Here is a 144,179-nt window from a genome sequence, read left to right on the forward strand (position 1 = left end):
TACGCCAACCGCCAAGCTAGGTGGTCAAGATGACATAGAAGGCCAGGCAAAGTGACTCACACCTGTAATCCCAGCACTTTGGGAGGCCTAGGCAGGCAGATCACTTGAGGCCAGGACTTCAATACCAGCCTGGCCAACATGGTGAAACCCCGTCTCTACTAAAAATACAAAAAATTAGCTGGATGTGGTGGGGCACACCTGTAGTCCTAGCTACTCGGGAGGCTGAGGCACCAGAATTGCTTGAACTCAGGAGGCAGAGATTACAGTGAGCTGAGATCCTGTCACTATGCTCCAGCCTGGGCAACAACAGAATGAAACTCTGCCTCAAAAAAAAAAAAAAAAAAAAAAAAAGACGTAAGAGGAGTGTCATGCAAGATGCCTGGCCTCAAGGAGCTTACATTTGAGTCTAAATGTCAGGACTTAGGGCACATCAAATCACTGAACCAGAAACGTCTTTTTTTTTTCACTCATCATAAAAATTTGCTGAGCACTTACTATGGGTCAAGAATTCTGTTACCCACTTTACTTACGCACTCTTGTAGAATCTTCCACGACCCTCTGCAAGAGATATTGCTACCTCCATTTTATAAGCAGACACAAGGTCAGAGAGGTGAAGAATGTGCCCAAGTTCCACAGCTGTCATATGACAAAGCAGAATAGAAACACATGTCCTGCTTCACTCCAAATCTACATTCTTGAGCACAAGGGGCTCGCTGGCTGCAGTTGCCAAAGAAGGAAGGCTTTGTGAAAGAGATACTCTGTTACTTATTCATTTACTTACACTCCACCCCACACAATTCCAAAAAGGTTTAAAGTTGTATTTCTTCTTTCTTTTTTGTTTAAGATGGGAGTCTCACTCTGTCCCCCAGGCTGGAGTGCAGTGGCACAATTTCCACTCACTGCAACCTCCGCCTCTGGGTTCAAGAGATTCTCCTGCCTCAGTCTCCCGAGTAGGTGGGACTACAGGCATGTGTCACCACACTTGACTAATTTTTTTGTATTTTTAGTAGAGATGGGGTTTTACCATGTTGGTCAGGCTGGTCTTGAACTCCTGACCCCAGGTGATCCGCCTGCCTCGGCCTCCCAAAGTGCTGGGATTACAGGCGTGAGCCACTGCGCCCAGCCTGAAGTTCTGTTTCTACTCAAAAGTGTACAATCATTGCAAAAGTTCAAGTGTAAAAGATCAAAATCCATAGAGTAGAATGGGAAGGATAATTAAACATGAAACCTGAACTAAAGTGCTTTCTTTAACCATTTGTTCATTCATTGATCTCTTTATTCAATCAGTATTGATGGAGTATATCATAAGTTTCAGATACCATGTGTTCTGTGCTGGGTGTACTGGGCAGAATGACACACTCCATGGCCTTAAGGAACTTAAAGTGTGTGATGTGCATGTGTGTGTTGAGAAAAAGAAAATAAGACAATCAGCCTGAGAGTGTTCGGATGGAAGTGGGCACAGGTCATCCAGGACCATTAAAGGTGGCCTCTTTCCCAGCCCTGGGGAGCCAGAGAAGTTTTCCTTGAGAGATTTATAAAAGGAGGTTGGGCAGTACAAGTATGTCAGACATCATAGCTCTTGAGCACAAACTTAACTGTGTTTTCTGGCAACCACAGCACAAAGGGAAAATAAGGTCTGCTCCATCATGGTCTAACATCAAGGAAGACTATTTTTCTTATACTAAGATCTAGGGTCTTATACATCCGTATCAAAGGGACATTTTCTGTAATGAACAGTGTCTTCCAGAATGAGCTTTTGAACAATGCAAGCCTTCATGAAGTGCCTGTGACTGATAGCAAACCCCACTGGAACCAAGAGTAAGAATGTTAGAATGTCCTCCGGTCATCACGTTTACACAGGGAATCAAACTATTGCAGTCTCTTAACACAGCTTTCCAACTCTCAAATTTGGTTCAGCAATGGAATGAGAAGAATGAAAGCACAGGCAGCGAGGACTTGGGGAAAAAGGAAATTAAAAGGGAACCTATTTTTTTAAGAGCCTACTCCATCCCAGGCCCTGCACTAGGCACGTCATGTGCATGAGCTCATTCATTACCCCCAACTCTTCAAAGCAAATGTCACATAACCCTCTTTACAGAGGGAAAAATCTAGGCTTATGGAGGTTAAGTGGCTTCCCAAGGTCATATAGCTAGACCTTATTGAGTGACCCAAAGACTGAGCTGGTCCACACTGAGACAGCCCAGTTTCATAAGCTGCCCATCCATACCTTACCTTGCCCAGTCATTCTAGATCTCCTGGAGCTGTTTACCAGGACACCCACCTGGTCCAAACCACTTATTTGACAGAAGAGAAAACTGAGGCAGACAGAAGGCAAGTGACCTAGACCAGGCAGAAACCACAGCCTTGTTTTCCTGACTCCCAGGCAGACACCTCCTCCCCACCCCTGCATCCTGCAGAAGGAATCATTCTTCCTGGGCAACAGTCAGCCAAGTGCTGGAGCTCCCAGGATCTCTGCTAACGACTGTTTCTCAGTGATGAGGAGCTGGTTAGGGCCCCTCTGCCCTCTGCCTGTCTTCCACCTCGAGGGCACAGCCACTTCAGCAGAGCTCTGAGGGCAGACACATCCTGGACCCTAGCGGGAGGGTTATGATGCCCAAAATCCAGTCCATGTTGTATGGGGCCATCTCCACCCACGCAGGAAAGCTCAAGAAAGGGAGAGGAAACCCTCTCACCAGCCGCCTCTGTGGATGCCTCATTCTTTCCATCTGTTCTTCCCTTGATTACTCTGAGTTCATGTGCAAGTAATCAACAGCATTTTTTAAAGCCCAAATGATAGGCTTGGCAAAATTCTTCACTAGTTACAAATTATCACAGGGAGAATGGCATCATGGGGCCACTGAAGATGGCCCAGGACAGGCATGCTGTCGGCCAGCATCTGAGACTAGAGGTCAGGCACCCAGGCGGCAGCATCCGCCCACAGAGTGGGCTCCCCAACCCTTAGTCAGGCCCAGTCGGGGCCCTGTGGTCACCTCATGCCACTACAACAGGGTCAATGCGGGGCCAGAAGGAAGGCGTCTAGTCTCTATGGCCCAGTCACTTCTAGTCCGCTTCCCTTTGATTTGTTAGTCAATCAGCTTCTCCCAAAGGAACCCAAGGTTTGGCTCAGATAATTGCAAATGAAAAAACAATTCCACCTTCCTCTATGTTTGCCAAGGAGAAACTTCTGTGTGTGTGCATTTATCACATATATATACTCACCATTGTCCCCTCACTGCAGAATGGGAGTACAGAAAATAGAAAATGCCTGTGGCACCCTCAATCCAACCGAGCTGCCCTGAACACTCTTCCAGGACCTGCTGAAACTCCATACCTACTTTCAGTCAATCAACAAACATTCACTGAAGGTCCTCTCTACCAGGCAGGACCATTTGCAGGCCCTTTTAGACTCCCCCTCCCCAGGAACGACAGCATGGTGTCCTATATACACTCAGCATCGTTTAAGTACAAGATTGTTAGTAAATTTAGAAAACTTAAGGCTTGCTATTCCTGGTTCCTCCTTTCTCCTGTCTTTAAGTCAGCCACCCCTTGGGAGGCCAAGGCGGGCAGATCACTTGAGGTCAGAAGTTTGAGACCAGCCTGCCAACGTGGGGAAACCCTGTCTCCACTAAAAACACAAAAATTAGCCGGGCTTGGTGGCGCATACCTGTAGTTCCAGCTACCCGGGAGGCTGAGGCAGGAGAATTGCTGGAACCCGGGAAGTGGAGTCTGCAGTGAGCCAAGATTGCGGCACTGCACTCCAGCCTGGGCAACAGAGAGTCCGTCTCAAAAAAAAAAAAAGAAGAAGAAAAGTCAGCAGCTGTGTGGCCCCTCCCCAGAGGCAGAGGAGCTGGAAATTTTACTCAGCTGGTCTCATCCTTGCCCTTTGCTTCTGACCCCTGACCTTTGTCTTCAACCAATGTCCTGCACTCCTGTCACTAATGACTGGAGAAAGACAATTACTATCAAGGAGGCTGCTTGCCCAAGTAGATCTTTTATGAAGTGATGTCTGCTCACCCAGGCACACTGGGATCTTTCAATGTGATCGTCCTCTTGAGGTTGCATCTATTTCCTTCCCATTTCAAGAGGCAGCTGTTGATCTTGGTTATAATGGCCTGGTGATTTCTAACAAGCTCCTCTTCCTTCTACTGATGGTCTTTCTCAATCGCATACCTGAACAAGCAAGACCTCTTTCTGTGATCATTAGCCCCCGCTTAGTCAACAAAACCCAGCTGCTCCCCTCTTTGCCCCCTCCCCTTCCCGAGGCTCCTCTTAACCCTTCCAGGCCCAGGCTCAGCACTGGGGAGATTCTCCCTGGATAACTTCCCCATTTGTTTGCCGAGACAGCGACTGGCCACAGCGCACAGCAAGCACGCACGCCTGGTGCAAATTCAGAAAGAGACATAGACTCAGGGTATTTTTTGCGCTGGAACGTCATTTTTTTTTAAGTAGGAGGGTGAGGCTGGGTAAACCAGGACACGTAGTTATTTGGAGGGACAGGATGAAGAAATCAGACGGCTTCGAGCTTGATTGCAAGACAGGCTTTCTGCGGAGGAACTCGACTGAACTTGTTTCAGCAGATGTCCAAGTCTCCCACAACAGCCAGACCCTCCACCCTGGAGCTTCTCACCAAAACACCCTCTTTCAAATCCTACTGGGCCAAAACCCACCGTGCTTCAATGGCTCGACGGAAAGTTCCCTTTGCTCTACTGACAAGAAAAGCGTTTGCTAAGCAAATTAATCAAAAGTGAGACTGTACGGCATGTGCAGAACCCACTAAGAGAAGAAACCATTTTCCAAGGTTGGAGAGGATTGGACTCAGAAATACAATCTAGGGTTCTAGTCTCAGCTCTGCTGTTAACGCACTGCAGTGTGGCCTTGATTGAGTGATACAAAAAAAAGCTGTCTAAGGCCAGCACTCTGCGATCTGCTCTGATATGCTAATTCAAAATCCTCTCTGTTCCTCTCCCCATCCCATTTTTCCTCACATTCTACCTGAACACTCTCCCAGGACCCACCGAAACTCCATGCCTACTTTCTTTCAGTCAGTTAACAAACATTTACTGAAGTCCCACTCTCTGCCAGGCACTGTTCTAGGAGCTAAGGATAGAGGTGTGAAGAAAAAAACAGGAAGATCTTGCCTGCTTGAAGCCTACATTCTAGTGGAAGGAAGTAGATCATAAACAATTATACACACAGACACATGCACATATGTGAACATGCATGCATATGTAGTCTGTTGGAAGGTGGTTCAGTGCTTTGGAAAAGTAAAGTGATAGAGAATAGGAAGTCCTAAACTAGCAGGGGGAAGGGGTTCCCTGGAGAGGGAAGTTTCTTTAATCAGCTCATGTTGGAGCAGAGACCTGAAGGAAGTGAGGGAGTTAGCTACGATATTGTATAGGAAAAGAGTGTCCTAGGTAGATGGAACCGCCACTGCAAAGACCTGGAGGTAAGAATCGGCTGGGGGCATACAAAAACAGCCAGGAAGACCCTGCAGGGTAGAGGAGTCAGAAAGGTAGTGAGCCAGACCATGGAGGGCCTTATAGGGAGGACTTGTAAGGGCTGGGTTCCACTTGAAACAGATTATAGTACATTTGTTTAAGCAAAATTGTGTAATTCAAATTTTTTAATTCATTTAAGTAAGTCTCCCTGAAAGCCTCCCGATTAATTCAAACAAGGGGAGTTTTGCCCCAGATTGATGGAAAGAAGCCAGGAAATACACAGCGGAATTCCAAGAGGCTAATAACTGGAAAAAAATTGGTAACAATACTCAGGCAAACTACGTGGGTAAAGTGAGATCACCTAACATGCTAGTCTCTAGCGGGTTCCTTCTCTCGACTCCATTCCCCAGGAGGCGAGAGGACCCTGTAAGGGCCTGGCCTGGACAGTGGAAAACACAAGATGGAATGATCACGATGGACTCAGAGAGCAGGTTCATTCAGGGGCTTTGAGTGGATGGATCCCCCAAGATGATGCTCAGTTGGGTCCAGACAGCGGAGAGGAAGAGCAATCCTGACCTGAAGCACAGGATTGGGGGGATAAAGCCGTTTCCCTCTCCAGGGCCTGCAAACGCTGCACACAACTCCGGCAGCAGAAGGCGAAAGACAGAAAGCCAGCCAGGCGGAAGAGGCTCTAACAAGGAAGGATGAAAGAGGGAATTCCTAGAAAAGAATGATTGGATTCCAAGTCTGTGCCAAGCTGAATTTCTAACAGGACACAGCAACTAGGGGTGACCTAATCAGTATGCACTTATCATACCCAGAGTCCCACACCTGTCTTCTAAATCCTACACTTGCATGCTCAAGTATGTGGTAGTCCCGGCCTGACCACAGCAGGTGGGGCGAGCAGAGGAGAAAGGGGAGGAGTCACAGGGACAGCTGGCTCCAAGGGTGGAAGTCGGGGGGCTTGCAGAGGACAAAGAGAATCCTTAGGGTTCCCTGAGAGAGACTCCTGTTCAGGGGGATCCCTGGGAGCATTCATCTTGCTGCCAGAAATCAATCACTCCATCAGTCATGTTGGTTGTGAACGAGTAGTACCCTCGAGTCCCCTCACTGTCCTGCCACTGTCCAATTTCATTCTGTGGATGCTCCCAGGGCCTGCCCTAAACAGAGCCCTCCCCAGGAGGACTTGCTCTCTGACGGGATCCTTTGCAAGGTGCAGACTCTGCGAGGCAGATCCTGGGTGGTGTGGACTTCCTAGACCTGCCAACCAATGCCCAAAAAGGAAGGATGCTCACAGGGCCGGCTCAGCCCAACTTCCCGCCCGCAGCAGGGACCCAGCAGTGTGGCTGCCTCCACAAACACTTCTCAGACTGCCCGGTGCTCTTTCTAGACCCGTCCTCTCCGAGGCTGCCCTGGGACTCTGTATCAAGATGCAGGAAGGTGAGTTTGACGGGTCGGGCTAGGTCATCACTGTCATCACCTGGGACCACAGCTCCCCTGGACCATTTCCAGTTGTGAAGAAGATCAAGTCTCCTCCATTTGGAAGAGAAGGTTATTCCAGCAGCCCCCATCACCACCACGCACTCCAGGTAGAAATACCAGAAATACATTTCGCAGAAGAAGATATTTTAGTACAGATCCCTCATGTCACTGCAGCCTCCCACTCAGCCAGCTTTCTAGCAAGATGAGAATTAAGAGTAATTTCAGGTTGCTGGGGCCCCTGAAAAAGGCCTTTTATCTTCCACTGAGGATAAAAGTGAAGGATGAACTGGGCCAGGCGGGGTCATTCCACAAGGATTTGTTTGGCCAACCAGGCTGGACCCTGACTTTTAAATGGAGTAGGGTGAGAGCAGCAACCTCATCTTACATTGTGAGCCTCCTGTGTATTGGTGGGCAGGGAAGGAGAGGGGAGGGGTGAATCCACTGTGCTGGGCTGGAAAAAATCAAAGAGTTTTTCCTGGAAGCCTCTCTTCTGGCTGCAAGAGCTTCAACACACAGAGTCAGGCACACCACAGTGGTTGTGCAAACCTCCCACAGAGATGTTTGACGAGATTAGTCACTTTCTGCCGGGGTGGTCCATGCGTAGGAGACTTCAAGACCTCTGATGCTGGGCAGTGTCCAGGTCAAGGTGGTGATTCAAGTGTGCCCTCCTCCAGGGAGGGAGGCCAGGTGGGGGCTGGGTCATTGCTTCACATGGCCCCAGACGTTGGCTTCCCAAAAAATGCTATCTTGAAGGAGTGGGAACAAGCCAGCATGAAAGGTGCCATGCACAGAGCAAGCTCTAAGGTGGCAGTCCACAGCTCTGGACTACAGACTCAGAGGAAAACTGAAGCAACCAAGCAGGTGGCTGTGTTTGCTGAAAGAGAGATGAATTCTGCCTCCTTTCAAGTCATTTTGTCCCAGGCCGGTGAGTTCAGGAAGGGCTGCCAGACACAGAATCACAGGGCTGCCGAAGGAAGCTTGGGGAGCAGCCCCTCTGACCTCTCCCTTTGAAGATGAGGGCAGGAGAGTCCAGGGAGGGTAAGCGACTTGCCTACAGCCATGCAGGGCTCTCAGGGACTTTTCTGTGCACTCGGGACCCTTGTCCCCTCCCCAGTCACTGGGGTGGCAGCTCCATTTGCTCTTGGCCACAGGTTCTCTGCAGGTACACAGAGAAACCTTGGAGCAAATTACAGAATGATACCCCCTCCTCAGAGCTGAAGCCCAGGTTAGGTGCACAGATGGGTAAGTTGACAGTGGGTGGATTTCAGCCCCATTCACCCTGCTTACCAGATGCCCCTGAGCAGAGTACAATCTCACTGAGGCATGCAAAGCCCGCACATTCCAGCCCACACCTATGTATGCCTGGTCCACAGGCTACCTGGCTTCTCTCCTTGTACCCCCTGAACCTCGTGCAGGACCGTTCCTCCCAGCTTTCTCCTCCATCAACTCCCCTGTGAGTTCACCTCCCTTTGCACAATGGGCTAGCGTGCCCTCTCTCGTCCTCCAACTTGAGGATTTCAGCCCTGTCACCCATCAGTCACTGCCCGCTGCAAACCCTCAGAGTTCTAACTGCCTGGAATAGACACCTTCGTCTCAGAGGTCATCTAGAGCAGGGGTTGGCAAACTATAGACCATGAGCCAAATCTGGCCTGTGCCTGTCACTGTAAATAAAGTTTTGTTGGAACACAGCCATGCCTAGTCATTGACATCGCCTATGACTGCTTTGGAACTACAGCAGAACAGTTGCTAGTTGCAATGGAAATGGCATAGCACACAAGGCCTGTCATTTTCACCATCTGGTCCTTTACAGAGAAAGCGTGCCCATCCCTGACCTAAAGCAAACTTTCCAAGGCTCAGAGAAGTTCAGTAACCTAGCTGATGTCACCAGCTGCTAGATGGCAAAGCCAGCATTCGAACCTGGATCCCCTGACGCTCCTTCTGGTATATTCCAGACTCTTTGAGGAAAGAAAAGACTATACTATGTCATCAGACTCTCACCCCATTGCCAACCTTTTTGTTGTTGTTGTTTTGAGACGGAGTCCCACGCTTTTGCCCAGGCTGGAGTGCAGTGGCATGGTCTCAGCTCACTGTAACCTTTGCCTCCCAGGTACAAGCGATTCTTCTGCCTCAGCCACCTGAGTAGCTGGGATTACAGGCACATACCACCACGCCCGGCTAATATTTTGTATTTTTAGTAGAGACAGGGTTTCGCCATGTTGACCAGGCTGGTCTTGAACTCCTAACCTCAGGTGATCCACCCACTGAGGCCTCCCAAAGTGCTGGGATTACAGGTGTGAGCCACCACGCCCAGCCCCTGCCAGCCTTCTTTCTATACAGAAAAGCACACAAAGGAGAAGTGGCTCTAGTTAGAAAACATCAAGGTGACTTAGAACTCATACCCTCCCGGGGCTCTCCCTGCAGGAATCTGGAGCCTGAGGTAGCAAAGCTCACTCCGCTTTTGCATCAGGCCTGACAGGCTGACCCCACACCAGCCCACCTCCCATCGGTGTTGACATTCCCCTCAGCTCAGCTCCCCATCTGATCAATATTTATTCACTATTTTGAGCTGGTGCACTTGCTCTGGCAGCACGTCCTCTGTTTGCATGCCTGGAGAGGGGGAAGCCAGTCAAAGGGACTCCAAAGAGCGTGACATTTGCATCTTCTGTAGCCACCGTCCTCAGTGGCTCACAGATCACTTCAACTCTGATTTACCAACACAAGGAAGTTTCTTTTTTTCTCTCTCTTCTCTCTTCCCTCCCTCTCAATTCCACTTGGCAATGCTTGCAAGAACACAGCCCCGGGGCCTGATCAGTCATGTTCTCTTGTCTGCCATGGGGAATCCGTGAAAGCTTCTTAGGCCGCAGAGAGGAGAAGGAAGGAAGAATATCCAAGCACGGGTCCCAGTGCAGCTTCTCTCACTGCCAAAAGGAGCCTGGTGGCCAGCAGGTGCTGAGGAGTCCTGGGGGCTGGGGCAGGGTGGCCACTGGGCCGAGGGAATGGCTGAGCACCCATGTGCCAGGGCATGTGGCAGGGTACTGCATTGAATCCTGATACCATGCCTTGGAGGCAGGGACCACTATCTCCATTTCACAGATGAGCAAACTGAAACTCACACTGGACGTGGTCACCCTCTTGGTCAGTGGCCAGTCTGGAACTCAAACTGAGGTCTGCCTGATTCCCAAACTTACACACTATCTTCTTTAACCATGGCGGCCCCAAGGTAAGAGCTGTCCAGGCAGGTCCAAGCAAGCAAGATCCTAGCTGGTCAGTCTCTTTCCTGAAAAAGCTACCTTCCATCAAAGCCATTCCCAGCAAGGTCATTATCGATCCCAGCAAAATCAGGATGGCAAGCCCTGAAGTAGAATGCCACCCCCATCTCCCTACCCCACCGCAAAGGCTCTGGGCAGGGGTCTGTGTCCTTGGACAGCATCTTCCTCCCCCCTCCCTCCTCCCTACTCCTTCATTTACACCGTGCTTGATTTAATGAAGTCACTTATAGAACTCCCTCCTCATTGCCCTGCGGGCTCCCTTGTGAAGGCCACAAAGGTATACTCAGTCCTGCATCTGTGGATGGCCTGTTACTGCTGACCTGCACAAGCGCAAGGCTGCTAGAGCAATGATGAAGCCCAATTAAGTGGAGCCTCCCATGGTCAGCACAGGCAGAGCACACAGGTGGCATGTGTGACTCATTTCAGGGTGGCAGCCTGGCATGAGAGCTACAGCACAGGGCCCCAAGCCAGCCCATGAAGTTTGCATCTGAGCACTGCCATACCCCATAACATCTCGGGGAAGATAGTAACCTCGCCACACCTCAGTGTGCTTGTCTGTAGAATGGGCTGCACCACCCGCCTCACTGCATCCTAATGGGGATGAAACGAGGTATTAGTCATACAGTTTTGGAATGATGTCTGGCACATGGCAAGGGCTATGTAAGCGTGAGTTAATTCTTCAATATATGTATTTTTAAATATCTACATTTGGTTTTAGTTTGGTTTGCAACAGAGCTACTAAAATCCTCCTAAAATGTTTGATACCATTTCTCCACTCCGGAAGGTACAGCACAAAACCTCCACTTCACACTAAAAGAGGAATGTGGCAAATACGTCTGCTTAATTGACGCTCTGCATGGCCTTGATTGTGTAAACAACATCTTTGTGAGGTTTTCAGAGCCCTTTCTATTTACTCACTTGCTTGAACGTAGGAGGTAAAGTGATGAAGCCATACGGCTGGGTTTTTAGAAAACACATCAGACCTTAAAGATTCAATGTGGTCACCTCAGCAGGCTGTGATCACCCCCGTCGCTCATGATGCTGGAGGTATGCCTTGCAGGGGAGGGGATGCGCTGGGCCGGAAAAGCCCAGCTGACTGCTTAGTCAGCCTCAGCAGCCTCTGTCCGTCTCTGTCTCGGTCTCTCTCCTCTCTTCCAGAGTTTGTTTAGAGGTGAGAAGGACCTGAACCATCTAATACAATTTTGTAGGTGAGGCAACAAAGATTGAACAAGAGTGCCTGAAAGTCACCTGTAAATGACTAGAAGGCAGTTACTCCACCGTGTAAACTCACCACAGAGAATGTCATCAACCCTATTTACCGGTATGGCTTCTAAATGACTTTGTATTTTCCTAAAAAATTTAATCAATTTTTAAAAGATGGAATGGGCCAGGTGCAGTGGCTCATGCCTGTAATCCCAGCACTTTGAGAGCTGAGGTGGATAGATCACTTGAGGTCAGGAGTCCAAGACCAGCCTGACCAATATGGCGAAACCCCATCGCTACTAAAAAAAAAAAAAAAAAAAAAATTAGCTGGGTGTGGCGGCAGGTGCCTGTAATCCCAGCTACTCAGGAGGCTGAGGCAAGAAAATCGCTTAAACCTGAGACAGGCTGCAATGAGGTGAGATTGCGCCACTGCACTCCAACCAAAAAAAAAATTACCTACCCCCACTGAGACTCTTAAAAAATGAGCAACAAACAGGTGATGAATCTGTTTACTTGTATTAACAGAGTATGGGTCAGGAGCATGGGTGGGTCACGCCTGTAATCTCAGACTTTGGGAGACCGAAGCAGGAGGATCCCTTGAGGCCAGACAATTGGGATCAGCCTGGGCAACATAGTGAGATTCCATCTCTACCAAATACTACAATGAATAGGGTGTAGTGCACACACCCGTAGTTCCAACTACTTGGGCGTCTAGGGTGGGAGGATCGCTTGGACCTAGGAGCTTGAGGTTGCAGTGAGGTATGATCATACCACCACACTCCAGCCTGGGCAACAGAGTGAGACCTGTCTCAAAAAATCATAAAAATATTTAAATAAATACATAAGTTTTTAAAAATATGCACCATGTGACCAGTCTCAGCATACTTGGGAGGGGCAGCCCAATTTAAACTGACTTCACAGATTAGAAAATGCTAGTAAAGAATTTCTCCAGCTGGCAGTGAACACCGGGGCTTTGATCTTCGTGAGTAAAGGAAAGTCTACATCTTAGGCATTTGACGGTCTGTGGCTGGGAACTAGAGACAGGTGCATATGTGTGGATGTACACACACACGCACACACACACAAGCCCCTTTCAGCATGAAGTGATGCCATCAGTGAATGCACACACACACACACACACACAAAGCCCCTTTTGGCAGAAGTGAAGCCATGGGGGCATGCACGCATACACACACACATGCACACACACACACATGCACACACACACACACAAGCCCCTTTGGCATGAAGTGAAGCCACAGCAGGTGGGCTATCAGACCCTCAGAGGCAGGAAACAGCAGGCAGCTGACACTGAGAGGCTAAACCAGAGACCCAGTAGGCTCCTCAGTGAGCAGGGTGAAAGTCTGGATTGGCCAAAGGTGTCCATCCTGGCAGACCTGGGACTACCATCAGGAAGGTCTGTGGGAGACAGGAGGGCACCTCCAGGGCCTAAGCATCCCCGTCAGGGCAGGACCAGCAAGAGCAGTGCTGAGCCCAGTTCTGGGAAACCTGTGTGCCAAGCCAATTGCAAAGGCAGGGCCTGGAGTGCCAGGAACTAAGATGACGACACTGTGTTTGGTCTTGATACCAGGTAGGCGCCCTGATATGAGGACCACTGTGGGTCAACATGGGACCTGAGACACTGCTCACCCAATCCTGAGCTTCTGAATTGGCCACCTTATATGGCTTCACACTTGACAAGGTATCAGAGCCTAGAAAAAGCAGTGAGCCAGACTTACAGATAGAGGCACACCCCGATCAGGAATCCTCAGGGGGGCTGGTGGTATCAAAAGCTAATTTTATACCCTTTGCTGACTCGGGGGCTAAGGCACAGGGCCCTGGATTGCATGTGGCTGCAGTCTTCCACAGCAATTCTAAGATAATCTAAAAATCGGTCTCTTGTGGCCAAGCGTGGTGGCTCACGCCTTTAATCCCAACACATTGGGAGGTCAAGGCAGGCAGATTACTTGAGGTCGGGAGTTCGAGACCAGCCTGGCCAACATAGCAAAACCTCATCTCTACTAAAAATATAAAAAAAAAAAAAATTAGCCAAGCACAGTGGCACACACCTGTAATCCCAGTTACTTGGGAGGCTGAGGCACGAGAATTGCTCAAACCCAGAAGCCAGAGACTGCAGTGAGCCAAGAACATGCCACTGCACTCCAACCTGGGTGAGAGCGTGACTGTCTCAAAAAAAAAAAAAAAATCTATCTCTGGTGGTCTCTACCAATCTTTCCATGATTAACTTCCTGTTTTGGTCCCTCAACACCAATTTCAATGTCTAGTCTCAAATGTCTTAATGTTACTAGAATTCACTCACACCATTAAATTAATTAACATTAAGATAGTAACATTTTACTCTTCCAGTTCTATTTGCATATTTTGAGAGAATCACAAATAAGAATCATCTCAACCAAAGGAATGAATAATCGTAATCGTACAATTTCAGCCATGTGATACTTGGATAGGGAGACATTTTAGGGCAGAGTAAAGTTAGCTAGTATCCATTCCTCCTTCATAATCGCACCTCAATTTCCTCTTGGGAAATTTTCTCTCCCCCATGATGTAGCCTAAGGGCTTACCTCCTATTAGAGATACCAGACATGACATATATATCCTCCCTCTCACACCCAACTATGGCAGAAGGCAGGCATAAGGCCCAGTTCAGTCACATGGACAATGGCTGGCAGCAGGATGACCCTGCAGATCCTGCCTTCCAGCCCCTCAGATGCCCTCTGGTCACTGCCCTCGCCTCCCGATTCCTCCACCTTCCACTAATTCTGTGAGCCACCTTCTCCCATAGCCTTCCAGTAAAGTAGTTTTTAAGTTAAATGGTCTTTGCTGTTTGCAAAGAACATGGATTCCTAAGTGGATGCCATGACGTCTACCCTCAGTAAGGCCAGCGATAGCTGGACAGAGACCTGGCTGGCTCACTGTACCCCTTCCATGCAGAGGTTGAAAGGCAATACACCACAGTGATAAATGCCGTGAATGGATGCTGCTCACATATGTACAACCAGAAGCAAAAGCCATTGAGAACCTGCAATTGGGAGACAGGAAAACTGCATCCTGTTGTCCAGTTGAAATGTGATGGGCTCACATGCAGCCCTGAAGGCCAGGCTGACAGTAGAAACATCCTCTTGCCTGCCAGTCTTCCATCCTCCCTCCTGCCATGGGTATATACTCACACATGTGTATGAACATGTGCAAGCCTGCACACGCCCGCACACACATGTACACATGCTCACATACATGCACATACACACTTGGCCAGCAGGCATCCTCCTGCTCCTCTCTGGGGAGAATCTCTCTTGGAGACTATGGCAGGCCTAGCATCCAAGTGGGGCCTGGGTAGCAAGTGGAGAAACAGGAAAGGAAGGAATAGAGGGAGACCCAAAAAATACTTACGCTTTCAGACCATGACCCCAGAACATTTCACAATCATCTCCTCCTCTGGTGGAACCCAAAAGGCCAGGTCACTGCACTCACAATTACACATCTCAAATAAGCCAGGAGTCCCAGAGGGATATACCACTTTGCTCTATGTAAGACTAACAGGGCCACCCAGACAGCCTGACAATAAAACATTTCCAACGTGCGATGCCAAAATGTCGCTCCCTACCATGCCCACGTCCACATTCTCTTCCAGTCTGGGAGCCACAGGCATCTGTGCCGACTGGAGAGATGAGCAAGGAGGGAACAGAACAGCCCACCAGGCTCAGCACAGCAGAGACCCGCAGATCCCGCCCCCAGTGTCAAACCAGCTCCTAACGGAACTCCATCTACCCACAGTGCGGACACACGGGTCAGACCTATGGGTGCACACACATGCACACAGGCACACACATGGACACACATTTCCCCAGCCCACCAGGAGTGCCACTTACGCAGGTTAACACCAGACCAAAAACAAAATGGGGGCAAAACCCCACGGGACCGAGGCAGAGGCGGCTTGCTTCCTAGCACGTTTATTGGAGCCTTGGTTAAGCGTGGATGCGGATCAGAAGCCCCTACCAGAGCCCAGTCAGGCTGACTGGAGCAGGGCACTGGGGGGCAATGTCCTTTTTCCCCATTATAGACAACAGTATTAAAAAAAATAAACTTTACAATAATACATTTTCGCTCATCTGTTGGGGTATTGTTTCCATAGTTCTGTTGCTTAAAAAAAGGAAAGAAAGGGGAAAACCACACAATATATGTATATGGACGTATATATACATATATGTCGGGAGAGGAGCCCCGGTGTGTACATACAGTTGACGTACGTCTAGGAAATTAAGAAAGAGAAAGTGGAAGAGGAGGGAGAGGAGAGCAGGAGAGCTCGAGGGAACAGGGTGCTGCAGATACACACCCGGCTGTGGTCTCTCCCCTCCCTCTCCCCAAAGGGAGACCTGCCAAAGGACCCACGAGAAACCAAAAAAAAAGCCAACAAAGGACCATTTCTCTCTGACTTCAAAATTTCTGCCACCAAGAAAGAAGCTGATGCCCGAGTTTTGCTGCCTTGCCACAAGGGGCTCTCCCAGGCAGGCTGAGCTCCTGAGGCCTCGTGGAGCTGGCCCCCAGCCCCACCACTCTGTGCTACAGTCAGGGGGAGCCCAGCGCAGTGCTAACCCCCTCCGCCGCCATCCGTGGGGAAGTCCCCACACCAGCTGCAGACCCACCAGCCCCACCCGAGGGCAGAGAGGGAGGGCAAAACCACCTCCATCCTCGAAGCCAAAGGGCTGAAGGTGGACCCCCGTGGCCAGCCCCGCTGCCCCGCTAACCGATGCCCTCTGCCAGCCCCCAGCAGGTCCCCAGAGTGGGCAGCGTGGGGAAGCAGCTGAGTTGTCCTGCCCCCAGCCAGCCTCAGGCACAGCCCAGAGTCCCTTCCACTGCAGGCTCTTGTCCGGTCTCTGCTTCAGAAGGGTCCAGAGAGAAAAACACCAGGAGAAAGTGAAGGGCATTTCTAGAGCCTCGTGCCCTCCTCGGCACCAGAGTTTCCCCTGCCAGGGGACCCCTGGGCCAGCTCTCAGGCTGCCCGCCTGCTTGTCTGTTTGGTTTACAAAAACTTCTCCAGAGAAGAAACCTGGGAGGAGACAGGTTCAGCAACAGGTGGGAAAAACAATTTTTTTTTTGCAAGGTGCGTGTGTGTCTGTGTGTGTTTCCATTTCATCAGGCGGCTGTTCTTGTCTGCGTAGCTTTTGAAAATCTTCTGACTCGGTTCCCATAGCCTACAAGGCCAGTTTCAGCATCAGGACAGACAGCACGGTCAAGGCAGCCGACGGTCTGGCTCTGCTGGGGCCTGAGTTAGGTTTGATCACCTTGTTACTCCCTGGGATGATATTTGTCGTGAGCTGAATCCAGAGCAGGAGGAGAATCAGGAACAAAGAGAATGAAAACAAAGAAAACAATCAGGAGGCCTGGGACCAGGCAGAGAAATGGACTCGGGAACTGGACACCTCAAGCCCCTTTCTTCCATCCACAGGGACAGCCCCTTTCTTCCATCCACAGGGACCCTCCTTTGCACTCTGAAGGGAGTGCTGACTCTCCTGGAGCTGGCCCAGGCAGGAGCAAAAGGGATTGCTCTGTCCCTTCTGGTCGCAAGCCCTGGGGTTTGGAGAGGAGGGCAGTGGTCACCAGGAAAACAGGCTACTCCTCCCTGCATCGGGGCTGAGGACCTGTGTCCCAGTGAGGAGGCAGATGGTATAAAGAGCTGAAGGAGAAGGAGGAGAGAAGAAGGAGAGGAGAGAGGAAGGAGAGGGGAAGGAGAGAGGAGGGGAAGGAGACAAGAGGGGAAGGAGAGCGGAGGGGTAGGAAGGGGAGGGGAGGGCTGGAGAAGGGTGGGGAGGGGCATGGAGGGGAGGGGGTGTGGGAAGGGGAGGGCTGGAGAAGGGTGGGGAGGGGCATGGAGGGGTGGGGAGGGGTGGGGATGGGACGGGCGGGAAGGGGAGAGGAGGGGAGGGGAGGGGTGGGAAGGGGAGGGGAAGGGAGGGGTGTGGAGGGGAAGAGACGGGTGGGAAGGGGAGGGGCGGGAGGGGTATGGAGGGGAGGGGAGGGCAGGGGAGGGGAGGGGAGGGAGCCCACATTCTCCCTGTTTCTCAATTTCTTCAAATCCCTCCTCCTCCATGAAGCCCTCCCTGAACATCTTTGTCTGAGTTTCTCTCTCTTCTGTGAGGTCTCACACTGCCTTTTCTTCTCATCTAAGTTACTATCTTGGGTCTGTAAGTCAGAGATAGATAGAGATAAGATGATAGAGATAGAGATAGAGATAGAGATAGAGATAGAGATAGAGATAGAGATACAGAGATAGATAGAGATGAGATAGAGATAGAGATAGAGATATATAGAGATATAGAGAGATATAGAGATATAGATATAGATATACTTCCTGTGCTGGGGGTTTCTTCAAGGAAAGAACTGTGTCTGTTTCCACTTCTGTGCCTCCTAAATATCACGGAAACAGTGCCGAGCAGGTGGTCAACACAATTGTCCTAAAGAGTAAGGAAGGTATGGGAGGGCCTCTGCTCAGAGCAGCCATTTGTCTCTCCCCAAGGAGAGAGCCAGGGGCCCTGGATGCAGCCTTTGCACTCCCCCACCCCACCCCAGCAGAGTAAGTGCCCACCCTGGTCCACAAGCTCAGCTGGCCCAGCCCATGGGATGAGATTTGAGGGTGCTCGATCTGAGGCTCGCCAGGGAAATGCCGCCCCTCCCGGCCCAGCCTTCTGCACCCATCCCCACTCTGCCCCCAACTCACCTCTGTGAAGCACATGCTTAACTCTTTGGAGTTGTTGACCTTCAGCCCCTGCTCCTGTGAGAGAGAAGGTGCCAGTCAGGATAAGTCACCAGGCTGTTCCTGGCTGAGCTTTGTCCAGAGACTTAGATGAGGCCAGGCACTGTTGGCTTCGCTAAGCACAGCCAGTGCACACAGTGAAGAGGGGTGGCTCAATTCCACACAGCACAAAATGCTTCTGTTCTTCTCTGACACCCTCAGCAATTAGGACCCGACTCCTCTGGCTCCTAGAGAACAGAGTTCTAACTCTGCTCCCAACTTGCCCACGGTCTTGGGCAGGGACCGTGTCTTCTTTTCCTTACACTGAGCAGTGTCTGGTTCATAACAACTCAACAAATGTTTCACTAGATGCCTGCATCCATGAATGAATGAATGAATGAATGCCACAGATCAGAAACGGCCTCCAAGGGCCGGCCAACTCCTGTTAATTTGCCATGGCTAATGGAGGACTCTATAGAAAAAGATCATAAGCGTTCATCTGGGCTTGAGGGGAAGAGAGGCATGATTGATTAGTGATGTCTGCCACTGGTACCCATTAGGTGGGTATCTGGCAATTTCACCAGCTCATTTCTGTCCTACACGAATGTGCCCACGTGGGAGCACTGTGGACAAGGTGAGGGATGAAGAAGGCTGGTTTGGTGATGATTCCAGGATTCTCTACCCTGGCAGTTATCATCACTGTCATGGATATCCATGGGAACCAGCTGGGGACGCAGTGCTTCCATCCAGGATTCAAATGGCTTGTTCCCAGGCCACTTCCAGGGAGGCTCTGGCCACCAGAAGCAACTGGGAAGCCCAAGAAATTATGCTGCAATCACTACTCTTGGCCAGAAGTATCAATAACCCCTTGGACATCACAGGCAATCTGCCACCCAGGGCATCTGGTCAGCTAAACAAGACCCCAGCTGTCACATGGAGACCCTGGCCAAGAGGAGAGTCACTGCCAATGGTGGAGATAGGACCACGGTGATGATTAGCACAGCGAGAACGGAACCAGGAGTGTCCCCAGGTGCCAAGGTGATGCCCAGCCAACTCCCCAGCTGTTGCCCTCTGGAGAAGGGCCTGTGCTCTATAACCCTTCCAGACCCAAGGCCTGGACTCCACTCCCCAGGACTCGGTGCTGCTCCAGCGAAGACTGTGTGAGGCCACAGGGCAGGATGTCGGGGGAAACAGAACACGCCCACCCCCTCGGAGGCTGTGCTGTCATCATGGCCTCGCATCTGCCTTCCAGAGTCCCTTGGTCAATCCTTGCTCAGTCACCTCAGTCCCCACCTGTGACATCCTATGGCTTTTTGGAGTCTGTGCCTGTGGACTGACACCTATGGACGCCCAGCATCACTTCCTACTCTCATTGTTTTAGGTGTGGCAGGCCAGTCCCTGCCCTTTCTGGGAGGCCCTGTCTTATCCTTGTGTCCCTACCCCCAACAGAGCTCACTAAACCGTTGGGAGCCCTCTCCTTTGACCCCTCCCCATCTCCTGTGTCCCCCCACCCTCTCCTCTCTCCCCTCCCCTTTCCTCTGTCCCCTCACCATCTGTGTCCCCTCCCCCTCTCTCTTCCCTCCCCTCTCCTGTCCCCTCCTCCTCTCCTGTCCCCTCCCCAGCTCCAGTGTCCCCTCCCCCTCTCTCTCCCCCTCCTGTCCCCTCCTCCTTTCCTGTCCCCTCCCCTCTCCCTCTCTCCCCTCCTCCTTTCCTGTCCCCTCCCCTCTCCCTCTCTCCCCTACCCCTCTCTCTCCCCTCCCCTCTCCCTCTGTCCTCTCCTCTCCTCTGTCCCCTCCCCTTTCCTCACTAAACCAAAGGAACCCACAGGGAATCACAGAGGCAGAAGCCCCCTGCACTCAAGGTCCTCACTGCCTGTCCACCAAAGCAACTCCATTTTTATTTGTTTTGTGTATTTGAGTCTTAGCTGTTTTGTGTATTGGAGTCTTAGCTTATTTGTATATCAGAGGTACGCATAAAATTGTTTGGACAATAGTCTACTGCCTAACAAAATAAGGCCTGAGAAAACAACCGACAAGAAGGGCCCCAGGGTGGGGCCTGCACAACGTGCTGTGGCTGTGGGTGCTGCTCTCAGGGAAGCCCCGGACCCAGACACTCTGCAGGGTTACACCCAAGGTCCGCCCATGCAGAGCAGCTGACAAAGCACCCAGCACCTGCCAAGTGCAGCATTTTCCCTGGCCTGGGGCTTGGCCAGGTGTGAAGAGAGAGGATCTGAAGGCTCACAAGGGGGGCCTGCAACTGGATTTTGCTCCTCGGAGTGAGCAGAACTTGACAAGTTCCTCTGAAACAGGATAGAGGGGAGGGGACGCTGGCAAGTATTACACAGGAAAAATGACAGGGAAGAGGAGAGTGAAGAAAGGGGTGGAAGGAAGAGAGGAAACCAGGTGAAGGGAGAAGCAGACAAAGAGAAACAGGAAAGAGGGAGAGGGGAGGGGACACAGTAGGGGGAGGGGACAGAGGAGAGGAGACAAGACAGAGGAGAAGGGAGGGGACAGAGGAAAGGGGAAGAGACGGGGGGGGGTGGGGGGGAGAAGGGGGAGGGGACAGAGGGAGAGGGGAAGGGACAGAGGAGAGGGGAGGAGACAGAGGAGAGGGAAGGGGACACAGTAGAGGGGAGGGGACAGAGGAGGGGGCAGGGGACAGAAGGGGAAGGGACAGAGAAGAGGGGAGAGGAGAGGGGAGGGGAGACAAGGGGGGGAGAGAGGAAGAGGGGAGGAGACAGGGGAGGGAACAGAGGAGAGGGGAGGGGACAGGAGAGGGGGAGGGAACAGAGGAGAGGGGAGGGGACAGAGGGTAGGGGAGGGGCACAGGAGAGAGGATGGGACAGGGAAAAGGGAAGGGACAGAGGAAAGGGAGAGGGGACAGAGGGAAAGGGGAGGGGAGGGCATGGTAAGGGGAGGAAGCTGAGGGAGAAATATAGCAGGAGGGGAGGGGACAGAGGAACAGAAGACAGAGGGAATAGAGGAAGGAGGCAATAGAGGGCTGGGGAGAGAACAAAGTAGGAGGCGAGGGGGCTGAGGACAACCACTGTACCCTCTCATCTGATGCTGATTATCAGGCGACAGTGAAACACCTCCCTGGGCCAGCCCCAAGGGACATCTGCCCCAAGGTGCAGTCTCTGCCAGAGGCGACAGAGCTCTTGGGTAGGAGTGTTGCCCAGCAGCTGACCTTTTCTGAAAGCGGCACCCAGTGGGGTGAGGGGCAGAGAGAGAGACCACCTCTGATGCCAAAACCACCAGTGTCTCAAATTCAGTGCCTCCCTACCCTCCAGGGGCTCATACTCTAATAGAGAAACTATAGACTCGCACATAACCACTGATATGGTCTGGCTGTGTCCCCACCCAAATCTCACCTTGAATTGTAGCTTCTATAATTCCTGTGTGTCATGGGAGGGAACCGCTGGGAGATAACTGAATCATGGGGGTGGGTATCTTCTGTGCTGTTCTCGTGGTAGTAAGTCTCATGAGATCTGATGGTTTTATAGATGGGAGTTCCTCTGCACATGCTCTCTCTTTGCCAGTCACCATGTAAGACGTCCCTGTGCTCTTCATCTTCCACCATAATTGTGAGGCCTCCCCGGCCATGTAGAACTGTGAGTCCACTGAACCTCTTTCCTTTATGAATTACCCGGTCTCAGGTATGTCTTTATTAGCAGTGTGAGAACAGACTAATACAACCGCCTTCACAGCAGATGAATACACAGAGGGGAGAGAAGGATGCCTGAGAGTCTAGGGAAACAGCCTGGGGCTGACTCCGTCCCTACTCAGAGCCTCTCATCCCCTGGAGGTGTCTGTGGCTCCAGTCCCAAAGTGCACAGGCCTAGGCTGCAAGGATGGCAGGACACAGGGCTGCTAACAGTAAATCCTCCACCATGGAAGCAGCACGGGGACTCTGGGAAGAGCCGACCCCCAAGGGCTGCGCTGTGGGTGCCACCAGAAGCATTAAATAACTGGCTCTTGCAGATGGCACTGGGGGAAGGACGCACACACAGAGGAAGGACAGTAGGAAAGGCATGCTTCATCCTTCCAGAGCTTTCTCCCAGGGACGCTCCGGTGCCCAGGAAGTGAGAAGAAAATTATTGTCTTCCTCCTCTTCCTTGCCCACCTCCTGCCTACCCCAAAGGCCTGGGCCGGCAGCCCCAGAGACTCGCTGGTCTAGTGCTTTCCTGCTGGCTGGAGCTGCGGCTCTCCAGCGGTCCCTGCTTCTGTCCCTGGTCCCGCCCTTAAATCTCAGTGCCCCTGGCCTTCCTCCCTGACCTGGGACATCCCCAGTAACTCACACCTCTCACATTGTCTCCATCACAACAACTCAACGCTGCCTGTGACAGAAGACAATGCAGACAGGGTGTGGTTGTGTTCCAGTAACACTTCATTTGTAAAACCAGGCACAGCAGACCCCCTCTCTGCACAGTAGACCCCCACTCAGCACTCTGTGCTGTCCTGACTGTGCCTTGGCTCTGCTGCTGATTCACCTGGGGCAGTCCGTCCACTGCAACCCCACACCCACTCTCCCGATTCTTTTCAGGCCTAGCAGGAGGCATTGCTACACCCATGGGTCCTTGGTCTCCACCTGAGTCAATGCACTCTCTCTATCCTCTGGACCCCATCATCCTCTATCAGTCCTACACGCAGCAGGTGCACAAATCACATTCTCCCTCATAGATATCTGAGCTTCATCCTGTCCATCCTCCAGCACCGGGACCACAGTCCTGGCCCAGAATGCTTGTTAGCCTTGGTGTCTGCGATGTAGTGATGTGCAATAAGAATTTCTGTTGAGTCAATGAATGAATGCACTGACAGATCTCTCAGTCCCATGCTCTGAGGTCCACAGGCCTGTGTGCTGGGTATGAGACCCATCCAGGAGCAGGCAGGAGGAGGGAGGAGAGAGAGGTGGCCACTGGCTGCAGAGTCGGCAGCAGGCATGCAGTGAGGGGGCCTTGGGGCACTCTCTCAAACTCATTTTTAATTTGCCCAAGATGTGATTGGCAGTCCAAATCACAGGCGGGCAGGTGGAGACGGGGGGCAAAGGAGATGGTGTGTTGTAGGGCTCCCCGGTGCTGGGAAAGGTAGGACTCCAGCTGATCTGATGGGGCCCTGCAAATTGGCATTCTGGGCCCAGAGCAGCCCCAGGGGAGTGTTGGGGAGAACAGTAGGCCATGGCCAGGGAAGCACCAACCATTGCCCATATCTCACCCCAGCCCCCACTGCACTGCCCTGGTCCAGGCCCCATCATAAGACCGAGAGTCTCTAACAAACCTTCCTACATCTTCAATAGAAAGCATCTTCACCTCTGCAGCTGCCTGTGCTTACAGAGGGCACCCAGGAGGAGGAGGAGAGCTGTGGGCACTGAAACACACAGGCCCCATCCTCTAGGACAGCAGCGAGTTCCAGTAAATCCAATGAACTGGGGACTCCGGGGTCTCTCTTTCCACCTGAATGGAGCACCCACTCCATGCCAAGCACTGTGCACCCAGCTACGCAGGGTGACACAGAAGGGTGAGATGCTACTCTGGCCTCTGGGGACCCTGGCCTAGCAGGGGAGAGGAGAACACATCATGATGGGGCCATGAACACGCAGAGCGGGAGCCCAAAGCAGGCGGAAGGCAACCTGGTGTGGAATCGGAGAAGGCACTCCCAAGAGGTGACATCGGGGTAGGACGCACCAGGTAGAGAGGAGTGGGAGAGGGAAAGGAGACACATCTTGCTCAGAGGAACGGCCAAGTGCAGGTCAGCAGCTGACTCACCCATCCTGCACGTGTCCAAGACTGGCCTGACACTCAGGTTCCCTGCTCTAGAGCCCAGTGGGGTGGAGAGAAGGGCAAGGGAATTCAGACGAGGTATATATTTAATAAACATGCGCCAGGCCAGAAGGCTCCAGGAGAGACCATTCTGCAGACCCTGTCAGGCCTCTCCAAGGTCCACAGAGCCCCAGGCAGGCAGGGTTGCCCAGAGAGGGGGCCACACCCTGAAGGAGACACTTCTGAGAGGAGGACCTAAGACACCAGCCACAGGGCCAACTTGGACGGGGCTCCTGACTCTAGTGTGGTGGCGTCCAAGACACCCACCGCCCTCCTCAACAGCCCCACTCCCACCGTGGAAAGTCCTTTGCGGGGAGCAGATTTGGAGGAGGAGGAAGCAGAAGGTGGCCGGGGGACAGGGTTCCTGGCCCTTCTCGACTGCCAACCAGCTGTGGGGCTGTGGACACGCTGCTGTCGTCACCAGGCCTCTGGTCGCTTGTGTTTGGGAAGATCTTGGAGGGTCCTTCAAGTCCTGACATACAGATACCCATGTAGGGACCCAACTGGCTACCATCTCTGGGGTTCCCTAAGCCTTCCCCCAAGGAAGAAGGAAAGACAGAGAGCAGCAAAACAATCTTGCCTCTGTCTCTACATTGTATCTAGGGTATACAGGTTCCCCCAACTCTTCCTCCCATCCAGGCTCAGCTCTCAGTCCCTGCGATCACTTAGGGACTCCTTCCTATAGCTATGGGTGCCCCTAACACCCCAGGCTCCACAAGGGCCACCACAGAGTTACTCAATCAGAGATGGTCCAAGCTAGGAGAGCTGAGAGACAGGGGACAGATGTGGGCTGGCGAGGAGGGAAGGCACCCACACCAGCCCCAGGCAAGGCGGGGCGAGGGCTTATTCACTTGACACTTCCAGCTCCCAGCATGGGATAGTAGGTGCTCATTAAAAACATTATAATTAAAACTGAATCAGAGGCCCTTCCTCTTCCATTTCTCTAAGAAACCTGGAGAGTGGTGGTGGTTGGATCCCTTTTGAGGGTCTATTTCCCCTCCTTTCCTCCTGGGAGGCTCTCTCAGCTGTCCTGCCCAGACTGACTTAGTCCACAGGCCTCCAGCCACCCGCCAGGCAGCCTCCCCAGACCCCGGATTTGTAACACCTGACATTTGTGCAGCATTCCTCCATTGACCAAGCACTTTCACATAAATCATCCCACATACAGATCACCCGTATCTCCACTGAGATCAAACCAAGATTTGAGCAAGTCCCCCAATGGTGAGACCACAGAAAACCAGGTAGGGGCTAAAAGAAACCAAGTAACCGATGGCTTGGCAAACTGCAGGAGAAAAAGAATTAAATGGGCCTCAGAATCATCAGGGCTGACGGTGAAGGGGGCTGGGTGGGGGTCCCAAAGCCACGGCTTTGGACTTTACAACCACAAGGAAGCACAGTGGGAGTCCTGGGAAGGTTGCCAGCATCCTCTTGAGTCAGCCTCTCCCCAGATGGGCCAGCCCCAGGGGCTCAGAACGAAGGGTGCATGCAGGAGGTTGGTGAGGTCTGGATGACCTGACAGGTGGCACAGCCCTGACTGGCCGAGCTGCCCGCCGCTCTAGCATGAAATTGAGCAATTGTCTGCAGAGCAGGACCCCGAGCCCCCTGCTCGCAGCCACTCAAGCATATCCAGTGTCATTAGGAGCTGCCCAAGGGTGACAACAGCACCTCAGCTCCAATCAGGAGGGGAGCGAAGTGGAAGGAGCAGGACATGGAAGAGCTCCCCACCCAGCCGCCAAGAGGGCACTTGGAGGTCAGCTGCTCCTGAGCAGGGGGGCACACAAGGGAAGCAGAAGGAGGCAGAAAGAGAAGGGGAGGGCTTCCCTAACCAGAACAGGCACATGCACTTCTACAATGGGTGCCCAGGAAGGATTTGAACCTCCGCCAAGCTGGGTCCCTGCTCAAGCCTGCATCCTGGCACTGTGGATGTGCACCGTTGACCCTATGAGCCTGCTGCCCCACTCAGACGGGTGCCTCGCTGCCTCACACACAGCCAGGACTTGTTCCCCCTGCACCTGCGCCCCACTGCCTGCTCTTCAGACCCCACAGCCTGCCAGGCAAGTATAACACTGTGATGTAACGGGTTTAACGCTTGCAAGATGAATGCTCAAATGAAGGAACAGGTGAAGAATGACCCCCGGCAGCTCCTCCCTGCCTCTCGGGTCTCTGAACGAAAGGGGAGACCCTCTCTCCCCGGCCTCAGCTGAGTCATTTCCCACACCACTTCCGGTGCCATGGTGCTCACCCCACGCCTCAGCCACACCCCCCTCACCTGGACAGACGTGCAGGTAGTGATGACACTGGTCCCCAGGCTGGTGCTATCACTGAGGTCATCTGGCAAAGAAGGCGTCTTCTCCACCCGAGGAGCCTGGGTGGCCTGGAATGAGGGGCCTTTAGGGGACACGTTCACATCTGTGCCGTTGCCAAAGGCCTGGATGGCGTTCCCTGGGATGGGGGTGAGGGTAGATGCAGAAAAGTCAGGACCCACGTCCATCACTCCTGTCCCTGCTCCTCACCCTGATCATCCCCTTCCCTGGAATAGTCCAGAAGTTGGGACAGGGCATGGTACAGGCAGATTCCCTCTGCTGAACCTCTTTTTCAGATACCTACAAAGGTCTCACAGCTACAGAATAGAGGTTAAAACCCAAAGAAACCAGAACAGCAAGAAGTGTACATGATGGGGAACACAGAAGAAAAAAGGAGAAAAAGAAGGGGGTGGGATGCAGGGGAGCCTAGGGGAGGAGGGGGCCACCTCCTCTGCATGGTGCCACCGGCCACACCTCCTGAAGCTCCTCATCTCCAGCTCCCTAGTCACAGGCTCTTCCAGGCCCTGTGCCTCCTCGGATGTTCCCAGGTCCCCACCCTGGCATGCAGGGGCCCCACATTCAGCCCTCTGCCTGCTCCACACCACAGACTCTCCCTGGGTGGTCTCTGCTCCTCCCACACCATCCAGAGAGGTGCCCAGAAAATCTCCGCCTCCACGTGCCACATGCATCTCAAACTCGTTAGGTCTAAGCCTGGGCTAGGTGTCTCCTCCTACCCTTGTCAACGCTCTTTTCCCTCTGACCCCTCATATCGCAGCCTTGAAGGTATCATCTCTTATCTACCCAGGTCCCCCATGTCAGAATTCTGAAGGTCACCCATGGTGCCTCCCTGCACACCTGCTGGCAGCCCACTGAGCCCACCTCCTAAAGATCCCTCCACCCCATTTCCCATCGCTGTTCCCCTCCCACTGCTCTGGTTCACAGCCACCATTTGTGCCCCTGTAAGCAGCTACTATGGCCTTCTGATGGGCCTCTCTGTGTCACGTCACCTGTCGGAATTGATTCACTCTGACCCCCACTGCCTCACAACACAGGCAGATTCACTTTCTGGAATGCCGATCTGATCTCACACCCTTGCTGGCATTCCTTCAAACACCCACACCACCACTGTCACCCCTGCAGGACAAGAAGATCTAAATGCCTCAGGCCTACAAGGCCCTGCATGACAAGGATGCTGTCTACCTGTCCAGATAACTCTTGCCACTCTGGTCATCTTCAGTGCTATGTAGCAAGGCTATATGACTGGCAGTTCCCTCCACCCGCCATGGTCTTCTGTGGAGCCCAGGACCTCTGCCCAGGGTGGACTGGCAGGCACCCCCTGCCTCTTTAACTGACCGATGCCCAGCTAGACATCCACAGATACATTTTCCAAGAAGCCTTCAGGGCCTCCCTCCTCTTTCTGGCTGACTTGGGCATCCCCACCCTGGGCTCCTCAAGAACCCTGTGCAGACCCTTCCTCTAGAGCAGCTCACTTGCACTGTGATCATGAGTGACCCCTCTCAGTCCACCTCCATCAGGCTATACCTCCTCAGTGACTTGGATCCTTGAATCTCCAGTGCCACACAGAGAGGGAGGAACAGAAGGATGGAGAGATGGACAGAATAAATAAAGGAGGGAAGGAAACAGGGAAGAAACCTTCAGGTGGGCATGGGTGGCAATGGATGTTGGGCTGGAAAGATCAAAGGCAGACTGAGCTAGACTGTGGCTAAAGTCTCTCTAGCTTTTGGGTTAGGAGTTTGACGATGTGAAAAGAAGTCGATTCCAGGGGCAAACAAACTCATTAAAGAGAGGTATGACAGACGCCAGCGAGCCTCATGAGAGGGCTCAGTCTCCAAAGGAACCTGGCTAAAGCTGTCCCAATAACAGACCAGACCAAATAACAGGCTTGACATAGGCTCAAGGCCTCTGGTGGTAAACTGAGGCTGGCCTACTGACAGTTCTGGTGTGAATCTCCAAGAGCTCAAAACCCAAGGTCCCCATGGGCAACACCCATGGCGGAGAAGCCTCATATACATCACCAGCCATCCCCACGGAAGGAGATGGGAATGGCCAGGACAGACTCCAGGAGGGGTGGGAGGGGCTGCTGGGGTTGGGGAGAACATCCAGAACTTACGGAGGCACGGGTTCTCGGTGAAGTCCCGGAGGAACTTCTCACACTCCTCCTCCATGTTCCCGCTGCCACGACAGCTGCACCAGGGGGACACCACGATGCCAGTGGGGCTGGAGTCTACATAGTTGGGCGTCATGTCAAACCCTGGGCAGGAAGAAAGGTGGGGGAGAGGAGAGAGGTGCAGTGGGGCCTTCCCCTTGGGCCCATAGACCGACCCCAGGCACAGCAGGGCAGAGGCCTAGTACCCATCCTCTCACCTGGCCCCCAAACACACATCCATCCCAATCACACTCCTGATCTGAGCATGACTATCCCAGGGTCCATGGGGTCAGCAGGGGCACAGTGACCAGCAGCATAGAGGACACTGGGCTCCTCACCACCAGGAAGGCAGACAAAATGCCCTGGAGCCCCTCCCAGAGTGTGGGCCCGTGCTTTCTCCTTCACCAACAAGCAGCCAGTGTTCTAGAATCAGGGTGAATGAGGCTCGCGTCCTGGGATCGGACCCCAGTGCCGACATTTATCAGCGAAGTGAGCCTGTGCAAGTCACTCAACTTCTCTACAGCCTCAGTTTCCTCATCTATAAAATGGAGATATCACCAACCCCCTAGCAAGAGCTGTTGGGAGAATTCAGTAAGACAGGCCATGTAAACTGCTCAGTGCAGAGCCTGGAATGCCAGAACCGTGCCACAAATGTTACCTTTGTTTTTTGTTTGTTTGTTTGTTTGTTTGTTTGTTTTTGAGACAGAGTCTTGCTCTGTCGCCCAGGCTGGAGTGCAGTGGCCTGATCTCTGCTCACTGCAAGCTCTGTCGCCTCCCGGGTCAACGCCATTCTCCTGCCTCAGCCTCCCGAGTAGCTGGGACTACAGGCGCCCGCCACCACACCCGGCTAATTTTTTTGTATTTTTAGTAGAGACGGGGTTTCACTGTGTTCATCAGGATGGTCTCAATCTCCTGACCTGGTGATCCGCCCATCTCAGCCTCCCAAAGTGCTGGGATTACAGGCGTGAGCCACCACGCCCGGCCACCTTTGCTTCTTATTTCAAAAGCTTAGAAGGCTCCTGGGGCCCTCCTCCCCACATGATAAACAGCTGGGTCCTCCTCCTTGCTACAGAACTGCCTTTCCACTGGTTTCCCCTCACAGCTCTCTCTGAATCTGCTGCAGAGAAGGCCAGGCTCAGGCTGTCTCCCCTGGCTGGCCCTGAGCTGGGCTGCAGCCCCTGCCCTGCTGAGATGGGGACAGCAAGGACCCACAGAACCCAGGTGTGCAGGAACAGCTTACCAATCATGCCAGCATAGGAGCCCAGACACGCCTGGTAATTGTCTGCAGGGCAGCTGGTGACCGTCTGGTAGGAGGCTCGACAATTGGCATGGAAGTCGGCCAGCCGGGACCTGGTGGCGGGGAGAAGATGCAATGGAGAAAAGCAGTTCAGTCTGGCTGCCTTCTGTCTCCTCTGTCCTGCCAGTGGCATCTCCTCCCTGCAGCTTCCCAGGGTGGAAGAAGCCAGGAAGAGGGAGGGGAAGAAAGTCGGGGGAACCAAGTCTTTGTGGGGGCTCAAGCTGTGAGCTCCTTGAGGACAGAGATTTCCCGGAGAGACAGGCACATAGTGCGGCTTAAGAAAAACTGAATGATTGGCTGATGCAAAGGACCCCACAAGGCACAGAAACAGCCTGCTCTAAATGGCTCTTTTAGGCAAAGGAACACAGGGAGGAGCCGGGTGGGTTTGCGGAGGATGCCTGGACCCCAGGCAGGAAAGCTGGGTCCACATTCTGTGGGGCTGCAGTCCTCGATGAGCCTGCCCAAGTGCTTCAACTCAGCACTGCAAAATCTCACCTGCAAAATGGGTGAATAGTCCCTTCCCTAGATGCTTCATAGGACCCGTCTGAGGGTCAAGGAAGCCAGTGGCCAGGGAGGCAAAAGAGTCTCCCTGGGTGAGACATGCCACGGGCATCCTCCACTGGTCTGTTCTGCGTTAAGCCAGAGCAAAGGCTCCTCTGCCATCCCTCCACCCCTACTCCAGTCCCCTACCCCACTCCCACCAGGCAGAAGTGGCCTTCCCTTCCCCTGGTGACCACAACACGCCATCACCCATTCCCCTCTGTCAGCATCGATGACACTGCATCAAAACTCCTTGTGCACAGCTCGATGCTCCCCATTGGGCCATGAGCCACTTGAAGTCAGACAGTGTCTGAGCTGGGTCTGTCCCCAGACCTCAGCTCCAGACCTAGACATGGAAGGTTCCATGGAGCACAGGGCATCCAAGTCTAGTATGCATGGCGATCTCCATTCCTTTCTCTTCCTCCTGCCCTGGGCCCTGGCCAGGAATGTTACCATCAGCCTGGGCTGGGAGAGGATGCTCCCCTCTCTGCCATGTCAAGTGACAATCATCACCTTCTACAGGTGAGTGTCCTTGACCACACACACACAGCCCTTATGTATCACATCAACTATGTCTCACAGCAGCTCCAAGTAGCTAGTAATAAGGTCTGTTCATGGATATTTCCCAATGATGGGCACACAGTAGGACTTCAACCACCGTGCACTCCATGAGAATTCTACGGTGACTCGACAAGCTGGCTGCAGGATGGACCAGAACCTGGGTCACCCAAATCCCTTGTCCACACCCTTTGCACATATGGAACCTCATGAAGCCATCTCCAAGTTCACCCCAGGTTCAGCTCCCCTGGTTCTCCACTGGAACCCTGTCCCATTTGAGAAAGGAACAGGTAGAGGCAGAGAGAGACAGGAGGCTGAGAGGGACTGAGCCAGCCTGAGCCAGGAGAGAGAATGCAGGCTTTCCACGAGAAGGTGCTGGTGCCTGCTGAGGGGGCCCCATCATGCAGGCACGGGCTGAGTATGTCCCACCACTGGACAAATTTGTTTCTCTAGAGGCCCCCGTGATCCTGAGGGATGGGTCTGAGAGAAGAAGGAAACCCTCCTGGGATGTGTCCCAGGTCCCTGCAGGCTGAGAGAAGGCCATGGCCACCAAACCAAGAGTCGGCTCAGCTCTGCCCTAATTCCCTGGGTGACTGTGCCCGAGTTCCCTGCTTCTCAGGGACTCATTTCTTATGTATCAAATGAATAAAAAGTATTCTAATTAGCACTTTAAACGGCACTTTAACAGTTTGGGATGATTCAAAAGTTCTGGAGATGGATGGCAGTGAAGGTTCCAGAACCATGTGAATATACTTAACACCACTGACTTGTACACTTACATGGTACATTTTCTGTTATGTGTATTTTATCACAATGATGGTTTAAAAGGTACTTTCATATCCATCTTTTATTATTTAACCCTCACAAATGCTGCATGAGATCTGACAAGCAGTTATTATCATCCCATTTTACAGATGAAGAAGCCAAGCCTCAGAGAAGCTAAGCAACGTTGCCCCCAAGATCTGAGTCACTGATTAGTGGAGCCAAGACTCAAGTCTAGAGCTCCAACAAGGTGGGTGCCATTTCTGGCAAGTCCCAGTGCTCCTGTGTGGGAAGAGGGTCTGGAGTCCTTGAAGGCCCTTCCAGAGCCATCATGCTGCACCTCAGGAAAGCAATGTCTTCCACAGGAAAAGAGGAGGGAATCTGCAGTTGTCTCTGCCTTCTCTTCTGCCCAGAAATGCACCCTCCACTTCCTCAAAACAAGCAGCAGCAGCACTGCCAAGCAATCCTTCACCCCTGCAGGCGGCGACTCCATCTCAAATGTCAAAACCCACACCCATCCCCCTCCACAGCCAGCAAATGAGAGTGCTGTCAGAGGGGAAGGGGGGGTCTCCATGTCCCAGACCTCCAGAGACCCAAGAGGTGGCTTGAGAATAGACAGAGACTCTAACAGGTACATGGGATTTAGAGACAAAATCTGTTGAGTTGAACTTGCCCCACCCCCCAAAAAAAGTTGCAGTTTTAATCCCAGGCTCTATAAACATGACCTTATTTGGAAATAAGATCTTTGCAGATGTAATCAAGTTAAGATGAGGTCACAGTGGATTAGGGTGGGCCCTAAATCCAACGACTGGTGTCCTCATCAGAAGGGAAGAGACAGACACACAGGAAGAACGCCGTGAGACAGCAGAGGCAGAGATAGGAGCGATGAAGCCAGAAGCCAAGGAATGCTCAGCGCTGCCGCAGTGCCTGAAGCTAAGAGAAAGAGAAAGGCATGCAACAGACTCCCTTTCAGGCTTCAGAGAGGGCATGGTCCTGCTAACACCTTGGTTTCAGACTTCTGGCCTCCAGAAAAACGAAAGAATAAACTTCTGTTGTAACCCACCCAGCTTGTGGTACTTTGCTACAGCGGCCCCAGAAAACAAATACAGCCTTTTCAAAGACTTCGCGGTTTGCTTTGGCCAAATGTCTCCCTCCAGAAGAAGCTAAGGGCACACGATCAGGTCCCAGCACCGGAGTGGGCTGCAGGGGGGGCAAGAAGATAAAGGCAGGACCTAGCTCCTTCAGGGTGTGGGACAAGGAGGCCACTCGATAATGAGCAAAGCCGCTGGTTCCCATCCTCTCCCCACCAAAGGGCATCCAAGCACCAGGTTTTAGCTCTAATGCAGGAGTCCATTCTAATGCCAGGCCATTGCACATCAGGCTCACCTCTCTCCTGCCCCACCACCAGTTCCTCCCCATGAAGCCCTTCCCACCTAGCTGTGTGGATTTCTTCCATTTCCATATTCTAGCTATACATACATAGCCTGGACCAGGCAACTAAAAGCTTCATTGCACGAGGAGTTCCTGATTTTTCCCTGTTGGGTTTATTCCAACTAGAACACACACTCCCAGAGTGGCAGACTCCATTGATCTCCTCATCCACATCCTCCACAGCGGCACCTCTGGGCAGGGACGAGGTGTAGAAAGCCATGCATCCTTTCTCCAAATACACATCGAGCCCTGCCGCGTGGCTAACAGATAAAAGATTGGAATGGCAAGCGTGGATACAACATCAGAAAGGAAACCCCAGCTAAAGCAGCCAGGGTAGCGTGCCTGACGGGCCAGGGACAGGGGCAGTGGGAGGTCACGGCTTGCTTATCTGCCTGGGGGAGCACACTGCCCACCACAGCAGACCAGAGGGCCCACACACTCTCTGCAGGTATTGGGAGCCTCCCAGGCAACGCAGTTCCCACTCAGCACACAGGGAGCCTTGTTTCCCTCCTGCAAGGCCAGTTCTCCCATCCCTGACACTGTGAACCCTCAGGACCTCAACTGGCCTCACCATCCATGCAGCTTCTCAAATGTCTCCAGCCCCACATGCTGGAGAAGGAACAGCAGCATGAATGGGGAGTACATGGCTACTGCTGCTTTGCCCTTTGGGGAATCCCAAATATTTCCCTGATGGGCCACAAGGAAAGCAAGGCCATAGGGAGAGAGGTGGGATTAGAGGAAGCCAGCCAGGAAACAAGGTGAAAGCATCCAGACCAAGCTGGGGCTGGCCAGAGGGATTCCTCTGAGAAGAGGAGAGGGGCAGACCCAGCCACTGGGAGAGGAGAGGGTATCTGTCGCATGGCCACGCTCCATCCCTCGCTCGCTGGCTGTGTGACCTTGGGCTGGCCTGTCATGTCTCTGGGACTAAGTGTCCCCAATGAACAAACAGGGAGAGTCATGCCTGCCAACCTCCCCACTTGGGCTGCAAAAGAGAGCTAAGGAGACAGTGCGTGAGGGCGCTCAGAATGGCAGGCACCCGATGGAGACAGGAGGCATCATCCTCATCTTCCTTCTCTGCCTAGCGCTGTGCCTGCCGCTGCAAGTGCACAGCAGGATCAGCCTTCCCTGGTGTCTGATACAGAAGGAAAAACAGACCCACTGATCCTGCAACGTGGATCTGGGTCCCACACAGGGCAAGTGAACGCATCAAGGAGACGGGGCTCCCTCTTGCTCTCCCATCCTACCGTTCCCCAGGCTACTGGAAACCAGGGCCTCCTGACCCCACTGTCCTTCTCCATGTCATGCTGGGGACACAGGAAGAGGAACACAGCCCTTAAAGCAGGGCAATGCACACAGGGCCCCTTGGCTAGGCCCCAGGTGACCACTGACAAGAGCACCTCCTCACTCCTCTGAGGTTATGACCTACCTCTTTGAAAGCAGGCCTGATTGCTGGTGCCAGGGCCTTAGAGAGTTATTCATAGCAAAGGGAGGGGGAGAACACAGGCCTAAGGCCGGCAGACAGCAAAGGGGACAGCAAAGTGAAGAGAAGCGGCTAAGCCTTCTGTTCCTCCATTGCTCCATCCTCAGCGTCCAGCAGCGTTGGCAAGAGAAAGTGACAAATGGAGCTATTTAGGAGGACACAGAGTCCAAGACCAAGGCTCCAGGAGGCCTTTGACTGCTCGAATTTCTCTCTGCCCCTCCATGTGTGATCAAGTCCACAGTAGTGGGCTCCCTCTGCCAGCATTAGAGACCATGTAGTGTCAATTTCCTTCAAGCCCTGGACACTGTCCCACTCCAGCCATGACCCCTCGCCTCAGCACTGCTAGGCAAACTTCTCCAAGGCAAATGTTATCCTTTTCATAATATAAGGCATGCTGCTGGTGATCTCTGTGCCCTCTCTAGGCCAAACGTCACTCTCCTCCAACACCGGGAGGTCACTCCTGGACTCCGGTCTTGCTGCTGAGAACAGATTTTCCTGGATCAGTCCCATCACTTTGCAGATTCCTGCCTTTTAAATCCCTCATATGAGAGATGACATAAAAGATGGCATGAAAGAGACAGAAAGAGAAAGAGAAACAGATAGGAAAAAAACAGAGAGCCAGCAAGAGAACCAAAATGAAGAGGAGCCAAGTTCATCTCGGCTGAGACCAAGCCAAGTCTGCCAAGTGAACTCAGGGCAGCAGGTGGATCTGTCCGGAAAACATAAACCCTCTCTGGGCGTGTTTCCTTGGCAGCTGTAGCCTGTTCAGTTGCAGGAAAGCAGCAGCAGGAGACAGGGAGAGAGACAGAGACACAGAGAGACACCCAGTCGGATGAAAAGGTTGCCATATTAAACGAAGAACGTGTAGGTTTATTTGAATTTCAGACAATGAATTTTTTTTTTAGCATAAGTATGTCCCACATAATATCTGGGAAATACTTATACTAAACAGTTTTTCTTTTTTACCCAGAGTATTTATTTAACTGGGCATCCAATATTTTTATTTGTTGGATCTGGCAACACTGTTTTTTTCTGTTTTGTTTTGTTTTGTTGTCCACGCTGGAGTGCAGCGGCTCGATCTCGGCTCACTGCATCCTCCACCTCCCAGGTTCAAGTGATTCTCAGCACCCCGCCCCACCCACAATAGCTGGGATTACAGGTGTGCGCCACCATGCCCGGCTCATTTTTATATTTTTAGTAGAGATGGGGTTTCACCTTCTTGGCCAAGCTGGTCTCAAACTCCTGACCTCAAGTGATCCACCCACCTTGGCCTCCCAAAGTGCCGGGATTACAGGTGTGAGCCACCACACCCACCTGGCAACACAACTTGATGAGTACATAAGCCCCCAGCAAAGGGAAAGTGAGCAGGGCTGAGTGTGCAAAGATCGAACCACACAAGCAGAAGTCATCCAGATTGGCGGGGGTACAGGTGGACTTTCTATAGGTCACTGGTTCTCAAAGTGTGGTCTGCAGACCAACAACATCATATCAGCTGGGAACTTCTTAGAAATATAGATTCTCTAGCTCCACCCCCGTCTCCCTGCCTGGCCCTAGACAAGCAATATCTGAAATTGTAGGAGCAGAGTCCAGCAATCTGCACCTTAACAAGCCCTCACAGTGATTCTGAGGCAGGCTGAAGTTTGAGAATGTGGCCACCAGGACAGGTTTCAGAGCTGGGCTTGTGGGTACCTTTCAGACCTCACCTCCTAGTCTCAGCTTTAAATATTCACACTTTATGGCCTAGCCATAAAAAAAAAAAAAAAAAAAGCAGTGCTTTGAACCACAACTGGAGAAGGTTCACAGTTACATGGAAAAGAGTGCACATGTGGCCGGGCGCGGTGGCTCAAGCCTGTAATCCCAGCACTTTGGGAGGCCGAGACGGGCGGATCACGAGGTCAGGAGATCGAGACCATCCTGGCGAACACGGTGAAACCCCGTCTCTACTAAAAATACAAAAACTAGCCGGGCAAGGTGGCAGGCACCTGTAGTCCCAGCTACTCGGGAGGCTGAGGCAGGAGAATGGCGTAAACCCGGGAGGCGGAGCTTGCAGTGAGCTGAGATCTGGCCACTGCACTCCAGTCCAGGCGACAGAGCGAGACTCCGCCTCAAAAAAAAAGAGTGCACATGTTTGTATACAAACACACACTCCTGTCACCACAGAGACACACAGTTACACTTGGAAACATACTTCCCAGCACTATGCTTCGGTCTTCACCAAGAGGAAGCATACAGGAAATTGTTATCAATGAAACCTCCCCTGCTCCAGGCTGTAAACACCTTCCCAAAAGCATACTTTCCCAAATTTGTCTGATGTAGAATAATACTGGGGAACCCCAAAACTTTCCAATGCTGATCAATACATACTGAAGTTCTGAAGAAGTCTGAAGTTCTTTTTTTTTCTTTTTTTTCTTTTTGAGACTGGGTCTCACTCTGTCGCCAAGGCTGGGCAGTGGCACAATCTTGGCTCACTGCAACCTCCACCCCCTAGGTTCAAACAATTCCTGTGCCTCAGCCACCACAGCAGCTGGAATTACAGGTATGTGCCACCATGCCTGGCTAATTTTTTTGTGTGTTTTTTAGTAAAGATGGGGTTTTGCCATGTTACCTAGGCTGGTCTCAAACTCCTGGCTTCAAGTGATCCACCCACCTCAGCCCCTAAAAGTTCTAGAATTCCAGGCCTGAATGAAGTTCTCGTTTATCAGGTGATACCTGCTATGTTACTGCCATGGAAACCAGGTTTGTCCTCATTGCAGAAGTGGAAGAGGAGGGGGAAGAAAGGAAGTTGATGTTTACTATGTGTCAGGTGCTATAATCTCATTTAATTTTCTGAAAAATCCCACGAAGTAGCATATTTCACAATAAGGACACAGAAGCTCAGAAAGGCTGGATCGCACAGTCACACACCCTGCAGCCAGCACACCACAGCCAGGTACGGTGGCCGACAGGAACAGGGGCAGACACCAGCACTGCCTGTCACAAAGGAATGGGGCACTTGAATATTTATTTCATAGACGGAAAAAAGGGTTTCCAAGAAGTGCAAATTACTCATGATAGGTTTCATAGACGATTTAAGGAAATGCTGAGAAAATGGCCTTAATAGACCCAAGTGCCTCTGGATTGGCTTTCTAACGTCCCCTCTGGCAGTGCAGGCCTTCGTTAGTGGGTTCAATGTGATGTGACACTGAGAAAAGGGAAAATGAATGTCACCCACATGGCTGCTTTCTGACCTCCAGGGCTCACTGTAAACAACCTGATCTTCCATCCTCTCCTGTGTCCTCTCGCCACCTCTGGTTTCATGAAGTCAAGAACCAACTTGGCTTCCTTCCTTTCTGTTTATTCTTCAACTGTACAGTGGATACTTATTATTCTTTCTGCCCAGAACAGCAGCTCCCCTGGGGTGGGCTGGGGAAGAGGACTTCCTCCTTGGGCCAGGTAGTTTTTGGTTTTGTGTGTGTGTGTGTTTTGTTTTCGAGATGAAGTCTCGCTCTGTCACCCAGGCTGAAGTGTAATGGCATGATCTGGGCTCACTGCAACCTCTGCTTCCCAGGTTCAAGCGATTCTTCTGCCTCAGCCTCCCGAGCAGTCGGGGCTACAGGCGCGCACCAGCACACCTGGCTAATTTTTGTATTTTTGGTAGAGATGGGGTTTTACCATATTGGCCAGGCTGGTCTGTAACTCATGACCTCATGATCTGCCTGCCTCGGCCTCCCAAGGGCCAGGGGGTTCTATTAAAGGCTGTATGCCACCTCCTGGGCACAGGGGGAAACATGACCCGGGCTGGGAAGCCACAGCACCCCCTTTCTCCTGGCCACACTGGCCTAGAGATAAGGAAATAACATCAGCTGGGCCCAATAGGGTCCTTGTCTGAAGTTTTCCTAATGGGACAGGCAAGGAAAAACATGCTTTTCTTTTTGGTTCTAAGATACCACAGATGTGAACCACAATTCTAGCCTCATAATCCTAGTAAGAATACACATGCAGCTAACTGGAGGGAGAAGCAGAAACAAGGTACAGGAAAAGCAAGAGAGAAAGAATGAGAGAGAGAGACCGAGACTTATCTGTACTCGAGTCCTCGGGATTCTCCCCTGCCTTTTCTACATTTTATTATGCAAGCCAATTGATTCTGTTTTTCTTTTTCTTAAGGCAGTTGGGTCTCTGTCACTTAGAACAGAAACACTCGCCAGGCACGGTGGCTCATGCCTGTAATCCTAACACTTTGGGAAGCAGAGGCAGGCGGACTACTTAAGGTCAGGAGTTCGAGACCAGCCTGGCCAACATGGCAAAACTCTGTCTACACTGAAAATATAAAAATTAGCCAGGCATGGTAGCACACACCTGTAATCCCAGCTCCCTGGGAGGCTGAAGCAGGAGAACCACTTCAATCTGGGAGGCAGAGGTTGCAGTGAACCAAGATCACGCCACTGCGCTCCAGCCTGGGCAACAGAGTGATTCCGTCTCAAAAAAAAAAGAAAGAAAGAAAGAAAGAAAAGAGAGAGAGAGAGAGAAAGAGAGAAAGAAAGAAAGAAAGATTCTTGACTGTTATTTAGCTTTGCTCTCTAATTCTGCATGACCTTCTTTGTCCAGGTCCTAAGTGATCAGAAGCAACACACACCAGAAAGGCCACACGGGCCAAAAACAAAACCCACAAAGGGTCTGTCCAGCCCATGCAAAAGAGCCAGGATTGCAGGAGTGTTGGAGTAGGCAGATGGTCAGAAGTAGGCAGGCAAGGGGGTCCCTGGGAAATGAAGTCCCAGAAATGCTGCCTGCTGACACTCAGCACAAAAGACAACGGCTACACTGGCTACTTCTCACACTTTGTGATTGGGCTCCTCCAGCCCTAAAGGGGACTTATCATGCCATAGCCAGAGATAAACGTGGTGTCCTCACTGACAGGCATGCATACGCCTCCAATAACTCACCCAAGAGGAGAATTTTGCTCATTAAAATAATAAAAAACACAGCCCTGCGTGGAGATTTTCAATGCCAATGAGACATGTAACATACAGACTAGCATGCAAAGCCCTAGAGCAGGCATGCCCAAAGGAACCTCCCGAAACAACCCCTCACTCCCCTTCATGAATAATCAGGTAAGATTCTCATTAAGAGAGTCCCCCAGCACTAGCTGCTGCTGGCTCATTCTTCTGAGCAGCCTGCTCGGTCTTGTCCTTCAGAGTGCACTATCTCTTTAAATAAACACTGCTACTGCTATTTTTCCAGCCAGGTCAGCCAGCTCCCCTCTCGGAGCTTACTTCATCTTCCTTCAAGAAACTCTGCTGCTTAACCCTCACTGTGCGTCACTTGGCTGAATTCTTTCTCCCAAGTTAGACAAGAATCAAGAATTCCCATACTTCCCAGTAACAGGAGCACTTCAAGGAGAGCAACTTTGAAGACAGATGATGATCAAATTAATGAAAGAAGACAGAGCTGGCCTTGGATTCTTTCTCCAGCTTAACTTGAAAGGAACAGCTCAGATAGATATTAACACCAGGGAAAGCTACACTGTTATCAAAATGGCAAGGACATAGATCGTGTCAATGTATGAAAATTTAAACATGAAATCATGTTATGTGGTTAAAAAGCAGGAGACAATAGAGTTTATGCCCCCCGGTTACAAATGGAGAAAATGTTATGAACCAACAAGATTTCAGAAGTATATTTCAAAAGATGCTAATAGAAGACACTGTTCATTATGTTCACTTTTAATAAACTCACCATGTGATTGTAATTATTTCTTTAATTGAACCAGGCCTCACGAATCCAGAGTTATTATAAACAGTGATTTCTCTAAGCCTTCTGTTAGAGAAAATGTTGTGGGTTCTGGAAGCCTCAGCAAATTCAACTGACTCTCTGTCCTAAGACAGTGGCTGAGACAGAAAAGCCATCATCTCAGAGAAGACCTGGCTACTCTTTCCTGCGCTGCTGCAGATACTAGGGGCTTGCAGGTTGGAGTGAGAGCCTAGGACTATCCTGGGAAATGGCCACCAAACCCTTCAGGACACAACCAAGACCTCAGGGGGCTGCTGGAAATAGAAATCTTTGATCTCCTCCCACAAGAGGTCCTGACTTCTTCAAGAACCCCTCTACCTAGACCCTGCACAGAACCACGCCCAGCCATGAGATCCAATTTCTGAAGTCACGCTGACTGTGTTTGAACCTTGGCTCAGCTCCACTTGACTGTGTGATCTTGAGTAGGTAATTAAAGGAGGCCTCAGTTTCCTCATCTGCAAAATGGAGGTAATAATGCTACTTAACTGTGTATTTTCTGATATGGTTTGGCTGTGTCCCCACCCAAATCTCATCCTGAATTCCCATGTGCTGTGGGAGGGACCCAGTGGGAGGTAACTGAATCATGGGGACAGGTCTTTCCCATGCTGTTCTCGTGATAGTGAATAAATCTCACAAGATCTGATGGTTATTATAAGGTGCAGTTTTTCTCCACAAACTGTCTCTCTTTGCCTGCTGCTATTCACGTAACACGTGACTTGCTCCTCCTTGCCTTCTGCCATAATTGTGAGGCTCCCCTAGCCACACAGAACAGTAAGTCCAGTTAAACCTCTTTCTTTTGTAAATTGCCCATGTCTTGGGTATGTTCTTATCAGCAGTGTGAAAACAGACTAATACATTTCTTACAAGGATTAAATGAAATATCCAGTGAATAAATGTGTGTATGTGTGTGCACAGTGCCTGCAACACAGGGGGCACTCCCTCAATGCTCACTGATGTGGTGATTAACATTAGGAGGCTCCACCACCCAATCCTTAGCATAAGACACCATGTAGAAGGCAGGAGCTATGTCCCTTCAAGCCAAAGGGCCATGTTCTCGTTGATCAATTTAACAAGCACCTCCTCTGTTAGCACAGGTCCACACAACGAGGGTTTGTTACCATTACTGCATGGTAATCGAACAGTTCTCTGACATTGGTATCATTGCTCCATTTTGCTAAGGAAATAGAGCCCTAGAGAGGTTAATTAACTCACAAATAACACAGCAACCAAGGCCAGAAGACTTAGGTTCAAATCCTAGCCCCAAAGCCAGTGGGTTTTCTGGGTTTTCCCTTCTGCTGTGCTGCCCCCAGTCCCCAACTCTGCCCAGCCCCCTACCCATACCCCTCTCCCATACCCCTCCTTCAGTGTTCTGAAGCCACAAAATAAAGGTTTCTTTCTCTCCTGCAGCCATCCAAGGGAGTCACTGTGGTGCCACCTGCCTTCTTGGCTCCCCTTTCCCATCCAGCCTGCAGCTCACCCAGTGTCCCCTCTCTCCTCTGGGGGAGCCATGAAGGTGACCATGGGAAATGACCTAAGAGGGCTGTGGCTTGAGTACTGAACCCTGGCTGACCAGAAGCAATCAATCAGACCCCAGCCACCACCAAGAGACCAATATGCCAACCACAGCAAGTCTGCTCTGGAAGAGAGTCAGGAGGGCCTAGATGGGACAGAGGCCAACCCAAGTCCACCTGGATCTTCTCACAGGGCCCAGAGATGGGAGCCAAGGCCACATCCTCCTCCACGAGACTGCCATTGGATATGCTCCTTCATGTACTCCAAAAACACAAGCAGATGGGCAGATCCCCTTCTCTCCCCAATCCCTTCACCTATGTTTCAAACCTCTTATTACCAGGGAAGAGGAGAAAGAATTAAACGTATGCATCATTTGATTTTAATTGAAGGACTGTTCTATTTCATTGAACTGCTAAGTAAGCTGAACAAGAGATTGTGTTTACATAAGCAAACCCCGAGTCACTATAGACTTGCTGTCACATTAAGTCAATACTTATGAAGCCTCTCTATTTAATTATTCAGTGAGGACTGACTTATTATTGTGTTAAGAGTGTGGTTAGCCTTGAGCTAGGTAGCCAGCCAGCTGAAAGATTTCTTTCAGCTTTCTCTGAATGCTGATATGGTTCTTGCTGGTGGTAAGAGGATGGGTTTCTTCCCTTTCTCCCTCCCCACCCCACCCCTCCCCTCCCCTCCTGCTCATGAGTAGAAAGAACCAGGTTTACTCCCTTGAGGAGCAGGTGGCAGGTGCCCCTACAGTGGTCACTCTCTCAAATGCTCTTCCTAGACCAGTAATTTGTCCTAAGACCCTGACATCTGAAGTCTCATTAGCCAAGTTCTTCTGCTCTTAGTTCTAGCAGCTCCAGCCTTCATTCTTCCCATTCCCAATTCTGAAGACCTCCTACTCAAAGACCCAGACCCCCTCCCCAGCTCTGCTACTCCCAACATTGCCTCTCCTTTCAACTTCCACAGAATGTGTTTCTCAGCCTCACAATCCATGCAAACCCTATTATTCCACGGCATATTATTACAAAGATTCAGATAGGTTCTTGCATCAAATCCCATTTCCTGAAATGCAACATACGGAGAAAAGGTCAGAGATGAATGTTCAGCCTCAACTGAGTGGCATTTTAGGCTTAGCATGAACTCCAGAGAGGCAGAAAGCACAGTGGCTGAGAGCAAAACCCCAGGCACCAAATCCCCTGGGTTCAAGTCTCAGCTCTGCCAGTCACAAAGGGAATAGTCTAGGGCATCTCACCTTTCTGTGACTGAGCTCCTCATCCATAAAAGGAGGCAAGGAGTTTCTGGGAAGAGCAAGGAGTTTCTGGGAAGAGTAACTGAGATTCCCAAGAAGTACAAGGGACCATGCCTGGCATGCCAGCCTTGGCTGTTATGAGGAGCCCTGTGTATTTCTAGTCTAAGTCCCTGAAGGAGAAGTCCCTGGGCTTCCACAACCCATCTTTGCCACCCTGATCCCCATCCATGATCAGGATGTACTGATTTCTGCCATCTCATCTCTCCTCTCTCCCATCTCAAACCCTATAGAAACTTCAAACACACGTTCCCCAACCATGATGTTTCATACGCCTTGGTCCTGTGTTGCTTCCCTTGCCGAGAAAGCCTTCCCCAGCCATGTGCTCCTTCAACTTTCTCCAGTTCACCCTTCCAAACCCAGTTCAGGTACCAGTTCTTCCAGAAAACCTACCCTGAATGCCTTGCCCCAACTCTAATCATGTTTCACAAACTCCAATTATTGCACTTGCATCACTGTATCATAACTTACATTTTAAATATGTTTCTCCTATTAAGCTACTGAGTTCCTTCAGAATAGAAACCATCTTATTCATGTTTAAACCTTCAGTGCCCAAAGAAGTGCCTGACACCCAAAAGGGACTCAGTTGCCACTGGATGGAGGGAGGAAGAGAATGATTAAGAAAAAAAAATGGAGGGGAAGGGAGGGGAAGGGAGGGAAAGCAAGTGAAGGGATTGGTTGATTGGGACTGTGTCTGGAGGCACGGAGGACTTTTCTCTAAGCAGCAGGAGATCTAAGAACTCGCCTAACACCTCCCCTTGAAAAGTAAAACTATAGGCAGATCTTCAGCTAGCACACAGCAAAATGTGTCAATGTTTCATTAACTTGAGCACCAAGATAGCTCAGCTCCCAAAAATGCCCTCCAGTGTGTCTGCCTTTCCCCCGCTTCCTCTTATCCTCCCTGGTGGTGGTTAGAAACTTGGAAAAGTGTCTCTGCTTTCTCTGATAACAGCCATTCACTAAAGGAGGCCCCAGGGGCCTGCGAGAATTAACACATCCTTGAGCACCACACTTAACACAAGGAAGTGCCTTGGGACCTAGAGAGGAGAATCCAATGGGTCCCTGTGGAGGAAGGCTGGGTAGAGTGTCCACTCTGAAACATGCAGAAGGGCAAAGGAAGTCAGAGACGAGGCAGAGGATTTGGGACAAAATGCCTGCTGCACCTCTCCATGCCTAAGTGGCTGTGATACCCACACAGAAGAGTGTTTGGGAGATGAAACCAAACCACCCTCTGCGAAACTAGCTCTGAAAAACAGAATTCACTGTATACCTGTTTATGATCTTTCTTCTTGGGAATAAGAAAAAGGCAGTCCAATTGCACCCAAATTCTCTTCAGCTTTCAGCACAGGAGGCAAAGCAGGGAGAAAGACACTGATGTGAGTACTGTGGGCTGGAGCCTGCCCACCACATCCCGGACCCACCAGGAAGCAGGGAGGACAAGGCATGACTGGGGTCTGCTCTAAAAAAGCACAGGGCAAATATATTCTCAGAGCCACAGGCTTCAGGGGGCATCGGCCCCTCCATTCCAAGCCTTCTAGAGAAAACTGCGTAGACAAATATTTTTCCTAGCAGGCAAATATCTGGGCAGCTATGCCACCACTAGGAGTCTTTCTCGTTATATAGACTAATGAGAACGCTGTGCTTCTCTAGAGCAGTTTATCAAGGCAACATCCATTATAAATGACATTTTTCCTGAACTAACAAAGGATGTGAGGCTGGGGGGAACCGGTTAAAAGGAAATGTTTAGCTAATCCCAGAAACCATTCAGAAATTAATTACACACCCCCTTGCTAGCCAGCGCTTTTCCCCCTTTGTGCCCTTCCTCCTACTTGGACTCCCTGCCCTGTCCGCCCACCTCCTGGCCACCTGAGCCAGGAGCTGGGGAAGGGAGCCATGCGGGCTCCCAGGAATACAGCGCCTTAGGAGGAGGATGAAGTCTTAACAGCAGCATCACTGGAGCATATAAGACCAGATTATTTGTGGTCCCAACTTGCTGATGCAAGATGAAAAATACAGCAAACTGCAGCTGCTGAACTCAGCTCTTTTTCTTTTTCTTCCTTCTTTTCTCTTAGCTGAGGTTAGTGTTTTACAAAAAGGACTTTACAAAAAATAAAATCCATGAACTGGGGGGTTTCTAACCTGTCAGCTTAAGTTCAGGTGCACAGAATACGGCATCCAGGGAGGAGAGAACATGGGCCCTTGGTCTCGCCCGCATGCAGTGAGCTGTCCCACGTGTCCCCACACGCAGACCCACACAAAGTCCCTGCCGCTCCAACCGATGCATGCATGGCCACACACCCTCAGTGAAAGAGTCCCCTTTTCCCCCGAATCAGAGGCCCTCTCCCTAAGCCCTGAATCCTGGGTCCTCTCTATTTCTACCCTCCGACTCCACAACAGGTGACGACGTTAGATTTCCTTTTGACATCGGAGGATTGGGAGCCATGCCCATGGCCTGGAAGCCAAGGCCTCCCCATGTAGGCAGTGCATGCCCCAGCACTGGTTACATACAGCTACAGTCTTGCAATGAATCACCTCCCACCAGTGCCTCCCCACGTGGAGTGGGCTCGATAAAAATCAGAGGGGACACAGCAGACCACTCAGGCCAGGGAGAGCAGGCGGTCACTGCGTCCCTCTGGATTTGTTACCAACCCTCTCAAAACCTCTGCTGTCAAGAAATTGAGCATCAGGACCCAGGTGCTTCTGAGAATCTGAACTGAAGCCTCTGGCTTCATCCAAGGAAAAGATAAAGCATCAGGTAGACTCTTCCCACAGGGCAGAAAGTGGATGGGACTCCTATGTAAAGTTCTAACACCAAGCAAGAAGGAACGAGGAGACTCTTAGCTCATCAAGAGTCTGAATGCATTTATCTTAGAACAGGCAGGTTCTGGCATCTGGCAAGGTTCTTCATGTCTTCTACTGAGGTCCCTCTTACCACCCTGCAGGGCTCTGCCAGGAGACAGGATATAGAAGTACAAGGTACCAAAGAAAGAAACATCTGAGTCTAAATCCAGACACAAGGAAGGACAGATCCAGGAAGAGAAGGAAGGCCAGCAAGTTCAATGGGACTGCAGAGAGCAGGAATAGATTCAGCCATGGGAAAGCTTTTTGGAGCTGGAATCTCTACATTCCCCAGAGGGCCTGGATGCATGAACAGAAGCCTTACCAGGCACCAGGACCCCAGCACAGGGCAGAAGGAGGCCCCTGAGGGCTCCACCACCAATCTCTGATTCTCTCCAGTGGGTGGAAAGAACAGCCCCCCACCCTCCCCTCCAGGTCCACTGGGAAGACTTGTGGTCCCCCCCGGGAAATTTTGCAGCAGGAGCAAGGTCGCCAAAATCACTCGCTCAGTCCTCTTCTCAACAGGCTAGAAAGTGGGCTGGCCATAAGACCATTGGCCATGCAGCACTTCCTGCAGAACAATCTCCAGTTCCTTCATCCTGCTTGTGGAGCAGGTATCTGGGGTGCTAGGTCAAAAGCAATCTTGGTGTGTCAGCCAAGGGGAGTTCCCACAGCAAGTGCCAGAAGACAGGGGCTGACTCAACAGACAAGCCCCAGGGAATGAAGTCAAACAGGACAGAAGGAATGGAGGCTGACAGGGTAGAGTGTATGGAAAGCCAGAGACCATGGCCCAGGCTCACCAGGAAATAAGAGAGGCCATCTGCCCACAGAGCGGACAATACCCTCAGAGCTACAGAATCTGCAGGGAGAAAAGTGAACCAGGATGACTACCTCTGACCCCAGGCCCTAGGGAACAATCCTCCACTTCCTGCACAGATAGGTAACGTGTCCCAGCAGCAGAGCCTGACAGTATCTCCCTGCAGATGGTCTTGCGTGGGGGGCCTGGTGTTTCTTGGTGTTCCATCTCGCTGCCCCTTGGCCTACGGGAGATATACCAGATGTCCTTACAGGCAGACTTTCATCCAGATATTGCTGGGGGGTCGGTGTAGGGGAGCTGAGAAAAGCAAGCAGATTGCCCGTATCGCCACTCTGGAACGAAGCACCATGAGTTCTGATATATGCAAATCTGTGGCAGTGAGGAAAGTCGACCAGTGGCACAGCTAATAGGAGGACTATTCCTTGAATGGCCCTTTGATAGACTCCTCTGCAGTAGTAGGTCTGCAAGTAATGGACTGATAAAAACACTGCTGGAAGGCCTTAGACAAAGCCCTGTAAACCAGGAAGCAAACTGGGAATGGCAATTCCAGACCAGATGGCTGGTGATCTGCAAGGAAAGGGTCTGCAGGTGGTGAAGTCTGACATTTTAATGAAGGTACTCAGGGCCCTGAGACAATGGCAAGGCCGTGTGCATGGAAACAACATAAAGGAAACCAAAAACAATCCCATCCCAGGAGCATTCAGGAGTTGGCAGGGGAAGTATTAGCCCCCTTGACACCTCCCCGCTAAAGGCCCACCCCTAGGCTCAAATACAGGCAGCACATGGAATGTCATCATACAGAGTCCCTGATAGTGGAGGTCTCTGTGGGACATATACAATGTTTTGCCTTGGCTGCAATGGCCAGCAGCAATGGGGGCCTATCCTCTAGTTCCTGGACACTGGCACAGTCCCTGGACACCAGCACAATCCTTGGACACTGGCCTTCCCAGCTAGACCTTCCTCCTACTTACCCTCACACTGCAAACCTTCCTAAACCCATCCTGCTTGACTGACTCTGATTTGAAAGGGATTTGCAGGGGACAGCAACAGACATGAGTGAAGGATATCACCCAAGCTTCCATCTTCAAAGCAGAGCCAGCCAGTCTGGAGAGGCTGAGGAGCCAAAACTAATACCAGTTCATCTCAAGAAGATTCCTGACTTCCTCCCGAAGCAGAGACCTCAGGGCTGGGTTGTTCCGATCGAGCTCCTGACGAAGAGTGAGACTTGCAGAGCAGATCCTACCACAAAGCAATCGGCAGCTGTGGTCAGCAACAGGATACTGAAGGGCCTCAGTGGCTTCGAGAGGGCAAGAGGCCAGGGCAGAAGCCCTTCACGGAAGGCCAGTGAATGCCCAGCCTGGGGCAGGGAGATAGCCACCAGTATGCTGAGCCAGCCAAGACACTCAGGCTGAAACCTGTACTTTAGAAACCTATATTTTTATGGTTTATGTTTTCTATAATTTCCTTTTAGTACTATCTTTATATTTACTAAGAGATCAACCAAACTCAAAATAAATAATAATATCCAACAATTTTGAGTGTTTGCTAGGTGTTTGCTGAGCACTCTAAAAGCATTAGTGCATTTAATCCTCATGAACACCCTGAGACACACAGGTAGTGCAAAATTCCCCACTTTACAGAGAAGGAAGCTGAGGTTTAGAGCAACTAAATGACTTGTGGCACAGCCAGGAAGTGTGGGGCCTGGACTTGAGCCCGGGTCTCTCTGTGGTGCAAGCCCAAGGCCCGCCTGGCCTCTCAGAGGCATGCACAGGTTGAGGCTGCTGTTCCAACACGCATCCAGCATCACTCTCTGGGGTTGGGTGTGGTAACGGCAGCAGAATCCAAGAGAGACCCCAGGATGGGAGTGACAGTCACAAGGGCAGAGCCAGAGCTGCCTGATCTCAAATGCTGTGGCTCTCTCTCCTGAGAGTTCCCCTGAGCTAGGCACTGGGTTTTGCTGCCAAGAGGAAAGCCAGGCCCTTTCAAAGAGGTAGCCCCCCTATTCTTCGCCTTTGCCCTCAAAACAGTGGTCTATTTCCAGCACCTCCCTCTGCCAAGAACACCGCAGTCATCCCTCACCCCAGGGGGACTCCACCCCACCCTCTCCAACCAGAGCTCTGGCACCCACCCACTTCCTCTCCCTTTGCTCAGAAATCCCCCTTCCCGTTTCCAGGTCTTCCTTAAGCTGTACCTGCGCATCCGAGCCCCTGCTGCCCAGCTCTCGGGGGATATTAACTGTCATGAAGGCAGCCGGGTACCACCCACCTCAGGGATCACAGGAACATGAACAAGACAGTCCTTCTCTGGCTGGGGACAGCCCCTGGAGAAGCATGAGAAATCCCACCTCACTAGCTTCCTAGGGTAGCTGTAACAAATCACCACAAACTCGGTGGCTTAAAATAACACAAGTTTGTTCTCTCACAGTTCTGGAGGCCAGAAGTCCAAGATCAAGGTGTTGGCAGGACCTTGCCTCCTCTGAAGGCTCCATGGAGGGGCCCTTCCTTGCCTCTTCTGGCTTCTGGTAGCGCCCAGCATCCTGTGGCTTGTGGCTGCACCACTTCAACATCTGTGTTCATCGTCTCAACGCCTTCTTCCCTGTGTCTCTGTGTGTCCTCCCATCTTATAAGGACACCGGCCACTGGATTTAGGGCACACCCTAATGTGGCATGATCTTGTCTTAATTACATCTGCAAAGACACTATTTTCTTTTTTTTTTTTTTTTTTTTTTCAGACAGAGTCTCACTCTGTCTCCCAGGCTGGAGTGCAGTGGCCCAATCTCGGCTCACTGTAACCTTCGCCTCCCTAGTTCAAGCAGTTCTCTTACCTCAGCCTCCCGAGTAGCTGGGACTACAGGTGCGTGCCACTACACCTGGCTAATTTTGTATTTTTAGTAGGGACTGGGTTTCACCATGTTGGCCAGGATGGTCTCAATTTCATGACCTCGTGATCCACCTGCCTCAGCTTCCCAAAGTGCTGGGATTACAGGCGTGAGTCACCGTGCCCGGCCCTAAAGACCCAATTTTCAAACAAAGGCCACATTCTGAAGTTCCAGGTGGACATGAATGTTGGCAGACATTATTCAACCCACTACACTCATCAATCCCCTTCTGTTTCTACGAGGTGTTTGGTCTCACTTCCCTCACCCCAATTTGATTCAGATGCAGGCTGAACCCTCTGTGTGCCCAGACTGAGTGCTCACTCGGCTTTCGCTCTCCAGGGTCACAGACTCTGTTGCCACTTGGGGCTGGGTCCTACCTCCCATGGGAGCGGGGGACAGGGCCTCCCTTGCCTCTGCTAGGGGCTCCTCTATGTAAGAACAGAGGATGGGGGTCTCTCCAGGTGCAGTCCCCAGGCCTTGGACTTTGCGTGACTCACTGGGGCGTAGGTCCCAGTGTGCTTCTCTCCTCCATGTGCTCTGCCAGGGCAGAAGTCTGTGGGGCTTGAGCCTCAGCGTACCACGCCTGGACACCACCTCCCCATCACGGCCCCCTGTAGGAGGCAGGCTGGATGACCAAAGGCATGGGTTCCTAGATTCCCAGTGCCCTTTCCCCAGGGCCAGGCGTGCTCCGGACCAGGGTTAGACAGGCCACGTCAGCCAGAACAGCGGGGTGGACGCTGCTGCTCCTCATCTACCTGCAGACAGCAGCCTCCCCTCTGGGCCTCCCTCAGTCTTTGAGGCCCAGGCCAATCGTCTGTCCTCTCCTTACCACTGCAGTCTCTGCAATGACAGCCCATGTCCAGGGACTGTCTGGATTCATGGAAAATACTTTGATTATTTTCCAGAGGATAAACAAATGGGGGTTATTTCCTTAGTAAAAATGCCAGCTGGATATTAAAACAAAAGTGTGCAGATGTACTGTGCAGATGAGTCTGGGCTGCTCTTCAGCCCAGGCACACTCCTTCTACCATAGGAAGAGTTCTAGAAAATGCACGGGCAGGGGCAACATCAGAAAACAAACTCCTCATCACACACATTAGGCACATGGTAATAGACGGTCAAAAGTAATTTAGTTTGTGGGACTCCCCGTCCACAGGCCACCACACAGCACTGATTCCAGGTACGGGCCAGGATGTGCCTGCCCACTGTGGTTCTCAACCCTCACCATGAAAAAATCCCCCAAGGAACCCAGGACACACTGGCTTCCCAGGCCCTACATCCAAGGATTCTGTTTCCACAGGTTTTAGGAGGGACCCAGGAACAAGCTGTTTTGTTTGCCCAGGCTGAAGTGCAGTGGTGTGATCTTAGCTCACTGCAACCTCCGCCTCCGGGGTTCAAGCAATTCTCCTGCCTTAGCCTCCCAAGAAGCTGGGATTACAGGTGTGCACCACCAAGCCCAGCTATTTTTTGTATTTTTAGTAGAGACGTGGTTTCACCACATTGGCCAGGCTGGTCTCCAACTCCGACCTCAGGTAATCCACCCCCCTTGGCCTCCCATAGTGCTGCGATTATATGCAAAAGCCATGGCACCTGGCCAGGAACTAGCATTTTCATAAGCACCATGATGGATGGAGATGTGGCGTCCACGGACCACATCTGGAGACAAAGTGCAGGATGCATGGAAAATACAACCCTCAGAATAGGCCCTGCTTCAGGTTTCTGCTCGACCTTATCATAAGCCATGTGACCCTGGCCAAGTCCCTTAAAATCTTTAATCCTGTGTCCTTATCTGAACACAAAGAAATTCTAAGAGTGGCGACCTCAAAGGGTTATAGAGTACGTATGCACGGTTTGACATGGAAATTCCTAAAATGGTAACACAGTGGCTAACACACAAGAGCTCACTCAGGGTCACCTTAGTACTACTGGATGGAGGGGGCAGTTCTCCTCTGCAGCCTTGCTGTCTGGAGTCTGGACAGCAGAATTGGGCATTTAGGCCTGTGCCCAAGTGGCAGATTCCACAGTGGTGCCCACCACATGGGGCAGTTCAAGACCAGAGCAGGACAGGGCCAACCCAGGCCTGGAAAACAAGGCAGCCCAGGTGACTTTGCTCATCTCTGTCTCCCTGGGCCTTTACTTAGCAGTCATAAATGTCTCGGCCTGGTTGTGGCTGAGCTGTGGGGCATTAGAAAGTTGAGAGGAGCCAGGTGTGTTGGGTCATGCTGTAATCCCAGCTACTCGGGAGGCTGAGGTGGGAGGATCACTTGAGCCCAGGAGCTTGAGGCTGCAGACACCACTGCACTCCAGCCTGGGCAACAGAGTGAGACCCTGTCTCTATCTATTTGCTTTAAAAGTGGATAGGCATTCCCCCTGGGACCTGAGTATTAAAGGGGAACAGGGCTGCCCCTCCCCTCCAGGCCAACACGGAATGGCTGAGGTCCCCTCCAAAAGATCCCCAAGGGAAAGAAGGTCTCAGAGAGTGACAGCGGGGCCTGGGAGACCCGCCTGCCCTTCCTCGAACTTACAGATTTCCCCTCTTCACATCTGCAGAGAAACTGGGCTTCACCGTCATTAAAGAAGACGGCAGTTTCCTTACAGAAGGAGCACCTACAATGTTGTCAAAATCCACAGACACATACAGACAAGCTCGCAGGGGAATCCCTTTCTCAAGCCCACACACACTTGTTCGCTCACACACCCTGGTATAAACCTACATTCACAGCCCAAAGAATCCACACACTGAGTCTCCCCTCCCTTCCACCGCCACCCCCAACGGACTTCTCAGAGTCACCAGAGAACGACTTTCCTCTCCACTCTTCCAGAGACCACATCCCACCCTGGCCTGCCTGGAGCTCCTGTTTCCGGGCCTAGGAAGCACACATACTAAACAGAACAACTGTTCTGCTCAACAGGACTGCTCCCAGACCCAGCAAGCCTGGAATTAGGGAGGCAGAGATCCCACCACACTCTGGGGAATCCAGGGAGGAGGAGGAGGAGCTACAGGGTGGACCCCCCAAGGGCCTCTCTTGGTGGGAGGGGTGGCCTTGTAAAGGTGTTTCCTGGGTTCTCAGTGTTATGGCATGAGAAGGGCTTAGAAACCAGATCACCCAGCCAGGTGCGGTGGCTCGCACTTGCAATCCCAGCACTTTGGGAGGCTGAGCTGGGTGGATCATCTGAGATCAGGATTCGAGGCCAGCCTGGGCAACATGGTAAAACCCCATCTCTACTAGAAATACAAAATAAGCCAGGCATGGTGGCACGTGCCTGTAATCCAGCTCCTCGGGAGGCTGAAGCAGGAGAATTATTTGAACCCGGGGGGTGGAGGACGCAGTGAGCCGAAATAATGCCATTGCACTCCAGCCTGGGCAACAAGAGCAAAATTCTGTCTCAAAAAAAAAAAAAAAACCCCGGTTACCCATCCTCTCGCAACAGAAATGAAGGAGCTGCAGCCAGAGGGGGACGTGGGTTACCCAAGGTCCCTCCTCGGCCCCTATCTGCATCACAGAGGGAGCAAGGGTTTGAGCCTTCCACGCCAATGCAGAAAGAGAGACCCTCTCCTAATTCTCCCAGTGGCTCCTAACTCTCCGGGTGCCTCTCTAGCACCATCACCCTCACACATACAAACGCACACAGACACTACACTCAGTGTCTCTCTCACACATACAAACGTACACAGATACTACGCTCAGAAACACACACAGTCCACCCAAGTTCACTCAAACCTGCAGAAGCACAAGGCTGGCAGAATGGTCACAGAATGCACAGCCCTCACGGTCCTACCTCCCAGGGCAGCACGTGCTTTATTAATGCCCTGAGCCCATGGTTCTCCTCAAACCGTACCTTCCTTCTTTCCTTTCCCCACATTTCAGAAATAAGGTAAATCATAGCGTAGGAAGCACAGAATTTGAGATAAGTATTAATTATCAAGATAAAGGAGCAGGTCCAGAGAGGTTCCATGCATTCCTCATGGTTTCCACAGTGAGACGGGGTAGATTTTGGGCTGGGATCCGGGAATTCTGGCCCCAGGATCCTTCCCTTCCTCGTGCTGCAGACACTAACTCAGCTTGCATGTCCCCTCGTTTGAAAGGGGCCCTGCCATGTGATGCCCTCTTTCTGCCTGATCCTCCCAGCACCCCCGTCTAGAACAAGTGTTACTGTCACCACCAACTCGCCCATCGTCACATGGTGAGGCAGTGACAGCTTTAGCATGAGAGCCTCGTCTTCTGAGTCAATGTTCTATGCTGGTGCCATAACCCCACCCACTGAGACCAAACCGCCCTCATCAAACCCTGGGACCCACAGTCTGTGACAAAAACAGGGTCAAAATATGTTAGGTCACCAAGGAGAGCTGAGAACGATGACGATGTGGCCATGTCATTTAGCAAAGAAACAGAGAGGAATCTTGGAAGGTCCATCATCCATATCCATCTCAATGGCCAACTCTAACTCCAAAAGGCCTTCATATGCCCTCTTCTCCCTTTTCCAAAGTCATTTAAAATATATTTTTTAATCTAAAAGGGCTCCACCAAAACAGCACACTCGTAGGTCACTCATCTGGCAGCCTGCCAGGAATGAAGAAGTCCCCTGAACAGACAAGTCTTCCCCAAAACAGATCGTTTACTCCTAAGAAAATCCTTTATGCCCCTTGTTAAAGTCTAACGGCTCCTCATGCATACGTAATTCCGATGTGTTCGGTTATCTGGTTTTCTGTGCCACAGAAAACCCGCGAAGGAGAAAGAATGATGGAAGAAAGCTCCGAGGGGCAGATAGAACCTGCAGCAAGAAGTGACAGCAAACAGCGAAGGAGACAGAAATACCAGAAAAGCAAACAACAATGACTCAAAAGTCACAGTATCTGGGGTTCATTACCGTGGGGTCCAACCGTTCCATGTAAGTCAGTAGCACCTGAAGGCATGGCATACACCATTGTGCGGGTTTACCCAGAGACAAGAATAACACTGTGTCACCAAGAAAAGGTGAAGGCATCTTCCACTATCTCTGTTTAAGGAGACAAAGAGCATTTAAGAACTTCCCAAGTATTTATGGGCCCTGAGTCATCGGGCCAGGCCCTGGGCCCAATGCAGGGGTGAGTGAACATGCCCCTGCGGGCCAGGAGCTCCTGGTGTCACTGCATAGAACACGGTAGAGAAGGAAGCTGGTTCTTACCTTCCTATAGACACAGCAGGGGAGACGGAAAATAAATGAGATGTGTTTTCCCTTCGCCTCCATGTGTCCCTTCCAGGGGACAAGCAGGACTTTGAGGTCGGGAAGTCTCGTTGTCTCTGTCACTAAGAAGAGGCCTCATTTTCAGAGGCCGTAAGAAGAATGGTCAAGAGCTAGAGATGCCCAGAGCCTGCCAAGTAGAGCGGCCAGCAGGTGGGAAAGGCCACTGTCCTATGGCCCAGATGCAAGGCACTGGCAGCTGCAGAACAGGGAGCCCCATGGCTGTGAGGGATGAGTCTGCAGAGAGGGGAGGGGGGTATCTCTCTGTGCAAATCCAGGGTCATTGGAGTTTACAGCCATGGGGGGCAAATGGGTCCACCCAGGGCAGAGCCCCCAGCAGATGCTGAAGGATCCACTGGGGAGCCCCCATGACACCAGCAGGAGGAGGTGCAAGAGCACAGATTAGCCTCGTCTATAAGTCCTGTGAGCCCAGTCCGAGGGTCCTGCAGGCCACAGACAGGAGCGGCTGGGTTCACTGCGGCTACATTTCCTGCTAGCCAGGCTAGGCAGGAGGAATTTGAAGGAATTCAAAAAACTGGGAAATGAAAACACCCCTAGAGTATTGTGGAGCTAAATCCACACACGTAACCACTTCAACACATAAGAACAGCTCTGAAAGGGAAAAGATGGACAGGCTTCACAGAGCTAAGGAATGCGCACTTCCAAGGCAGGGGAACCTGTTCCTGCAAGACCCCAGAGGCAGGAAAGCCAGAGGAAAGTCACCCATTCAGGGAGGCCAGGGGTGCCAGGAAAGGCCAGTGCAGATGTGGAAACCGAGGCAGGAGGTCTTGGCACCCAGATTCTTCTGAGACAGAGTCAGGAGAGCCCTGGGGTATGAGTGCAATGAAAAGTTCATTCTGAGGACTTATCTGCTGGCTGCCGGCTGCCGGGCTGTTTGATTGCAAAATCCATTTCCAAATGGCCTGCTCGTTTGTGAGAAGCTACAGGGGACTGTATATCAGGAGACGCCACCCGCTGAAACATTCCGCATCCCAAGCACCCAGCTTCCTCCGGCTGCAGCCGCTCCTGGTCCACGCAGACCCACCCTGCAGGCATCGACCTCCCCTGCCTTTCCCAAGCTCCCCGAAGATCATCTGATGAGCAGACACTTACCCCACACCCAGGACCTGGCCTCCCGGAAGCCCAAGATCAGGGAGAGGAGGGTCCTTTCTCATGAGAATGAGCAGGTGACAACTCACTGCCTTCTTCCCCAGCATCTGCTTAGAATGAAAGGTAGAAGCCCATAGTCCCACCATGGAGCCCTCGTCCTGCATCCCAAGCCTGATGATCTGCCCATTCAATTCTTCGAGGAGATAGAGGGCGAAGGGAGAGAAAGCCCCAGCCCCTCCCCCATTTTAAACACCTGGCAGGTTATCCCAGGCCCAACAGGAACCACGGCTGAGCCGGGGGCCACTGGATACCCTGCTCCAGTTAAAATACATCTCTCTGCAGCATTCAGAAAATAGCTATCTACAGTATTGCTTTCAGCTATAATGGAAAACTGATGGCTTTTATCTCCCCAACTTTATGACTATTGATGGGATAGAGGCTGAGGTTTGATGACCGTTTAATAGCCGACCCCGCGCAGTTAGAGGAGCATCAGAAAGCAATGAAAGCGCCGACATGATTGTCTGGCAGAGAATCCTCCGCTGAGGTCCAGGAAGCAAAACAACCACCCTCCCCAGGCTCCGACAAAAGAAAAAAATCAAAGTCATCATCATTTCTGTTTCTTCCCCCTCCTTTCTGCCATTGACCTCTGGGAGGTGGATCCACAGAGGAGGGAGGGCGGGGAACCAGAGCGATGCAGGCCTGAGTCCTCATGGAGAAAGGGGACCATGCTTTCTGAACTGAGGGCCGCCACCAATGGGCTCCCCAACACCCCAACCCCTTCCTGCAAAGCCAGCAGCGTGCAGTGGACCGGCCTGGCTTCTGGAAGGAGTGGAGGGGCTCGGGGCAGTCTGTTGGGCTCCCTGGGAAACAGCTGGAAGAAAAGGGAAGGAAGCAGAGGCAGTTTCCCTTTTGCCAAGATTGGGTTAGCCTGAAATCCAGCTGGTGTTACGACCTTCTACCCACAGCTAGAAGCTAGAAGCCACTGCCAGGGCTCCGCATGTATCCAAGCACCCAGCCTTCCTTGCCACTCTGCCCCTGCTGCCTTCCTAGGGTCTACCCAACAGCCAGACCTTTTTCCCACTGGAACCAGACCAGGTCTGCTGGCCAGCAGAGGCACTGGGAAACATCACATTTTTGAACTTTGCAGCATTCCAACTACGTTCACAGTGGTTCTCTTTTTATCTGCAAAAGCCTAGTGAGGTGTTCTGGACAGATTTGATTCTGTCCATTCTTTTTAATAAGGAAACTAAGGGTTAAAGGTGGGATATCTCCCAAGACTGGGGCCCAGGTTTCTGACTCACTCTCTAGTTCGCCCTATGCATTGGAAGCTGCCTCGAAGAACAGAGCACCTGCCCAGGGAGGTGAGACCTGACCTTTTGTCTGGGTCCTGTCACTCCTTAGCTGGGTGACATTGGGCAAGTAACTTTACCTCTCTGGACTTCACCTTCTTTTGTCTATCAGATGAAATTCTGCTGATGATCTTTTGTATCTCCTCTGTTGCAAGGTGTGAAAGGAAAATATCGTGGCCCTCAAAATCATGAAGATCAAGGGAAAACTCAAGCTGGGAACTGCTCAGGGCAAACCTGCCTCCCATTCTATTCAGAGTCGTCCCTCTGCTCACTGAGAACAGAAGCTCCAAAGAATGCAACCCTTTGTCTCTCATCTTTCGGAAACCCCCTCCCCGCTTCCACCGCCTTTCCGAACTCATTACCCAACAGAGCAAGTTCATCTTACATATACTGATTGATGTCTTACGTCTCCCTAAAATGTATAAAACCAAGCTGTGCTCTGACCACCTTGGGGCCATTGTAGTCAGGACCTCCTAAGGCTGTGTCACGGGCTCACGTCCTCAACCTTGGCAAAACAAGCTTTCTAAATTGACTGAGACCTGTCTCAAATTTTCAGCATTCACAAAGGTGAAGTCTCAGATCCTGTGGAGTCCATCAACCATGTTTTCAGGCACAACGACGTCTTCCAAGGCCCCACAGTCACTGCCTTTCTCAACAGCACACATCTATCCTATCCCATCGTGAATGTGTAGAAAGATGTGGAAACCAATGCCCCCCATCCACCCCTGCCAGGCCCCTTGCTATGCACCATAATACCAGCGACCACCTCTATACCAGTTCTCCTTCAAACACACACACAGGGGATGAGGCAGAGTGCTCGGGCCAGTAGGCAAGGCGGTCCAGGGCACAGAGAGCCGCTGTGTGGAGACCCACCCTTCCCCACCCACTGCTGGTGCTGAGTCTGGTCTCTCTGAGGACCTCCTACTGGCCCAACCTCCTTAAAGGCAAGGTTTCATATGCCCAAATGAAAGCAACAAGAATATGGCCGGGTGTTCATTATTGTGTTGTTTTCATTTTTCTTGAGACAGGGTCTGTACTCTGTCACCCACGCTGGAGTGTCATGGCATGATCACAGCTCACTGCAGCCTTGCCTGCCCTCCAGGGCTCAAGCAGTCCTCCCATCTCAGCCTCCCGAGTAGCCAGGACTACAGGCCCATGCCACCACACCCAGCTAATTAAAAAAAAAAAAAAATTGTAGAGATGGGATCTCACTATGTTACCCAGGGCTGCTCTTGGACTCCTGCCTCAGTCTTCAAAGTGCTTGGATTCCAGGTGTGTAAGCTGAAGCACCTAGCCACACTCTTGTTGCTTTCAAGAAACTGAAACTGCCCAGAAACACTCCCCACCTGCTGTGAAGACCACTGGTTCACTTGGGTTCCCTCACCTCCCTTCCCCTTGGGAAGTCCCACGTCGGGGATCCAAGAGCTCTCCGAGGGTCTTACTGCCTATGCATCCCCTTCCCCTGGAAAGCCTAGCACATGGCTGTTTCCTACCATCTGGCAGGCTCGGGTCCAGACATGCATTTCTTAAATGAGAGTAGATGGACAAGTGTGCAAAGCCAAGCTGTTCAAGTATCCACAGGGACCCACACCCATCAGGAAAAACCAGACTCTCATAAAAAGCCAGTGGGAAAATGTTAACAATGTATTTAGAGAGAAAAAGCCTACAAAACAACACATACTGTGTGACATCATTTTTGTTCAAACATGTATATGCACCTAAAAAAATAGCTGAAAGTGTATATTCTCCAAAATGCTAGCCATGGCTTATTCTGGGGTGTTAGGAATGAAGATAATTTCTACTTTCTTTAGGTATACCTTTCTGTCTTGTCTGATTTTTTTTTTAATTTTTTAGAGACAGGGTCTCACTCTGTTGCCGTGCTAGAATGCAGTGGCAAGATCATAGCTCACAGCAGCCTCAAACTCCTGGGCCCAAGCGATCCTTCCATGTCGACCTCTAGAGTAGCTGGGACTAGAGGCAGGCACCACCGTATCTCGCTGATTTTTTCCTTCGAATTTTTAATAGAGACAGTGTTTCACTATGTTGCCCTGGCTGGTCTCAATCTCCTGGCCTCAAGCAATCCTCCTGCCAAAGTACTGGCATGATAGACATGAGCCACCATGCTCTGTCCTGAAATTATTTTTATAATGAGCACATAGGGCTTTTATAATCAACAAAAGCAGTAAAGTGAATTTCATTTTGAGAATTAGGGGGAAAAAGTAAGAGAAAAGAAGGAAAGGAAGAGATGAGGGGAGAGGAGGGGAGGGGAGGGGAGAGAAAGGGAGGGGAGGGGAGGGGAGGGGAGGGGAGGGGAGGGGAGGGGAGGGGAGGGGAGGGGAGGGGAGACCTCCAAGAGCACATCATCTATTCCTTTCACCTGTCCCAAGAGACAGCTGGTCTGAGTTACACATGCTCAGAAGGGACCTAAAAGAGCCCCCTTCCCCAACACTCCTCTGATGCTGGCAAGGGGACCTGCAGCCTCTGCCCCTCTGAGGTGGGGAACTCATTACCCAACAGAGCAAGTCACCATAATTTCCAACATGATCATAGAGTTAGTTCAAGACCAGCTTGGCCAACATGGCGAAACCCCATCTCTACTAAAAATACAAAAATTAATGAGGCATGGTAGCACGTGCCTATAGTCCCAGCTACTTGGGAGGCTAAGGCTGGAGAATCGCTTGAACCTGGGAGGTGGAGGTTGCAGTTAGCCAAGATCGCACCATTGCAGTCCAGCCTGGATGACAGAGTGAGACTGTCTCAAAAAAAAACAAAACAAAACAAAACACAAAACACAAACAAACAAAAAAAACAGTTATTGGCAGGAGTGGTGTCGTGTGAGGATTTAGTGTAACTCCTAATCTAGGACCCCTTCCACTTGACTCTACTTCATGCAGTTATCAAACAACACCTTTGGAGAACCCTGAGCCGGCTGGAATTGAGGACTGGTAGGTGTGGGGCCCGGGAGGAACAGGGGAGCCCCTGCCTGTTCAGTGTCTCCCAGGATGTCCCAAATCTCCAACCTTACACGCACAGACTCTCCTCCCTCAGCCGGCACCTTCTGCCCTGAGCAGGACAGTCCCGCCGTCCCGGAGGCTCAGTCCTGCCTCCCACTCCCGTCCTCTTCTCCCAGAAGCCTCTGCCCAGGACAGCCTCCCTCACTCTGGCGCCCGCCAAAGGACCCTGTCTCTACACCGCTCTCCCTGGCTCTTCCAGCCCCATGGCTTCCCTTCTCAGAATGCCTGCAGCCAGCAGTTTAATCCTTACAACACCTAATTAAACAGGGCCTCCTCTTCGTAGTTAACAGTGGTTCACACGGGTGAGCCCTGTCTCCCCAAATGAGCTTAAACACTCTTTGAAGGAATGATGTTTACCACGTGCCTGTGTGCCAGGCACGATGCTCGCTGCTTTTCATGCATTATTTCCCTTAATCCCATAATCTCCATCCCAAGCCCCTGCCTCTCTCCCAAACTCCCAGATACACAAACACTTTTTGGATTTGACATTTCCTCTTGCATGTTCCGAAGGCTTTCAAATAAGTCTGAAACCCAAACATTGTCCCTCCCTGCCAGACAAGGACCACCAGCTCCCCCTCCTCCCCCTCCCCCTTCTTATCCCCCTCCCCCTGTTCCTCCTCCTCCCCACCCCCTTTTCTCAGGTGACAACCTCACCAGCCAGTTGGCCACCAGGCCACAGACCTTAGCACCATCCCAAACTCCCCCCTTCACTGTCTGTATCCAGTGAGGCCCTGGGACCTGACCTCTGAAGGTCTCTGACCACCTGCCCTCTGCCTTGGTCCTATCTCAGACTCCATCACATTTCAGCTTCCTAAAGGGACTCTGTCTCCAGCCTTGCTCTCCTCCAACTCATCTGCACACAGCAGTCAAAGGGATCTTTCTAAAACACCAACTGAATCATGTTTATCTCTTGCTTAAAATACTTCATGGCTCCCCACTGTCTTCTGGGAAAAATCAGACTCCCTGGCCCAGCGTCCAGGGCTTTGTGAGCTGGGTCCCTCTTTCCTCTGGGGTACCTCTAGTTTTACACACATGTGCCCTCTGCAAGGAGCAGAGAGAAGGGCCTCCTCCTAGTTCAGGCCTACTCCTCCTTCAAACCCAGCTTAGATGCCACCTCCAAGAGGCCTTCTCAAGAGCCCCACCAAGCCTGTGGGGACCGGCCCCACATGTCACAGCCAGGGCGAGCCTGTGGGCGCCTTAGGGAAGGTCTGCGGTTCACTCGAGCATCCCAGGTGCAAGGCTGCCAGACACAGAGCTCCACAAAAGGCTTCCTGAATGGACTCCAGAGTTTCCACTGAGGTGCTACTGACCTTATTTCTGACAAGGAAAATGGGAACTCCACGCTTTGAAGAACATGCCCAGCTCCTGCAGCTGCTGAGTGAGCATCTGTCTGACCCTAGCTCATCAGGATTCTTCTCCTGGTCCTAGAGGTCAGAGCGCATCCGCATGGACAGAGGGAAGAGGGGTCATGTGCTCCGGAGGGCTCCTTCTGAACTGAGAGAATGTGTCTTGGGCCAGGGAGATGGGGGACAGTGATCTCCAAATTTCCCTCTCCCTCTATATGAGGAGCAAATAGCTCACTGCTTCTTTGCTCATAAGTCAATGTCCTCATTCTGCTCTAAACAGGAGAGTGCCAGTAGTGATCTGATGTGTCCACTCACCTCCAAGACCCCTTCCCTGACACTCCTCTAATGCTGGCAAGAGGACCTCCCGCCTCTGCACCTCTGAGGATGGGGAACTCACTACCTGACAAAGAAACTCACCCTAATTTCCATCAAGGTCAGAGAGGTAGTTATCGGCAGGGGTAGTGTGAGGACGTTGGGCCAGGGGTAGTGTGTAACTCCTAATCCAGGACCCCTTCCACCTGACTTAACTTTGTCCTCCTACGAAGTAACACATTTAGAGAACCCTAAGATAACAGGGCTACCTGCGTGAGGCCTCTGAGTCTTCCCAGAGAGACCCCAAAAGGGCCTTGAAGCTGAGAGCTGGTTCCAGGACACCCAGGTGCCACAAGCCACTTCACAAGAAAGGGAGCAGGGCTACCTCCCTCTGGGGATGCCCACATGGAAAGCAGAGCACATCCCAAGGCTGCCACAGGAAAGGCCACATCCTCAAAACACCCTGGGCAGGACTTCCACTGCAGGAGCCAAGGGCACCTCTCAAACAGTCCCTGCGCTGTTCCAATGCCTCCTCGAGGACGACGACTGAAAGCTGAAAAGCAAGGCTCCTCTGCGCAGCCCGAGGGCTGGCTTCTCTAAGGGGCTGGGCCATCCAGATTGCTCACAAAAGTATACTGGTGTGGAGAAGAATCTCTTCCCACACCTGAAGGACTCTTTTAGCCATAGCAGGAGAAGCTGAGTTGGTGGCAGCCATACCATGGCCCCTCCAAGCCCAGGGAGGACATGGCGGGTGGGACATTCTAGGGTCCTAAGCACAGTGCAGTGGACAGAGTCAGCATCAAAGACCAACAGCGGTGTGCTCCCCACACTAGAGGATGTCCCAAGGCTGAGACTTGCCCAGTGCAAGGGCGGAGCAGCTGGGATTGGCTCCTCTGCAATGGCAGGGTCACCCTCACTCTCCCACCTTCCTCCACCTCACCCCGCACTTCCCAAAGCCAAACCACTATTGAGCTCTCCTCAGTCATCAAAGCCAAACCGCTATTGAGCTCTCCTCAGCCATGTCTCCACCCAAGGGGCAGACACCTTCCCTTTCCACTAAAGTCTTCCCCAGGAAGCTCTAACCAACCACCTGGCCAACATTTCTCCAGCCCCAATCAGGTTTCTGTAATCACCAATCCATCAAAACTTCTGTGTAAGAGTCACCAAGGCCCTCCACGTCCCCAAATCCAATGGTGACCCAGGTGTCCTCATCCTTCCAGACCTCTCCACAGCACATGGCACAGCTACCCATTCCCTCTTTTTCAGAACATGTTCTTTTGACTCCTAGGACACCGTAATAACAGCACCCAGCACTACTGGGCACTGACAGGGTGCCTGGCAGGTTCCCAGTGCCTCCTCTCCAGCCGGACTCTCCCTAGGAGAATCCTACCCATTCCCCTAGCTTTAAATGCCATAAATATGCTAATGACCCCAGAATTTACAACCCCAGTCAAGCGCCAGATATGAATGTCTCAAAGGCATCTCGAAATTAACATGCCCAAAATGGAACTCCTGATTTATTTCCCCCTAGGCCTTCACCATTTCAGAAAGTGGCACCATCACCACCGAGCTGCTCAAGCCAGAAGCCCACGGTGAGTCATCCTCGAGCTCCTCCATCACCCTCAGGCCACAGACCAGGTGTATCATTTCTATCTCTGAAATATCTCCAATTTATCCACTTATCTCTCTCCACCTGGCCACCACCCTGGGCTGAGTGGCCATCATCTCTGATCCAGTAATGCTAAAATAACCTCCTCCCTGGCCTCTCTGCAGTTGTCCTTGCCTCCTGCCTTAATTCTCCACACAGCAGCCAGAGTCATCTTTCTTATCACAATTTTCACAATGCACTGCTTGGCTTCAGAAGTTTCTTTCCAACTGTACTCAGAAGTCCAAACTCCTTGCTGTGGCCTGCAGGGCCCCGAGTGATCTGGCCCCTGCCTGCCTCCCAACCTCAACCTGTGCCTCTGTCTGCGAGCCCTGCTGCCCAGCCACACCTTTCCCCCCTTTCCCTCCTGCAAACTTCTGCACATGCTATGCCCTCTGCATGTGATGCTCTTTCTCCCCTTGATCTCACACCAGGCTTCCCATTCCTCAGGTCTCAGTTTAAATGTCGTCTTGCAGATAAACTTTTCCTGGCCAAGCAGATTCCCCCTCTCTGCCCCTGTTATTCTCTCTTTCTGCATCCTGCTCATGTCAGCAGCATTATCTAGATGCTTGTCTGTCTGCTTGCTCACCATCTGCCTCCTCCATCAGACTGTCAGCTCCAAGTGGGCAGAGACCACCAACACTGTGTTCTCCAGGGGGCAGTCAATGTCTAGCATGGTGCCTGGCACAGAGTAGGCACACAGCAAATAGCTGTTAAAGAAATAAGCTGGCCAAGCGCAATGGCTCACGCCTGTAATCCCAGCACTTTGGGAGGCTGAGGCGGGCAGATCACGAGGTCAGGAGTTCGAGACCAGCCTGCCCAATATGGTGAAAGTCCGTCTCTACTACAAATACAAAAATTAGCCGGGTGTGGTGGTGCACACCTGTAGTCCCAGCTACTCAGAAGGCTGACGCAGGAGAATCGCTTGAACCTGGGAGGCGGAGGTTGCAGTGAGCCAAGATCATGCCACTGCACTCCAGCCTGGGTGACAGAACAAGACTCCATCTCAAAGAAAAAGCAAAAAAAAAAAAAAAAAAAAGGGAGAAAGAAAGAAAGAAGCCAATGAGGTAGTAATATAAAATGAGAATATTAAAAAACAGAGGCCTGATTGGGAAGAAAAATATTAAAGGGAAGTCACGTGATGTCATAGGAAGGCTACAGACAAGTTCTAGAGAGTGTCTGGAAAACCAGGGCCCAGGGGAGATACAGGATGGGAGCCAAACAGGCTTGATGGAAGGGAAGTCTAGATGTTATGAACGTAGTGTTTGTGTCTCCCCAGAATTCATATGTTAAACCCCTAATCTACAGTGTGATGGTATTTGGAGATGGGGCCTTCGGGAGGTGATTAGAGTTAGATGAGGTCATGGGGGTGGGGCCCTCATGATGGGATTAGTGGCTTTATAAGAAGAGGAACGGACACCAGATTGATCTCTCTTTCTCTCCTCTACCTCTGCGTGCACACATCAATAAAGACCGTAAGAGGACATAACCAGGAAAAAAAGGCCCTCACCACAAGGCCTTTATAGATCAAGGTGCCATCAAAACCCAGACAGGATCTCAGATCTCCAGCCTCCAGAAATGTGAGAAGTAAATGTTTGCTGTTGAAGCCACCCAGTCTATGGTATTCCATTACAGCAGCCTGTACTGACTAAGATACCAGGCAAGGAGACAGTCCATGCCAGTGATTGAAAGCAGAAACACTCAGGGAGCCAGTGTGAACAATGCAAGACCAGGGTGGCTGAAAGTGTGTCTGCCCCTGTGTGAACAAACACACGCCCAGTTGTAGGTGAGGCCTCTGGTATGAACAAACAATGCTGGCTTGCATTCGGATACTCCCTGCATAAGTGACACGTCACGAATGGGTCACTCCTCCCCAGCCACTCAGAGTTGCCTGGGTCCTCAAGCAAAGTCCACAAGTGGGAGCCTTAGCCAAACAGGATCCGCATCTCATCTACCTGGGGTGTGAGCCTCTGGAGCCCAGATGCCTTGAGAGAACCCTGTAAAGTTAAGGTCAAGGCTCTGTGCAGCCCTGCCAAGCGGTAGCAGCCACAGCAGGGCGATGCATGAACCCTATCTTGTAAACTAGACCTCTGGTTTGGAGCTTCTCTGTGTGTGTTTATTTCCCCAGAGGCTTTAGTAAAGTAATATCCAGCATTCCAGCCTTGTCTCAACATGTTGCAGGAAATTCCAGGAAGGGTCATTCGGGGACCCTTGGCCCAGAGTTAAAGAGTGAGCAGAGCCCCTACTGAGACCAGCAATAGCAGCCACATGGGATCCCCAAAGGGAAGCTCATCTCAGGGTCTCGGCTCCTTGCAGTTAGGTTCTTCAGGAAGGGGGTGGCCTTTTTCCCCCACACTCCTCTGCACAGCTTTGCTCTGGGGCTGGATGTGGCTGTTGGACTCTGGACACTCCTCCAGGCCAGGTGGGACCCCGGGTGAGATTTTACTTCTCTGTGACTCATCTCCCCTAAGAAAGGGCTGCTCTGCAATGCCAGCAGGGTGACCCAGGGAAGACTTAGTAGAACTGGAATTTCAAGAGAACCTGAGTAAAAAGCTATCATCTACACAATTGTAGCTGCAATGGTAGTGGGGCTCCTCTCCCACAGCAGATACAATAGACACAGAGTTCTCCCCTTAGGCTCTAAGTGCCACAAGGACAAGGACCTCTACCTACTTCATTAACTCTCCCAATCAAACATAATGCCTGGCCCAAAGTGGATGACGAATAAAGACTAGTGAAATTAATAAAGAAATGGGCCGGGCGCGGTGGCTCAAGCCTGTGGTCCCAGCACTTTGGGAGGCCGAGGCGGGCGGATCACGAGGTCAGGAGATCGAGACCATCCTGGCTAACACCGTGAAACCCCGTCTCTACTAAAAAAATACAAAAAAACTAGCCGGGTGAGGTGGCAGGCGCCTGTAGTCCCAGCTACTCGGGAGGCTGAGGCAGGAGAATGGCGTAAACCCGGGAGGCGGAGCTTGCAGTGAGCTGAGATCCGGCCACTGCACTCCAGCCTGGGCGACAGAGCGAGACTCCGTCTCAAAAAAAAAAAAAGAAATGGTCACAGGACCCCCCCACTCCTCCTGCTGTTGGTAATCTGCTGGCCCCAGGGAGGACTGGCTGGGTTCTGTGGAGCATTCACGCTGCCCCTCCTATGCCTGTGGCAGGCATCACTAATCAGTCACAGCCCTCTTTGCTACTGAACCAGGAGCCAGACTCAAAATCCTTCTTTAGGGAGCCAATCCAAGTTGGTCATCTAGAGAAGGAAGAGGTTCCTATGCTTTGGGAGATCAAGGAACCCTTAGAGAATCTAATGAATGCAACAGACTTCCTTCTAGAAAATACACACAAAACTTTCTGTATAATTTCAAGATATTCAACCACCTCTCCTTTAAAGGGAGGGAAGGCTTGGAAGCATCACAGTCCACCTACCCCTGCGCAAGTAATCATTTGCTGCCGTTTAGACATGATCTGCTAAAAGCATCAGCCAACAGATCCTATGGGAAGCCATTAAGCTGAGGGACAGTCCCAAGGAGCCAAGAATGAAAGCCAGACCTGTTCGTCCACACTGCCTGAAGATACTGAACACCCCCTATGCTGAGCAAGAAGGAGAGTGTGTGGAAGGGACTCCTTCCCACCCGCTGAGGACAGCCTTGAGGGAGGTGAGCCCAACTTCCTCTGCCAACAAGCCTCTCTGACAAGGGCAGTGTCCATTTCAGGAAAGGGCCCAGGTTGCCAGGGTAGCTCCAGGCTGGAATCTATTTATACACATCCTCAGCACCCAGAGGTGAAATTACAGCCCAGGAGATGGCACTGAGCCAGTAAGGAGTTATTTATGTTCTCTTGGCAGACTAAGAGGAACAGGGCATTTCAGAGGACCGCTTCCAAATGAGACCTGGTAGGGACACAGTTTAGAAAACAACAGCATCATCCTCCCACGACCCCCCAACCACCACACACATGCACACACGCACACACGCACACACAATCTGACACCATCTTTGCAATGGCTGTTAAGCTGAGAGGGTAAAAACTGAAAGACTGTGTTTTTAAAATGTAGATCTTGGCCCACTGTGGGGACTAGAGTCAATCCAGCCAAATGCCATGGATGCATTCCAAGAAGTTCTCCAGGCTTTCCAGGCTCCTTATCAGAAGTTTTTAAAGGAAACGTCTCTCTTGGTCTATCCCTAGATGCTCACTTAGCTTAAGCCCACAGCCCTAAGGTTCGTGGGATATGAACCAGACAAAGACCAAAGACAGAGCCAAGGTTCCTGAGATGCAACTTCAAAGCCAGGTGGAACTGTTGGTAGAGCCCAAAGCTTCCACTCCCAGAGGCTCCATCCTCAGCCACTGACCCCAAACTGCTCCGAGTTCAAAGGATGATGGGGGGATTCAGAAGTGCTTCCCAAAACCCCGAGGCCCAGCAAGCAGATATCCTTGTTTAACCAATGCATCTTTAAACCCTAGATCAAAGGAAACCTCCAACATTTTATCGCTGGTGACATTTAATAAGACAGCATGCAGAGCCTGCTAAATCTCACACGGGTGATGGACGAGGCCTGCCACATGGTATGCCGCACAGCGAATCGATGCACTTTCTTTCATGTAGTGCCAGGTGAGGTGGGCTCTGGAAGAGCCTCCCCCAAGAATCCTGGGCCAAGATTCACCCCGCAGGAAGCCTGGGCATCTCTAGGCCAACTCTCTCGGTAGGAGGAGGGCCCACAGGGGCCAAGCAGGCCTGGCTGCATCAGGGTTAGGTGCCATAGCACTGCAGCATGGGCATGTTCCTAGGAGACGCCCAAGAGCTGAAGCCTCACTTCCAGAGTCGTAAGCCCAGAGAGGCTTTCCCAGGACACCACCAAGGCTGGCTTCATTCATTAAAGTACCAGCAAAGGCAGGTTGGGGGTCCTGCAATTCCTGCTGAAAACACCCTGGCATTGGGCTCTCCATTTTCAGAATGAAGATTTCCACCTGCGGTCCCCATCCTGGAGGGCAGAAACCTGAAGGAAGTCAAACTAGGGAAAAGAAGAAGTGCACCCCTTCCCAGGCACAGTTGAGAGCCACGACCCAGCTTCCTGCTCTCCAGGGGCCCCTCTTGAGCCACCTGTCACCTCTGATGCTGACAATAGGCATCCATAGGACACCTGAGCACTTTTGTGGATTCTGGGGAAAGCAACGCTTGGGTCAGCAAGTCAGGCCTGTAAGAGTGTGGAAAGAAGCCACTCCTCTCCTTCCAGGCCCTTCAAATACCTTCTCCCACACCATACACCCTGATGAGGTTGGCTGGGTCACTTCCCCTTATACCAACAGCTCATCTCTCCAGTAAAGTAACCTCCCATGGAGAGGGCAGGAGCAGAGGGAGAAGGCAAACAGGAAAACTGCTTCAACAGAATCAGAACCATAGACTTATAAGACCTCGGGGTCCCTACAGATGACCTGGTTCAGGATTCTCATTTGATAGATGAAGACCCCCCCAGGGCATGAGGAGTGAAACGGCCCACCGAGGACCATGCAGAAGGCCCCAGGCAGGTGAAGAGTAAAGGTAGGTCCCCTGACTCTGGGGCACCACCACAGCCACCTCCATCCACCACCTGCAGTGTCTGTGCGTCTCAGTCTCTGTGGCTCCGGATGCATGTCTCAATGCACCCCGCCCCAAACCTCAACTCTCCATCATGCGCAAGGTTCCCTAAAGGACACTTCTCCATGCTCCTGCCAGACTTTTCCTAATGCAGGTTCCACCCTCATTCCTTCCCTACCTCTTCAGGACCATATTGAAATTTGCATGCAGATGGGTGTGTTGGTGGGAGATAGGGAGAGATGGATTGGAAGAACGCCCTGCTTCAAGACCAGGAGCTCACCTAGTCACATCCTGGAGCAATCAGAATTTCCTACTCAGGATCCCAGGCCTCCTAAAGTGAGCCATGTACCTAATTCAATAATCCAGACACAGCACTGTCTGTGGGCCCTAGAGTCGCCATTGTTTAAATTTATTTCCCAGTGCAAGAAGCTCATCTGCTTGGCTCAGCACACTTCAGAAACTGTCAGCCCTCAGCTCCCGGGATTCCTCAGTCCTGACCCTCCCAATACTTAGTGCTATTTAAATGCCCTTTCGGGTTCCACCGTGTGAAGTGTATCACTTGATTCTCCTGTTTCCTAGCTTCCCCCACCTCCAGAAAAGAAAAAAAAAAAAGAAAGAAAGAAAAGAAAAAATGCTTCTAGTTCTTTAAACAGACACAGACGTTCTTTAAGCAGACACAGACATTCTCCAAGCCACAAATCACCCTGCTCCAAATTCCCCCATCTCAGGGCTGCAGACCCCATAGGAGCTGTCCACTACATTGTTGTATTATCCATCCTTCCTTAAAGCAATACTAATAAAATGGGTGCAGTGTCCCAGTCACTCCTCTGCCCAAGATGCCTAGTTCGGACACCTGAGCGGCTTGATTCCAGGCCCCGTCGCCAGGCCCCCTGCAGTCCTCCAGCTTTTGAGTGCGCCTGGCCCATTCCGATGCTTGGGTCCTGGGCTTGGATTCATGCTGGTCTTTTCCAGTTCCTTCAAGGTCCGATTCCCATCTGTTCCATCATTCCATGCAGCTGTGTAGGATGCAGCCCCCAAAGGTCATTTTAGCATTCAGAAGAAGCAGCGAATGTGTCTCAGATCATGACCCCATCTATCCTGGTTGGGGGGTTATGTGACCCATCAAGCCTCCTCTTTATCCCAGCAACAAAGAAGCTCGGAGCTCAAGTTCAGTCACGATGGCAAATGGCAGCGTGGCCACATCTGCTCCCTCCTCTTCTCTAAGGCTGGCCCTCCTCATTGTGGTATGCATAGTTTCATCTTCAATCGCCTCAATTGGTTTGTGTAGGCAATAAAATGTATTTTTTTTACATAAGCAAAAGACAAAAACCCACCTTCTTCACAGAGCTTTCCCTGAGCCCTGCAGCTAGCTCTGGGATCAGGCCCTTCTCCAAACCCCAGGAGAGCTTGTTCTGCAAACCACACAAAGTAGCACTTCCCCTTCAGTGTGCACAGGGCCCCGGCTCTCCCTCCCCATCTCCCGTCTCTCTGCAGCCCCAGGCCCTGGCCCTGGTTCCTTCTGAAGAAGGTAGCTTGTGCCCAATGCCTCTACTTCTGCCTCCCTGCCAGGCGTGGGTCCACTGCAGTCCATCTTCCACCACACAAACACAAGTAAACATGCACATGCACACAGGCAGACACAGGTATACACACTCTGTGAGACACCACAGCTCGGTCACCTCCTCCCTCTGAAATCCCCTTCCCTTCCAGTCTCACATCCCACTTCCTTTGCCCCTCCCTTAAGCACTGGTGTTCCCAGTAGATTTCTGCTTCCACTGTTTGCTCCAAGCCTTATCACTTAAACACCGAGGATGCCCAAATCTTCAGGCATCTCCAGCCCAGACTCCCTCCTGAGCTCTAGCAACCCCTCCTAGGCCATCTCATTTACTGCTGTGGCTTTGATCACCAGTAAAGTACCCAATATCTCCTAAACCCATCTCTTCTTTCCAGCCTCATTACTGAGGTCGAAACCCACAAGTCCAAGTGCCCCCTAGGTGTTGCCATGAAGTTGGCAACAGTCCTCCAGGACCCTCAAATGCTGCATGTCCAACACCACCCCGACTGAATGGCTCCATCTCCCCAGAGTTACTCAACTAGGAAACATGGTAGACACCATCCATTTATCCATTCAAGTAATCTTATGGAATGCTCACCACATGCCAGGATCTACATGCAGGACAGGGTGTGGAGTAAACAAAACAGAAATAGTTCTTGCCACCAGGGTTCTATCTCCAGGTGGCTTTCAGCCAGTCACCTAGTCCCATCAAGGCCACTTCCCAATTTCCTCTGAAATAATCCAGTTTTCTCCATACCCACACTCACTGTCTTAGTCTGGAACACTCAATAATACTGGAAAGAAGCAGTTTAGCTGGAATCTGACTCTGAAATGTATGGCTGTGTGACCTTCAACAAGTTACTTTCTCTGTAACTTGCCAGATGTTTCCTCATTGACAGATAAAGATAATAGTACCTACCTCAGTTTTGTTGCAAGGATTAAATGAGACATAAAGCCTCTAGAACAGTGTCTAGAACACAACAGGCAATCTATAAACACCTGCACCCACTTCTATCCCCATTTCTCCAGCAGCTTCCCCCTCACTCCCATCATGGCCCACTCTACCCATGCCCAACACCTGCAGCTCCTCAGAGCCCAGGTCCTCTCCCACTTCCACCCTGTGCCATGCTTTCCCAGCAGGCTTCTTCCCCGGCTTTCTCCTTCTTGTTTCCCAAGGCTCAGCTCAAGGCCTCCTCCCCTCCCCAGGACATGCAGGATGTGGCAGATGCCCTCTCCTGTGCTCTCTCCTCTGGGAGCCCACAGCCTCATCCCACTGAATTGGGATCACCTCCCTCTTTGTCTGTTTCCCCTGTATCCTCAGGCCTTAGGATCAACAGCTGCACACAACCGAGTCTCAATAAATACTTAGCAAAGAAAAAGGACAAACATGAGAATTACATAACGCCAAATTTCAACTTAGTATAACCATGCACCCCCCCCCCAAAAAAAAGCAACTACTTTCCTAATACTGAGCCTACACTTGTTAAGCACTTACTGTATTCCAGGCTCTGCGCTAAGCTTTGGACATACGTTATGTCATCTAATGTTCACAATAACCCTGTGACGTGAGTATTTTTACTCCTGTTTTACAGGTGAAGGGACAGAGGGTCAGGAAAATTTTATAAACTTGCTCAAGATTACACAGCTAATGAGTGGTAAAGTCAGGATTCAAAGCTAGGACTGTCCGACTCCAGGACCCGTTCCTCACCCCAACACTAGATTGGATCGGACCTGAATACAGAGTGAGCTGGCTTTATATATATATATATACACACACACACACACACACACGCACACACACACGCATACATATATACATATACGGCCTTTAGACAATTGTCCTACTTCTAAAGAAAGTTTCTGCCTGATATCCCAGCATATGTCACGTGGCTATCAGGAAAGGTGCTCTCATAAAACAAAGAGGCAGCTCACTCTGTATTGACATATAATCCAGTCTCAGTGGATCATATGAGTGAGGAATGGGTCGGGGTGAGGAACGGGTCCTGGAGTCGGACAGTCCTAGCTTTGAATCCTGACTTTACCACTTATTAGCTGTGTAATCTTGAGCAAGTTTACAAAATTTTCCTGACCTTCTGTCCCTTCACCTATAAAACAGGAGTAAAAAAACCCACGTCACAGGGTTATTGTGAACATTAGATGACATAACGTATGTCCAAAGCTTAGCGCAGAGACTGGAATACAGTAAGTGCTTAACAAGTGTAGGCTCATTATTAGGAAGGTAGTTTTGGGGGGATACATGGTTATACTGAGCTGAAACTTAGCTCTATATAATATATATAAGTATATATATGTGTGTGTATATATGTATGCGTCTGTATACACACACACACACACACACACACACATATATATATGTAGAGACTGAGTCTTGCTATGTTGCCCAGGACGGTCTCAAACTCCTGGCCTCAAGTGATCCTCCTGCCTCAGCCTCCTGAGTCGCTGGGATTACAGGCATGAGCCACTGCACCCAAAGGTCTCTTATTCCAAGGCTCAAGGAGTCTATGGTTTTAAATTAGAAGCTCCTTGGGTTGTTCATTTTGGTTTCCCCAGCTGAGCCGAGAGTAAGCAAAAGATACACCTGTTCTGAGTGGATGAATGAACGAATGAACAAAGTAGATGGATGGATGCATGGATGAATGAAATGCAAAATTCACTTTGCACATGTCCAAGTCAGTTTTACCCTTTTTGACACCCTCTCTGCTGGACTCAGGGTCATAATTCAATGCACCCCAAGGAATGTAGAGAAAGCAAAACACAGCCCAGCAACGCAAGCCCCCTCCTGCCAGCACCCCCGGGGCTGCTGCGGCACTCACCGGCACAGGTGGTCAGTCCGGCACACACCACGCAGGTCCAGGCAGTTGGGCTTCTCCTTGTCCTCGTAGGAGCAGCTGGGCAGGATGGTTTGCCGGCGGCGCTCAGCACACGCCTGGTCTTGGCAGGAGCAGAAGAGCATGCGGTAGGTGTACTCGCTGGGCACCCGGTCGAAGAACTGGCGCAGGGCCTTGTGGCACTTGCGGCGGTTGCAGCGCTCGGTGGGCGAGATCTCACGGTTGCAGATGGAGATGTAGGAGGAGCGCAGCTTCTTGCAGTTGTCGTTCAGGTTGCAGGCCTTGGCAGCATCCAGGCAATGGTTGCTCTTGGCGCTGACCACCGGGTCTGCCCCTGTCCCTGGAGGAGGAACAAGAGTGCAGGTCAGAGGCCGTGTGCCTCAGTTTCCCCCTTTGTGAAATGGGGATCATTTCACAGGACCTACCTCCTAAAGCTGTGGTGAGGAGTAAAGGAGTTAATATACAGGTTGAGGGAGTGCTTAGGAAGCGCCTGGTGCAGGGTGAGCTGTACCATGGCAATCTAGGACAACAATGGACTTAAAACGCATCACAAGCCTAAAAGGCAAGCAACTAGGTGTGTATGGCCCTGTTTACAAATATGGGAAATAAAGTGACTGGCTCAGCGTCACACAACGAGGGGGCCCCTATGCACCCACCAGCAGGACACTGGCATTTGGGGTCAGACAATTCTCATGATGGGATCGTCAGCAGCCTGGGTGCAGACAGCACACACATGCCCTCCTGAGGCATTCTGGTGAGAGCCAGATGGGAGATCACCTCACCCAACCTTGTTATTTTACAGATAAGGAAACTGAAGCACTGTGTGGGCAAGGGGTCTGCCCGAGGTTGCCCAGCACAGGAACCCGAGTCACACCCAGAAGTGCAGTTATGCCAGCGAGAACCGTCGATGTAAGCTCCTCATCCGTTCTTCATCCACCCTACAAATGCGTTCCAGTATTTCCTGAGCACCACTCTCTCCACGCAAGGCCCAGCAAGGTGGTGGGAAGGACCCGGGGTGAGGCAGGCTCAGGCCACGCGTCCCTCTCATGGGGGCCAGGCGACTGAGCACTTCCAGCACACAGTTCCTGGTGTTCTAATCACTTGCCCATTAAAGATTGATCAGGTCCTACCTCTGCACAGCCCTCTGCCAGGTGCTGTGTTAGATATAAAAGTGCAAGAGGAGGGCCCACTCTGGTAAAGCTCACAACTCCAGCCAGCAAACCAAGAGGCAGAACAGCACAATGGCCAAGGCTGGCGGTGTTCTAGAGGTCAGCCATCAGCGTTCAACTCCTGGCCCTGATACTTACTGGCTGTGTGACCTGGGACAAATGGCTGAACCTTTGCCTCAGTTTCCTTGTCCGCACATTGGTATCTACCACACAGGGCCTTCGTGAGCAAGAATGAAACAGCTCGTTTTTTTCTCTCTCCCCTACGTCATGATTTTGCCGTCTTCTAGACCATTCCCATAAGCTATTACATCACCCATCTTTAATTTAAAAAAGACCTCTTCGTGACCATACCCCTCTTAAGCTACCACTCCATTTTTCTGCTCCCCTTTAAAGCAAAACCCCTCAATCGAGTTGTCTACACCAGCTGTCCCCTGCTCTCCTCCCATTCTCTCTTGGACCCGCTTCAGCCGGGCATTTGGCCCCGCCTGTCTGATGGATGCTGGGAAATCCACGGGCCTCATCTCCCTCAGCCCATCGGCAGCACTGGACACAGCCGATTCCTCCCTCCTGCCTCCTTCCACTCTCTGCCGGGCTCCCTGCCACCTCCCCACAGTCTCCTGCTCAGCCTGTTATTGTTGGTCCCATCTTCCATACCCAGGACTCAGCCTCCTTTTCTCTACATGTATCTTCTCCCTGGGACTCTCGGCTCATCTCATGGCCTGAAACACCATCACTGTGCTTCCAACCCCCAGATTCCAACCCCTGGATGAGACCTCTTGCCCTGAGCCCCAGACTTCTCTATCTGCCAACTCAACACTTCCAGTTGCAAGCCTAATACCCAAATCTCACACTTAACACATCCAAACCCAACCTCATATTTTCCCCCAAAACCTGGAGCTTCCCTCCACCTCTGACAGCCTTCCTCATCCTGCTGGAAACAACCGCATCCTCCCAGTTGCCAGTGCCAAAACTCCCGGCGCCTCCTTGACTCCTCTCTCATTCACACACTGCCAAACCCTGGCAGCTACACCTTCAAAATACAACCAGAATCCAGCCACTTCTCACCACCGCCACTGCTGCCACCTGGATCCGAGCCACTGACACTGTGCCTGTTAACAGCCTCCTTCTCCCAGCCTCCTGCTCTGCCCTGTGCCCCCATACCCCAACCCATGACAATCTTCTCTCATCACAGCAGCCGGAGAGAACCCTCCAGAACCTACGGCAGAGAGCCATCGCTCCTAGGCTCCAAAACCCCCCGTGGATTCCCCAGCTCATTCGGGGACTTCAGCATGGCCTACAAACCTCTATATGTGCGCTGTCTGATTTGCTGTGGCAGAACAATTTGTGCTTTCTGAAATGCTGTCCGCTCACCACACACGGCTGCTGAATCCGAAATGTGGCTAGGGCATTTCACATGTTCACACAAGGCCCTGAAACACATACCAGATTTTGAAAATGTAATAAGAAAAAAATAATATAGACTGGGCATGGTGGCTCACACCTATAATCCCAGCACTTTGGGAGGCCAAGGCAGGCAGATCATCTGAGGTCAGGAGTTCAAGGCCAGTCTGGCCAACATGGCAAAACCCCGTCTCTACTAAAAATACAAAAATTAGCTGGGCATGGTGACACGTGGTACTACACCCAGCTACATGGGAGACTGAGGCAGGAGAATCACTTGTCGCTTGAACCCAGGAGGCAGAGGTTGCAGTGAGCCAAGAGCACACCACTGCACTCCAGTGTGGGCAACAAAGGGAGATGCTGTCTCAAAAAAAAAGAAAGAAAGAAAGAAAGAAAAGAAAAGAAAGAAAACAATAATGTAAAGTATCTCATAATTTTTTACTTTGATTACACATCGAAGGGGTATTTTTGATCTATGATGTTAAACAAATGTAGTAATAAAAATAACTTCACCTCTTTTTTGTGATTACAAGCAAATGTAGAATTATATATGTGATGCATATCATATTTCCATCAGCCAGCAAGGCTGTATATGGCCTCACCTCCTATACCTTTCTCCTGGCTCATTTCACTCCATTCCAGTCAACCCAGCCTCCTGGATATTCCTGGAACACTCCCATCATGGCCTGGCCACAGGGCCTTTGCACTTACTCTCCCCTTGGCCTGGAAGTCTCTCCCTTCCAACCACAGCCATACAACCACTCTCCTCATCTACTTCAAGACTCTGTTCAAATGTTATCTAATATGTAAGTCCTTCCTGACCACCCCACACATAGTAACAACACCCCATGCACATTCCATGTACCCTCTACTCTGATCTGTTTTTCCCACAGCAATCGTCACTATCTGCCATGGTATGTACTTACTTACTTATTTGTTTGTTTGCATCAAACACAAGCTCCAGGAAGGCAGGGCTGTGCTCAGTGCTGTGTCCCTAGTACCCAGTGTTTGACACGCAGGTGCTATGCAATAGGTATTTAAGGGCTGATGGAATAAGTGTATTTAGGCCAGTGTCTATTTTACAGTAAGTGCTCAAAAAATGTTGGCTAATATTATTAAGCAAGCAACATGGTACAGAGTAGACAACAGTGATCAACACAGGACCACGTGGGGCTCAGCCCAGACCTGAAACTTGGGGGATGATCAACGAAGACTAAGCCATTCACCTCAACCCTTTGTCTGGCCAACAACAGTCTCTTTTTTTTTGAGTCAGAGTTTTGCTCTTGTTGCCCAGGCTGGAGTGCAATGACACGATCTTGGCTCACTGCAACCTCTGCCTCCTGGGTTCAAGTGATTCTCCTGCCTCTGCCTCCTGAGTAGCTTGGATTACAGGGACCTGCCACCACACCCGGCTAATTTTTCTATTTTTAGAAGAGATGGGGTTTCACCATGTTGGCCAGACTGGTCTTGAACTCATGACCTCCGGTGATCCACCCACCTTGGCCTCCCAAAGTGCTGGGATTACAGGCATGAGCCACTGCGCCTGGCCAACAATAGCCCTTTAAAGGCAGAAAGAGAAAAGTGCCCTCTCTTCTTGTTGTAAAAATAAAAGAGGGGAGGGTACATCCAGACAAAGAATCTTATTCTGTGATAAAAGGAAATGAGCTATCAAATCATGAAAGGACATGGAGGAAACTTACATGAAAGGAGACATATATCATACTCTATGATTCTAACGGTATGACACTCTGAAAAAGGGAAAACAGGGAGATCAGTGGCTCCCAGGAGTCAGTAGGGAGTGGGGGAGGAAGAGGCAGAGCATGGAGCATTTTTAGGGCAATGAAACCACTCTGTATGATACTGTAATGGAGGATGCATGCCATTAGACGTTTGTCCAAACCCAAAGAATGTATGACACCAAGAGTGAACTCTAATGTAAACTCTAGCTAGGCATTGCCTCATAATGATGCGTCAATGTAGGTTCAAGAATTGTAACAAATGCCTCCCTCTATAGAGGGATACTGATAGCTGGGGAGGCTGTGCCTGGGGAGGAGTAGCAGGTAGATGGAAACTCTGTACCTTCCTCTCAATTTTGCTATGAACCTAAAACCACTCTTAAAGATATAAGCCTTTTACTAAAAAGAAAAAACGGAGGCTGGGGGAAATTAAGGCAGAAAGAGAATCAAGGGAATTGTTTTCCCAATCAATCCATTAATATATAGTTAATGGGGACCTACTATGTGCCAGGCACTTCCTCAGACACTAAGCCTGCAACCCTGCCAGAGACACAGCTAGGGACAGAGGACCAGCCCATGCCAATGTGAGTTCTGTGTCAGGGAAGTCAGGTGCAGAGAGAAAAGCATCCTGTCCAGACCTAGGGTGGGGGGGGTGGGTCCTGGGAGCAGTGATATCTCTGCTGAAACCTATAGGAGGACTCAGAGGAAGTGAAGACAGCAGAAAAAGGATCCCAGGCACAGAGGGGAGCAGGGGCAACCACTGGGAGGAACTGCAAGCAATTCAATGTGACTGAACATGGAAACCAAGGCAAGGACTGCCAAGACAAGGGCCTTCAGCCACGTTGGGGCATGTGGCCTCTCAGGCAATTCCTTGAGCTGCTACCAAACCATTCTGCCCAGGCCAGAAGGACCCCAGGATCCCTGTCAACACAAGGGCTATTGTGGGGGCACTGCCTCTAAGGGACAGGTTCTCCCAAGCCAGCCATGAGATGCACCTGTCAGAGGCTGGCTGGCTGCTGGCTGGAGGAGTGGAGCAGCCTGGGGCCAAGGTGGAGGAAAGACAACAGGAGGGACCCCAGAGAGGAGGTTAACAACTGCAAGCGGAATGGCAGCTAATTTAGGACTGCGGCTGCCCCCAGGTTCCCCAGGTGCTCCGTTCCCACTCCTCTCAGCAGGTTCCTGAGCTAGTGCTCGTGTAATTATAGCCTCCGTGGCTTCCATTTGGAGCTCGAATAGTGAAAGCTTTTGCTAGGGGGCAGAACATGTAAACTCCTGGGCCAAAACTTGGTAAATTTCCTAGGAAACAAAAACACGAGAAACGCAGCTCCCACCTGGTTACCAGGAAGATGCCCCCTCTAATCCTCCTGGCAGGAACCGGGTTCAAGTGGGCCGGATGATGGGAGAAAGGCCCCCAGGAGCGGGCCTGGGCTCTGAGGCTCTGCCAAGCACCTCGCCAAGGAGGCAGCCTGCACTGCGTTTTCATCATGAGGGAGATGGTGGGGTCAGGGCTCGGCACAGGGACAGCCACTGCCATCTGCAGCAGGCTAACTGGACGCACACCCCTTCCAAGACAGTCACTGCCCTGCCATCCACCCTAAGGCTCCTGTCCCTCCTGTCAGGAAGGTGAGTCCCCACTGGGAAGAAGGAGGTAGGGGATTCTAAACACAAACCTCACCTACCAAGACCCCTCACAATCCTTGCCTGGCACGGGGGCTACAGACCCTGAACTAAAATGTGCAAAGGGTGGGGAATGGGGATTCAGGAAACCCAGCCCCTTCCGTCTCCCTGCCCCATCCCCTGCACCGAGAGCTGAGACCACACAAGACCTGAGAGAGATTCGGGAGCTAGAAATTGATCCCAGGCCTGAGCTGGCCCTGGAGAGCCTGAGCTCAACACGTGCTCCAGTGCCAGCCCCAGTGGGTCTCCCAGGCCGGCTGAGAGCAGCCTTGATGGCCAAGGAGTAAATGGTAAACAGCTGCCCAAGGGAGAGGGAGGCGGGATTTAACAACACTTGGCCTTCTCCAAAACCTCAGTTAAGTCATCCTCCCAGCCCTCGGCTCCTGGCCCTGGGGGACACTCTGGCTTCTTCATCTCCTCCCCTCCTCCTCCCTGGGTAAGGGCCAGGCCGGGGGAGCACAGCCAGCCAGGGAGCAGAGCCAGCAGCAGAGGGGCAGGCCAGCTGGGGGATGCACAACCAGGGGCTGCAGCTCAGCCTCCCCAACAGCCCTGCCCAGCCACACCCAGCCCAGCCTCTCCTGTTAATTCCTGGGGTGCTGCCCTGAGCCAAGAGCCCATCTGCACCACTGAGCCGTGGTTCCAGACAGTGGAACTCCCTATCCCCAGAAGGCAAGCATATGAGTGCTCTTTAAACTCATATTCTTTAAATATGTATTTCACTTTTATATTGAGATGGGTTTACCAAACTTCCGTTTCCTATCTCGTTTTGGTCATATTAACAGTACCACCTCTACTACTGACGTTTCATTAATTTTTTCTTTAAATTCCTTAATGCTTTTTTTTTTAAGACGGAGTTTCACTCTGTCACCCACTGGAGTGCAGTGGCATGATCTCAGCTCACTGCAGCCTCTGCCTTCCAGGTTCAAGCGATTCTCCTGCCTCAGCCTCCTCAGAGTAGCTGGGATTACAGGCGCCTGCCACCACACCCGGCTAATTATTTTTTGTATTTTTTAGTAGAGACGGGGTTTTGCCATGTTGGCCAGGATGGTCTCGAACTCCCGGCCTCAGGTGATCCGCCCGCTTTGGCCTCCCCAAATGCTGGGATTACAGGCATGAGCCACCACGCTGGGCCTAAATCCCTTAATTCTTAAATAATGAATCTGTTTAAATCCTTATTGACTCACCTTTTACATTTTTCAATACCTATCTAGATTTATCCTAAATGATAACACCTACATTGGTTCTGAAAGTTTCTAACACACTAGAATGCAATAAAGATAAAAATACGTATTTGTTGGCCCCATCTCCCATTCTAGCAGTGGTGTGCAATGCACTCAGAGGAGGAAGTCACTGGTTTAGAGAAAAGGCACTTGACCTCTGGTGCATTTGTGACTCACAGGCCCACTGAGTCAGGAGCTCTGTGGCTAGCACCCGGGCATCTGGATTTCACAAGTTCCCTGTGATTCTGAGGCCACCTTCCAAAGACTGAGAACCAGTGCTTAGGGGAGGAGCAGGGCTGCCCTTGGCCCACTCCCCAAACACACACACACACCCCTCACCCAACACACACACCTTACCCAGCACACAATTTAGCAAACCCACCCTTCACAGAAGATGGTCTGTGGCCAGCTATTGTCACCTAAGCACACCCCCCAACGGTTTCATCCCCCTCTGCCACCTCCCGACAGAGAGGATCTTCAAGGTAGACTTTCCAATAACAAATGAGCCTGTGGGCAGAAAGGAGAGGCTCCCCATCCTGTAAAGCCTCCCAGGCAATGGGGACCCAGGTGTTTTAACCACCCTTCCTGCCTCCTAGGAAACTGCCCCTCATCCCATTTGTAGCTGCAGTGTCTGTCCCTGAGCCCACCCTTGGCCCCTGGGCCAAGATGTAGAGCTCTACTACTTAAATAGGGGTTAAAGAATGGGGTTCTTAATTCTGTCTCTGCTTCTCCAAGCTGAAGAAGACCCTAGGTAAATCTTTGTGCCTCTCTCGGTCTCATTACTTTTTTTTTTTTTTTTGAGACGGAGTCTTGCTCCATCCCCCAGGCTGGAGTATAGTAGCGCCGTCGCGGCTCATTGCAATCTCCACCTCCTGGGTTCATGCCATTCTCCTGCCTCAGCCTCCCAAGTAGCTGGGACTACAGGTGCCTGCCACCACACCCAACTATTTTTTTGTATTTTTAGTAGAGATGGGGTTTCACTGTGTTAGCCAGGATGGTCTCGATCTCCTGACCACATGATCCACTCACCTCGGCCTCCCAAAGTGCTGGGATTACAGGCATGAGCCACCGCGCCCGGCCTCAGTCTCATTTCTTAACCTGAATAATGACAGGTTTTGAACTGCATAATCCCTTACATTTTGTGCCTCTCCCACTTGCCCACCCAACACACCAGTGCAAGATGCTGAGGGATGAAGGGCCAGGGAATGCCCTGCTGTCTTACCTCGTTCCTTCAAGCCGGAGCCACAGCTCCACCGTGGCAGGCTAAAAGGAGCCTACTCTGGTACTGTGCAAACTCAACAGCATGTGTGCACACCAAGGAACACACACACACAGATACCCAACAATACCCACCTCTCCCGGAGTAGAACCTGAGTCCCTGCATTAGTAGCCAGTCAACAAATATTTTCATACACCAACTACATGCCAGGCCCTAAAATCCAGCTATGAGAAGGAAAGAAAGAATCTTCCCTCTCCTGCAGCTTTCATTCTAGTGAGGGAAAGATTGATAGTAAACACATAAATACATAAATAAGGTCGGCCGCAGTGCCTCATACCTGTAACCCCAACGCTTTGGGAGGCCGAGGCAGGCAGATCACTGAGGCCAGGAGTTACAGCCTGGCCAACACGACAAAACCCCATCTCTACTAAAACCACAAAAATGAGTTGGGAGTGGTGGCGTGCACCTGTAATCCCTGCTACTCGGGAGGCTGAGGCAGGAGAATGGCTTGAACCCAGGAGGCAGAGGTTGCAGAGAGGCAAAATCGCACCATTGCAACTCCAACCTGGGCGACAGAGTGAGGCTCAGGCTCAAAGAAAGAAAGAGAGAGAGAAAAACAGAAAAAGAGAGAGGGAGAGAGAGAGAGAAAGAAGGAGGAGGAGGAGGAGGAGGAGGAAAGGGAGGGAGGGAGATCAGGCAGGGAGGGAGGGAGGGAGGGAGGGAGATCAGGCAGGGAGGGAGGGAGGGAGGGAGGGAGGAAGGAAGGAAATTTAAAGAAAGCAAAATAAGGGAATTTAAAAGAGAATGACCAGCTGGGCACAGTGGTTCAGGCCTGTAATCCCAGCACTTTGGGAAGCTGAGGTAGGTGGATCAGTGGAAGCCAGGAATTCAAGACCAGCCTGGCCAAGAGAGTAAAACCCCATCTCTACTAAAAATACAAACATTAGCCGAGTGTGGTGGCAGGTGCCTATAATCCCATCTACTCAAGAGGCTGAAGCAGGAGAATCGCTTGAACCTGGGAGGCAGAGGTTGCCGTGAGCCAAGATCGCGCCACTGCACTCCAGCCTGGGAGACAAAGCAAGACTGCGTCTCAAAAAAGAAAAAGAAAAAGAATGACCAGGGAATGAGGGAGGGCCTTTCCGAGGAGATGACATCGAGTTGAGGTAGAATGACTAAAATGACGAGCAGTAATGGACCACACACACAAAAACATGGGAAGGGATTTCCAAGCAAAAGGAGGAGCAAGCACAAAGATCCTGAGACAGCTATGAGCTTGGCACATTCCTAGTCAAAACAAAGGGTAAGGTTGCCGGAGCTTGCCGGAGCTTCCCGGAGGAGGCAGAAGTTAGAGGAAGTAGAAGTCAGAGGGACAGTCAGGAGAGACCTTGGGGGGGCAAGTAAAAATTTCAGATTTTATTCTAAAATGCAAAGCGCTGGAGAGCATTAAGGAGGAAGGCACATGATCTCATTCACTGACACATGGAACTGAGGGTATATCTGAGGGTGGCAGGCAGAAAAGGAGACCAGTCACAGGTTATTGCAGTAGCAGGAAGCTAGTGGAGGCTGGGGTGGGGTGGTGACTGCAGAGAGGGCAAAAGGTGAACCCATTCTGCATATAATTTAGAGATAAAGCCAACAGGATTGCTTATATTTTGAGTGGGAGGAGAGAGAGAAATCAAGAAAATCTCTTGGGTTTTTGGCCTGAGCACCAAGTAGATGGAGATATCATCTCACGAAAAAGGAAAGACTTGGAAAGAAGAGAGGCAGAATGAAATGGACCATTCTGTTTTTGACTTAAGTTTGAGATGTCTATCAGATGTCGAAGCGGAGATGTTGAATAGGCAGAAGGGTCCACAAGCCAGGAGTTCAGGAAAGAGGTCTGGGCTAAAGACACAAAACTTGGCATGGTTGACACTGGAGGCTGTAGAAAGTCACATAACTCAGTGAGGCTCCCTAGGTTGGGGATGAGAACAAAGAAGAGGAAGTAAGTCAGGACAGAGCTCCATGATGTTCAATGGAGGCTGGAAAGGAGTGGACCTTGAGCTGGTGGAAAACCAAGAGATGCTGATTTCATGGAAGGCAAGAGTTTCAAAAAGGAGGATGGTCAACTGACACCCCCAAATAATTAGGGGCATAAGGGTGAGCGGAGGGGCAACTCACAACGAGATGTAGAATAAATAAACTCTCAGCAGGGTTGGAAGGAAGACAGGAAGGGCAGCAAGAGAAAGGGAGGGTCCAGGAGCAGAGACTCCAGGGAGTTGCCCCTAATCCCAGTCCTCCCTGTAGGGTTAAAGCCACCATGACCATCACCTCCACACCTCATGCTGGATGACTGTCATCTCCACACCTCATGCTGGATGAGCATCACCTCCACACTTCATGTTGGATCTCCTCATGGGGCATCTAACCCCAGTCTGCCCTCAAGATCCATTTATTTTTTGCAACAAACACTTACAACCCACTGTGTGGAAAGTAAGCCTGGATTGACGAATAAAACCACCAAGTCTCCTGCCCTCCTGGTGCTCACATTCTAGCTCAGGTGAGAGATCACAAGTAAACAAATGGAAACTTTCCTTTTTGAGTGTGGGGTCCCAGAAAAAGCAGAGACCCTGGTCCAGCAGTGGCTTGTGGGGAAGACGGAGGACCTGGCTGGGCCACTATCAGAGCAAGTGTGCACAGGTTGTGTAAACTCTTTGAGCCTCACTTTCCTTACCTGCAAAACTGAGATAGAATACCTACCTGCCTACACAGAGGACTACGCTAAGAAAAAAAGGGACAATGTGGATGAAAATACCCCTTACAGTTACCAACCCTTAGTGCACAGGCAATGTTGCTTGTTTAAAGAGGTGTCACCTGGCCGGGCGCAGTGGCTCACACCTGTAATCCCAGCACTTTGGGAGGCCGAAGTAGGCAGATCGCTTGAGGCCAGGAGTTCAAGACCAGCCTGGCCAACATGATGAAACCCCATCTCTACTAAAGATATGGAAATTAGCTGGGCGTGATGGTGCGCATCTGTAATCCTAGCTACTCAGGAGGCTGAGGCACAAGAACTGCTTGAACCAGGGAGGTGGAAGTTGCAGTGAGCTGAGGGCTCTCACCACTGTACCCCAGCCTGTGTGACACCGCGAGATTCTGTCTAAACAAAAAAATAAAAATAAAAATAAAAACAAAAATAAAAATAAAGTGTCCCGTGGCTGGAAAGGTCCTCCCTCCCATCTCACCTCTCAGGCTACCTTCACATTACACTGCCCTGCTAAGAAAAGAAGACAGTCCCTTGTGCTCCAGCCTCTACACACTATGCTGCAAAAGATAAAACGGTCCCCAGTCTTCCCTTCATAAGCAAAAGATCTTCAGGGCTTCCTCTGCTCCATCCCAAGCAAGGTCTCGGGGCATCTTCCTCCCTTCTGGGCCCCTTCACCACCGGGAGTGGGGGCCAAGAGCACCGCAACATCTAGCTGGAAGCAATACATCGGTGTTCCCATCCCCAGTAGCTAACAAGACCAATCCCAGAGTCTTGCTTCTCAGTCCTCTCAGTTGTCAATCAAAGCCCAAGGATCCAATGGGACCTGAACCCTTTGGGGAACCCTTGTCCTCTACTGCTCTGTAGGTCAGGGTGTTCACCCTTCTCAAATCAGTCCTGGGAAGTCTTAGTTCAAGCTTCCTTATAATCTCAACTTTCTTTCTGAACTTTCCCCTCATTCCCAGCCTCACCATGACACTGGGACCACCCAGCGCTCTCCAGGTGAACCTGCATTTTTGAAAGCAGGTTAACCCACCAAAAATCAATTTGACGAATGGCAAATACACTGAACATCAATTTGAAATAAAATCAATTTGGAACCTTTCAAACTGCATTTTATATTTTCTCAAATTTTAACCACACTTAAAATTCTTTCTCCAAGTCCTCAAATTTCAGGTTAGTCTTAATTTTGTGGTTCTGACAACTAAAAATTTCTTTCACATTCAAAGGAATTTTTTCAACCACTTTTGAGTGCCCTATTTCTTTTGAATATCGTTTTGGTATTTGGGGTTTTTTTTAAATATTTGAGGTTTTTACCGTTCTCACACCAGTTCCCACAATGATGAGTTGGGTTTAATTTTGTATTTGTAACCATTAAAAACCAAATTTGAGGCATTTCATATTGATGCAATAACCTAAATCTTTCCTTAGCATTTTTTATTTGATGGTGTAGAGAATGGACATAGGAGTTGAAGCACCCATCATACCTAAACTTTTGTTTACTGATTATGAAATATACTTTTCTCACCATAAGAAGTCCACGTCAACTCATGACCCTTAGCTCCCCAAAAACTGAACATATCTTAAAATACAGCTATGAAGACCATTTGCAAAAATCTTCAAAAGCCATGAAAACCATTAAATGTCAATTTCTAAAACTATGGAAAACAATCCAAAGACTTAGTTTGGGTAAATCAATGCATTTTGTAAAATCAGTGACTCTGTTATTTAGCATCCTAATTTTGAAAGAAGTGGCCACTGGGCAGCTCATGGATGGCTGGGGGTCTCCTTTCTCCTCATCATTTCTGCCCCATCTGTCCTCCTAGGAAGTTCATGTCATCAGCTGCCCCCACTCCTCTGGAGGCTGTCACTCACCAACCCTGCCACTCCCCTCTCTCAAGAGTGACCTCACACCTGGCTCACCATCTCCGGTTCATCCCTTCCCAGGCACCATTCCTAGAGGCTTCCACGCAACAGGGACAGTTTGACTGCACAACACTCTATCCGCCTCCAGTGATCTCCTCCTGCCCTTAGCTCCCCATTGCCGTAGTCATATCCTTGACCTTGACCTTCATCAACATCCAAATCCCTGTTGAAAGGCTGACATCACACATCCCAACCTCAGGCCACCCTCTCCTCACCTTCCAGCTCCCTCTCTGGAATTCCCACTCCAGTAAACCCTTAACCTCTCCCAGACCCTGACCCACTGACCCGACCACTTGCTCTCCCTCACCCGTCCCCCTACCCTGTCCTCAGTTCCTCCTTACCCAACCTACATTTCCCAGCCTGCACGCAACACCCTGAGCTCCTCAGCCCCTCTCTTCCTCCTCTCTTACTCCATCACAGCCAAAACCCAGTAACCCCCATGAAACCCAACCACCCCAACTCCATGCCGGCTCCTGAGCAGCCAAAGGTCACTAGGTAACACATACACACACACACACGCACACACACACACGGGCTGACTGGTCTCATTTTGAAGTCCCAATCTCCAGCTCCAAATGCCTTAAAGCAGCCATTTCTTGCCTTCCCCTGCTTAAGCTAATTACCTTGTGTCTTGGTCTGTTCGGGCTGCTATAACAAATACCACAGGCTGAGTGGCTTATAAATAAATCACGGAAATTTATCTCTCATGGTTCTCAAGGCTGAAAAGTCCAAGATCGAGGTGCTGGTGGATTTAGTGTCTGGTGAGGGCTCACTTGCTTGTTCACAGACAGCCGTCTTCTGGCCGTGTCCTCCTCACTTGTCAGAAGGGCCAAGTGAGCTCTCCAGGGTCTCCTTTAGAAGGACACTAATCCCATTCATAGGGGCTCCACTCTCATGTCCTAATCACCTCCCGAAGGCCCCACTTCCTAAAACCCTTGCTTTGGGGTTTAGGATTTCAACCTATAAATTTGTTGGGCAGCAGGACCAAATATTGAGACCATAGCACCTTAACTCATATTTGTTGAGAAAATAGATTTGGACAGAAATGCCCTCGCCTTCTCACCCACCAGTGACCAACCTGCCTCACCTGGACACCCAGCTCTGCCTTCTCTCTGTTGGAAGGACCCAGCTCCAGCCTTGTCAAAGGCTGCCCTGCCATGCGTGCTGGTGCATGCCACAGGGATCCATCCCTCCTCACTTATTGAAGACATCACTCCTGAAATCACCCCTTCCTGCTTACGTCCTTCAATTCCACCCTTTCTCGGGATCTTTCCCAAAAGTTACAAATGTACCACCATCATTGCTTTTCTCAAGACAGAACAAAACCAAAAGCAAAGCCTTCCCTTGACCACCGCCCAGCCCCCTATTTCACTCCTCTCCTTCCTAGCAAAGCTTGAAAGAGTAGATTTCTGGTTGCTGATTTTACCTGCTCCCTTCACATTTTCTCCTCCATCCTCCCCACATCAACATTTCAACCTCACCCTCCAAGAACGATATTCTAGCAAGATCATGGGAAATGGCAGATGGAACAGCTAGCCAAACGCCTGGGTGGGGTCCTGCCTGTGGGGTCCTCCCTAGGTGGGACCCAGGGAAGCACATGTGGCTGGAACCTTTTATTTTAAGAGTGATGAGAAACCACTGGAGGCATTGAGACAGAGGCATGCCTCAATGTCTCTGTCGCTGAATCAGGAAGTCACTTCTCTAAACTTCACTGCCTTGACTTCTGGGTTGCATCTGACCAGGCTAACCACTTCCCCTTTCTTTCTTTTTCTTTCTTTCTTTATTTATTTATTTATTTATTTATTTTTGAGACATAGTCTTACTCTGTCACCCAGGCTGGAGTGCAGTGGCATGATCACAGCTCACTGCCACCTTGACCTCGTGGGCTCAAGCAATCCTCCCACCTCAGCCTCCCGGGTAGCTAGGACCACCCGCATGTGCCACCATGCCTGTCAGTTTTTGTATATTTTGTAGAGATGGGGTTTTGCTATGTTGCTCAGGTTAGTCTCAAACTCCTGGACTCAAGAGATCCGCCTGCCTCAACCTTCCAAAGTGCTGGGATTATAGGTATGAGCCACTACACCTGGCCCACTTCCCCTTTTTTGACACCTCTACTTGTCTTGGCTTCCCTGACACAGCTGACTGATTTCTCCCTCCCTCTCTGGCCCTAGTCTCAGCTGCCTTTGCTAGCTCTTCCTCCTCTACTAGATGGTGAGACCCAGCCTCGCTCTCTCCTGACTATACACCCTCGCTCCATGATGTCATGGTTCCGTGGCTTTAAACACTATCTATACACTAATCACTCTCAATCCATGTATCAACCCTGACCTCTCCCCAGAACTCCAGGCCTACATCTAACTGCGTCCTTGGCACTTCCAGGGGGGAGACCTAATTGGCATCTCCACCCTAAAACAGCCAACACAGAACTCTTAATTTCTGCCCACTGAACTTCCCAATCTGTTCCTCCCCTCATCTTCTCCATCCTAGTAAATGGCATCACTGTTGTTCAAGTCCAAAATATCAAGTTATCCATATATTCATCCCACTTCCCTTCAACTCCACCTCCAAAATATATTCCAAGCCCATGCATCCTCTCCATCTCACCTACGACCGTCTGCAGCAACCTCCTAACTGATCTCCCTGGCTCCACTCTGCTCTGTGCCCACCCCCATGATCCATCCTCCAGAGTGCAAGAGTCATCTTTTCAAACACATAGATCATACTGTGCTAGTCAACTGCCTCAATGCCGCCAGTGGTTTCTCATCACTCTTAAAATAAAAGGTTCCAGCCACATGTGCTTCCCTGGGTCCCACCCTCCATAGGCAGGACCCCACCCAGGCATTTGGCTAGCTGTTCCCTCTGCCATTTCCCTGATCTTCCCATGGCTGGATCCTTCCTGTGAGTCAGATTTTGGCATTCTCAGTCACCTCTGTCCTATCATGCTATTTTAATTCTCAGCTTGGCATTCTTCACTATCTCACATGTCTTGTTAATTTGTTTGTTGGCTTGTTTTCTATTTTTCTGTGTCTCCAGTTAATAGAAGAACATAAACTCCATACGAGCAGCACCCGTCCGTGTTGTTCGCTGATGTATCCTCAGCACCTCGAACAAGGCAAGGCCCACAGAGGGTGCTCAGCGAATATCTGGGGATAAATTCACACACCTTCCTTCGGAGCCTAAGCTCCCTGAGTTACTGCAGAACCCTCCAGACACAGGAGGCCCCAAATACACGAACCAAGTGCACTCTACTCATTCCTGTTGCTGATCAGGCAAAGATGGCCTCCCTTTTTCTAATGCCCCTCCCTGTTCACCCTTGAGCCCTCTTTCCATGGCTCCCCTAAGAGGATGAACAGGGGGCTGGAGGGTCATTCCTCTGATGGTCGGAGCTGATGCTGTTCTGAGCCACTCTGGCCCCTCCCTCCCTGTCCCCTCTTCCCTTCCTTCCCTATCCCTTCAGCCAGAAGGCCACTGCCAAAAACCCACAGCCACTCCCACACACTGACACGCACACACACACCACACCACACACACACAACACCCCGTACACTACTCCATACACATGTACACACACACCTACACACACCACACACCACACACTACACTACCCCATACACATGTACACACACCACACAACACACCATACACTACCCCATACACACATACACACCACACATCACACACCTCACCCCATACACTACTCCATACACACCGACACACACACCACACAAACACCCCATACACTACCCCATACACACCTACACACACACCACACACACCACATACACACTATATACACTACCCCATACACACCTACACACACAACACACCATACACTACCCCATACACACCAACACACATCTATACACACACCACACTCCCTATGCTACCCCATACACACCTACACACACCACACACACATCCCATATACTACCCCATACACACGTACACACACACACCACACACTAAACACCCCATACACTACCCCATACACTCCTACACACACGCCACACACACACTATATACACTATCCTATACACACCTACACATACACAACACACCATATACTACCCCATACACACACATCTATACACACACCACACTCCATATGCTACCCCATACACACCTACACACACACCACACACACCACATACACACTATATACACTCCCCCATACACACCTACACACACAACACACCATACACTACCCCATACACACTAACACACATCTATACACACACCACACTCCCTACGCTACCCATACACACCTACACACACCACACACACGACATCCCATATACTACCCCATACACACGTACACACACACCATACACAAAACACACCATACACTATCCCATACACTCCTACACACACACACCACACACACACTATATACACTATCCGATACACACCACACAACACACACCTAGACTACCCATACACACACATCTATACACACACCACACTCCATATGCTACCCCATACACACCTACACACACACCACACAATACCCCATACACTACCCCATACACACGTACACACACACCACACAATACCCCATACACTACTCCATACACACGCACACACACACCACACACACTATATACACTATCCCATACACACCTACACACATATACCATACACTACCCCATACACACGTACACACACACCTATACACACACCACACCCCATAAACCACCCAATACACACGTACACACACCACACACAACACCCCATACACTACCCCATACACACTAACACACACACCACACACACACTATATACACTACCCCATACACTCCTACACACACCATACACTACCCCATACACTCCTATACACACCACACACACTATATACATTACCCCATACACACCGACACACAAATACACCATGCACTACCCCATACGTACACACACACCTATGCACACCACACCCCATACGCTACCCTATACACATGTACACACATACCACACACAACACCCCATACACTACCCCATACACACATACACACACACACCTACACACACCACACACCACACACTATATACACTATCCCATACACATGTACACACACCACACACACAACACACCACACACAACACCCCATACACTACCCCATACACAGCTACACACATACACCTACATACACACACCACACACAACACCCCATACACTACCTCACACACACACCACACGTACCACACACCTACACACACACACCACCCCACATATACATCACCCTACACACACCTACATACACACCATACAACACCACACATCCCATACACTACCCCATATACACCTGCACCCCATACACACCTACACATGCCATACACACAACACCCCATACACTACCCCATACACACCTACATACACACCATGCACCTATAAACACACCACCCCACACATAAAACCACACCGCACACCTACATACCAGACAATACCACACACACACCAGCCCATACACTACCTCACACACACCACCCCACATACCTAGACACATATTACACATACATACCACACAAACACTCCATACACTACTGCATACACACCTACACACACCCCTACACACACATCACCACACACAACAACCCATACATTACCCTATACACACCTACACACACAACACACACAACACCCCACACATACACCACCCACACACACATACCACACACACCACACATAACACCCCATACATTACCCTATACACATCTACACACACCCTTACACACACCACACACCTACACATACACCACCCCCACACACACATACCACACACCACCACACATAACACCCCATACGTTACCCTATACATCACACACCCTTACACCACACACCTACACCACCCCACACATACACCACCCCCACACCTACATACATACACACCCCTACACACACACCACCCCACACACACCTATGTACACACCATACAAAACACCCTATACACTACCTCACACACCCACACATCACCCCACACACACCTACACACACACTACATACACACCACATACACAACAGCCCATACACTACCCCATACACACCTACACACATACCTATGCACACACACCTACACACACACCATCCTACACATATACCACCCCACACACACATACATACACACCACACACACAACCCACACACTACCTCAAATACCTACACAACACATTATCCCACACATATGCCACTCCACACTACACCCACACACACCTCGTACACTACCTCATACATACCTACACCATACACCACCCCACACATACACCACCCCACACGCCTACACACGCAACACACACAACACCCCATACTCTCATACACATCTACATACACACCACCTCACACCTACACACTACACACACACCCCATACACTACCTTACACACACCTACACACACACCACCATATATACACACCACCCATATTACTTCACACACAGCCCTAAACACACAAACCGCCCACCCACGCACTCCACACACACCATGCACATCCCACCTATGCACACCCTGTCCCACACAATCACACACACCAGCACACATACATTACCCCACATCCACACACACACTAACATACCTACACACACAAACACCTACACACACTCCACCACTGACACACATACATTACCTCAAACACATACTACATACACCAACACATACATTGCACACACACTGCCATGCACAATACCACCACACACACATCACAGGCACTCCATACACTATCTCACACACCCCACGCACACCACTACACACACACCACCTCACACCACCACACACGCATCACATATACACACACACAAACACACACATCACCACCTACACATATCACCATGCCCACACACACCACCTCACACACATCACATACACACACCACTACACACACACACACCACTGCCTATACATATCTACCATCTCCACACACACACACACACCCCACCTCTCTCACACACCACATGCATATGCCATGCATACTTACACTCTCCACACACCAGACACACACACGTGTTCCCATCACACAATGACCCCCTCTCGCTGTTGCTCACCGTGCACAGCATGGGGTTACAGGAGCCTGCAGGCACGGGTTGGAGGGGAGCGCCCAGGGCAGGTGCTCACATCCTGTTTTCTGAGCCGGAGCGAGTGCAGTTGATGGCGAAGCCAGGGCGTGCTCAGGGAGCGCGGAGCCCCACCAGCGCCGTCTCAGGAGCAGCACCAAGCAGGGGCATCTGGCCAAGAGCTGCCCCGCACCCCAGCCGCTGGCAGGGCCTGCCCCACACATGGAAGGAGAAACAGGCAGGTGGCTCCCTGGAAGATGTTACTTGGAGGGTACCAGAAAATACCTTCATCCAAAAATATCTCACTTCAACCACAGCACCTGAAATACTACCATGAAAGAGGCTTTGTTTGTGGGAGGGGGCGCTACATTTTGTTCTCTCCTGGTCTTTCTCATAGCAATTTCTTACTTGGACACAAAGGCAACCAAAGATGAAGTCACCAACACCCTGCTCACACCTTAGTGCCGGCAAATCCCTTCTACCCACTGACAAGAACCTGAGGTCACTGGCGCTGACAGAGAGAGAGAGCAGATGAAAACAGAAGAGAGAAAATGTCGATCCCTCCAGCTTTGGCACCTGTGGAAAGGGAAGCTGCCTTCCTCCTGGTGGCCCCAAGCACCGTGAGAGCCATTCAGTCACCTGTCTCCACCACCTGACAGTCCACATCTCCCTGTCCCCACAGCCCCCGCTCTCTTGCACCCCACACCCACTCCCTGGCCATCAGATGAATTCTCCCTGAAAGGGGAGGTGTCGGAGGTGACAGAGCTGCAGCTAAAGCCCAATTTTCGTTGACACTCAGAGCCTCTGACAGCTGTTAGAAGAAGAATGTGATTTTGAAATTTAAATAACACACTTCTGCATTCGGCTCAGGGAGACAACCTGAGGATAAGCAGTTTATCGCCCGAGCCACCGCGAAGGGGGCAGGGAGAGCTGCTGCTCTGCTGTTCTTCCGGTTCTTCCCTGCCCTCAGCCCCGTGCCCCCACCTCATCACAGGGTGGCCTCGGAAGGGGGTCTCTGAGAGGCACCAGCCCGACCTGCTGAAACATTAAAGCCTCACCCTGTATTCTTTTGCTCAGCAGCCCAAGGAGAGGAGGGGGTGCCCGCACAAAGGCTAGGTCTCCTGCCCCCAGGCCTGGGGTACACAGAGGGAGCCGACCCCGGGAAGGCAAGGGGCTTCCCTAGACACCTGGCCGAGCAAAGCCGGGTCCAATCCTCCCCCAGCCCCCACCAGGGCCACAGGGGTGTCTTCCTGGGGACTGACTTTTGAGCCCAGGGATAAGTCTCTCCCCACACCAAGGGCAGACCAACTCCTCCCTAGGGACCCGAGCCCCCTAATCAGGCAGTCATCCTGAGTTCTGCCACGGAGAAGTCCTGGGCTGGAGCACCCCAGAGAGGCCACTGTCCTGTCTGCCACAAGGATCCTTGTTCATTGTCACCTGAGCCCCCAAGCTCAAAGACTTGGGATTCCTTCATCTCCCCAGGCTCAGCCAGGCCTCCCAGCCATGATGTCACCAGGAACACCATTCCCACATCGCACTTTCTCCTCTTGCAAGACTTCCCTTATTTCCCCAGTCATTGCTGGTTGCTGCCTCCCCTGAACTCTTGGGGCAGCACTTGGTCTACACTGCTACTGAAAAGAAGCCACTTAGGGAGTCCCTAAGTGAGTATCTGCCTGTTGCACCACACAGTGAGGACACGGGTCTGATTCTCTTATAGCAGTGGTTGACCATCTCCGGAACACACGAAGCACTCAGTATTTACTGAACAAAACATGTTCCTCCGAGGTCTGGCCCCAGCCCTGCCCCAGCCCTGCCCCTGCCCTGCCCTGCCCTGCCCTGCCTTGCCCTGCCCCTTCCATGAGCAATTCCTGCACACCCCGGCCAGGACCCGCCCCTTCTCAATGCCCCAGATACTCCTAAGATGTCACACACATGTGACACCTCACAATTGCTTAGCACCTCTCGCAAAGCCATCAGCTCCCTCCAGTCCGCAAACAGTGATACCCTTCGCCAGCACTTAGGGTGCTCCTGTGCCCCGGCACGCTGAGTGCCAATGCTTGCAGGGCAGCTGGACTGCTCCATCTTGCAGATAAGAAACATGAGGTTCGGGGGTCCAGTGAGCTCTCACAGTAGGGTAAGGCCAGGATTCACAACGAGGACTAGCCGGTCTCAAAGTCCACATTCCAGCCGTGATGCCAGGATCCTCGGTGGCCGTGTATTAGATACAAAGGACAGTGTCACACACACAGAGGACACAAAGGGTGATGGCTGCACAGGACACAGAGACCAACACATACAATCACACACATGCCGCCAACACGTGGCAGCGAGCACCATGATAAAGGACAAAGTGCTGTGGCACCAGGGGATGGTGGTGGTCACCTCTCAGAAGCTGTATGCAAGACTTCTTGGCAAGGGGTAGCGTTTGAGTGCTAGTTCCCTCTTCTCCTGAGCCCGCCCTCCAACAAGGACCACAGGAGCATCTAACAAGAACATCCCTGGCCCTCTCCAGGCTCCAACCAAGCAAGACGGCCCACCCCAGACACATGCTGGCCAACCATGGTAGACATTGCCATCTCTTCCACCTCCAGTCCACAAAGGCCACTGAGCCCAGGCCACTCACCAGCCTCTATCTGTCCCTGTCACAGCACAGCACGTGATGGCCGTCCCCACCCAAGACTCCCTCTGAGCCTCAGGGGCCCATTGCTCTCTGGAAATCACCTGATCACCTCTACTCCAGTCACCACCAAGCACTATCCCAGCGTGAAAGGCGGCCTCGCATCAGCAAAGGCACACACAGTTTCCAGAATGCCGGGTTCTAGGCTGGCCCAGCCACAACCTGCCACTGGACCTTGGAGAAACCAGTCCATACTAATGTTTTAAAAGCTAACACAGCTTAGAGCAGCATGCCAGGCTCAGGCCAAGCACTCACCCGCACTATCTCATTTAGTCCTAACAAAAATTCTCAGAGGTAGGTGATGCCATTGGCCCCAGGTTAGGCAAGAGAACAGGACTGGGGCTTAGAGAAGTGCTTCAGAGGTGGGACGGGGATTGGAATCCCATCAACATGTGTGCCGTCCCTCTGAGCCTCACTTTCCCCTTCTGTCAGGTGAAGGGGTGGGCCTCCATAATCCCTAAATTCCCTTCCAGCTTCAGAAAGGATGCCACATGCCCAAGCCTCTAGCCACACTTGCACAGCATGGCCAGACCCCGGAGCCCCTGCCCCTCACGAGAAGTGTCATCAGACACAGCGCCTGATGACAGCCAAGGCCATCTGCCCACTTCTCCCTGTCCCTTAGGCATGGCCCCAGTATTGGTGAGGACGCCTCTGCCCAACCCGCCCAGTCCTCTTCATCACCACTTTGACATCCACCCACCTCTCTCTAGTTCTACAGGCCCACATCCCTGCTGACTCCACACCACCCTTCCCAGTCCTCCTTCCCTCTGCAAACTCCCTCTTCCTGAAAGATCTTTTCCTTTTTTTCCACCTTGGTTCTACCCTCTCCTGCCTCCCCAGGTGAAATCAGCTGGGATTCAGCAGTCACAGGGTCATGGAGCCTGGGGATGAGGAGGATGCTCCACTTCACCTCCTCAACCCCTGCACCCACCTAAACAACCTCTGCCTCCACTGAGCACCCCAGGCAGACAGAAGATGACCCACTGCGCCAAAGCTGGCTCAGTCCCTGATGCGCTGTGGGCACTTTGCCGACATCCCTTCCCACCGAACCCTCTTAGGGCATCACACGTCCATCTTACAGACGTAGGCACCACAGCTCAAAAAGGCCATAGTGAGCCGCAAGATCACACACCCCTAAAAGGCCTAGTCAGGATTCGAACCCAGGACTGTCTGGCTCAAGGCCCGCGCTCTTCCAGGCACCTCCCTAAATACTGTCTCACGCTTTCAAGGGCAGTTTGAATTGCTAGAACAGGACAAAACTCACTTCTTCTCCATGAAATCTCTTCCCACATACAAGGGGAGGGTAGAACATGTGGACATGTCTAACATCACTGTCGCTGTGACTCAGATCACAGCCACACTGCTCCCTACCTGGTCCTGGACTCAGGACTCGGCTGACCCACCGCTGAGTCCAGGGTCTGTCAGGCAGCACTGGGCAGAGAGGACGGAAGAAGCTGCCCTTCCCCAAGGCTTCTGGACATTGGAGGGTGCTGCAGGAATCCTGGCAGCTTTCTTTGCAACAGAATCCCAGTATGAGTTTCCGAGAACCCCAACAGAAAAAGATGAGGAAGAACAGACATTCCAGGAGGCCCCTATAACGGAGCCCTGAATTCACAGACAGGAGCTGGTAAACAGATAGTAGCAACTGAGTCCCAAAGACACAGGGGCATCCTCCCTGGTGTCCCACCTGGAGATAGTATAGACCAGAAGCGGCCACCAAGACTCCATGCCTCCCTCCCTACCCACAGTCTTTCCACACAAAGAAGTGGAGGGGGCAGCATGCAGGCAATATGAGTGGGGGTGGGGAGGGGCTTCCCACAGGATTTCGTGCAATCCTGCGGGGTGACAGCCTTTTAATGCCAAAGTTCTAGCGCAGGTTCTTGGTTACTCACAACAAGACTTTGCAGCCAGCGTACCACACACAGATGGGGGATATGTGTGCCCGGATATTGACAAGCAGGAGGCTCGTGATGGCCTGAGCACTAAGCTGGTCTGCTCACCCTGCCACATCACCATTTTCTGTGTGCCTTGATGGGACAAAGGTTGGGAAGCACTGCTCCAAGCTCATGTCCTCATTCAGACACAAGATCTGGCACATGAAATGAGCCTGCCCAAGACCCTACAGGTGATCTATGGTGGGAACTGCACTGGAACCGCCTCCCAGCTCCCGTTCTCGCCTCCTTTCTGCTGAGCTCCTCACCATGGCCAACTTGGTTTCTTTTGTGTGTGTGTTTTGGGAGGTTTTTTTGAGACAGGGTCTCACTCTGTCGACCAGGCTAGAATGCAGTGGTGTCATCATGGTTCACTACAGCTTCAAACTCTTGGGCTCAAGCAATCCTCCCACCTTGGCCTCCACAAGTGCTGAAATTAGAGGCAGGTGTGAGCCACTGTGCCCAGCCCCAGCTTGGTTTCTTTGTAGCAGGGCCAGGGCCTCCCTATTCAACTATGTGCCCAAGTCTCCCCAGACAGAGCTGCCTACTTACCTACCCCTAAGGCTTCTCTGGGTGGAGCTGAGTCAGCAGAGACAATGAAGAGGGACCGGCACAGTCCCCAAAGCCCAGCCCTCATGGCAGGGAGTGGTCCCTGGAGCAGTGTTGCGTACAAACCCAGAGGTGCATAGGGCCCAGTTATCTCTGGGCAGCAGGTGAAAGCGGGCTGATTCAGTGAGCTGCAGACCTAGTAATTTCCTCATTTGTCTTGTCAACATCCTGTCCCCCAGAGTGTCAAGTCCATTACGTAAAGATTTTCTGCTAGGAAGGTATTTAAGTGTGAGTCCAAGGAGCAGCAGGGGCTTGGGCTAAGGTGAGGATCTCTGCGCTTCAACATCCAGGAGCAAGTCAAAGCTATTTATTACTGGAGAGAAGCTCAGTGTCACCTGTGCACGCAGTAGTCATCTGCCAGTACCTGAGCTTCACACAGAGTAGAACGTGGGTGCATATGGGGGCCACCAGGGCATGCCCACTACAGCATCCACAGGCTAATGGCGTCTTCAACCTGCTTCTGAGCCCCAGAGCACTGCCTCAGAAGGAATGGTCCAAAGTGGATTTCCATGCAAAACTCATCAGGAAATGTAAGAATCAGAATGCCTATGCAGGAAAGACTCTCAGTCAACCCCATCCAGTCCAACTCTTGGCCAAGACTTACCATAGAGCTGCCATGGTGCCCACAGGCAAGGCCAGCATGGAAGCTGCTCTGGAGCTCAGAGCCTCTGTTATGATCCCACTGGGGCGGGGGGGTTATGATGCTGAGAGCCCAGGGCAAGGTGCTCAACACAGCTGACTTTGAGGTCTCCACTCCATTCACCACCATCCCAACCACCACCAGCGCCCAAGGCCATGCCCAGACGGCTACCCCCTGGCCAATACCTCCCTTCCTGGGCATCCAAGATTTCTCCCACCAGGGACACGTGTATCATCCCTGTTTCAATCTCCTAGAGCGTGCTTTCTCCACGGGATGGAAGGGCATCACCTCAAGGGAGCAAAAGCTTGTTCTTGAGTGGGCAAAAAGGAAAAGAAAAAGGAGATCTTAAAATAGCTTATGGTCCTCCAAAACCCAAACCTTCAAGACAAAATGTTATTCCTTGGTATTTAATCTCTCTAGTTAGGAAGAATTATTTTTTCTCCCCAGCAAACAACAATGAAAAAAAAAGAATGGTTGAGAAACATGGCCCTGGAGAGTTCTTTATTTGAAAGGGCTTAAGGCCCCACTGAAAATGCTTTCAGCTCACGGTTTACAGCAGTGCTTCTCAACTGGCAGTGACTGTGCCCCTGAAGGGACATGTGGCCCTGTCTGGAGACATCTTTGTTGTCACAGCTTGCAAGAGCACTGCTGGAATCCAGTGGGGCCAGGGACGTTGCTGAACATCCTCAGACTCACAGGACGGCTCCTCCCACAAGAAAGAATTACCCAGGCCAAAATGTCAATAGTGCTGCTGTTGAAAACCCTGCTCTGCCATAGAAACTCCAGAAGGTTTCAAAGACTGCCACAAAACTGCCTGTAAACCAGATTTCCTGTGCTCAAAGATCCCTGAGAACAAGTCCCACTCTGGCCACCCCCGGAGCATCAGTCTCCACCAATCCCTAGAGGAGCTCACCCCCCACCCCCACAGAGCACTCCCAAGACCGGAAGCCCCTCCCTAGCGCCCAGGCAGGGTGGGCTGCCCTGGGCCCAGCGTCTCCCAGATGCCACAGAGAACAAAGCCAAGAAGAAAGACCCCCAGAGCTCACCTGGCCCCTACATGTGGAGCCTGGCAGACAAAGCTAGAACCAAATGCAGACTGTATCACTTCCCAGGGTGGACAGCACAGGGGGTGGCCTGAGGACCACAGCGACTCCTGCAGACACTTCCCTTCATGTGGTTCAAGAAACAGAGCCCTCAAGAGCAAGGGAAAACCCAGGGCAGAACAGATCGTCATAGGACCAGTAACACCAAGCCGCAGCTGATGCTGACTGATGCAGCGTGCTGAGCACTTCACCACCCACTGACCCACTTAGACCTCACGGCAATCCAATGAGGTAAGGACGGTACTCTCCCATCACAACTGAGGAAACCGAGGCCCAGACAGGGTAAGCAACATGACCAAGTGGAAGGGCTCCAAAGCAGGAGAGCCAGGGAACTGGAAAGAGGGAACAAGGGTAAGATAGAAGGGTGACACCAGGTTCCAGATTCAAGCCCTACCCCATGACAGCCAGCTGACCAGACAATTTCCATCAACACCTTGCTCCACACAAGCACCCAGGGAGGTGGGCATCGTGTTCTTTACAGAGGAGGAACTGAGGCTCAGAACTGTTAAGGGCGAGCTGATGGGCAGCAGGGCCATCATCAGATGCCAGGACGCCTGTCCAAGCCCAGTGCTCCATCTGCCACGCCACAGGGACAAGAGGAGAACTGGCCAAGTCCCAGTGCGAGCTCACTTACCTGAGAAGATTGAAGCAAGCCTGAAGATGTCCGAGAGGCGGGAGGTCACCGGCTCATAGGGGGAGGCTTCGTAAAACTCCTCACCTGCAAGACAGAACAGGCATCAGACACAGGTTTCTCCGGGCCAGAGCGCTGCCGGCACTTCGCAACTCTGCCGGAGGAAAGCTCTCTAACAGGGGAAAGCTCGTGCCACCCAGGGGATAAGACACAGAGCAGCCCTTCCCAAAGTGAAGAGTGCAGGACCGGGGCACGTTAGCAACGAAATGTTTGCATTTCACCTAGGCAGGTCTGTCTCCCAACTAGAGGAGAAGCTCCCCGACAGCAGCTCAGAACTGCCTGACACTTCTCTCTCGTGACCACACTGCATGGCCAACCCCCTTGGAAGAACTTCCAGGTACGTCTGGGGGAAGTGGGGCAATGCTGGCCCACGTAAAGCCAGGTATCAATCGCAGGATTTGAAGTCAAAGGGTTCTCCATGACCATTCCCCATTTCACAACAGAGGGCTCTGAGGTGGCCCAGAGAGGTGAAGAAACCTGCCTGAGATCACACAGCTACTCCTGGAAGGGCCAGAGCTAGACTCTGCTGTCCTGGCCCTCCTACCAGCATCCTTTCCCATCACACCATGCCAGCTCCACCCATCACATCATGCCAGCTCCGCCCAGGTCACTGAGGAGGACAGAATTTCCTCTCTGCCTCCCATCGTGTCGCCAGGAGAATCTTGCTGGAGGGGCTGAAGTTCCAGCTTCAGTCTGCGTGACCCCTCTCCCGCAGGGCCCTCCTGTCTTCCCCACCACCTGCAGGTCCTTGGACCTTTCCTCGAGGCTTTGGTTGCCTCGGGGGCTCAGGAATGGAAATGCAAGTGAGTGACAGGAGATGGATGGCCCAGGGCTCCCCTTAAGACCCCACCACTGTGTCAGGAATCCCACCCTCCTCTGCTAAGGCCTCAGCAGGAAAGAAAATAGCCTCTTGAGATGTTATCAGCGAGGGGAAATTGACGGCTCATCACTCATCCTGCGCGTGTGTGCGTGTGTGTGTGCGCGTGTGTTTGTGTGTGTGTAGTGAGAAGCAGGGCACAGGTGATGACCCACAGCCTCACACACTCATTTCCCATCCAGGCAGGAGGGCCCAGTGCCCAGGCAGGCACCCTCTGCCCAGGAGTGAGCACAGGTGGGGCAGCCTCTTCAGGGCTACCTGCAGCAAGGTATCATGCATCTGAAAGGGGCTTTGCAACCCCTCTGCGTGTGGTCACCCAGAGGCTGGAAGTGGAGACTCAACTAGCTCCCTGCAGGCTCACCGAGCAAGGAGGCTGCCTGTTATTCCCGGCAGACCCCTAGGAAAAGGGACAGCCCCAAATGACAAGGAGGAGGCACATTCCCTGCATAAGAAATAGCCTCCACCTTTCAAGTCACCTCCTAAGAGCATCCCTCATGCCCTGCAACACCCAGGACACACAGCAGGTGCCCAGCTGGAATCTGCTGACAGCCTAATCCAAACGAATACTTTTTTTTCTTTTTTTTTTTTTTTGAGACAGAGTCTCACTCTGTCACCCAGGCTGGAGTGCAGTGGCATGATCTCAGCTCACTGCAACTCCCATCTCCTGGGTTCAAGCGATCCTCCCACCTCAGCCTTCTGAGTAGCTGGGATTACAGGTGCCTGCCACCACGCCCAGCTAAATTTTGTATTTTTAGTAGAGATGGGGTTTCACCATGTTGGCCAGGCTGGTCTCGAACTCCTGACCTCAAGCGATCCGTGCTCCTCAGCCTCAGTGCTGGGATTATAGGCCACGGGCCTAGGTAGAGCTAGGCCAGTCTGATTAATGGCGTAGGGGTGGCAGGGTGGGAACAGCCTCTTCCGGAACTGGTTTGGAGGGGCCCAGCCTCTTTAAGTCAACTTGTGTAGCCTGTTTCTGCCGCGGAATTCACCAGTGAGAAATCCTGAGGCGTGAGCCACTGAAACCAGAGCCAGAATGTCAGATTCTGGGAATGGAAGAAGCCCTTGCTCTTCATCTTCAGACCAAAAGACCCTGAATTTCAGTGTCACCTTTGCAGAGGGCACGAAACCTGGTCTCAAAGTCCCCATGCAGCCAACAGTGACAGTCCCCTGTGTAAATAATGGTGGTGGTAATGGAGGAAATGGTGGCAGTGGAGGAAAATGGGGCCCAAGCCATGGGATCTCCACCCCCGGCAGTGAAAAGGGACCTGGATAAGGAGTTGGGGCCTTGGGACCCACTCTGGGTCCTGTCATGAGCTTGCTGTGTGCCCTGGGAGGCTATCTCACCCATCCATGCCTCAGTTTCCCTGCCAGATGGTAGTGGGGAGCCTGAATGGTCACCAGATCCTCTGCAGTTCAGACTCTAGGAGCTCAGCAGCCACGTCTTGAGGTCACATTCCTACCCCAGCCCACTCTCCATTCTCCCCACTCCCGCCACAGGCTCTTCGTACCTGCTGTGCACCTCCACTGCATACTGAGAGCTAAGTCCCACAGAGCGGAAGAAGGCGGAGCAGAGCCCCATGGTAAATCACGCCCACCAGCAGGGGCCAAGGAGAGGCTGAGAATCCGAAGGAAAATCCAAGCCTACACACATTGCTCCTCTCAGCGATTCTTGCCCTCTCCGCAGTCCCAGGCCTGCACCAGGTTATTACATGTCATCAAGGAACAGGGAGGAAGGACTCGCAGTACCCCTCAGGGAGACTGCTCAACAGGCCATGGATGCTTACCTCTCAGGTAGACCCCGCCACTCACAATAACACTACCTGGAGGCCTCCTGGCTTCCCCTGGTCAGCCCTGGGCAGAAACTACCTCTGGGCTCCCAAGACCCAGGAGAAGGTGGAATTCCCCTACGGGGAAAAGATGCAGTCTTCTATGGAAGGAAAAAAGTAAGAGTGTATTTTCTAGGCAGGGCCCAGAGGAAAGGTCTCCCGACCTGCCTGCTGGCCAGCACGGGGAACACAGTTCCTACAGTGCTGTTACCTTCTGAAGCACACGGTCGGTGTTTAACCGATGGTTGTTGAATAAATGAATTAATAAACCATCTCAAGACTTAGAACCAGGCGGGATGCAGCGGCTTATGCCTATAATCCCAACACTTTTGGAGGCCAAAATGGGAAGACTGCTTGAGGCCAGAAGTTCGAGGACAGCCTGGCAATATAGCAAGACCCCACCTCTATAAAAAATAAATTAGCCAAGCGTGGTGGCACGTGCCTGTAGTCCTAGCTTCTCGGGAGGCTGAGGTAGGAGGGTCACTCGAGCCCAGAAACCTGAGGCTGCAGTGAGCTATGACCTTGCCACTGTACTCCAACCTGGGTGACAGAGCAAGACTCTGTCTCATTAAAAAATAAATAAAAAGACTCAAGGCCAGGCACAGTTGCCCACGCCTATCATCCCAGCACTTTGGTAGGCCGAGACACAAGGATTGCTTGAGCTCCAGAGTTCAAGATCAGCCTGAGCAACATAGTAAGACCTCATCTCTGCTTTAAAAAAAAAAAAAAAAAAAAAAAAAAAGCCAGTCATGGCAGCAGGCTCCAGTGGTCCCAGCTACACGGCAGGCTGAAGTGAGAGAATCATTTGAGCCCAGGAGATGGAGGCTGCAGTGAGCTGTGATCATGCCACTGCACTCTAGCCTAGGCAACAGAGTGAGACCCTGTCTCAAAAAAACAAGATTTGGAACCAGAGAAACCATCTGCAGTCAGGCACTCCCAGTCAAGCGGCCTTGAAAACCACACAGCAGTGTGCAGCTAAATGCACACAGCATCATGCTTATTTCCCTTGGATCCCATCGGCACAGTCCTCCTGTGGCCTGATGCAGTGATAAAGAGGGAGCCAGTGAGATGGGAAGGGCTGTTGGTGCTAAAAGGCCCAAGCGCTCAACCCAGCTGTTCTGGCTGACAGTTCTGTCCTGTCCCCTCCCCTGTCCACTCTGCAGCCCACCCAAACCTGCTGCCCAGTCTCCCTTGGGTGGAAACTGAAGGCTGCCAGAAAGAAGACAAGAAACAAAACTACTCAGCTCAGGCATCGAGCGCTTTAATTCTTTGTACGCTACAGAGTCCGGCTCTGGGTGAAGACAGCGCCTTATCTCCTGAGGAATAGAGTGCAGTACCCTCAGGACAGTATTGCTCCCTTTGCTCATGCTAGTTCTAGGAATCCAGGTTGCTAGGGAGAAGGCACCGCCTGATTCATGAGGAATACTTTGCTATTAATGATGGTAGTAATTATACACATTTCTTATTCCTATATTTAGAACATATTCGAGCCATCTCTGACTGGTCAAGGATCCCTGTCTATTTGGCTTCACACCTACAGCCACTTCCTCCCTCCCAGCACCTAGAGGGAGCATTGCTCCCGTTCTTTTTTTTTTTTTTTTTTTTTTTTTTGAGACGGAGTCTCGCTCTGTCGCCTAGGCTGGAGTGCAGTGGCCGGATCTCAGCTCACTGCAAGCTCCGCCTCCCGGGTTTACGCCATTCTCCTGCCTCAGCCTCCCCAGTAGCTGGGACTACAGGCGCGCCACCACGCCCGGCTAGTTTTTTGTATTTTTTAGTAGAGACGGGGTTTCACTGTGTTAGCCAGGATGGTCTCGATCTCCTGACCTCGTGATCCGCCCGTCTCGGCCTCCCAAAGTGCTGGGATTACAGGCTTGAGCCACCGCGCCCGGCCTGCTCCCCTGTTCTAAGGCTTATCTCCTGGCCCACTGTGTGCCCTGGACCCAGCCCCTCCCCTTTCCAAGGGCATCATTCCACAGAAGACCCTTCTGTCTTCTTCATGGCAACATCACCATCACTGCTGTCCGACCTTAGATTTTAAACTGCTCAATCCTCTCCCATCTTTTTTTTTTTAAGCATCCTTTGTTCTCTCCTCTTTACACTGTAATTCCGGAAAGAGTCATCTGCATTCATCATTCCCAATCCCCCTGATCCCATCCGCTCCCTAACCAGGCTCCTCCCTCCAGCAGGAGGGCCCAGGGGAAAGGTCTCCTGCCCCATACGATGGCTGGCATGGGGAGCATGGCTCCTCCAGTGTGTCACCCTCTGAGGCACACAGTAGGTACCTAAGAATCTAAGAGCCTCAGCCTCAGCTTACCCTAAGCATCCAACCCTGTTGAGGGTCCTCTCTTCTGGGATGACCCCCCTTTGTTTTCCTGCTGCTCCTCCCACCTCTCCCCAGCACCTTCTCAGCTCCCTGCAGGCTCCCTTCCCCAAATCCTTAAATGCCAAGGTCCCCGGGGTTGGTCCCCGGGGTCTGTTACTGGCCTCCTCTCACTGTGGTCCTACCCACCCCCTTGGCCCTGGTTTCCACCTGCAGGCTCATGTCCACTCCTCAGTCTCGCTCAGACCCACTTCCTCCCTCAACTCCAGACCTGCATGTCTGCAGGGTGTGGTCAACAAGGCACGGGCCCCAAAATAGATTCCCCATCCCCCTGCCCTCCTCTCTGCACTCAAAGACTGGACTGATTCTTCTTAGGCCTCCATCACCTGCTCAGCTGCCTAAGACAGGACACTGGGTGCCCTCCTTGACTCCTCTCTCCCCTCACCTTCTCCTCTCCTGTCGGTCACCAAGACCTGTGGATTCTCTCTTCTAAATAGCTCTCAGAGGGCTGGGGGGCAGTGACTCATACCTGTAAGCCTGGAACTTTGGGAAATCAAAGTGGGAGTACTGCTTGAGCCCAGGAGTTTGAGATAAGCCTGTGCAACATAACAAGACCCCATCTCTACAAAAAAAATACTTAAAAATTAGCTGGGTGTGGTAGCTCACACGTGTAATCCCAACACTTAGGGAGGCTGAGGCAGGCAGATGACTTGAGCCCAGGAGTTTGGGACCAGCCTGGGCAACATAGTGAGACCCCAACAAAAATAATAAATGCATAAATAAATAGCTCTTAGACCCATTTCTCCTTCCTTGCCATTGTCCTGGTTCTGCCACAGCTGTTCCTGGCCTGTATCACAGCAGCAGCTTCTGGACAGTCCTCTAATCTACTCTCTCCACTGGTATCACAGAAACATTTTGCTGAAGCACAGATCTCATCATCGCCCTTAAAACCCTTCAGGGATCCTTCCCTCTGCCCCTAATTCTCCTCCCCACTTCCACCACCACCCGCCACACACCACCTGCCACCCACTACCATTCTAGGCCACTTGCAGCTCTGTAAACAGGTTCGGTTCTCACACTGGGCCTTTCCATGCTGTTCCCTCCACCTCCCACACTCTTCCTGCCTCCCTTCACCTATGTTCAATTTCGTGACTCTGACTCACTCTTCAGCCTCAGCTTGAAGCCTGCCTCTTCCAGGAAGATGCTTTAGATTTCACAGCAAGGGCGTGGACGCCCCCTCCAAGCTGCTACCATCACACCCTGTGTCTTCCCTCTCACAGCACTTAAGCCATCAAATGAGAGAAGCCCCCTTATCCACACCCCACCCAGACTCAGCTCCAGGAGGCCAGAGGCTGCACCAGTTTGCCCTCAACTGTTCCTACAACACCTAGAACGTAGCAGACAATACGTTCTCAATAAACATGCGTTCAATTAATAAACTGGTTACAGTGACCCACCTCCACCTCTTAAACAGATGCAAATCCTCCACACCCAGGTCTGGAGGGGAAGGGGATGTGAGAGTGTGTTATTGGCAGAGGGATTATAGGTTCTACTTTTGTGACTCAGGGGCAGGTTTGCCAAAGCATGTGGGGCCTGCTGCCTGCACACTGCCCCAAGCCCTGTAGAAGGTGACAGGCCAGCCATGGGGTGCAGAAGCCACATGAAGGGCTGGTGTCCTGGAAGCAGGGAGGCAAGAGCCAGAAGGGCAGAGTAGGGGCAGCCAGCTCTGGGATCAGCCCCAGGGCAGGACAGCAGCCGGGGCAGGGCAGCAGTTGTGACAGCTGAAGTGGCTGGTTTCTCTGCCTGCACCCAGCCTGCCCCTTCTCTCTCCTGGTTCTCACTTATCCATCTCTGCCTGGTCACTCTTACCCTCACCTTCTCTTGGAACCACTTCACACTGTCCTTGCTTGAATCACGTGGTCTTGTTCCTCCCCAATCCCTGCCCACCTCCCCCACCCCACTCACCCCGCTTCCTCCATCCTGTCCTCTCCTCCTCCCACCACCTCCCTCTCTCCTCTCCAGCTGTCCCTTCTGCCTCCTCTTTGTCTCTCCTGGCCTTTTCCGACAATGCCACCCTCCTTGGTGGGGCGGCGACTTCTCTGCATTCTAGGTTCCCCTAGCAGGTAGACATAGACAGCTGGCCACTTCACCCCATCACCTAGTCCTCCCTCCTGAAACCCTGGCCTGCCACACGTCCTCTCTGCCTGTGCCACACCCCCTCCCCTTGGGCCAGCTCCGCTCAGGCTTACCCTCGGTCAGCCCCAGGTGGATGCTCCAGTAGATCTGCAGGCACTGCAGCTCCTTCTTCATGCCCCGCTTGCAGCGGCAGTCGTAGAGTGGGCTTTCCTGCAAGACCTCCAGGGCCGCCTGGCACTCCTTGTTGGCCAGCATGGTGTTGCGGTCGCGGCCTGCCAGGCACTGCCGCAGCGTGCGGTACCGGGAGCTGCAGTTGGACTCGGCGGCACACAGCTCATTGGCCCGGACACAGTCCACTGGGGGGCGCCAGCCGTGGAGCTCGGGGCCCTGCAGGGAGGAAGGGCTGGCCAAAGAGCGGAGGGTCTCGTCTGGGTGGTGGGGAGGGAAGACAAGCATGAATGAGGGCCGCCACAATCTCCCACCCAAGATACAGGCCTTGGGCCCTGCTGGGAACGTCACACCCATTTCACACCAAAGCACACCAAGGCGACTCTGTGGGCAGCCCTCCTCACACCCGAGGGAGAACTCAGGCGTCATCCTCCCCTGGATGGACGAGCAAGTTTTCTCCGTTTGCACTCCATTCCTCCTCAGCAGCGGCCCTGGGCCTAGGAGCAGGGCACAATAAAGCCAGGAAGATCCTGGCTCAAGACCACGGTCTAAGACGTCAGGAGCCCAGATGAGAATGTCACAGCCTCAGCAGAGAGCTGGGGACTGCACGGCTGGCTGGAGGCTGCACAGCTTGCTGGGGACTGCAGGGAGTGGGGAAGATCTCACTTTCATACCACCCAGGCCTCCTATAAACCCCAATAAACCTCCAGCCAGAGGCCCACCCATGGCGCTGCACTGAGCCTTGGAAGCAGTGCCAAGTCATTTCGTTGTCATAGCCTGTTAGGACCTTATAGACACCATAGAGTCCAACCCCACATTTTACCCTAGGGAAACTGAGGCCCGAAGAAGGGTGATGACAAATAAAGGTCACACATAGCGATGGAAACGCCCCCTCAGATTCCCAGTGTACTCACTCTCTCACTCTGACTCTAAGACAAGACAGGGAGAGATGAGCCTAACTCGACCGTTCCGGCAAGCCCAAGAAGGAGGCGCTACCCCTTTCCCGCCTCACCCCTCCACACCTTCCAGTACAACTTCACACCAGATGAAGACCTGAACCCTCGCCGTCCGCGAGACGAGTTCCACCCCGGACCCCTCCAATAGCAAATGCTTTTGTCAAGCCTGGGGAGCATCCATGCCCCCTGCGCACCCTGCTCTCTCCTCCCCACTCTAGCTCTGCTTGTGCCTGGCTGTATCTTGCGCTTCTCTTGCTAACAGTCTCCCAAGAGGTCTGTTTCTTCATCACCTTTTACCTCTTATCTTTGAATGGCCTTGTTTTTCCTCTTTTTTCTTTCCTCTCCAACCTCCTGTGAAACCCCCTTCCCCTCTGTCTCTTATTTTGTTCTTCCTTCCAAAAGCCAAATAATTGCAAAAGGGAAAAGCTCCCTCCTCGGACCCCAGCCTTGCAAATGGAACCTTGCTCCTCCACCAATGTGCAACCCCCTATCAGGCCACCTTCCCATCTTGGCCCCAGTGTCCACACCCACAGTGCCTCAGGAGGGAGGGGACAAGGAAGAAGACATAAACGGCAGGATAGGCTCGCCTGATCCTTTCAAAGCCAAGCTCCTAAAATGGTTTCCTCCAGACACAGACATGGTCTTCCCAGCCCCCCGTCCTCTGCTAAGCCCCTAACTCCAGATCCTGCCCCCGAGGAAAAGCACGCACCAGGGCCCAGAGCCATGACTGCTCTTTCCTGGACCCAGAGAGTAATTTGGGAGGCTTCCTCGACTTCATCTAGCTCTAGAACATAATAAAATCCTAGGCTAGATGTCCCCTCCTCAATACCGCAGAATCCCCCCCCATCCCTACCCTGAAAAGCCGCTCTCAGGCCTTCCCCTGGGAGGCCCTGCTCAGGGGGGCGCTACCGCAGGGAGACAGCGACACCTAGGGGCAGCGCGCTGCACAGCGGGCCTTCACTCCCGAGAGCCCCCGGGGAACAGGAATCCATCCACTCCCTGCAGGACCAGGCGGGCGGGAGACCCACCTCCAGGAGGCAACAGAGAAGAGCAGTAGGGGTGGGCCTGGGGTACAGAAGGCTTCTTCCAGGCCCAGAGCAAAAAACGTGCCCTTCTCCCACTGACCAGACCTCTGCCCCAGAAGAGGAAGGCTGATGGATGCGGCCAGGCTGAGACAAGACCAGAGAAGAAATCAGCGCGGAGTTTGAGGCCGGGCAAAGGCTGGAGAGGTGTCCTCCACACAAGCTGAGGCAGCATCTTTCTTTCCCAGCTTCAGCAGATTCCTACCTCCCTGAGCAGGACCCGGGTACAGCTGGGCCCCCAAGAGCAGATGAGTTGACACGGCCCCGCCTGCACCTGCGGCCCCCAACCAGCCTGCGGAAGCCTCTGGAACAGCACAGCCCTGGGCCCTCCACTGACTTCACCCCCTGCCTCCCCATAGGCTAATGCCCTCCCACCTTGACTGAAACGAAGACTGCACTGTCATAGGGGGCCTGGGAATGGAACTTCCTGGCTTCCTTAGCCTTCTGTAGGCACAGAATTCACAGCGTGCTTAAAGGTCAGATTAGCCCAGGGGATTCAGGCCACAAGGACGTTTACTTTGCTTGTCCTGCAGTTGAGGCCTAGAGCCCCACAGGATGATCCTTACACAATCTTAGGGAGGCTCCCATGCCAAGAGAGGGCTTCCCCCATCCTGCCACCTGGCTCGTGTGACCAGGCAAGGGACGCACTCTGCGAAGGGCCAGGGCATCCATTCACCAAACCATCCTTGACTCTTCTAGTTCATTCCATGACCCCCAGAACAAATCAAGCCTAGCCAGAGAAAGGAATCCCTACAGCATGCAGCATGCAGCCTTTAGCTAAGAATCCTAAGAGAGTGAAGGGCAGGGGGTATCCTGGTGATGTTTCCAAATCCTAAATTAGAAGAAAACTTTGATCCAACAAGACACGGGGGTAGAGGGGGGTGGAGAAGCGACACAGAGCTACAACTGCCCTACTGCATCCAACATCCCACCAGTTAGAACATGTGCTAGAAAGCCAGTCGGAAGTGGTCCCCTGGCCAGCCCAACACCCCCGCCCGAGTCACTTTCCCCATCTCCTTCCCTCCCTGGGTCAGCACTTGAGATCAAGATACTAGGCAAGAAAGGCCTCTCTCTCTCTCCACCATGGGTTATCCAGCTCAGACCTCACTCAGAATCTCACTGTAGGGGCACACAAAAGGCCTCTGCCCCCAGCTGAAATTGACTACCAAGTCCCAAGCCCCAGCAAAACCTCCCCCCACCCTCCACCGACCCACTCAGTGGAATTTTCAACCAACTCCCTGCCAGGAAAAGGGCCCCAGGGCTGAAGTTTCCTAAACACCAACCCCTCCCTTCCTTTCCACTGGCCTAACCCAGAGTCTTTCAATATCTGTGGTCACTCCACTCAGCCCAGCTCTGGAAGGGGACTTCTCCAGGAAAGGAAACTGAAGGGCTGTGACCCAAGGGGATGCTGAGCCTGCTGCTCTTCTGCTCTCACCCCCACCTCTCAACACTCAGCCTCCAGGGTTGCAGACATTGGGATGGGCCTCTCTGATCATCCCCCAAGCACACGCATACACACCCACTTCTGAGAAGGAGAAAGGTGGACTCCTCAGCCTGCCTGGCTGAAGAAAGCCTGCCTGCAATGACCAGGGGCCCACACTGCTCTTCTCCAGCCCCCGACCCCAGATGGTACCCACACCTGGGAGCCCTGCCCATCCTGGGGTGTGCAGCTCAGCAGTAGACAATCGGGCTGCTTTGCCTGAAATACAATTTTTTTTCCCCTTGGCCCTGATCATGCTTGGACCCAGAAGGGTTTTCAAGCCAGCGGTGGGAGAAAAGGTCAGATTTTATAGTAGCCCCTTCAGAACAAGAGTCCACTTGCCAGGGTTGTCAGAAAGGGCTTCGGGATCACAGCCGGCCCAGAGCACCTTCCAGCTTCCTCCATGAGCCTCTCCCACCCCAGACAGAAGCTGCCTGGGGCTGAGGGAGGCAGGACCTCTAAGGCCACACGCCAGAGCAGGGCCTTGCCCCCTTGGAGACTCGCACCTGGCAGGAAGCATCGGGGACAGGCAGAGAGTCCAGAGCCTGTGTGGACACCCAATGACTCCAGTCCCTTATCCTAGTCTGGTGGGCACTTCTTCGACCACACACATCCTCCTGTAACCACCTCCTACCTCCCCACTCGGGGCCTTCCCGGATCCCCTGCTGCAGGAGGGAGAGGGTTCGATCATGACCCTGGCTGGGCAGCCTGGCTTAACACTGGCTACACAGCAAGCCAAGGTGGTAGAACTGCACCCTCACTGAAGCAGACGTGTGCTCCTTACAAACACACACACAGACACACACACACACGCAGTAGTTACCCAGCTCCCTCTATGGGAGCATCTACACCCTGGCAGCAGCCCTGCCTGGGACCTCGGTGGTGCACAGCCTTGCAAACGCCCGCCTTTCCTCACCTCCCTCCGGAGATTCCTCACCTCCCTCCTTCTCTAGACCCATTTCCCAAGCAGCTGGAGAGTTCACCTAGCTTAAGCTAAGGTAGCGAGGGGCTGGGAATTCTGTGTGGAAAAGAAACTGCGTGGGGCTCGGGGCGCCAGGCAGCCCCTCCTCCCTATCCTGGAGGCGGGGTCGGGAGGGGGGCTCTTACAAAAGGAGCAGTGGTCTTTGTTAAGACCCGTTTTTCCTCCCTCGCCTCCCACCCTCTTCAACGGAGGAAGTAAACTTTGGCCTCCCTCCGGTCTCTTCCCACCAGTCACGGGGGTCCGCGGCCCCCACAGATGGAGGAGGGAAGGCCGGGAAACGGCTGCTCACAACCCTCCGCTCCCGCCTACCCATCTGGCTCGGGACTGGATAGGGAGAAACTTGAAAAGTGTTCCAGGGAGTAGAGCCGCCGGTTAGGGGCTCAGGGCTTGGGGACGCGGGCTGCATTTGTCAGGCGCGGCTGGCAGGTGGGGAGTGACTGCCAGCGCTCCCCCCGGCCCCGCGATGTCCAAGCAGTAGCCGCCCGAGAAACCCGCGCCCTCCACCACGACCGACTCCGGGAGCAGACCAGGAAAGGCGGACCCGGCAGGACTGTTCTTTCCACGCCTCGGAGCCTCTCCCTCCCTCCCTCCTTGCAGATCAAGAGTTCGATATTTTTTTTCCTTAAGTTGCCGCAATTCGAACCCATTATTTCGGGGGAGATGAGCGCTATACTGGCATGTGAGCGAGCGCGGGTGTGTGTGTGTGTGCGGGTCTGCGGGGCCGGTTCGGATGTTGAGTCTCCCTCCCGATCCCCCCACGTCGCCAGCCAGCCGCGGCTCCGGTCCGTCGTCCGCGTCCCCGCTGCCCGGCCCCGCTCGGTTCGCCAGCGCCGGGCCCGGCTCGCTCCACGGCGCGCTCTCCCCGCCGGCCTCCCGCCAGCCCCCCGCCGGCGCTCCGCTCGCCCCCCGCCTCCCCGGCTTCTCGCCTCTCCCTGAGCTAGCCGCCCGCAGGTACTCACCTAGAAAGAAGAAGAGGCAGAAGGCGTTTGCCAAGATCATGTTAAATAAATCCCACCGTTTTTTGTCTTTCTCCCTTGGGTAAAAAATAATAATAATAACAACAACAATAATAGTCAAGCAGTGGTAATCAGCCCCAAATCCAATGCGGAGATCCCAGCTAGTCCACCCGATGAAGATCCCGAGTCCTGCGATTCTCGCCTCTGGCTGGAGGGGGTGGGGTGAGAGGAGGGCGGTGGGCTGCCTCTCGACGCCCCCCTTGCCCGCTACAATCAAAATATACGCGTATCTGTGTATCGGCTTTCTAAGCCAAGAGCCCGGTCCTGGGGTCAGCCCTCCCTTCCAATCGTCCGGGAAGGCGTGAGTCCCCGCGGGTCCAATTCCCCTGCGCTTCCCAGGAGGGGCTTGGTGAGGTGGGGAGAGAGGCGATTTGCGAGTAAAGGGCTGGAAGGAAGCGGCGAGGGAGGGGGTCGGAATAAAATGCAAATAGGAATGAAATCCACCGACGGGTGTCAGCGCCCAGGAACAATCCAGTCGGAGCTTCGAGGACGAGAGACTGGAGTCGCTTCTTTCGCACCAAGACGAAGACAAGATTCAAAAAAAATCTCCCGCTAACCCTTGCTCGGCTCACTTTTTTCTAATGGAATTCCAGTGACCGTGTGTCTCTGCGTGCGTGTGTCTTTCTCTCTCCCTCTCTCCTCTCCCTCGCTCGCTCTTTGCTCTCGCTCTCTCCAGCTCTCCCTAGCCCTCCTCTCTCCCTCCCCCTTCTCCCACTCTCCCTGCTCCTCCCTCCGCCCGCCCCCTTCCCCCTTCGCGGCTCCCTCGCCGCGGCTCTCGCGCCCGCGCCCCTCTCCTCCGCCCCGGGCTCGGCGCTCAGGCTCCCAGGCGGCTGGCGGCGCGGGGCGCGGGAGCGCGGCGGAGCGGCGATGCTCTGCAGCGGCGGCGGCGACACGGCGGTGGCGGTGGCGGAGGCGCCGGGAATCGCGGGCAGAGAGGAGAGCCCAGCCGCCGGCTCCCTTGGCTCAATCGCCCGCCCTTCCTGGGACTGACCTGCTGCCTTGGCCGGAAACTGACTGACTCCCCCGGCTACGGCTCGGGCTCGAACCCACCCAAGGGTCGGCACCCTCCTCCTCCTCCCCGCGCAGCGCTCCCCACCCTGGGGACGGGCTGCGCCCTCCAACCCCCATTGCCCCCGCCTCCGCCCCCTGCGCCGCCGGGTCTGGGAAGCCTGGGGAGCTGAGCTGAGGCTGGAGGGCGCGGAGTCCGTGGCGCCCGAGCCATCCGGGGGCGCGGGGGGCAGGGCGCTAGAAAAATCCTAGCCTGGTGGCCGGGGTCTGAGGAGGGGCTCCACCCCCCGTAGGCTGAGGCGTCCCTGCGCCCGGGAGCCGAGGCCGACAGAGCGTCTCCCCAATGGTGCCGGGAAAAGGAAGTATACCCTCCGGCGCCGGCCCCGCGCGCCCCCGACCCCAGTGCAGCCTGCCGGCCCCGGCCTACCCCGCGCGCACATACACGTGTGCTCTCCGCGCGGACCTCGGGAACTTTGCCCTCACGCCCGCGGCGCGCTCGCCTCCCGCCCGCTACGGCCTCCACCCCTTCGAGACGCCCCTTCCCCAGTCGGTCTCCCCTCCCCCGGCTCGAAAAGAAGCCTGCTGCGCCGGGGCGCCCTGACCACCTCCTCGGAGGCCAGCGAACCTGCCCGAGTCGCCCCAGAGGGATCGGGCAGAGGCTTGCACCCCACCCCGGCAGGAGCGCCCGGAGACCGACCCGGGCCGGGGCTCCGCGGCCTGTTGGGCTCCGAGGAGCTCGTCCCAAGGCAGCTCCCGGCTCCCGAGGCTCCAGGGTGGAGTGTTTCCTCCCCGCTTAGCGGGGAAGGGGGCGACTGATCGATCTGTCGGTGGGCCGGGCTCACCGGCGTGTTTTAGTCACAGAATTTACAATAAACGTCCAGAAGGATCAAAAAGGAAGCGTCTAGCTGGGAAAGGGCTGGAGGAGAGGTGCGGCTGCGGTCACGTTCCGGTGAGAGCGGGAGAGGCGCGGGCCCGCGGTCGCGCGAGGGCTCACGCCCACGCAGCCGGGCACCCGGGATGCCGGGGAGCTATCAGGCATCCCCCGGCCTTGGCGCCACGTTCCTCGCGCGCAGCTCGGCTCGCACACGCGGTGTACTGGCGTGGGGTACGCGCAGCGCCTCGGAAACTTTTCGTGCTGCCCAAAACTGAATCTGGGCTGCACGTAAGATGAATTAAGTAGTACCAGTTAAGATGCGTTCTTAAATAACAAGACTCTGGAATCCAGTAAATGCTAGAAATCGACTTGGACGAGAAGGGATGGGTCACCCACAAAACCAGCAGCCTTAGCTATTGGGAATGCTAGAGGGAGCAACTTCCATCTTGCGGATTTGGGCGGGAAGGCGGCTGCTCCTGGCCTTGGAAGCACAGAGAGCGGGTCTCCTGTGAACGCCGCTTTCCTGTGGTCCGTCCTGGGGCATCGACTTTCCTGCCTCCATCTTCTCCAGCCATCCAGTGGTGCCTGCTTAGAGCCTAGGCCCTAGCTGGGTAGTGGCGAGTCTGGGACAGAGGGCTTAGGGATTGGAGTTGTGGAAAGCCACCTTTAGGCCTGCTCTCCCTGTCATTCCTCCAAGCCTCTCCTGTTCTGGGAAGTGACTTCGCATCTGACCAGGTCTCTTGGCTTTTTTTCCAAAAATTGGGGAGTGTAAGGAACTGGCTTTGGATAAGTGTAGGTTAAAAGATAAAACTTGACAGGAATTACACTGCCAGGCAGTCTGGGCCTGGAGGCCCGAGGCTGGGAGCCTGGCCTAAGTGAATGTTCTCCCCACTCCCAGCTCCCCGACTTCCAGGGTCTTCTGGTTGTCCAAATATTCCCCACCACCACCCGTTTCGGAATCTCACGCAGGCCTTCCCTCTTCCAAGGACCCCGCTCCAAACTCCAGAATTTCTGCTCAGCATATCCCTCTCCCCTTCCCCACAAAAAAAAAAAAAAAAAAAAAAAAATTCACTTTCTTTTAACCTCATTTGAGCATAATGAGGGAAACTCGCTGAATCATATATGGTAGTTCTCCCCTCCCACCTATCCAGAAAATGAGAAAGCAGCAATGAAGCCCTGGGGATGGCTCTGAGTTCCCATTCGGGAGTAGGAGAGAGGATTCCAGTAGCAGGAGGTAAGTGACCCTTCTAGGACCCAAGATCACCCAGCCATCCCAAAGACAGTAGAGAACACCAATCAGTCACCACCAGCATTCAGCTCGTGTGGCTACAGGGCACTCTGACCTTGGACCCTCTCTTACCTACTGCCTATACAAACATATCCCATGATACCCCACCCTCTGCCCACCCCAACACTCAACCCAAGCTGCTCTTCAAAATAGCATCTTCCCGTATGTCCAGAGCATCTGCCGTGAGGAAGGACCCCCCTTGTGCCGGGATCTACAGAGGAAACACAGTTGGACACGTACTATACCACCTTATAGATAAGAGGACTTCTGAACCTCAGTCATCTCATCTATAAAATGGGGATTAAAAAAGATAATAAACCAACCTCGTAGAAATTAGATGAGATACTATACAAAGTGGCTAGTACAATGCCTGGCCCATATAAAGTTGTTTACTGGTTTACTCTGGGTTCTACAAGAAGAATTAAAGACCTGTGACAAGGCAATAAAACCTAAGGGGCAAATGAGAGCAGAAATAAAAAGCTACGGGGGTTCAAGGGCAACAGAGACTACTGAGCAGATGTCGCAAGAGGTAGTCACAGGGAAAGGCGAAGCCTCTAGCAGGTAGGAAGCAAGCCCTAGGCCCACCAACACACTTCCACACACTCCATAGTGCCTGAGTCCTTTTACAGCCTTCCTGGCTCATTCCAGTGCTCCTGAGCTCACTGGCAGCTGAGCCTCCTGCTCACAGCCCCTCCCCATCACAGATCCCAGAGTCCGAATCTGCAGAGGAGGGAAAGGGAACACCGAAACCTTCCATTCCTTCCCTTTCTCTTATCTGTCTAGTCCTCTCTGTTTATGGAGTGGGTTCTCTGGACAGCAAGAGAGGGAAGAAGGACCAGCAGAGGGGAGGGCGTTGCAGCTCCACCCCAACACACATACACATGCGCACCCAGGCCTGGGCCACACTGCTCACTGACCACAATCTCATTCCTTTGTGAAGGGAAGAAGGCTGAGGGTTCCCTGACCCATGAGATAAAAATCGACCAGCAGTCAAAAGAAGGTGTCTCACATCCAGCTAAGACTGTCAGGAGCCACAGAACTGGCAAGGTGGAAGTGTCCTCGTCTATGGGACGGAGCCTTATCCAGGGCACCCCACAATCAATCCATCAGCACAGACTTATTGAATGCCTTCTCTGGCCCCAGCACAGTGCCAAAGGCTCTGGGGAATACAGCAAGACTGCCCCTGCCCTGGAAGCATTTATAGAGTCAGGCGTGTAGCTATGAGAAGATACTGAAAAAACCAAAGGCACAGTGAGAGAAAGGAAGAGTTGGTACCACTGACTTTCAGGAGTGCAGTCAGAGAGAACTTGCTAGGGGTAGGATTCAAGCTGGAGCTGGAAGGATGGGTAGAATTGGCTGAGCACAGAGGAGGCAAGAGCACAGTGGTTAGAAAGGTCTCAGGAGGCTGGGCACGGTGGCTCATGCCTGTAATCCCAGCACTCTGGGAGGCAGAGGTGGGCAGATCACCTGAGGCTGGCAGTTCCAGACCAGCGTGACTAACATGGTGAAACCCCGTCTCTGCAAAAAATACAAAAAACTTATCCGGGTGTGGTGGCGCACACCTGTAGTTCCAGCTACTCGGGAGGCTGAAGCAGGAGCATCACTTGAACCTGGGAGGCAGAGGTTGCAGTGAGTCGAGATCCCACTACTGCACTCCAGCCTGGGCAACAGAGCGAGACCCTGCCTCAAAAAAAGAGAAAGTTCTCAGGAAAGGAACAATCCAGTGGGTGGGAGGAGCCAAGGGCACAGGTTGGGGAAGAACTAGAGGGTCCAGCTGGGGTGCTCAAGTGGAGAACTAACCCTTGCAGTCTTCAGACTCACACACCAGGAGCCACTGAAGGTTTCTGAACAGGCAAGTGTCATGATGAGAATAATGTTTTAGGAAGATTGATCTGATAACTGTGTGACGGATAGAGACCAGGGGCCAATTAGGAGGCGATTTTAACAGTCCCAGGCGGAGGTAATGAGGGCCCAACAGGGAGTGGCAGTGGGCGTGGACAGAGGAGAGGGTTGTTAGAAGCAGTGTTAAGGATGAATCAGCATGATGCTGGAACACAGGGAAAGTCGCCAGGCCAAGACAAAGTGACCAGCCTAGCGGCTCAGCTTTTGTCCTTGGAAAAATAATAATTAAAGTAGCCAACTTTATGGCTAGATACATGTTAATACTCCTTCAATTTTTGTAATAACTCGATGGCTATTATTAGGTACTATTAATAGCCTCATTTTCAAATGAGAGAGGAGAGGCAAGAGAAGTGATTCAGCCGCCCAAGGTCATATTTTAAGTGGCAGAATCTGGATTCAAACTCGGGCAGTCAGGATCCAGTAACTCTCATGGGTAAGTTCTGCGCCTTGTATCAACAAGAAAAGTGGTGGCTTTCCAGGCCCACACATGTTCATATTCCCCTTCAGAATACCTGAGATACCCTCTTCCTCCCTTCCCTGTCCAGCAACAGTGTGAAAATATCATGAGAATCAACATAATTTTTTTTTTTTTGAGACGGTCTCACTCTGTCACCCAGGTTGGAGTTCAGTGGTGCAATCATAGCTCACTGTGGCCTTGACTTCCTGGGCTCAAGTCATCCTTGGCCCTCAGCCTCCCTAGTTGCTGAGACTACAGGCCTGCACCTGGCTTATTTATTTACTTAACAGAGATGAGGCCTCCATATGTTACCCAGGCTGGTCTTGAACTCCTAGCCTCAAGCCATCCTCCTGCCTCACCCTGACGAAGTGCTGGGATTACAGGTCCGAGCCACTGTGCCCAGCCTGAAATTGCTTTTAAAATCTTTACTGTGACCCAGGTGCGGTGGCTCACGCCTGTAATCCCAGCACTTTGCAAGGCCGAGGCAGGCAGATCACGAAGTCAGGAGATCAAGACCATCCTGGCTAACACAGTGAAACCCTGTCTCTACTAAAAATACAAAAACATTAGTCGGACGTGGTAGCAGGCGCCTGTAGTCTCAGCTACTTGGGAGGCTGAGGTAGGAGAATGGCCTGAAACCACGAGGCGGAGCTTGCAGTGAGCCGAGATAGTGCCACTGCACTCCAGCCTGGGCGACAGAGTGAGACTCCGTCTCAAAAAAAAAAAAAATCTTTACTGTGGACCTTGTTTTATTTTTTATTCTAAAAAAATTAAGCATATCCTGAGAGTGACCTTCTTTTTTTTGAAACAGAGTCTCACTCTGTCGCCCAGGCTGGAGTGCTAGAGTGCAGTGGCGCAATCTCAGCTTACCACAAGCTCCACCTCCCAGGTTCAAGTGATTCTCCTGCCTCAGCCTCCCAAGTAGCTGAGATTACAGGCACCCACCACCACACCCAGCTAATTTTTGTATTTTTAGTAGAGACAAGGTTTCACCATGTTGGCCAGGCTGGTCTCGAACTCTAGACCTCAGGTGATCCATGCCCCCTACCCAGTCTCCCAAAGTGCTGGAATTGCAGGTGTGAGCCACGACGCCCAGCCAAGCACTTTATTTTTTATTTAAAAAATAAATAAAATATTTACTGTGGACTTTGTGTGGCGTAACCTTTGGAGTTCAAGTCTAGAGCCTAGAAAGGATTCTATCAGGTGCCCAGCTTGGTGCCCAGCTAAGTGCCCTGGGCCTGGGTCATGCATGGGCTTTCCCAGCCCCTGCCTCCCTCCTACTGGCAGGTTGACCCCTCACCAACATTCCCTCCACACTCCAGATCCCAGAGTCACAGCCTGGAATGAGCACAGTAGTCTGGGAATGGAGACCAGCAGGAATTTAAATAAACCATCTGATCCCAAAGAATGAACAGAGCTGTTGGGGCGGGCTGGGTGGGACTGGGCTAGGAGGGAAGAAATGCATACTGCACTCAGGGCCATTGATTTCTCTAATTGATTTCGGTCAGTGTTCTCAGTGCTTCTTCATTCTCTTTAGAGGTAGGCACCGGCAGGAGGTGGAGCTCTGGCTTTACCCAGCCTCTCCCCAGGGCCTCACAGACCTCTCTGCAGCCCCACCCATCCCAGGGAGTCCTGCAAGCCCCAGGATAGCCCATTAGAGAGGGAGGAACTTGCAGCTGCTGCAGCTCCCATGGGGGTTGGAAAGAGTGGGCAGAGCAGGGAAGCAGATGGGAAGTTGCTCCGACAGGAAGCCATCAAGACCACCTTATGTGACTATTGTACTTCCCGGCTGTACAAAGCATCTTCCACATTCATGATCTCGAAGTCCTTACAACATTCCTGGGAGGGAGGCATGAGAGAATTAGTTTCCCTTCTGAGGGAACAAACTCAAACACACTTTTTTTTTTTTTTAATTTGAGACGGAGTCTCAGTCTGTCACCTAGGGTGGAGTGGAGTGGCACCGTTTGAGTTCACTGCAACCTCCACCTCCCAGGTTCAAGCAATTCTCATGCCTCAGCATCCCGAGTACGTGGAATTACAGGCATGTGCCACCTTGCCTGGCTAATTTTTGTATTTTTAGCAGAGTCAGGGTTTCACCATGTTGGCTAGGCTGGTCTTGAACTCTCAACCTCAGGTGATCCACCCACCTCAGCCTCCCAAAGTGCTGGGAGTACAGGCGTGAGCCATCGCACCCAGCCTTGGGGAGCAAACTCACTCTTGAAGACCACTCATGACATGGCCAAGGTTAAAACATAGCCAGCAAGTGGCAGTGTTAAGGACTTGTCCAGTGGGCTTTCCAATTCCAACCCGGCCTCTCTCACAGGACAGATATCAGGCATCCACCTACTACAGGCCCGGGCTTCTCTGCTGCTTTGTCCCACAATAGGGGATCACGGAGGGCAGGGAAAAAGCACTCAAGTCATCTGGTATCGTCTTTGTGTCATCCAAGACAGACCTGGGAAGGGTTGTTTCTCTGAATTCCTGTTTCACCAGAAATCCCAGACTTCCCAAGAAAACTGTGAAACCTTATTCCTCACCTTCCCCCTTCACAGCTGCCCGATGGCAGCAGGAGCTGAGCTAGTAAACCACCCTTCTGTTTAGCTATCCTAAGCCTAAAATATCCTAGCTGGGTGTCTGGTCTGCCCCTGCTGCCCCAGTGACACTGCACTCCCTCTGTAGTTGGCACCATACTGGCTACGCCCCAGCCTTGTCCTGAAGTTGGTGCTGTGTTTGCAGAAGAAAACTGCCTGGAGAAACCTCACAGCTTCTCTTCTGGGCACACACACCCACCACATCTCTTAAGACACTGGCCATCTGCCAGGTTACCCAAGGTCAAGGCAGAATCAAGGAAGAGGGGCAATGACTCCTCCTGCCAAGCCTTGGGGAGCCGGCTCCTGCTGCCTGATGCCCCCTGCAGAGAGCTCTCAGTCCCAACAGCTCCCACAGACAGTATCTATTTAGCCAAGGGCTAGGTCTGAGCTGGACTGCCACTCAAAAGGTACAGGTCCGACTGCAGGACACAGAGGGCGGCTCCCAAGGGGCTTTGGCTAGAAAACAGAGACAAGTATCTCTCTCTGAGGATACATGCCTTCCCTGGGCCCAACCCAGAGTTTGGCCAGATGAGCACATTTAGCTGTATGCCTACCCCCTCACCTTGACTTTCATTCTGGAAACTTCTTTTCCCATCATCTAGAATTTTGTCTCCTTCCCCACACTGTCCCCATGCGCTCCTGCTTTCCTGCTATCCTCTCTTTCCAGAATAGGAAACCCCAGGTGGTGGAGCAATGTTTAACCTCAAAGAACAAATTGCTAGTGGTAGAATTTTAGTCATCACCTGCTGTAGGTTGGAAGGAGCCCTCCATGACAACAATAATAAACTACCAGCAAGTGCACAGCCTTCAACAGCCTTTGGTGCTTTTTTCTGCAAGTTTGCCTCCCTTGGGCCTCCCAAGAGCTCTCTGAAGTCAGTGTCTCTCACATGGGAAGACATATAGTCCAGGCATCAAGTGATCTGTCCCACTAAGTGACAGGGATCACACAGTCATGAAGTTGCTGGTCTAGGACTGGACCAAGGTGTCCTAACCCCAAATTCCCTATTTGTGAGTTATCTTTTGCTTAAATGCTTCAGTAAAATAAAATAAAATACTTTTTAATTTTAAGAACAAAGACAATTTCATATAAACATCTCCAGTGACAGGATCTTGTTTGACTCAGGGGCCATATTCTATAGTCACAGAAAACTCGGACAACTGAGTGGCTCTTCTCCTTCTCCTTCTCCTTCTTTTTTTGTGACAGGGTCTCACTTTGTCACCCAGGCTGGATTGCAGTGGTGCCATCATAGTTCACTGCAGCTTCAACCTCCCCAGGCTCAGGTGATCCTCCTGCCTCAGCCTCTTGTCTCTACAAAAGATACAAAAATTAGTTGAGCATGGAGGTGCACGCCTGGGACTACAGGCGCCCAACTAATTTTTGTACCTTTTGTAGAGATGGGGTTTCACCATGTTGCCCAGGCTGGTGAGTGGTTTTTCCTTATGCCAATATGGAATTTGCCTTTCCATAACTCCCATGTCCACAAGGATCCAGTATATAGGGAGGATCCCGAAGTCACTCGGACTGCAGTGGCCTTTGGGCAGAAAGCAGCATGTCTGCCCCTGAAGTGCTGGCTGTTGTGGATGCTGTTTGCTTTCAACGGCAGCAGGCTGCTCCTTGCCATAGCAAGCAGCTACAATTCCCCCTCCTACTCCCCAGCATAAGCCACATAGTCACCATCACATCCAGTCCACACAGTGGGCTCCAGGATGGGACATTCCCAGGGGTACAGGCACCTGCTGCCTCCCCACTACAAAACAGGTGAGTCCCTCCTCCCTGGGAGGGGAGGGGCAGGCTGGGCTAAGCGTTCTGCCCTCCTCCCGGTAATGAAGCCCAGGATTCTGCCATCTTCCCTTGCCCTGGGATGGGCCCAGCCTTTCATATTCTTCCTACCTGACTCCTGGGAGAACATCCCACCTGGTATTATGGAAAGAGGCTTGGACAAGGATTTGAGTTCTATCTTTGACCCGGACTTGCTACCAGCCCAGAAAAGAGTTCAGCACAGTCTGGGGTAGCACAGTGCCCATGATCAGCCCTTAGGAAGGATTTCCTAGTGGAAAGGAAGAAAACGGAAGCAAGGGATGGAGGGAGAGAGGGAGGGAGGGATGTGTGTACCATTGAATCTCAGTGCTCTCCTCATCTCTGCTCCAACCTAACTCCCCAAATTCATCTTCCATCCAGTTCACCTCATGGAATGAGCCAGCAAGGTACACTTGGATTCAGCTACCAGCTCTGCCACCAGCTGACCATGTGATTTTAGTTCCTTTAGGATAACAGTCCTCTACCCTGCCCTTGTCACAAGGGACAAGGATGATCAAATGAGACACTGAATATGACTATGCTTTGAAATGTAAGCGATGCCCTGCAGATGTAAGAACCTGTTGACTTTTCCAGGCAGCCCACATCCCATGGTGAGTTCCGGGGACCACCCTTTGCTATCTGTTTCAGGATGAGTACTCCCTGGCCACTGTACTACTTGGGACAGCTTTTGCTACTCCAGTGACTTGGGACTTCTTTGTAAAAAGGATCTTTCCCTTTTTACAAGTAAGAATACTGAGGCCTCCAGGTCCTGCTGTGTATGCTTCTCTTAGCTCTTCTTGCATCCTGTTGAAATCTCCCATTCTTATCTGTACTCTTCATTCAACTCGGAGCTCTGTTCGAACACGACCTACATCCTCTTCATCACCATAGCCTTAGGGGCTGGCCCGTGATAACTGCCAAATGAGTGTAGAATGAATGAATGGGCAAATGATGCCTCTAACCCAATATAACCTTAGCACAGGGGCTGAGTCCCAGGATCACTAGCCTGTTTCAAACCACTTATCTACTTGTTTGGGACTCACTAGGGTCTAACTGACCCACATAATAATGTTTCTCTTTCCTCCCCTTTCGTTCTCTTTAGGGAAAATTGATCAATCTGACCAGAGGATCATTCTTTTTTTTTTTTTTTTTTTTTTTTTTTGAGACAGAGTCTCACTCTGTCACCCAGGCGGGAGTGCAGTGGCACGATCGTGGCTCACTGCAAGCTCCACCTCCTGGGTTCACACCATTCTCCTGCCTCAGCCTCCTGAGTAGCTGGGACTACAAGCACCCGCCACCACACCCAGCTAAATTTTTTGTATTTTTAGTAGAGACGGGGTTTCACCATGTTAGCCAGGATGGTCTCAATCTCCTGACCTGATGATCCACCTGCCTCAGCCTCCCAAAGTGCTGGGATTACAGGCATGAGCCACTGCACCCAGCCCTGACCAGAGGATTTTTTAGCCATTTAAGTTATTTTAATTCAAGCTAGATTGACTTATGCTCTTGACTTTAAAGTCTAATTCTATAAAGACTCAGTGCATTCATGGGAGACAGACTCATTAGAATTCCCAATCCACACAATACACTGCCTCATTCTTACCTATTAGCAGTGTGATCCCCTGCCCACCACCCTCCCGCCCAGTGAACCACATCACTTGTCAGTCTGAAGAAACAAAGGGGTTGCAGTCCCCAAGCCAGTCCCCCTAGAAGTGGGCAATGGAGGCATGGCCCACAAAGAGCTAGCAACAGTCCTAGGAATACACGGCTCCCCCAACAAGAAGCCTGTGTCCTGTGCAGACAAACCAAGCAAGGCTCTCTGGATGGGAGATCAAGAGCTGGTGGCTTCTAAATAGAGGAAAAGGTAGAGCTGGCCTTGTGCCCTCCCACAGATAGTCAGTGCCTCCGTACCTCTGGCCCCCTGGTGTTCCCATTGCAGGGTGCACTTTGGCTAGGGGACACCTCCAGCTTCCAACCTCACCTTCCACCAAACGAATCTGTTCTCCCATTTCCTTTCAGCCAACTGCCACTTTGGAAGACAGTCTTGTAAACAGATCCTAAGGGAAGCGATCATCTATTTATTTTAAGAGATACTGGTGCAGTAAACTCTTTTTCCAGAACCAGCAAAACTGATAATGGCCCTTTTTTGCAATCAATCTCAATCAATCACTGAATTCTTCAATACCTTCTTGTTACACCCCTCTGAGGCATACGCATTTTAAAGAAATGTTAACAGAGAGACAAGGCCCTAATGCAAAATAATAGATCTCCAACTTTAGAAGTCCCACACCATGAAGAAGGGATTCGAATGAAATCCGAGAAGGTGAATCTGCAGCATTCACATGCCACTTCCTCTCCTAATCATGGCAGATATTGTAAGACTTCTGGATGCAATGCTCTAGGCACACAACCAGTCACTTGGAGTGGCACACAAGTTTATCTAACCCATCTGCAAGTTCTATTTCCATGAATTCTGAGTCCCCTCCAGTTGTAGAATCTGGGCTTCTATGAGGTGACTGAGAAGCCCTCTATCCTTCACACCATGGATGACTTGTGTTATGCCCAGCCATACCATAAGAGTTCAATAGGGGGCCAGGCATGGTCGCTCACGCCTGCAATCCCAACATTTTGGGAGGCCAAGGCAGGAGGATGGCTTGAGCCCAGGAGCTGGAGGCCAGCCCGAGCAACACAGTGAGACCTCATCTCTACAGAAATAAAAAATAATTAGCCAGGTATGGTGTTGTACACCTGTAGTCCCAGCTACTTGGGAGGTTGAAGCAGGAGGATGGCTTGAGCCCAAAAATTCCAGGCTACAGTGAGCTATGATTGCACTCCTGCACTCCAACCTGGGTGACAGAATGAGACCTGGTGTCAAAAAAAAAAAAAGAAAAAAAGGCCAGTGAGGGCATCCACAAGACTTTTCAGAAGACAGAGAAACCATCCCACTTTCCTAAGGAAAACAGGGAAGGAGATTTGTGGAGGAGACCTATTATGCCAAGAAAAACACTCAGTCCCTGCTGGAATCTGACAACCGATTAAAACAAATCCCTGCTACAGAAGGGCCTCCACGTCCCATCAGCCCTGAGAAAGGGGGACATCCCAAGGTGCTGCCCACGGCCCTCGCCAAACTGCCCACACCTGATACTCCATCCATCGCACCCCTTGGATCGGACCCAGGAGTATGAATGGGACTCATGGTCGCATTTCTCAATGAGAGTCACCTCAGGCCTCCTAACACAGCGGCTGCAAGACTGGGAGGCAGGAGGGCAGGGCTAACGTTGTGCTTGCTAATGAGCCTTCTGGGAGCGTTGAAATGGGCTGCACAGGTGCAACCAATAGCCAGCCACACGCAATGTCATCTGTTCAGCAGTCAACACAGCCCTGCTGCTGTTAGCAAGGGGCCTGAGACAGACACCGTTATGGGCCCAGGAAATTCATGCAGCCAGAGGGAGAGCAGGAAGGGAGCCCAGCAGGTTCTTCACCACACCCACCCCACCCACACCCTTCACAGGCCTGGCCCTTTTGAGATCAAATGAGAGCCTTCTTTCCTGCTTCCCCTTGATTCTGTGGAACAAGGCATTAGATACCTACTGTGCTCCAGGCAGAGTGGGTAAAGGAAGTGGGTTTTTAGAGACTTATCCTGCCACGAAAAACCATCAGCCCCTGCGGGAATCTGACAACTCATTAAAACAAATCCCTGCTACAGAAAGGCCCCTCATCTCATCAGCCCTGAGGAAGGCGGCATCCCCTCACAAGGTGCTGCCCGCAGCCCTCGCCAAACTGCCCACGCCAAGTGCTCCATCCAGCACGCCCCTCGGATAGGACCCAGAAGCATGAATGGGACTCGAGTGCTGGAGAATGAGAAAGGCGTCCTTTCTGTCCTGCAGATAAGGGTGTGGCAGGCAAGGCCTCCTCCCCCAGGGAACTTCCATCCCCTCCGCCCCTCAGCACGCTGCCTTGCTCTAGTTAGGTCCTTCCGTTTCTGACACCACCACGCGGGACTCCTGACTGGCGGTCTGCAGATTGGAAATGCAAAAAGAATCAGAATGTCTCACCCTTCTCACTCCTCACCCTGTACAAACTGCCCTCACACATCCCGTCTCAGCTGATGCTCAAAATCACCTGCTCAGTGAACAGCTGGTGATTGTTACTTGAGGCTCTTTAGTCAGGAGATGGGGCTCAATCCTGCTTCTGCCACTTTCTAGCTGCCTGGCTTTAGTAAAGTCCCTAAATCTGGCTGTGACTTGGTAAAACAGGGACAATAACATCTGCCCTGCCTATTTCACATGATTGGTGATTCATTCCACCAGCCTATTTCACATCATTGGTGATTCATTCCACCAGCCTTAAAGCACCTACTATGTTCCAGGCACTGACATAGACACATTGCCTCTGTCTTCTTCTTCTTTTTTTTTTTTTTTTTTTTGAGAAAGGGTCTCACTCTGTTGTCCAGGCTGGAGTGCAGTGGCTAAATCACGGGTCACTATAGGCTTGACCTCCCAGGCTCAAGTGTTCCTCCCACCTCAGCTTCCCAAGTAGCTGGGACTGCAGACGTGCACCACCATGTCCCCCTAATTTTTAAATTTTTTATAGAAATGAGGTCTCTTTATGTTGCCCAGGATAGTCTAGAACTCCTGGGCTCAAGTGATCCTCCCGCCTTGGCTTCCCAAAGTGCTGGGATTACAGGTGTGAGCCCCCACGCCTGGCCTTCTGTCTTCAATAAGACAGGATCAAAAAGCGTACAGCCTAGTAGCGGGAGGCAGATGTACAAACGAATAAGTGCAATAATGTTTGGAAGCTATGGTGGTAGCATTATGGTGTAGTGGGGAGAAGGACTGACTGGATAATGCATACACATAGAAATGGAGGTTTTAGAGAAATCATTTCATAAGGAAATAACACTTGCTAAGCTCTTCCCAGGAGGTACTTCCATATACATAATTGTTCTAGATATCAAAAAAGATGATGGGTGTGAACCCACTCTATAATAGGCTGTGGAGAGTTGTATAGTGCAAAGCATTCATGTAAAATATCAGACTTCAGTCAGCAAAAATGGGTTGTATTAGTTAAGCTAGGTTAAGCTAAGTTTATTGCTGCAGCAACAAACTACTGCAAAGTCTCAGAGGGTTAACACCACCAAGGTTTATTTATTCCTCATGCAACATGTTCAGTGTAGTTTGGCAGGGGACTCTCTGCTCCACACAGTCACTCAGAGATCCAGGCTGACTCATGCATTATCATCTTGAAAGTGCTACACCTAGAACACAAGGCCTCTTCAGTCATTGAGGCAAGAGGAGAGACAACTTAAGTGCAGAGAGCTGGCCAGAATACATGTCACTTTCACCCATAGCCCATTGGCCAGAATCAATTACATGCTCCTGTCTAACAACAGTGGGACTAGAAGATATGAGGAAATGGAATGTCTGGTGAGCATCAAGACCTCTGTCACAGACAACAAAGAACTGGGGTGTTTGGCTAATCAGAGTCCTTTAGGGAACTCTAAGTCTGGTCCTCTCAGAGCCAAGCAATCCCTGCAGAACTGGAAATGTATTCTTCCTAACTACAAAGTGACTGGCAATGGCAGAGAACTGAGGAACAAGACTCAAGTTATTTCTATGACTCAGATGAGCACAGAGTTAACACAATAATGATCATAGCTAACTTTTTCTTTTGAAGAGACAGGATCTCACTCTGTCACCCAGGCTGGAGTACAGTGGCACAATGATAGTTCACTGTAATCTCCAACTTCTAAGTGCAACTGATCCTCCCACTTCAGCCTCCCAAGTAGCTGGGACTACAGGCACAAACCACCATACCTGGTTAATTTATTTTATTTTTTTAGAGACAGGGTCTTGCTATGTTGCCCTGGCTAGTCTCAAATTCCCAGCGACCCAAAGCACTGGGATTACAAGAGTGAGCCATTTTGCACGGCCCATAGCTAACATTAAGTAAACACTTACTGTGTGCTAAGTCCATATCACCTGTATTACATTATTTAAGCCTCACAACCCAGCAAGATAAATAGTACTAATAGTCCCATTTGATATATGAAGATAATAAAGAACAAGTAAAAGATTCTTCATATTTTTTAATTCATAACGTATCAGAGCAGGAAATTGAATGCAGAAGTCAGTCCCCTGTCTCCACTTTACCACAAACCTATACTACTCCCCATAGTGAAATGGAGTCACTAATTTTACATACATACATACACACACAGACACACACACACGTGCATACACACAATTTGCAGTTCCAAGTTCTGGATTCTCAGCCTGGTTCTGTCACTAGTTACATAACCTTAAGTAAGTCCCTTCACCTCTCTGAACTTCCATTTCCTCATCTGCAAAACAGGAATAATAGAAATATCTATTATCTATTTAATTATCTTATAGAAAAGAGTTTTTTCAACTATAAACTTCTCTGCTAAAAAAAAAAAAAAAAAAAAAAAAAAAAAAAAAAAAAACTGGTGCATTAGATATGCCCTAGGGATGAAGCGAGGTCACACCTCCTGGGTGGTGAACAAAATAGGACAGATGCCTTACTCTGAGAAGTCTTGCTGGCACCCCTGAAACAGCCCCTAACAACAACCAGAAGTGGGCCCACCCTGCCTCTTCCTTTGTCCCCACGCTCTGTTTGGCAGCTCGAGCACAGCCTCAGATTTGTCTGATTTTCCTGCAGAGGTTTGTGCAGGATTTCTGCTAAGTGGAGCAGCAACATCAATAAGTTCCATTGTGTCATGAGTGTTATTGAAGAGCAGAGTGTCTGGCCTGCTGGCTGGGGCTTCTGGGCTCATAAGCTCCCCCGACCCTCTTTCACCCTGGCCTCATTGGTGAATGGCCCCTACTGCCCTTTCCAGCCCTTTCTCCCCTGCTCCAGCCTCCGATTCCATTCTGCATCAGGACCAGTATTCCAGCATGCTTGGTCCACACATCCATCCCCGGAAGTGTCCACCAAACATTCTCCCCAAACCCAGAGCCTTCACTCAAAGCATGCCTCCCACCTAGAATATCCTCCCACCACCTCACCTGTCAAAGTCCTCCTCAGATGCACAAGGCAATGTCAACAGCAGTTGTCTCCGGGTGATGAAATTACAGATTATCTTTACCTTTTTCTTTCCAGTTTCCTCCATTTGGAGATCTGGGGGAATGAGCACATAATATTTTTGTCATCAAAAAAAAGCACAATGAAGTCATGTTTTAAGTTCCTACCTTCCTGTAAGCCGCCCCCCCCCCCCCCCCCCCCCCGCTTCATCCTAGTTTACAATTCTGTTTCTTCTGTGAAATTCTATAGTTCTCGGCCCTATCATAAATGGCTTTACACTCTAGTTAGTTTGCTGGGCATGAACATCTGATAGCCCCAACCAAATGGTAAGCTCCATGAGAGCCGGGGACATATTACACATATTTTCCCTATGCTGCACAGCCCTCTGCACAGTTCCAGGAAGAGCTGAAGCAGCGAGTGAGTACTTACCAATTACGGGGTTATGGGGTGGCCCATATGTTACAATGGCTTGGAGAGGTAGAGTCATGCAGACTAAGAACTAAGGGGCCTTGGAGTTTATACAATCTAATTCTCTGCATTCATACAGTTTCTGACATTTCATTTGCCCATTAATAGGGTCTGGTTACCCCCACTACATGAGCAGTCAAACTAGGGCCGGGAGACATAAAGCAATTTGGCCCAAGCTTCCAGAGCCCACATCTCCTGTGGTCCTGTCCAGTGCCTTAACCACTAAACTGCAGCTGCCACTCCAAGACCTTATTAATAGCCATTTCTCTCCCCAGTCAGTGGCTGGACATGGTTTGCCAGGTTAATAATTTGTTCATTAGGCACCTAATGAATTACTTGTTAATTGCTAACTTGATGAACAGCCAGCAGTCCCCATCTGCCTGGAGAAACAACAGCAAATAACCACAGAAGGGCTGGCCAAACCCCAGCGGCTGCAAGGCAGAAGCTTTGGGCCCCAGAGGATGGCAGTTCCCTCAGGGAGAAGGCTGTCTTGGCCAGTCACCTGGAGCTCAGTCCCCAGGGATGGGCGCCTCTGGTAAACCACCTCTTGCTGGTCCTATAACTGCCCTGCAAAGGGTCGAGGCAGCCCAGATCTTCATCTGCCCTAATTATTCAAGACTCTTCTCCACAAAACTGCCCCTTTTTGCTTTCTTTTCTTTTTATCTTCTCTGAGTTTCTATCACTTGACGTCAGAGCTTCGGAGGGTCTCCAACTTCTGATGGTTCAACTTTCGATTTTTCAACTTTACAATGGTGGAAAAGAGATACATTTTCAGTAGAAACTACTTCCAATATGCATGCAACCATTCTGTTTTTCACTTCCAGAAGAGTACTCAATAAATTACATTAAATATTCAACACTTTCTTATACAATAGGCTTTATGTTAGATAACTTTGCCCAACTGTAGGCTAATGTAAGTGTTCTCAGCACATTTAAGGTAGGCTAGGCTAAGCTATGATTTTTGGTAGGTTAGGTATATAAAGTGTATTTTTTTGAGATAGTGTCTTGCTCTGTCACCCAGGCTGGAGTGCAGAGGCACAATCACAGCTCACTTCAGTCAAGGATCCTGGACTCAAGAAATCCTCCTGCTTCAGCCTCTTGAGTAGCTGGGACTACAGGCATAAGCCACCATACCTAGCTAAATTTTTTTTAACTTTTGTAGAGATGGGGTCTTGCTGTGTTGCCTAAGCTGCTTTTGAACCCTTGGGTTCAAGTGATGCTCCCACCTCTGCCTCCCAAAGCACTAGGATTACAGGTGCAAGCCACCATTCCTGGCCTAAATGTATTTTTGACTTATGATATTTTCAATTCATAATGGATTTATTGGGAAATAACTCCACTGTAAATAGAGGGGCATCTGTTCTCAATGTAAACTTTTTGTATCCACACATAATGATATGTCATCATATTTTCTCAGGGCATTGGTCCTACCTTCCTATCTCAAAGGCAGCTACAACATTCCTACTGGTCACTTCAAGCTTCCTAAAGACAGAAACCACATCTTTCTCATTCATCCTTGTATCTCTTGTACCTAACATAATCCCATAGTCCCTTATAAGTATTTATTAAAGGAGCAAGTTACTCATACTTTTCTGCACAAATCTGTATGGGTTTGCTCAGGTTGCTGCTATGGGTTGAATGTGCTCTCCAAAACTCATAATGAAATGTAATTGCCATTACGGTAGTATTCAGCACTGAGATCATTGAGAGCCCACATGAATGGATTAATGTCATTATTAAGAGAGTGGGCTCATTATTGCAAGAGTGGGTTTGTTACAGAAGTGAGTTCGGCCATCTCTTGCTGTCTTGCTCACTCTCACCCTCTCCTGCCTTCCACTTTCCTCCATGGGATGATAGAGCATGAAGGCCCTCACCAGATGCCAGCACCATGCTCTTGGATTGCAGCCTCCAGAACCATAAGCCAAATAAACTTCTATTCTTTGTAAATTACCTAGTCTGTGGTATTCTGTTATAGCAGCAGAAAACAAACCAAGACAGCTGCCGTGACAAAGTACTGTAATCTGGGTGACTTAAATGACAGAAATTTATATATATTCTCACAGTTCTGGAGGTTGGAATTCTGAGATCAAGGCTTCTCTGAGGCCTCTCTCCTTGGCTTGCAGATGGCCACCTTCTTGCTGTGTCCTCACATCGCCTTTCCTCTGCACTTGCACACCCCTCGTGTCTCTTCATGTGTCCAAATTTCCTCTTCTTATAAGAACTCCAGAGAAAACACAGAAGAAAATGACCAAATCCCATCCTACAGGGGCTTACAAGAAAGGATACTGGGAGTGAAAGCCACATACCGACTTGGGAAAGTTGACTAATTCCTTCTTCTTTCAATTCCCTGTCTGTAAGATGGACATCATAACACCTCTTTCTCCATCATGCCAATGCTAGGAGCATAAAATGAGACTGTGCTCTGATAAGAAAAATTACTATGCAGATGTAGATTGGATTAGGGCCCATCCTAATGACCTCATTTTAATGTAATCATCTCTTTTTTTTTTTTTTTTTGAGACGGAGTCTCGTTCTGTTGCCCAGGTTGGAGTGCAGTGGTGCGATCTTGGCTCACTGCAAGCTCCGCCTCCCGGGTTCACGCCATTCTCCTGTCTCAGCCTCCCAAGTAGCTGGGACTACAGGCACCACCACCACATCCGTCTAATTTTTTGTATTTTGTTTAGTAGAGATGGGGTTTCACGTGTCAGCCAGGATGGTCTTGATCTCCTGACCTCATGATCTGCCCGCCTCGGCCCCCCAAAGTGCTGGGATTACAGGCATGAGCCACCGCGCCCGGCCTAATGTAATCATCTCTTTAAAGACCCTTCCTACAAATACACTCACATGAGGTAGTGTGTGTCAAGGCTTCCAAATATGAATTTTGAGGGGAACTAGTTCAGCTCATAACACCTTTTCACTCCACAGTGCCAACTTCAGGGCTGGGCACATATTAAATATTTAATACATCCTCCAAACTTGGTAGGCATTCCATTTTCTCTGGGGGAAGGGCTCATCTTTGTGGCCTGAGTTCCTAGTCCTGCACAGACCCCTGAAAAACTCCATGGTGGAGTATTTAAGGCAAACCCTCTCGTCATGTCAGCTCCCAAATCCTAATGGCTCTGTTATTTTTGAAATCACTTTAGAGCAGCACTGAATAGAGATGGTGATTTCTTGCATTTGCATAGCAATTTTTCTTATCAGAGCACAGTCTCATTTTATCCTTCCAGCATTGCTATGATGGAGGAAGAGGTGTTATGATGTCCATCTTATGGACGAGGAATTGAAATAAAAAGGAATTAGTCAATTTTCCCAAGTCAGAGTAAGCCTAGTACGTGCCTTTCACTTCCGTTATCCCTCCTTGTGAACCCCTGTAGGACGGGACTCGGTCATTTTCTTCTCTGCAGCTGAGCCTCCAGCGCAGGTCCAGGCACAAAGTGTATGCTCAGGGAGATTTGGCATTAATAATAACAAAGCTGCTGGAGGAGTCTCTATCCAGAGGATCTGAAGTCTCAGTACTGACCACCACCCAGCCACCCAAACCCCCTCCAGCAAAACCAGCCCTTGGGCCGTAGGGCCATGTGGATGGCCTACTTCAGGGTCTGAGCTTCCCACACCCGAGCTGCATTTCAGTGAAGGCCCTGAAGCCAAGGTTGAATCGAAAATGAGTCTGGAAATATATCTATTATCACTTCCACACTGCTACGAGTGACAATAAGGAAAATGAGTTCACGGTACAATTGCAAAGTGATTTCACATATTATTTATTTCTATCTCTTTTTATCACGGGTATTTTTAGAAGCTGCCTCAAATGCATTGTGGAATGAAGCAGGGTATGAATTTTAAAAATACACTGTCTCATTTCCTCCTTGGGGCCATGTTTCAGAGTGGATAACAAGAGTAGTGTGCCCATTTAGCAGATGGGTAAAGCAAGGCAAGAGAGGTCAAGTGTCAGCCCAACATCATGCAAGGAGTAAGTGAATGAGCTGAGCCTAGACCCGCACTCCATGCTTTTTCCCGTTTGTCGCTGGCTGATGTGGGAGGAACCCTGAGTAACCGGACCAAGAGAGAGTCCTTCTAAGGGCAGGAGAGGAAGGAATGCATGTCCCCTCCAGATGTATCTCCTTTGGCAGAGTTTTTGAACAATCTGTATCTGAATGATTTCAGTTGATGCCTGTGCCCCCCAGTTCCCTACCTGGCCCCTGCATCATCGTACTGTGTTGCCCACACTTTTGTGTTGCTGTCTGGCCACTAATGGCTCTTGAGTTTGCAACCTCTGTTTGGTCATTGAAAAACAGCCTTGCAGTAACTTCCTTGGGAAGCCCAATGGCACCAGGGGTGGGAGAGGTCTTTAGCTATAGAACATGGCCCAGGAAGGGAAATAGGGGAACAGCAAATGCAACATCACCCACACCCTCACACAGCAACATAAATTTGCAGCAGCTGATGGGATCCAGTACCTTAAGCCACCAGATGCTGCTTCTCCTACAGTCCTGGGCAGAACTGGAACACATATTTTACCCTCCTTGATCATCCCCCAACGCATGATCTGAAATAGGCTGCAGAATAAACAAGCCTTGGTCTCTGACCAGCTCGGCTCAAGGAGGAGAACTTGTGAGCCTCACAGGCTCCATAAAAAGCCAAATGCAAAAGCACATGACAGATGGGATCCAACCCCTCCCACACCTGAGCCACCAGCGCGTCACTTCCGGCTTTCTTCTCTGATGAACACAGGAGCCCCAAACCCAAACTTACCCCCAGATACCATCCACAACAGTGGACTGTGGGGGTGGAAGTGACCCACAACATGCGATCCTTCTCTACTCCCTCCTTAGCATCCCCTCCAGCTTGCGGGAGGTCAGACTCCTCCCTCTGCCCACCCCCCTCACTGACCTGGAGCCGTAGCCCCAGAATCCCGTCAAATCCTCCCCTCCTGGACAGAGTCCTTCCTGGGCTTTTGCTGCCAATAGAGATCAAAATCTATGACCACTTGGTGCCAGCTCCTTGGCATGCTCAGAATACAAAAGAACGGGGCCCCAGGGAAGCAGAGAAATGGCAGGTCCTGGCTGGCACTGGGGGTAATGGAGGCACCAAAGGAGCTGTCACTCAGAGACCCCTTCTCAGTGGCTGTGATGGCAGCAAGGGGCTGGGATATGCCATCATGGGAGGGGGCTGCAGGCACTCAGTGGAGCCAATGGTAACAGTAGGGATGTCAGGTACAGAGCCTGAATTCTCAAGGACTCTATGGGAAAAAAAGGAGTTGGTGCAGGCTTCTAGGAAAGGGGCCTCTGGAATGAAGTGAGGTAGGCACTGAGGCATAAGTGAGGCTCCTGTCCTGGGAACCAGACTTGGTGGGCTGCAGAGGAGCCCCCAGCACCCAAGCAACCCCCAGCAACCAGGCCACCAGCCTATGGGTATAAAGGAAGTCATGTTTCCCAGCAACTCTGGGAGAGGAAGCACCTGGGGAGCCACCTGGCCTCCCATCAGGGGAAGGAGCTGCCTCTTGACAGCCTCGCAGAATTGCTTGACACTCTGTCTTCTCCAGAAAACCCATTTTTAAATCACACTAATCTCAAAAGCAGGCCTGTGGCTGGCCCCTCCTGGGCCCCAGGCAAGAAGGGAAGCAGCCTGCAGAGAACAGGGGCCAGGACATAGCCGGCATGGGCAGCCACTTCCTCAGAGCCCTTGAGGGCCCCTGTGGAGGCCCAGCCAGCAGCATCCCTCTGTACTTTCTGCCTCGGGCCTCCCCTGAAACAGAAGCAGGAATCGGCCTCCCGGTGAGGCATCCTCACAGCGGGTCCTTGCATCGGCCAGTGCTGGACTGAGATTGAGAGGGAGTGTCTCCCCTGGGACTCTAACCCCTCCTAAATTCCCAAGCAGAAGATCTTAACATGTGACTTTACCAGCTCTTAAAGAACTTGGGATGGGTTTTCCCAGGCTGGATCAGAGGCCTTTTAAGTGCCATTCCTAGAATTAAATGCCCAAGCATTTCTCCCTGGCAACAAGTAACCAAACTCGTAGGCAGGAACCCAAGACTCTGGTGCCTCCCGGGTCCTCCACCCACCTAGGGCACTCGGGTCAGAGGAACAGCCTTGGCTTAAGTTTTACATTCCTAATGTCCTGGGCCCTTTGTCACAGGCTTTTCAAAGGCCAGGGACCCTGGCCTTCTCCTGCATACAAGTCCTCCCCCACCTTCCCCACAGGCTATCCTAACAGATAGCTATCCTGCAAGTGAATGAAGATCTGCCCCCGCACCCCCCAGCCCCCAACCTCCAGCCCTCTCATTGCAGAGAAAACCTTGGCTCTTGTTTTCTTTTAATTTAAAACAACACTTCTGGATTCACAGGAAGTTGTAAAAATAGTTCAGAGCAATCTCACAGACCCTTGCCCATTTCCCTTGAACAGTTACAATTTACATAACTATGCTACACCAGAAAACTGACTTGGTTACAATGTGTGTCTATAGTTCCGTGCCCTTTGATTACTTCACCAACACTGGGAAATCAAGATTGGCAACTCTTCCCTCGCCACATAGATCCCATCATTCTACACTCCCCCAACCCCTGGCTATCACCCATCTGTGTTCTCTGTCATTTTGTCATTTCCATTCTCTGCCTCTACTGAAGCGTGCGGCTATTGGAAACCACCTTGGAGAAGGGGTAGATCCCAGCTGACCAGAGCAGGCAGTCCTGGGACACAAGTGGCCCGGGACAAAGGGAACTCAGTCTCACTTGGATGCAGACAACTCACATACCTGGCACCTGTGTGCCACAACTCGGCCCTCATCTGCCAGCTTCTGCCGGCCTGACGGCGCATTGTCCCGTTCCAACTCCAGACCCGTGGCTGCCCTTGCCGGGGCCTCAGCTGCTGGCTCCATTCCCCTCCTGCGGGCCCCTCCCGCACCCTGCTCTCTGCTGCCCCCATCAGGCAGCCTGCGCTCAGAGCATCCCGGCCGCAGGATTTTAATTGGAAATTCTCCCAAGTCATGCTTCTCCCATACTGTACCTACATAATTCACTTTTATTACCTAAATATAGGGCTTAATATTTGGTCTTGTTAAATTTCATCTTGTTTGTTTCAGGCATCCTTTCAGCTTCTCAGGATGCTTTCAAATCCTCAGCTATCTCTCTGAACTTCAATTATCCCTTCTGTCATCTAGAAATTTAATCATCCTGCTGTCTGTATCTTCGTCCACGTCATAGATGAAATCGTCGAATTAAGCAGGGTTTAGAACAGAGTGTTCTGGTACAATACCAGGTGCCCCTTCTAGAGGAGAAAGACTGAGATTTGGGATCCCAGCAAGCCCTTTACAAACCATTGTTCAGCAGCTCTAAATCCACCCAAGTAAGCTACCAGCCAGACTTTATTTTTTTCATTTATTCACGAGGCTGCCAGGAATGATTTTGCACTGCCTGCTCGCAGACGGACCAACCCACTTGAGTCCCCACCCGCTTAGCCAAGGGTCTAATTCCCAGCTGTTCCCAAGAACACCTAGGTTTGTATACACTTGTCTAAAACTCAAGCCTTTTGAGGCTATATGGCTGCTACCTGCAAAGAAAGCAGAAACTCAGAAAGGCTCATTCTGCTGTCTGGTCTAGCCATGGATGTCTGCTTGATCTGGGCGGCGGGGGGGTGGGCATGATGGCTCTGTGAGGTGAGAAGAAGGACATTTCATCTGTCTGGGACCTAAGTATTGCACCTTTAATCAGAAATATGCAGCTTTAGGTTGGGTGTAGTGGCTCATGCTGGTAATCCCAGCATTTTGGGAGGCCGAGGCAGGAGGATTGCTTGAGACCAGTTGTTCAAGACCAGCCCAGGCAACAGAGCAAGATCCCATCTCTACAAAAAAAAAAAAAATTTCTTAATTAGCTAGGCATGGTGGCCTGTACCTGTAGTCCTAGCTACTCAGGAGGTTCAGGTAAGAGGGTGGCTTGAGAGCCCAGGAAGTAGAGGCTGCAGTGAGTCATGATTGTGTCACTGCACTCCAGCCTGGGCGACAGAGTGAGACCCTGTCTAAATATAGATAGATAAATGACAGACAGATGAATAATAGATAGATATACATAGATAATAGGAAGATAGTAGACAGATAATACAGATAGATAATAGAATAGATAGATAGATAGATAGATAGATAGATAGATAGATAGATAGAGCTTTCTCCCAAGGCCCACCCAGAGTTCTACACTGGCCCTGGGTTCTGGCAGCAGCCAGGTATCCACGCCAGCTGCCCCTGCTGATGGTCCTGAGGGCCTGGCCCCGGTCCTGCTTCCCTTTCTCTTGTGGTGAGCGTGCTCTCGGGGAACATGCTGTTCTTTCCTGCCTGCTCACCTCACTGCAGCCATTCTCTCCAGCCATGTGAGGATAGGGGTCCCATTCCCTAGTCTCTGTGGGGACCTATCTGACCCTATATAAGTTCAGAATAAAAATAGACACATAAGAGAGGCACAGCCCACAAGGCCACTCTGTGACACTTCAGTCCCATATGCACATAGATGAGGAGAGGAGCAACCTCTGACCCGCCACCCTCTACCGCCCCTGCCAAGCTGAAGTGCCCTGTTACACTGACTTTCTAGTCAAACAGCGATCACAAGGAGGAAAAAGTTGGAGTGAGCCTCTTTGTCCTAAGTGAACTCACGCTGGCTTCCTGCAATCACCTTTCTTTTCCAATAACTCACAAATCATTAGTTTCAGTCATCAGTTTTGGAATTTTACCAAGAGTCAACATTGAAATTACTGAATAATCATTTCCAAAATCAGGGAAGGTCCAGGCTTTCTGGGCCTGATGCACTTCCTCAAGTGTGGAAGCCAGCTGTTCCTTCCCCCTCACTCACCATGAGAATCACACACACGCACACACACGCACACGCACGTGCACACGCACACACACGCGCACACACAGGAAGGCACCCACCAGAGACTACGCTCCACTGACACGGACGTACCGCCAAGCATAAAGACGTACAAAGCCAACGTCCATGATTCTTCCCATCCTGTCTTCTTTTCACCTCTCTAGAATTGCTCCTTCCCCTCTCTCCACCACCCCATCCCTCCACCCAGAGGTAAGAGATGTCTTCATAGCTCTGTAATTGTGACTGTGGCTAAGCAGCCATGTGATCGCAGAGAAAGGGGAGCCAGGCAGGCGGGAGGGGCTCGGGCAGGCTCTAACCCATGCTGCCAACACACCTCCATCTGTCAGCGATGGCCCTCCCTGCGTGGGGAGTTGATGGAGTGATGACTGCCAGTTTGCTAACGTCCTTGTCTGCGGACGCTGCAAAGACACGGTTTTCCATGGAGGAATTCTAAGGCTTACACGCAAGTTCTTCTCTGCATTACAGTAATTGAAGTTGAGAAGAGCAACATGCCAGAACTCCTCCTTTACCCGTCATTTCTGGGCTGATGATGGGGCTCTAACTTCAAGGTCACTCTGTCCTCCTCCCTCTTTCCTTCCTGCCCCTCATTCCTCTCCACGCCAGGCCTGAAAAAGCCAAGGACCCAATCTTTCCCCATTACAAAAGACAGCCAACCAGATCCAGGGGAAAAGCAGGCACCTTCGAACTCCAGTGCTTGGGATTTCAAGTTGAGTCTTACTGGCTTGGTTCCCAGCAGGAAAACATTTCATCCAGGCCTTGCGGGGGTTGGGGATTGGGTCAGAGACAATAATGAGAACTGGAAGAGACTCAACTACCATCCAGACCTGTCTGCTAATTCCACAAACGAAGAAACAGAGGCTCCAAAGAAAGAAGTAACGTGCTAAAGTTGAGCCAGAGAGTTTCAGAGTCAGAACAAGGACTCAATTCTCCTGATACCAGGTTTATTCCACTACCCCAGGGCCATTTGTTGAAGCCAGCCGCTGTGGTAAGCGCTTTACATAAATTATTTCTAATTTCCACAGCAACTTTTTGAGGTATCATTATCCCCATTTCAGGATTGAGGTAATGGAGTGATTTGCCCAAGGTCGCAAAGATAGAAAGTGGCAGGCGAGAAATTCAAGTCCATTATCCCATTCTTTCTCATAAATATCCATCAGGGGCAGAGAGAGGTGAATCTGAGTGGGTTTGGGAATGTGTGAGGGTGTCCCAAGTGAAGAAGCCCCGAAAGCTACCTGCTGGAATACCCCAGCTACAGGCTTCCACGGATTACATTCAACTCACCGACAGTAAGGCCCACATATGGCCAGTTGTTAACAAACACTATACCAAGAAGGAAAAAAGCCCTGAGTACAGTGCCTGGAGGTTGATCTTCAACAGGGAGGATGTAGAAAGGCAGATGAAAGCTGGGAGGACACTGAAACTGACAGAAGGTCAAGGAGAACCTAGTAAAACCCACAGGTCTCCCTTGGGTTTTTGTGTCTAGGCTGATGGGAGTAAAAAGAACCCCAAACTCCTGATTTAGTTTCCAGATATCTGTCTGCCCCATTCACCACCCCCCACATACTTCAACCCCACTCCTGAATTAACAAGGAGGACTGATCAGACCTCACAGAAAATGATGGGATTCTTGTGCTCCCAGAGCCCAAATTCTATACCCCTCATTCCTACCCAAGGTCTTGAAAAGGTAAGAGGCTTCGGCAGAGACAAATCAGAGAAGAGTGGGGTTGGAGGGGGCAAGGGGGAAGAAAGTGGCTTTGTGGGGAAGACCCAGTCCTACACAGCTCAGGAACAGGTTAGAGGGCTGACCCGTCCTATAACGCCTTGGCTTTGTGGACATAGGACTCAAACATTGGCAGGAAGGAGAAGCAATGTGTGCTATGACACCATAACATTAGCTCTCGCCACAACACGAAATAACTAGTGTGTCATTGTCAGTTGAGTTATACCAACTTTCTCATCATTTTTCTTTGCAAAATGAGGACAATAGTATGCAGTGCACAGGATGTTTGTGAGAATTAAATGAGATGCAAAGTACCTGGTATAGTTCCTGGCATATAATCAGCACACAATAAATGTTAGATTTTTATTGTTGTTTTTATTTCTATCTCGATGAAAAACGTATTATTTTTACACTGTTATAAACCTAAGAGAACCATGAGTTAGGTTCCACAAATTTCATTGCTGAAATCATGTACCTTGGACAGTTCTATTATTACATTTGTGTTATTTAAACAAAATTTTCCTTCTCGGGAAAGTTGCAAGGAAAGTAGTCCCTATACCACCCCGAGGCAGTGCTTCTGCTTGTAAAACACTTTCCCTTTCAAGGCAATTTCTCACTGCTCCTCATCATAAGCTCACCATGTAATTCTGAGGTCTACAGAATAGATCTTGCTGTGCTTCCTTTATTAGATACTGAAACTTAAGCTAAAGGACGTTTGTGGGGCTGGACCTACAGCCAGGTCCGGATGCCTCTCTCAGCATCCAGTCCAGCAACATGGAGCACAGGTAACTTGGCAGGCGATCTGTGTGTCTGTGCCCCGGCACTCACAGCGGGTCCTACGTGTGACCCGCCCCTGCCGTTGGTGGAATCCTGCGTCTCTGCCAGGCTTCAGCCCGACGTGACCCTCACCCAGGGATGAGAGGTTCACAACCTTGAGGAGTTTGGAAGAGCACGCAAAGAGGATCGACTGCTCTTTTTTAGAAAGCATACTGCAGAGCTGTTTTGCCGTTTTGCAGAACTTCTGGTACCCAGCCCTCCTCCACCGCTGTTCAGGTTCTAACCCCTCTCCTTGCCTAGCCCGTTTCCAGCATGAGGGTTAGCCTCACACTAGCACCATTGCCGGAGTGGGGCGAGGTGGGGAGAGTTCACCGTGGGTGCGTGTTCTGACTGATCAGAGCCCACACTGTTCAAGGTGCTAGCTACTTTGAACATCACCTCTGCCTGCTTCCCTGTTTCCCATTACTCCCCAGATACCTATTCCCCTACAGATAGTCTGACCACCATAACTCCTAGAATCTTCTGTCCTAGAATGACTTACTTTTACCAATCCAGCCCCTACCCATCCTCTACAAGGCTGGTCAAGCATCTTTTCCTCCTGGAAGCACTCCTAGATCACCCCCAGGCCACAGTGTTTACCTCCATTTTCCAGCTCCTGGAAGGCTTTTTTGAACTGCAGGTGGTGTATCATTAGCAGGTCACAGACATCAATTCAGTGCGTTGCAATGAGCATTCTTTAACAAAATAGAATACAAAATATCAGGAGATATAGTCTGTGATAAAAATTGATCACAGCATGCATATGAACATATATATGTGTTGCATACTGATGTGATATAAAAAACGTTCCTTACTGCTTGTTGCAGTCAACACCTATTGAAAAACATTGGATATGAATGCCTTCCATCCTAAATAGTACCAAGCACCTAAAATCTGCCCAACTTCTCCAAAGACACCAGGAGTGAAGTGGGGGAGAACAGAGGAGAGTGAGGGGGTCAGCCAGGCTGGAGCCACTCTGACCAGGGAGAGGAAAGCATATGAGGACAGGAACTAGGTTTCTCTACTTACCTCTCCCCCGGCACCTGGAGCTCAAAAATAAGCATCAATGAATGGGTAGCACCAGTTAGGCTAGATTACTCTGTGGTAACAAAAGAAATCAAGGCCAGGCACAGT

General features: G+C 51.5%; 1 protein-coding gene across 3 annotated transcripts; it reads right to left on the reverse strand.

Annotated features, from left to right (window-relative positions):
- Positions 1-15,344: 15,344 nt before the first annotated feature.
- GFRA2 (GDNF family receptor alpha 2) lies at positions 15,345-114,890 on the reverse strand. 3 transcript variants are annotated; one of them, XM_030938261.1, is made up of 9 exons: positions 114,153-114,890; positions 108,639-108,953; positions 101,310-101,393; positions 73,577-73,931; positions 29,666-29,775; positions 28,390-28,530; positions 26,225-26,397; positions 18,126-18,179; positions 15,345-16,725 (listed from the first exon to the last, which is right to left on the reverse strand). In XM_030938261.1, the coding sequence occupies exons 1-9, from the start codon at positions 114,190-114,192 to the stop codon at positions 16,603-16,605; spliced, it is 1,395 nt and encodes a 464-aa protein (XP_030794121.1). In that variant the 5' UTR covers positions 114,193-114,890; the 3' UTR covers positions 15,345-16,602. The 3 variants fall into 3 exon arrangements, with proteins under 3 accessions (XP_030794121.1, XP_030794122.1, XP_030794123.1); XM_030938262.1 differs by lacking the exon at positions 108,639-108,953; XM_030938263.1 differs by lacking the exons at positions 101,310-101,393; positions 108,639-108,953.
- Positions 114,891-144,179: the final 29,289 nt, after the last annotated feature.

The sequence above is a fragment of the Rhinopithecus roxellana genome, chromosome 9 (genome assembly GCF_007565055.1).
Source record: "Rhinopithecus roxellana isolate Shanxi Qingling chromosome 9, ASM756505v1, whole genome shotgun sequence".
In the NCBI taxonomy this organism is placed as follows: domain Eukaryota; kingdom Metazoa; phylum Chordata; class Mammalia; order Primates; family Cercopithecidae; genus Rhinopithecus; species Rhinopithecus roxellana.

Excerpts from the sequence above, each read along its gene's own strand:
- GFRA2 (XM_030938261.1), bottom strand. The coding sequence starts at position 114,192 with ATGATCTTGGCAAACGCCTTCTGCCTCTTCTTCTTTCTAG. Across the intron at positions 26,398-28,389 it reads CACCGAGAACCCGTGCCTCC|GGAACGCCATCCAGGCCTTT; the intron begins GTAAGTTCTGGA and ends CCCCCATCCCAG. Across the intron at positions 16,726-18,125 it reads TAAGCATGTGCTTCACAGAG|CTCACGACAAATATCATCCC; the intron begins GTGAGTTGGGGG and ends CTCTGGATTCAG.